The 121,896-nt window shown below is 38.1% G+C and overlaps 5 protein-coding genes across 11 annotated transcripts; 2 read left to right on the forward strand and 3 right to left on the reverse strand.

Moving 5' to 3' along the window:
• Window positions 1–1,538: 1,538 nt before the first annotated feature.
• LOC121294764 (leucine-rich repeat serine/threonine-protein kinase 1-like) lies at window positions 1,539–40,538 on the reverse strand. Of its 4 annotated transcripts, none has more exons than XM_041218839.1 (34): window positions 40,400–40,538; window positions 37,402–37,613; window positions 32,079–32,239; window positions 28,461–28,632; window positions 27,752–27,931; window positions 27,032–27,180; window positions 25,912–26,138; window positions 24,714–24,841; window positions 23,870–24,033; window positions 23,436–23,573; window positions 22,268–22,380; window positions 21,822–21,892; window positions 21,060–21,189; window positions 20,171–20,283; window positions 19,635–19,849; window positions 18,632–18,796; window positions 17,796–17,968; window positions 17,219–17,339; window positions 16,817–16,976; window positions 14,885–15,161; window positions 14,535–14,706; window positions 13,928–14,097; window positions 13,089–13,228; window positions 11,776–12,025; window positions 11,019–11,188; window positions 8,495–8,692; window positions 7,909–8,189; window positions 6,408–6,602; window positions 5,771–5,922; window positions 4,946–5,063; window positions 4,509–4,625; window positions 3,536–4,401; window positions 3,273–3,371; window positions 1,539–2,571 (listed from the first exon to the last, which is right to left on the reverse strand). In XM_041218839.1, exons 2-34 carry the CDS (start codon window positions 37,466–37,468, stop codon window positions 2,394–2,396), a joined length of 6,030 nt encoding a protein of 2,009 aa, XP_041074773.1. In that variant the 5' UTR covers window positions 37,469–37,613; window positions 40,400–40,538; the 3' UTR covers window positions 1,539–2,393. The 4 variants fall into 4 exon arrangements, with proteins under 4 accessions (XP_041074773.1, XP_041074775.1, XP_041074774.1 ...); XM_041218840.1 differs by having other exon boundaries at window positions 1,541–2,571; window positions 7,909–8,186; XM_041218842.1 differs by having other exon boundaries at window positions 2,461–2,571; window positions 3,277–3,371.
• A 2,481-nt stretch (window positions 40,539–43,019) lies between these two features.
• LOC121295028 (aldehyde dehydrogenase family 1 member A3-like) lies at window positions 43,020–57,362 on the reverse strand. 2 transcript variants are annotated; one of them, XM_041219306.1, is made up of 13 exons: window positions 57,188–57,362; window positions 55,743–55,847; window positions 54,907–55,047; window positions 52,401–52,530; window positions 50,487–50,548; window positions 49,874–50,002; window positions 49,294–49,407; window positions 49,098–49,200; window positions 48,278–48,462; window positions 47,570–47,734; window positions 47,005–47,162; window positions 45,075–45,149; window positions 43,020–44,542 (listed from the first exon to the last, which is right to left on the reverse strand). In XM_041219306.1, the coding sequence occupies exons 1-13, from the start codon at window positions 57,281–57,283 to the stop codon at window positions 44,470–44,472; spliced, it is 1,536 nt and encodes a 511-aa protein (XP_041075240.1). In that variant the 5' UTR covers window positions 57,284–57,362; the 3' UTR covers window positions 43,020–44,469. The 2 variants fall into 2 exon arrangements, with proteins under 2 accessions (XP_041075240.1, XP_041075241.1); XM_041219307.1 differs by lacking the exon at window positions 47,005–47,162 and having other exon boundaries at window positions 44,453–44,542.
• A 23,421-nt stretch (window positions 57,363–80,783) lies between these two features.
• asb7 (ankyrin repeat and SOCS box containing 7) lies at window positions 80,784–91,739 on the reverse strand. 2 transcript variants are annotated; one of them, XM_041217882.1, is made up of 6 exons: window positions 91,547–91,739; window positions 91,349–91,453; window positions 90,259–90,364; window positions 88,899–89,162; window positions 87,265–87,870; window positions 80,784–84,430 (listed from the first exon to the last, which is right to left on the reverse strand). In XM_041217882.1, the coding sequence occupies exons 4-6, from the start codon at window positions 89,107–89,109 to the stop codon at window positions 84,291–84,293; spliced, it is 957 nt and encodes a 318-aa protein (XP_041073816.1). In that variant the 5' UTR covers window positions 89,110–89,162; window positions 90,259–90,364; window positions 91,349–91,453; window positions 91,547–91,739; the 3' UTR covers window positions 80,784–84,290. The 2 variants fall into 2 exon arrangements, with proteins under 2 accessions (XP_041073816.1, XP_041073817.1); XM_041217883.1 differs by having other exon boundaries at window positions 91,349–91,739.
• A 120-nt stretch (window positions 91,740–91,859) lies between these two features.
• lins1 (lines homolog 1) lies at window positions 91,860–98,781 on the forward strand. The gene is made up of 7 exons (XM_041218035.1): window positions 91,860–92,243; window positions 92,607–93,096; window positions 93,757–93,846; window positions 95,328–95,469; window positions 95,898–96,503; window positions 97,289–97,475; window positions 97,796–98,781. Exons 2-7 carry the CDS (start codon window positions 92,725–92,727, stop codon window positions 98,619–98,621), a joined length of 2,223 nt encoding a protein of 740 aa, XP_041073969.1. The 5' UTR covers window positions 91,860–92,243; window positions 92,607–92,724; the 3' UTR covers window positions 98,622–98,781.
• A 2,165-nt stretch (window positions 98,782–100,946) lies between these two features.
• Window positions 100,947–118,289, forward strand: cers3a (ceramide synthase 3a). 2 transcript variants are annotated; one of them, XM_041219402.1, is made up of 12 exons: window positions 100,947–101,086; window positions 102,351–102,414; window positions 105,655–105,828; window positions 106,925–107,045; window positions 107,554–107,672; window positions 107,814–107,871; window positions 109,992–110,042; window positions 110,482–110,574; window positions 111,256–111,384; window positions 112,303–112,409; window positions 113,505–113,658; window positions 117,772–118,289. In XM_041219402.1, the coding sequence occupies exons 3-12, from the start codon at window positions 105,656–105,658 to the stop codon at window positions 117,904–117,906; spliced, it is 1,140 nt and encodes a 379-aa protein (XP_041075336.1). In that variant the 5' UTR covers window positions 100,947–101,086; window positions 102,351–102,414; window position 105,655; the 3' UTR covers window positions 117,907–118,289. The 2 variants fall into 2 exon arrangements, with proteins under 2 accessions (XP_041075336.1, XP_041075335.1); XM_041219401.1 differs by lacking the exon at window positions 102,351–102,414 and having other exon boundaries at window positions 100,948–101,086.
• The last annotated feature ends 3,607 nt before the right edge of the window (window positions 118,290–121,896 follow it).

Consider the following 121,896-nt stretch of genomic DNA (forward strand, 5'->3'; position numbering starts at 1 on the left):
ACACATATTTTTAACAGCCAGGTGCACGTCCTGTCATCACTCTAATAATTCACCAATCACCTGCCCTCTGTCCAGGCCCCATTTATAGGAGCCTGTGGATGAGGGCTGAGGCAGCTTGTTCCTACTCTGCCAAAGGGTGTAACTGCAAGGTCCACATTACAGTATGGAAACCAGTGGAAATGAAACACTGCAAGAAGCTCCTTTTCAAGGGCTTCGGAAAGTACTTTTCAGCGAGTTTTCATAGTTGCTGTATTGTTTTTTGGATTTTATTAAATTTCATTTTTTGGTGCTTATTTTCAGAAATGTAGGAATGTGCTGTCACTCAGTAGTTGGGGTGAGGTTAAAGTACTCAGAATGAATCAGTGAAAGATACGAGTCAGGAAGGAGGCACATTGCCCAGCTGCACTGGAAACTGTATGTTTTTTGTAGTGTGTGTGTGTGTGTGTGTGTGTGTGTGTGTGTGTGTGTGTGTGTGTGTGTGTGTGTGGTGTGGGGGGGGGGGGGTGGGGGGGGGGGGGGGGGGGGGGGGGGTGAACTGTAGTTCACAATCTTAAAAAGAGAAAAATATGTTTGTAATGCATTCACACCCCAGACACACAAAACAAATTTAAAACTGCCCTCATGTAAAATTAAAAACAGAGAAAAAAAAATTGTCCAAATCTAGTCTGTAGTGCCTTCTGATGGGCATCTGAGCTATATAGTTCATATGCTCTGGCCTTCATCGCCCACCCCCAAACAGGAAAGGGTTTGCACAGATGATTCCTGTTAGAGCCAGTCCTCTGCTTTGACTGGATAATCAGCAACTACAGTACTTCAAGAATACACAACTAATAAACAAAGCGGGCAAAGGGCAGAATACAACGCAACAGGAGTCACATTTGTTAAATTATTGTCACAAGAGCATTTTACAGTTTCACATGAAAAATTGGTTGCTGAAAGTCCCTTAACCCACCCATGAAAAATCACCTCTTGGCTTTTTAAAAGGAAAATTACTTAATAATAATTACAAATAATGGTTTCAGGCACAGTTGGAGAAGTTAGCGGTCAGGCATACTCTGAAGCCCCACCCAAGCTCTTCAGATAGGCTTATTTTCAGAGGCGAGGAGCCAGGCTCAAGGCCTTCACTTCCATCAAGACATCAGGAATAAAAACGACCATGGGTTTGTTTCCAATTTAAAAACATACAAGAAGGCTTTATATGGCTTTATATATCTGGTACTATTCTAGGTTAAAGAAAGCTCTATTTGCATTCCTAGTCTCACTCTTCCTAGGTCGTTACATTTGGAGGGTGATATTGTACCTCTTCAAGGTCTTCTTTCCTGTCATTAACCAAAACAACTGCTCCACCCCACCCCCCCCCCCCCCCCCCCCCCCCAATAACTGACATGCTTTCCAACCAGTCCTCCCCAAAACAGTGCAGCTGTGGTGAAATGACCCGGAAAGTGAAATTGTACCAGACCGAATATAGGTATACAAAACTGAGAACATTAACATGTTTGCTACATGTGCGACTAGAAAACCAAATGGCTTTGGTGGCCTTTCTTTTCTTTGTTCTTTATTTGTTACCCTGAGAATGAATAATGAAAAAAGGACCATTTAATGTGGGCTTTTAAGGACAATTGCTGTTTACCTGCGTCTATTTTTATGAGCGTATAATAACAGGGGGGTAATTATGGGTAATTATGGGTTTATCAGACACTCGATTTGAACTTAATAAACAGCATGGGTAATTATTACTGGACAAAATGATTACTGTTTTTAGTTATAGGTAACTTGATATCAAATGTAGATACTGTACCTCCTTTATTAACAGACAAGATTGTTCGATTTTTCATTCAACCATTTGATTTTGTTATTGCTCTCCTTCTTGGAATACATTATGGTTTTTATATGAAGACCGTCCATTTTATTTAGGTTTTATTTACACAAAAAAAAATCTACATATACAGCTTATTTCATGATATTTACAAGAACATTACACATAGCCCGGTTAAGTAATCTTACATGGGTTAAACAGCATTTCTTGCTCCACTTAGAACATGCAGTGCAGTATATTCAGGGTCTGTTTCTAGCATGCTATGTTTGCCCCAGTGTCTCAAATTCTAAAGCATTTCAACGTAGCTCATATTTGGACATTGTAAAGGCATCCATTAAGTTAGGCAGCCTCTAAGTAGTTTATGGTGTTCTAATGACTTTACAGCATGCATGTGTAACCTGATTTCAATAATAGCCACACACCCACAGTGTTTGCAAGCTAACAGTTCCATGCTTTTCTTGTCTACAGCACTTCTGGTCGAAGCATGCCTCCCTTCAGGTTGAAACACTGAAGGCGGTCAGTCTCTATTCCCCAAAGCACATCCTTCACAGAGGCCTGATTTTGAGCCACACAAGAGCTACCTTCTTTTTCTCATGCCGATCTCGAGCTTTCCCAGCTCCTCGTAGGACTGGTAGAAGATTTCAAACTCTCTGGCTCCCCAGCCTCTCCAGACAGCCAGGCACCACTCCATGTTTTCATTCTGAAAGCCGCACACAACAGTGTCCTTTGCAACTACAGCAGCTTCAACCAGCACCCTGGGAAAAACAGAGAGCATTGACAAAAAAAAAAAAAAAAATCAAACTTAAAGTGCAGCTACTGAGAAATGAGAAGGTAGTGCTAGGAAATGCTTCCCGGGGGGGGGGGGCTGGCTCAACACATTGCATAAGAAGGTGCAGTTGCAATAGGAATCTAATCTCAAAAGCTAGCTATGATGGTAGTGTATTAAATGAGTTTGGGGTGCATTGGTGGTACTCAGTTTGACATCCCTACAATCCACTTTGCATTTATAACTTTAACCAAAAGTCCTCCTTAAAAGGAGGAACAGCTGGGAGAACTTGAACAGGAATAATTACAGTCAAGCAAACTATTAAACTATGAAGATTAATGATTTCTGTGAGCCTTCTGAAGCTGAATCAGCATACACATATAAGAGTATTTCAGGTCTGGCATAAATACTGGTGGGTATAAAAGTATAATAGTTTGGTAAACTATGTAAAATACATAGGACATGCTTTGACCCCAAAACACAGCATCGGTGAAATGGCCAATTTAAATATAAATGTAAATACACAATGAAGCAGCATGTACACACAAGTGTTTTTTTATTGTAAAATACTTGCCTAATAATTACAGTACTTATTTTTTAATGTATTTTTGTTCTAAATAGCAATTGTGTACTTTGAATCCTGCCTAGATTTACAAATTACACCAATCATACGGGAATAATTGAGCTTACCCACGTTGAGCCAGAGCAGCTTCCTTGAGCACTGCGAACACTCTGCCCCTGCTGCCAGACCCCTTCTCCAGCTCAATAACGATTACATCCCCGCCTCTCCTGCAAACGCCAAGCCAAACAACAATGAGGACACAGGAACAGATAGAAGGCAAAGCACGACAGTCTACAAACTCTACAAAACAGGGACATGCTGCCCGCTACACTAGTGTAATCTCTACCATGAGGTCTGGTGGTCAACACTTTTCATTCAAGAGACTCGTTACCTTGGGATCCACAAGGTGTCCTTAACTGCGAGCACTTTCACAGCTTGCAGGCCCTCCACAGCGTCACCCTGGGGAGAGGAATCCATGCTCTCCGGCACAGGCATGCCCATCTGATCCTGCCACCTGTCCGACTCCTCGCAGTCTGTGGAAAAGGGCATGCTGGTGGAGCTGGTAAGAGAATTCAAGATCCCGGAGCTGGACCGGTCAATCTGTGACAGCCGGTCAGAAGAGCAGGAAGACATTGAGCAATAGTCTGTCAGGGAGTCCTGGTGTCTTATTATCTGGGTCCCCGCTTCCCTATTGTAGATGATGGTCACCTCCCCAGGGCTGTTGGTTTCAGAGCCCTTCTCATCAATGGAGGGGGAGGTGGAGGAGGTAGGTGTAGTGTCTGGAATCACCTCAGCAGATTTCTGGACTGCAAACATGTCTCGGAGAGGATTGCTGTCTCCGCAGAAGTAGCGGGCACACAGCTGGTATGTAGCGGCGTGGTACATTAGCAAGGTGTTGGTCTTGTCGTCCAAACACCAAACTGCCTCTTCTCCACCGCAGCCAGAATTGCAGGCCATTGAGATGACAGTGGAGGGATAGATGTACGGATCTAGTCTTTTGACAGCCTGAAGGGTCAAACAGTCTATGATGAGAATGCCGGGGCCAGTGCTGTACCAGATCTCCGAGCCGCTCTTCACCAGCACCATGACCTTCACCGGGTAGGGCTTTTGTCGTGGGTCGTCATCTGAGATCTTAAAGATGGATTTATTGAGAGTGTGCGAGCACAGGTAGGATTGGCTTTCATGTGGGAGGTTATTGATCAGCGTGTACGCTGTAACTAGTCCATCTGCCATTCCGACAAAGACTAGAGGTAAAGTCTAAAGAAAGACAAAAAAAAACAAATGTGAAGCCCTGCTGTGTTGTAAGCTTGGTACAGTGCATGGGAATCTCAGTTTGAAATAATCCAAACGACTTCAGCACTTACCTTCTTCTTAGCAGGCACTGCAAGCATGCAAGTTACAATAGCCGGGCAGGGGAGACACTTCTGTGGAGTACTTAGTGGACACATGCCTTTCAGAATGTAAATATAAATATTGTGGTCCTACAAATAAATGACATGGTTACATATTTTTAGCATAAGGTCACAAAGTGAACACAGCTTCTTTTAATATGCATGAGCTTGTATTTATAGTCTTTTATATGCAATACAAATTGACCGAGCAAAGAAGACTAACATTCTCCATCATTCCTGGAAGAAAACTGCAGGTAAACAAAACATGTGATAGACCCAAACAGCATTACACAAAACATTGATCTGATACTTAGCAATGAAAAGCCTGGGCAGAGCCCAAAAAAATTTCCCACAGATTAAGGAATTTATCAAAATCTTTGACCTGCTTTTAAAAGTCCTCAGCACTTTACCTCTGTCGCTGTCCAGAGTACATTCTCTATTTTCAGTTGACAACTCAACTTCATTCCACCACAAACCATTCTCTGCACTTCCACCAGGCCTTTCTCTATGTTCACCACGGTGTAATTCCTGTGATTGCAAGCAAAGCATGTTAAAATACACAGGACAGACTTACTGAGATGCCACATCCAAAAATTTAAATAGATGGCGGAAGCATACAGCAATGAAATCACATTTTAGTGGGTACCCTGCTGCTTTCAATAGCCCCCAGAGCACAGTATTATAAGAAGTGGCCATGCAAATTAATAGTACATTTGTGCTTTTTCCTAGTTAGTCCAACACAAACACAATCGCACAAACCTCTCGTTCTGTCATTATCCTGAAATAAAAGTACCAATTACACGGTTAAGGCTTTAATGAAAGGCTGTGCCATGACCACAAATCCACAGGGCTCTATAACAGTACTGCTGTTAGCAGTGTTGGCTATAAAAAGAACCTGCAATCTACAATTAGAGTCCTGAATAAGCCAAGATCTAGCATAAAGACGATACGCTAAATATTAGCTTTATACTGTGAAACCGGAAATAAACTTGACGTATTTTTGGCTACTAAAGACTGCTTATTCAAGAAGCCTCTGTCATTCATTTGTATTGCAAGCAGTGGGGCTCAAGATGTATCTGTATATACATGAGGATGGAAAGTACCAGGACTAAATGAATAAGGTCTAGTGTGTCTTCTTTATAAATACGTTTAATATTAATTTTTAGAACAATTTTCAGAAACACTGCAGTGATCCTTGGCTCAAGTGTTCATTCGGAGCATGGAAATAGGAGTACCTCTCCTCATTCTCCCCATCCCAAAACACAACAGTGTGCTCCTGCTCTGTGGGGAGAAACAGCTGGGAGTGCCTCTCACTGGGCAGGAGATACATGAAGGTAGGAAAGCTGGGCTCCTGCATCTGCTTCAGCAGGGAGAGAGCTACAGGACGCTGAACACAAGACAAGAACCACAAACAAAGACAGTCAGGCATTTTCTAGTGGTCTGAATTCAGGATATCCAGGCTAGTGTTCTATTAAAATGGTATGCGCATTATTCACAAAAGCTCCCGGACAGATTTAAACATAATACGTTGTGCTTGACTGGCCAAAATAACAACACAGCAAAATACTGAAAGCTGTTATCCCCTTTAAAGTGTTTTTTGGTTATCTTTGCTGTTATTGGGAATCTAACTTTGTTGGCACGAACAGATATAAATAAATAAGATATAAATAAAACACTTTCTATGTGTGTTTATAAATAATGAGTGAATTAAATAAATACAATGATTATTAAATAAATAATGATTTTCTCAAATACAGACTTATGTGGATTGGTCCATTTCTTATTTCAAGATGTTAAAAACTGTGATTATATGATTTGTGCCCATGTACAGTGGTGAGCTGACATACCCAGTAATAACTCTCCCCCCTGTACCTTCTCAGGCTTGGTGTCCCAGCACTGCAGCATGAGAGTCTGCAGGCAGTGGAACTGCACCTCCTCTGGGAGTCCCAGCACTGGTCGGATCCCCTTGGAGAGCTTCTTCACAATCTGCAACTGATGCTGACCGAGCACAGGCCGTCTCCCGGACAACAGCTCGTACAGAACCATCCCATAGGAGAACATATCCACCTGGACATGGGCACAAACAATATAGAACCATTCCATAGGAGAACAAACCATACAGTGCACACTGTCAACCCGGGACAACCACTGAGACTATTTTGAGTAAACTAGGAATTAGAATCAATTATCGGAAACAGTCATAGTCTGACTGTTTAGAAAAATACAATAAAGCCAGACTGTATATGCATGTGGTATATGGACCTCATTCCTATGTGTGACATTTTTTCATAAAAATGTGTCAGGTCTGGCTAACTACGTCCTGATCTTACTTCCATTATGCTCTAACCTCAAGCATTCTAGTTAGAGCACTGGACTGTACTGCAGAAGGATGTGGATCAAAGCCCCAGTTTTCACGAGAGTACTGTGGTCAGTACACTGCATTCCTTTTAAAATGAAAAGGACCATCTCACAGGACAATCCAAGGCTGCATTTTTTTTTTCAATCAATAAAGTAAGCACACGTGCACATTATCTGTATTTACAGAACACAACATACTGAAAAGGGATAGTTAGATGATTTCGTTCTAGAGTAAACTATATGAAAAGAGAGTCACAATTTAGTGCAATTCAAGAAAGAACAGTACATCAGACAAAAACGATTTAGTAATTTTGTGAACAAAAAAAGCTGCATTTACTCAAATTACAGAACAAAAATGACTCATTCTATAACGAGGAGGTGATTGCTATGCAAGTCCATGTCTGTGATTTTAGGGACCTATAATTTTCCTTTGTGCAGCGTGGTAAAAAGCACCCGGCAGTTTCATCAGCAGATTTAAAATCCCTATATTTCTTATAGATGGCGAATGTCATTCTCTGTGGGAATTTATAGACCTCACTCCACACTGCCTCATTTCATTAGCTAGTCAGTGGTTACTTACAGAATAGATAAAAGCCAATAGAGTTAATGAGTTCAGGTCCAGGTGATAAAGGCCACATGAACTCATGAGAACCACGGGTACAGCTACTCATCTCATATGACTGCACAAAGACTTCCACTGTAAATGTAGACTGTTTATCAAATTACCTCTGGCAGGGACAAGGGACAAAGTTTATTACGACCTGAATAAATGGCATTTGAAAAAAAAAAGTGAATGACTGGACCATTATAAAAGACTATCATCACTGCTCTAGTTTATGTTTGCACAAAAAAACCCCCCAAAAAAACCCAACATTTCGTGGCCAGTGTGATCCTCATGGGCTCTCTCTCTCTCTCTCTCTCTCTCTCTCTCTCTCTCTCTCTCTCTCTCTCTCTCTCTCTCTCTCTCTCTCGCTCTCTCTCTCTAATAATTTGAACCTCCAGGAAGGTTCCGTACCTTCTCATCATAGACAATGCCAGGTAGGATCTCTGGTGCCTGGTAGCCCGGTGTTCCTTCCACCCCCAGAGCTCCTTCGTGGAACGACTGCCGGGAGATTCCGTAATCTGAAAGCTTGACGTTCACAGGGTCGTTTGTCTCCAGTGACCAAACTAGAATGTTGTCAGATTTCAGGTCACAGAAGATGATGTTCTTCCTGTGCAGGTAGGCCAGCCCTGCTGCAATCTGATAGGCTGCCTTGAAGGTCAGCATGGGCCCCAGTGGCATAAACAGAACTCCTGCTTTGAGGAAACATTGAGATTTCAGTGAGACTGGGACTTATTCAACCAGTGCACAAGCTAGGCTTTGTGAGTATCCCAAGCTTGAGGTATACAGAATTTCAGAGATTGAAATAAGACTCCTACTGCATAGCAGTTTCACCCATTCCAGGTTTTAATATGTGCTTGATTAGCCACAGTGTATAGGTAACAAGCTCAGGTGTGTCTTATTAACCTCATAGTAAAACCAGGAATGGAACAAACTGCTGTGCAGCGAGAGTGGTCTTTCCATCCCTGGAATTGGCTGTCGATTACAGAAATGTACTTACCCTTGGAGTACTCCTCCAGCACAGTGTTGAGGCTGCCCAAAGGGGCCAGCTGCAGAGCGAAGCAGAGTGGATGAATGCTGATTCCAATCAGAGACACGATGCATGGATGCTGCAGGGAATGGAGCATGCTGGCCTCCTGACGGAACTCCGAAAAAATCCTCAGAGCATCCATGGACCGCAAGTGTCTAACCATAGTGTCTGAATCAATATTGAAAAAATAAGAATATTGTGAGCAGGGCATTATTTGTTTCTAACTAGAAAATATGTTGTATTTGAACATTAGGATCTTATTGTTGCAGAGTGGCTATGAAATACCCCTCCTGTCTGCAGAAGAGGGAGTTCACGACCGCAAAGGCACCAATCTGAATGAAATGAACGTTTATTCTGAATTAGATTACTATATGCCCCAGCTGCATTGACTGTACCCCCAACTTTTTAAACAGCCGTTAAGCCCCAAACATAATACTTTTGTTACGAAACATGCATTCTGAATGAGGTCTCACTACACCTTCTTCCAATAACGAGGCTATTAAAAGTATTCCTAACTTCTCCATTAGTCTAAATAACAATTATATGCTATATTTACACAAGCAGGGGTTGGTTTCAATATAAAAACCAAAGACAATATATCTCTGGTGCACAATTTATACTCTGAATTATGTTATGAAATGAGTCAACTCTTTGTAGCATAGTACCAAATGTGGATGCAGAGATTTACAATTTAAACAGTTTAATGACTTCATTAAAAATAGATGTAGATACCATACTGAGCAGGGGTCCACACTCAGTGTTAAGCTACTCTGGCAGCAATTATTTTATTTTCGTTAAATCATACAGTTTCACGTTTTGTTGTTCTAACATAACACAATGCAGAATGGAGTTTTCTGAACACTGCTTTTCTTTCATTCAGTTAAGAGTTATTGACATGTTTGTCACCTTTAGCCCTCCCCCTCAGCAGTCACAGTGTGAGGCAGCCCCTGCTAGGAGGAATATTTCTGAACTCTGTAAGGCTTTAGTTACTGTTGCAAAAAAGGAAACACTAAAAACTAACAAAAAATGTTTATCACTTGACGTCAGATTCCATGCCAATGAAAAGCTTGCAAGTGAAGAGGTCTCTGGCAAACGATCAGCATGAATCTTATGTAAACAACCAGCATGCATAAGGGATTCCTACATATAAAAGCACTGGTTTACTGCGTTTTCCCATCATTTTGTTCAATTTGTCATTTCCTGCTAACCCAGGTATACATTAAACGATTAATTTATTTATTTTTTAAACTTCACCAAACCCTGGTAAAACGCAGGATGTTAGAAGTGGAACTGAAAGCGATAAAAAAGATCACAAACAATTTTAAATCAACAGATTTCCAGTAAAGCCCAATGGAACTGGTTTCTACCACTCATGAATAGAACGTAAATAAATCACGCAAAAACAATTCTAAATATTCCAAACTGGTTTGAATGAAGTGTGGAATACAAGACACATTCCTGAAATTGGTCTAGATTGACAGCTGGGAATATCAATTTGCTGACAAACGGGAAGGGGTTGCTGTATACATTCCAGTTATAATGCACATTCGATATATTGTGCTTCCCAATGATTGAACAATTATGGAAGGCAAGTTTCAACCCCCAAACTCCAGCTCTTACAGCATCATGCTGGGTTCGAATGAGAAAGAAACATCCTCGGAAACAGAGATCCAACTGCAAAGGACACACGTAGCATTTATACAAGCTCTTTAACCCTTCATCAGAATCCCAAGCCTGTTTGTCTAGTTAAATGAAATCCCGGTGTACCTCTTTTCTACTCCGTCTAAAGGGGAGTGATAGGATCTCAAGCTCACTCTATACTGTTTGCACTAGCTGTGTATCCATTAGGTCTCCTGCACCCCATTATTAATCCACCAGCTGGATAATAAACCAGACGCCCCAGGAGGCCCGTTCGGGTAAATTAAATTCCTTCCATGTTTAAAATGATTATTGCACTATGCTAGGAATCACTAGAACAACGTAAACAAACTAAAGAATTTTACCTTATAGCTATTTGAAAATGCAGAATAGTTTAAGAACACAAAAGCGAGCTCACTGCTAGGCATTTAAAAAAACGTTTCATTTAATTTAGAACTCAGCCATCATAAGCACAATTATGAATTGGTTGCTTTCCTATTTCTTATGTTTATAACAAACAGGATATTGACTACTATTCCAGACTTTTGGGGCACCCTGTATATTATCCAAGTCGTGCACTGTAGCCAAATTCTCATTAACATACACTGGATTTATTAACTTGACAGCAGTCATAAATCTGATCTTCAGAGCAGAGATGAAAAGGAACTGTGACAAACTGAGCAGGCAGCAAGGGAACAGCACAACTGTAATGATAATAAAGGTCAGAGCTGTGAGAAGAACTGCTGTCATCCCCACATGGCACCCTCAAGAAACAGCATCCGGCAGCTCCAGAGCGTTGGTGCGCTGTCATTCCTTGGAGGGTGGGAGTCTCGCTGGGTGAAGAGGGCACCCTTACCTGTGCTGGCATCGAAGGACTGCTGTCGACACCTCTTGAACTGGAACCTCTTCACTGCGACAGGCGTATCCTTGTATTGGGCCTTGAATATAACGGTCCCACTGCCACCCTGCCCAAGGATGTTGCTTTCATCCTCGCTGTACTCCAGGCTGCTCTTTTCAAGAAACAACCTGCAACAGAAACCACAACCTCATACACCCTCCACGTCACGGACAAGAAACCCCTTTGGATTATTACATTTCATAGAGGCATTCATTATATTTCAGGTTCCTTTTATTTGTATTTAACAGAAACAGCCTGCAAGCAAACTTTATACAGTCTCTTCTATGCCACGACCAGGTGTGCCTAGAGCATTCATTACAATGATGTTATTGTATGTAGATAAAGGATTTTGTGAAAACAACCCTCATTGTAAATATTATAGACTTTGTTTATTGCACCAGTGTACAGCAAATGCCAACTAGAACACATGATCTTGCTCTTCCTGCGTAGTATGTATGTATGTATATATTGTAATGCATATACATACAGTAAGTGCTGAAATAAAATGGAACAGATGGCTGGCATTTTACCCCCTAAACAAAAATAATAGATTAGGATTTTTGTTTTGTTGCGCATCCTCAAACCAAAATCCAAACAGAGTGATGTCCATCTGGGCTGCACACTGTGCAAGAGATGAATATTGGAGACTGCATACCGAGAACAGGCACAGAAAGAGAGCAATGAGAGCTCCAGCAAGAGGGAATGAAGACGCTACCGTGCAGGGAGATCAGTCATGAAGAGCTCTGGGACCAGCTCTTGAAGGGGCACTGGGACAGAGGGGTGATTCGGACAGACAATGTGATCCAGTTGCATGGCAGCGTGAACGCAGTCTTCCATGTTGAAGTAGTGCACTGCCCTCGATGCCCCCGGCACGTCTGCCCTCTCTGTGGTTGCTGTAGCGCAGCAGGGGCACAGCGCATACTGCTCGATCAGCAGAGTGCCATCGTTTTCACTGGCAGTCAGAGCTGGAAATAAAGAAGGGCATTGTAACTGACTCCGAAGCAATGCAGGAGATCCTCAGCCAGGGTTTACAGCCACTGATCTGTTCAAAAGTACAGCAGGCATGCAAAGAAGGAGCGAGCGGATAACCAGAAATCTATTAAATCACTGCAATGTCTCCATTGCAGGAATATATCTAAAAAAAAAAATGGATCAAATTATAATTTGTCAAAACACTACATGTTATGTTATTAAAAAAAAAAAAAGTACATTAATAATACAAGTTCTGGTAACTGAGTCAGATGCAGGCAGAAAGCTGAAACGTCTGTCACTCGCAACACACAGAGGATAGCATACTCTACTGAGCTTGATTAAATAGTTCTGAATGGCTGCATAACCAACAGGTCAAGAAGAGTTATACCCAATCAGTAGACGTTCTAGTATGAACCATTTTACTGATAAGCTGCTTCAGTCAAGGTCATCAACTGAAGTATGGCTCATATTGATGCCAGCACTCCACAGAGGCATGCCTTGGATTCTGCAGTGTGTTTTAAAAGACAGAAGGTGTTGTACAGAGCCACGGTACACTAAGACGTTTCTTTAAGCTTTATTCAGACTTTATTATTGAGTGTTTAATGTCATAGATCATCTGAGCACATATTCCCACCCGGTCTGGCTGCTTTTAAAGAAATTCTGACCTCAGCCCTGTTGCTAGTGTTGACACTACATTATCACAACGCTGATGCCCTGAAACCAGCTGCCTTGTTGAACGGAAACAAGTTCGTCCCACACCTGCTGCAATATGTAATGTGTTGATGTTGAGCTTTAGTGACTAAACCTTAAGAGCTTGAGTTTGCAGACCCTATTTAAATTGTGAAGTGATAAATGATGGAACAGGGCTTGGGAAGCTTATAATTTATTCCCCAACACCAGGGCATTGCAAAATACAATTAAAAGCATCCTACAGGACAAGCGATTTGCCTGTGATGCCTAAAACGTGCCAATTTTCAGCCTGAATGACTAGCAGAGGAGCGAGTGGAGAAGCCTCAGGAAGGATCTGAGCAGATGTAATGAAAATCAGACTCTCACCAGGAAACCACTGATCAATCAGGGAGTTCACATGGTCTGTAATGAAAGCCATGGCAGAGAAATCTCGGTTTTCGGATTGGCAGATTATTTTGATCCCTCCACTCTTCTTCTTTTTCCAGTTCAAATCCGATGATTCAACACTACCAGAACAAACAGAAAGGCACAAACACCACATCACAGACTGCTGTGGATCTTTCCGCTCAAAGCGCTAGTTGTGTACACCATGCTATACTGGGATTCTACTGTGCTTTACTGTCAATATCAGTATGGTCACACCCTATAGAAAAAAACACCCTTTAAGTCAATTAAAAATGGTGATATCACAGTGGATGGATTCGGCCATATAAACACGTGCAGATATTACCTCACAAAAACTGCTATACAATAGGAGTCTTATTTCCATCACTGCCATGGTATCTTATTAACACTACACTATCATGGCTGTTGTTGCAAATCTACAAAGTCCTGGTAATGCTGTGGTCTGCCAAGGATTCTGCTAAGATTTCTTCATTTTTATAAAGATGTCCCCAATCTTATTTTCTTAGACAATGCTGAAACCTAGTTTGACCTGAAATGCTCTGAAACAAATACAAAGAATCTCTTTGACACTGTAATAAAGGCGAATTAGCCTATCATCATCTGAACAGAAGTAGTAATGAGTCACAGAATGGAGCATTTGATGCAACAGGCTGTTATTTATTCTAGTGAGCCAAGACTTCCCTTAATTCAAGGGAGTCTGACCTGAAATATTGCAGCCTGGCTGGAAGCCTGCTGGAGGAGTTCAGTAATATCATACAGACTGCTTATTGTACTTGAACATGGAACTTTATTCTGGTTACCTGAGGTAGCCACCATCAAATGTCACCAGCAGCCCCTCCTTCCAGTAAATTGTCTGGCTTCTCCTGACGCGGAAGGTACTGCATCGGTTTCGCTGCTGGTTGCCAGCAAAGCTATAAATTATAGTCTGCCTGTTTCTCAGAGACTTTATGTTCTTTTTGTTCTCAAACAACTGAAATAAAAATAAATAAATAAATAAATAAAAAACACAAACACCATTGATTACAGAAATTCTCAGCTTACAATGTAGTCATTTCCTGTCAGTGCAATCGCTGTCTATGCGAGTCTGCTTGCAGATTTTACAGCAAAATAAAAATCAGTAAAAACAAAATTAAAAAAAGATATCTCTCTCTCGAATAGTCTTAGTTTCATGTTACTAAATTAAAAAAAAAAAAACTCTTAATGTACATTTGCTGAAATAATAAAAAGGAACCTGCTGCATTTCGGTTGGTATTTTTGTACTAGTGTGAGATTCAGTGATTCACAGTCATGTTCTCTCTCTCTGCACTCCCTGGGTGATGCTCCCCAGGGAATAGCAGAGCTGAATAAGAGCTGTTCAGAGGCCTGCCCTCAATTCCCTTTGCTGTTTCATTACAGGATTACTGGTACCTGCAGGTCCATTTCTGTGAGGCTAATTAACATCCGAGCTATAAACCTCTGCCAGAATCCAGCTGGGATGAAGCTCATTTTGAAGAGCCTCTGAATGGTGTTGGCTGTCTGCTGGCGGAAGCCGTGGATATCCAATCCCGGTTTGGGCGGCAGTAGATGAGGCAGCAGGTAACTGCAGCACAAAGAGGTCTGAACATTTGGGAGCAACTGCACATTTACAAAAGAAAACCCACATTAAAAACCACTTTCCCTTTAGGGCGTTCCTATAACGGTCTGTTCACTGATAATTTTCATACAGAGAAAAGCACGGGATACAAATAAGGAAGGAGACTGCTTTCAAAAGGGCTCACCTGTCACTGGCAACTGGGAGTGCGATTTCAAACTTGGCAAGGAACTGGAAATACTGCTCCTCAGTTTGTGCAGTGAAGCCGGTTCCCGCCAGCACCATGCGCAGGTCCTCGGCTTTGATCACGCCGTTCTTTACCACCGACTTGGAGCTCTTAATGCTGATGATCCTCTCCAGACACTCCGACAGCCACACCGCGTCCAGGAAATATAGGTTTCGCAGGCCGTGGCTCGTGTCAGGGAAGTGGAGGAGCGCTCCCGTCTCGATCAGGAAGCCGAGAGCTGTCGAGAGTAAAAGGCAGCGTCAGCAGGACCAAGCCGGCACACTGGCAGGTAAGACTCTCTCGTGGGCAGGCTTGAGGTGAAGCTCTCATCACCACTACCAGGCTATCTCTGCTCTGTGATTACTAGTAAACAGATGGGCTTTGGTCTCCAGAACATTTTTGATCTCCAGAACAGATTTGATCACAAACATTGTCCCCAGTTTTAAGTTCATATACTTTCCTGGACTAGATTATTATTGTTTTTTTTAAACTATGTGTCAGAATGCCTGCATTCCAATCAGAAGGAAAACAAAACAAACAAATGTGCTAACATGACTTTAAACGTGAGCGACTTTTTCTGACAACTAATTGCAAAAGAACTTCTGTGCATTAGTGGCTGAAAGGGACTGGAATCCTCTATTCGAGCACCTTTTGTAGCACACAAGGTTTCCTTTTTCAAATAGCACGCATACAATATGTAAAAGTATGCAGAAGCTACAGCTATGGCCAAACATTTTGCATCACCCAATAGAATTAACAAGTTTAGCTTCATAAAAGGTTGACTGAAACCTGCTGAATAATGTTACGTGAACATATTGAATTACACATACCGCTTTATATATATATATATATATATATATATATATATATATATATATATATATATATATATAATAGCTCAATCCTAAAATTCTAAGTGAGGCAAAACCTGGCCATAGCTGTAGGTGGAAAAGACTCATGTCTGTCATCTTGCTTCTGTGTTTATTTCTGGTATCTGGATGTTCCGAGAGCATGTCCAAGGAAACTCATAATATAATGAAGGAACTGTCAAAAGAAAGGAAAAAAAATTGGAAGCACGGAGTGTGCTAGCATTCTCTTGCCATAGTAACTCTTCAGATAAATATCAGACTATTACAAAACACACTTGCATATGAAAGCTACCCAGGGGTCATACAGCAGATTATGTGGGTAATTATAAATGTGGCTGTGATGAGTCAAAGGGGTTTCGGTCTGCAATTCAGCCTCCCAACAGTAGAAGGCATCAAACCAACTCGGGATTTCCCTTACCAAGGTCTTGTGACCATGACAAAAGTCATCTTTTTGAGGGGCGGCACCTTGGTGAGGGGCGGAAGTACGAGTATGTAAATTCCAGCCACTGGAGTCAAGTGAAATTAAGGATACCTGTCAGTTTGGGATTGGTGATCCACTGACTACCGGGGCGGGGTTTGCATACTAAAGGGAACGTGCTACTGTGTTCGGGGTTGGTCCTAAGGAATAGAGGTGGGGAAAAAAAGGCTGGAGGGAAGTACTTGGGAGTTTGGACTGTGTCACGAACGGAGGCCTTACTAACTTGGTTCTTTTCTGTTTTTATTCCTTTTTGTTTTATTTCTGGATTTAAGCAGAACGCGAAGAGGATTAAGAGGCTTCCGTTCCTTTATTTTTGATTACTCCCGCACTCCCTCCCTCACATCCTTCTTTATTATTTTTCTTTTTTTTCATGTAATATTAAATAAAATTTTAATTGTTACACGTAAATCACTGTCTGGAAAATCCATTTGTACTCACACGCCTCACAGTGGCAAATGACTTTTTGACTTGATGTTGGGGCTAGGACAGGAATGGGGAGCTCTGAGAGAAATGAATCTTGCACAGCGAGTTTGGGTGAGGACTCACCGCTTTGCAGGTCCTCGTAGTCTTTGATATCACTGTCAGGTTTCTGGTCTATGATCTGCTCCAGCTGCAGGTCAGTCAGATACTGGACTTCATTTTCCAGTTCTCTCCTCAGCCGCTCCGCTAGGACTGCTTCTTGTAAAAGCAGATAGCTTTTGGGTATCTGCAAGGTTACAGTTATTGTAATTAAAAAGGGAGCCAATTCATTAAAACACTCCTATTATTCTGGACAGTACCAGAAATGAGAGATTCAGTTAAAGCCAGCGACAAGCTTTTCATTCTAAAAGGAACTTTTTAAAAAGTAGATCTGATAAGCTGTTGAAAGGAAAAAGGATTTATGGACCCTTAAAATTGACCGATTGCTCTGCACGGTTCTTCGTTTTTTTTTTTTTATAGAATACTCACCAATCTCCCGACAAGTTTCTGGGGCGTTGCTGCATTGGACATATCCTTTATGTTACAGGAAACCTGAAACAGCAGCCTTCGTAACCCATCGAAGCCCTCGAGGGTCTTACAAGACACTTCTCTAGAGAAGAGAAAGAGACACTTGTGCATCAGCACTGCTGGCCAGCTCTCCCTCGCTGTTAAATGCCACTTCAAATCTCAACTCATGCAGCTACCTTTGGAGACGGAAACTATTGCTTTTAATTGAGATCAGTGCCTAATGGGAACAGGCACGAGTATGCATCTGAGCACTTCCATTTGACAATGGAAACACAGCTTTACTACAATAGGGTCTGGTACAATTTCTGGGCTGCAAATGGAGATTTGTTTGACCCACGGTGTTCATTCCTTTTGCACAGCTTGTCTGATAAGCAAGATGATTAAAAAGCAAGATTTTGTACTGTTTTTCAGTGATGGAACATTTTGGCAGATGCACTTACTAGAGATGTGTCTGGCTGTGCAAAAGGGATTTGTAATTGTAATTCAGCTTAGATAAAATGCCGTGGAATGAGAATGCATTGAGAAAGGCTGTACTGACTGCAGGTGTTTAAAGGTGATGTCGGGGTAGCCTGTGGCTCGGGTTCCGGAGGGGGAGCGGCACACTGCCAGGACGTAGGCACGCAGGGTGGCGATCCTCTCCGTGCGGAACTTGGAGTTGATCAGATCGAGGTGGGTCCCTACCACCACCACAGCAGAATTCGGGGCTCGGGCCTGCAGTGAGAAACAGCAAGGCGGAAATCACTCCATTAGTGGAGCTAAAAAAAAAAAAAACTACTTGTTGACAAAGCTTTAAATATATCAGCACTTATATTTTAAGAATGTGCAATTTGCATAATTAGTAAATTAGGTAAAAGTAAGGTTGTTAGTTTTGTTATTGGTATGTTTTCCTTCCACATACACACCAAAAAAAAAAAAAGTACACTCTGGAAAAAAAGTTGTAATATACAGAGACCGTTGTATGTGACTGGCTATGTCATTCATCAGGGATTGGCAATCTCCAAACCCCGATACACACACTAAAACACTATCCTCCCAGTTACCTTTGACTCTTGCAAAATCTGGGGCCAGTAGCCATTTTTCTGAGCATTCCCAAATTATGCATCAATAACGGCTTCTGCAGCTTAGAGAGACATTTATAAATCTACTTTTTAAAAAAAGTGAAATGGATTCCACCCAGCAGTAACTCTGTAACTACAGTGGAGCTGGATGCTACCTCCCACCCACAATGGCTGGCTGTACCTTGGGACACCATACTGTACTGCATCTGTTCACTGAAGAAGCACCAGGGGGAGCGCAGAGAGCCAGGGGAGGAGAGGAAGAACAGTAGGTTAATAAAAAGGGTTCCTAGGAGAGATGCAGTGGCCTCTTTCTTACCTCAATGTTTAATAACCAGGACTGCAGGTTCGCCACAGCCTCTTCCCCCAGGGCCAGGTTCCATATAACTACATACAGGGCCTTGTCAGTGAAGAAACACTGATTGACTGTGGACATGTTGGCAGGGCCTCCAATATCCCACACATTGAACTCCACTGAATCGATCTATTCACACAAGACAAGAACAAACCGCTCTATAAAACTGACAAATAATGCAGGCAATTTTTCTACTCCTCTGTGCGTATCTGAGCTAATCAGAAAAAATGACATTAATCCCTTTTTTTATTCAACCCTCAATATAGCTTCTCCAATTAACCCTTAAAATGCCGCAGATTGTGTTTCTGTAAAAAACAAACAAAAAAAAAACAGTTTACATTTGAGTAACACAAAATCTTTATGAAACCATTCAAGATGTACGTGCAAGTTAATTATCTTCCAAGTACTGTTTCTATTGCTTACACTGCAAACTTATTATGAATATGTAACTTAGTTCAATATTGACTCCAAAAAGAGAATTAAAATCAGGCTTATTAAATATTTGTATATCTCACTGAATAGAACCAGAACCTTTTTTTATTCTTCAGGATTTGCATGTCCTGTGTATTGTAAAGAAGGAGAAATGAAATGGGCCAGAATGGCACAACCAACAAGAAGATAAATCAGAGGAACAGCAGAGATTACCACACGTTAAAACACACATAACTATTGAGTACAGGAACCACAGTGCACACAGCTACTCCTTACTTGGACTGGATTTAAGAAGTACATCACAAGTAGAGGGAAGAGAATTCGCATTTTCCTTACAAAATAAGTTTGGCTGTGTTAATGCTTTACAGTTACCCAAAGTGCAAGTTCAAAACATTAAATTCACAGTTTCAAAATCAAAACATTAAATTCTAAGAAAACTGCAACTCACAGGAAGATGGCGGAGTGCAAAATAAGGCGACCCAGACTGAAAAGTTGCTATAACACAGATACACAGCACTACAGTATGCATGCCCACCTTGGCTTTGACACCATTGGGCCTCTCCAGCTCCCACTTGCTTGTTCTGATGCTGGTTTCATTTTGCATCATCTGTGGCACTTTCCCCGTCTGCAGGGCTTCTAGCAATGAGGATTTCCCCTGCCGAGGAGGCCCCACAACGATCATCTTCAGCAGCTTGCACTTCTCTGCCTTCCTAAGATGAGCCCTCAAGAAAGCCAGCACTGCACTAGGACCTGGATCAATGAGAAAATCAACCGCAGTGAAAGAATCCTTCCATTTTCATTCATTTTGTGATTGAGACAGTGTTGTAGATGTACAGCAGCTTATTAACTAACAATGATGTCTTGTGATCCTATCAATCCACCAGTACTTGTGTGTTTCTTATGAAATTGTTACTGCCTGAAGCAGTTGACAGAGTGCCGTCAGAAGCTCCATGCATCGGCTCCCCAGCTGTCAATGCAGTGTGCTCAGACAGACTCAGCTGCCACTGAGTAGGAACACCAACTGAGCAGACAGGGCTAAGAGGTCAGCACATCTCAGGAGATGGACATTACCTTCCTTCCTGACCTCGGCTGGGATGTTACCAATATTCAGCTCTTCAATATCCAGCTGCCAAAGATTAGACAGCTGTCCTAGTTCAGGAGGCAATTCTCGAATCCCGGGATTACTGCACAGGAAGGAAAGGATACTGCATTATACCAATGTTACTGTATACTCAGAACAGTACTAACCACATACATATTCACACGCTTACTACACATATGGTTCTGAATGGAGGACACAGGAATAAACAATGAATGGCCACCAACAGACAAACTCCAAGAACTGTTCATGTTTGCATTCCTCAGAGCGGAGATCTGTTTATCCATTTTTTTTAAGTCTTTCCTGTGTAATCTGCATCAATCACGCCACATTATTAATGGGGCCACTTTGGAAAGTAGTCTTGTCTGACGTGGGTTATGGAATTCTGAGCTGACAGCAACTTGACACCACTGAAATTCACTCTCTTTTTTTATATGTGAAAGACGAGAACACTGCCACGCTCTGCCACTGTTGAGATTTATTTTTTATACATGCTGTAAACACACATCGCATCAATTACAACAAGAAAATATGTTGCTAGCTTAAACAAACATACATAGTTTACAGCTAAAGCACTTCCTGTTTCAGTAGTTTATAGGATTAGCTAGGAACAAGATGGTCGTGAGAATACGTTACAGTAGGGCACTGCTCACGCGCTTTGGTTAGATGATTAGATTTGTGGGGATTATATCAGAACCTGCTTTAAAAAAACATTTAAAAACAGCTCTAAAATAAAAAAAAAAACATCAACATCAAGGAGAATATGGCTATCCCTGCTGTAAAATCACAGAAATCAAGTCCCCTGGAGAAACACATTTACAGTAACGGACTTTACACTGTCCCACTGCCAGGGTTACTTACTGTGACAGATAGAGCTCATTCAGGCTCTTCAGACAGCACACTGACTGGGGCACTGCCTCCAGCTGATTAGCATTCAGGAACAGGACTTCCAAACACTCGCTGAGGAACCCGGGGAATTCGATCAAAGAAGCTGATGGATGACGAGAGAACAACAGCTACTTCACACGGTCTAGCAGGTCAACACATTACCACGGGCCAAACTCACACATCTTTACACCTGCACAAAGTGTGCACAAAAAACACAACACTATTTCATTTAAGTAACAGCAGATATCCAGAAGTAAAACTTTCTAATTTAGTACATATATTAATTGACCCAGGAACATACTATAAGTGTGTATTACCAAGAAGGTAATCAAAGCAGCCCAGGGTTACATTTAAGAAGGTGCTACTGATGAGAATTTTGTTTCTTAAAAAGGGTAAACGCAGAAACCACTAGCATGACTGAATCCCTGGGCTGAATGCTTCAGACTGCAGCTAGGGACAAAAGTCTAAATTTCAAGCATAGGTTTGGCCAGAGCAGCCAGAAGAAACCAAAATCAAAAAGGAACAAGCCCTTTCACCTGCTGCACTGTCCTGGGGATCACGCTGGGGTCACAGGCTTGGCGTTTATTAATTGATCTTATCCCAAAATGAAACACCAAATGAGGAAACAGGAAACCCGGAAAATTAAAAATAAAAAAGTGGATCCCTTGAGGGGACCTGCCTAAGACACTGCCATTATAGCAAGACTCAGACACGGTATAATGCAACCCAGTTTACCAGTATCCGGGCCTCTTCTGCTCCATGTAGTGAAGAAACCAAGTCTTTTAGTTATTGCTCCCTCCTCAGCCCTATAGGGAATGAAGAAATATACCTTCACAGTCAATCATTTGCATTACTAAGCGATCTAAAAACAAAACTACAATTTTAAAACATTGAAGCTTAGAATGGTTTGAGCCAAAAAGCTCCAAAAGAAGTCTTTATTTACTCTTACAAAAGGGTTGTTTGGGTGCGTCAATTCCTGGTCTATTTTATTTATCTACTTATTAATTCATTTCAATATCACTGATGGGGGGGATGCTTTTAAAAGAGTCTGCACACTTTCCAAGGTTTAACACAAGGCTAAAAGGTTTTGAAAACAAAAATCATGAGATCATGAGCCTGAAGCATTAATCCTGACCAAAAGCCTTCTACAGCAGTATAGCGACTCCATATCAATAACCTACTTTCCAAGATGATTCTTTGAAAGATCAAGCGATTTGAGCTGAGAGCAAGTCCACTTTTTTGGCGAAGGCAAAGCAGACAGCTGATTTTCACTCACTTTTAGTGAAACCAACGCCTGCAGAAGAAAGGAGATAACATTTCAGATTGCAGTCCTAACAGCCTGTACTGCCACCTGCAGGGCATTTATATTATATATATATATATATATATATATATATATATATATATACACACACACACACACCCACACACACACACACACACTAAGCATCAAAAGAAATGTGTCACCTATATTTGGAAAATGACAAACTCTGTTTTAGAGCAGGTGTAGTGACATTTTATTGTGCTGATTAACAACTGACATCATGAAGATCCGTTGATCTTGGGCAGGTGTTGTCGGTCCCCCAGTTTGTGGCCTGTCATTTACACAGTATGTCTGGTTATACTGTCTCGCCAGGTTTGAAATTGCTGGCTGTGAGCACTCAAGATGGCGAGCCACAGTGCGCGCCCCAGTCCAAGTTCCAACATGCCGATTGCACAAAGGCGCTGCTCTCTTTCCAGATGTGGCGCATTGTTTTTTTTTTGTGATTTTCTTTATTGCTTTTATTCAAGCTTGCAATTGAATAGCTGAAATCACTCCATATCCAGTGTCCAATCAACTGTCTCACTAATTAGGTGATTAAGTGCATATGCTTCAGTCATAGTCACACAAGCATGTCATGGTCAAGGATGAACGATCGAGTGATTAAAAAGAAAACAAAAACGTCTTGTCGATGTCCATCATTTATATACCTTATTATTTTTCGAAAATAAATGTGTTATAACAGCCATATGTTTCTTTTGATGCTCGGTATATATTGCTTTCCTCATTCATTTATTATATGCAAATTAGACTAAACAATACCAATCATTGTAAATACTACTAAAAAGACTATGCTTTAAATGTCTTGTATCTTTCTCTTGAAGCAGTTTACAAGCACATGCTACACAAGGCATAGAGCAAAGGCGCCCTCTAGTGGTTGTATGTATTTAATGTATACTTTCAGTTTCACTCATTAAATTAAAGTAAACTTCAATAAAGTAGCAGTGCTTAAAGAAACTGAAGCTATTTCAAAAAAGATTACTACAATGCTATTTGTAGTCATCACACACCTTCAAATGTATAATTACCTCTAGCTGAAAGATTTGCAATGGCAGCTCCTTCAAGCAGTTGTCAGAGAAGTCAATTTCTTGAAGATGATTTTTCCAAAATATGGAAATAGTGTCTGTAATGCTCTCCATGGAATTGGAAGATGCCCTGCAGTATTTCTTGGGGGGAACAAAACAAACAAACAAACAAAAAAAACACACACACACTAATCATGTATTACTATTTTCTCCCAAAACCAATTTTAATAAGACACCAGGAGCTTGCTACATATTCTCCAAATCTAATCAAACTCGTATTAAAACATGGAATGGGTGAAACCGTATTCCCATCCTTGATTTTACAGTACACAAGTTCTTTGAACATTTATCAGTTAAAACAATAGTCCAATATTAGTGGTTAATACAAGGTACACCAAGCAAAGAAGCATTTCATTTCACCCCCTGCGGATACCTACCAGGGGGCATGCCCATGGATCTGGAAACGCTTTCAGTTTGTTCCTAGAAATATTGAAGCTGCGGAGCGACTTGAAGCAGTGAAGGAAGCAAGCAGGGACCTCAGTGAGACGATTGTCTGACACATCGAGCTCCTGCAGCCTCCGCAGTCCTATCCAGTTAGTAGCTAAAAAGACAAAGAGAATATTGATAACACTGCAAGACACTGTAGACGGGAACAGAGAGAAAACTAACAGTTGGGCTCAAGGATTGTACAGCCCAGCAATTTTAGGGGGCCTTCACTGGTCACCCAGGCACACATTAAAAGGTGTGATGGCAATAACGGTCCCCCCCACCCCCATGCAAAACTACTTTGTTACTCCTCTTCTTGTGAATATCCACGTCCGTTTTAAAACAAATGTAGTGTTTTTTTGGTTAATATAGAGTGCCCAATTATTTTACACCAGATTTTCTTCCCAATTTAGAATGTCCACTTAGACCGGAATCCTTAGTGAAGACCGGTGAATTTGCGCAGCCAGGACGAGAACCCCTGCACTCCCCTGACTGGCTCACCCTGTGCAGGAGCATGACAAGCTGATGAGGACCACAACAAAGAACATTATTATTCAGTTATTAAACTGTACTCGTATAAAATACAGGCGATTCCATGAATCAAGTTCAGTAACAAACCGATTCTCAAACCGTTGCCTGTCCAGGAGTCTGCTTGGAGGATGGGATATTCTATATGCCAAAAACGTGTGGGAAAAGGTTCCACTAAGCCTACACTACTAGGCTATGCTATATTTTGAAGAATAATTGAAGTGTTGTACAACATACAGGGAATGCAATATAGAAACCTGAATGTACCATTTTCAGCTTCAAATAACGTTGTCAGTTGGTTCTTTGCTGCTAAGAGCTTTTGTAGACTGGAAAGATGTAAGAATCCTGAAGAAAGACTGGTTAACTCATTCTGGGAAAGATTCACCTCCAGCAGCCTGAGAAAACAGAACATGACAATGAAATGCAGTTCTACAATTAGACGCAAATAAAAATAGATATGAAACAGAAAGCTCATCTTGCCTTTTTCTAACTTCTTCGTTGTGGTCCTATCTCCTAACTGAACATTTTGGAACTTGTGTCCATGTGGCTCCTGGGGTTTGTAAATGCATCCACCTAAAGGAACGTATAGGGACACCTCCTAAGAGAACACTTGTGGTGAGATTTCCCCCCCCCCCCCCCCCCCTTAAATGCTCCACCCCCCCCCCCAGGAAAGATTTGTACTTGTGAAATGCTCCACCTAAAGGAACAGGAAAGATTTGTACTTCGAACTGATACAGTAGTGTTTTGTAGCCCGATAACTCAAACTTAAATTCAAATGGTTTATTGTCATTGCTTGTGTTTTGAGGAACGCTGATTGGTTTATTCAATCTTCCAGAACCACCATGACATCATTGCTTCGTTTTGTATTCTGATTTCCACAAGTACACCTCATCGCTATAAAATGGCATGTCAACAAAAAAATGAAGAAATGCACTGCTGTTTCTCTTGAGCTGCTGCTGCATTTTTAACGTGTGTAGGGGTGCTGTGTTAATTTAGTATGATAGTTAGTTTATGAACGTTAGGTTTGTCTGTTACTTTATTACTATAGTTCATTAACATACACTTGCTGCTTGCCTTTCTCTTACATATTCTGTTCATTTCATGTTGCTGCACGTGCATCATGACATGTAATAAATATTTATTTATGGATTCATATAGTGTTCGGTGGTCATCTCCGTCTTAAAGAACTCTTTGGCTAAGAGTCACTTTACTTGCTTCCAGAGGGGAGTTCTATCAGCCGGAGATGACTGTATTAAAGTTTGTAAAGAGTTGCCAGTAGCAGAAACAAGTAAGTTGCTCACAAACTTGGCCCAATTCAAATAACTCTCCAGCTCTGCCAAATCAGCGTGGTGTCTCTTACACCTGCTCTGCTTTCAATGGCAACGTCCCAGGAACACACTCCACACGTAGGATGGAAGTTGGCTTTTGCTGACACACTCTTGAAACAGTGGCACGCGGGACGCACCTTGTGCAGAGGATACCCTCCGAGGAGTGGACAGAGGGAAGCTCTCTCAGCTGGTTTTCCGCCAGGTTGAGCTGCCGCAGCTGGATCAGCCCCCAGGGGACGACGGACGGCAGGCCGGTGAGGCTGTTAGAAGACAGGTTCAGTTGGGAGATCCTGGAGGAGAGGTCAATGAACCAGTCCAGCTCCAGCCAGGGCAGCTTCAACCTGGACCACTGCACAGAGAGGGTCTGGGGAGCGAAGAAACATCAGCTGAGCTCTCAACCAATCACATTCCCAGTTCAGAGGTCATTCTCTCCCAGACAAGCTTTGAGTTTTTCCTTTCAAAAGGGAAGCCTCTATGTAACCCAAGAACAGAAACGTGTGGTTTCGTGACACATACTTAGCGCTACTGTATGGTAATGATTTGGCAGGAAATGGGGGCTATTATTTTGAATGAACCAGTGGTGGGGATTAATAACAACAACCTTTTATATATCTGTTTTTTTCTCCACCAGCCTGATTGAGTTAAAAATACAGCAGAAAGAGAGTCACTATAAAACATGGTTTACAGGTCACAGTCCACTGGTGTCTGTATCATTAAAACAGACTCAAATGCCTACATCTAATATTATTACAGAGCAGTGACCTACACCCATCAACTTACTGCTGAAACCAACTCCAAAGATTGTGGCAGCTTCTGCCCACTGTATGGAATGGCCCAAACTGCTATGCAATAGGAACCACATCTTCATCACATCTTCATCACTGTTTTCTTTTATGAGAACATTTATATTTCACAGTTGGTTATATGACACTCTTTCATTGTAACCTACATGCACGTCGTGTTTGTGTGTCTGCACTGCGCCCTTTGAAAAGGCTGGCCACACACTGTTAACGTCTACAATTGTACCTAAACATTTCCTCAATAGAGTTTGTGGAACTGAAAGTCTGGAAAATACAGAACAAGTTGATACAGTATGCTTGTTTCACAGCTGACCAAATGCAACTTTAGAAGTTTCAGGCATTCTGAAAACATTTTTGGACGTCTTAGGCAAACTCCATTTTAGGCTCTCTTGTTAGCTTGAGAGCCCCAAGCTGCAGGATGTAAGATTTCTACAAAGAGAACTCGGCTGTTACCTACATCGCTCAGTTCCTCGCTGTGCTCTGGAGTGCTGGGCTCCACAAATCTCTCTCTCAGGAGCTGCTTGGTGAAGTGAGGGTGGTCCATTAGAGTATAGGAGCAGAAAACAGATCCATTCTTAAGCAGAAAGGCAGCAATCTCTTCATTCCCTACAAGGAATAAAACAAATGAAAGTGTTGCTTCATATGAAAGTAGGACTAAAACCCAGTGCACAAACCCCCTTTTGCCTGGCTAAACCAGTTTGGGAAGTGCAGTTCACTGCTCAAAGAGGAACTGTGCTAATTTAAAAAAAAATGTTTGTTGTATTACAGTATATTTAGCCAAAAAAAGCAAAGTTTTTTAACACAAGTCCAGCCTACAGTGTGGAGTGAAACTGCATGTATGTATTACCACTTATTTGTACAGTTTCATTGACATTTTGACAGGCAAGGTTGTGTTAAAGAGTCACTTCATTTAGTAATACATCAGGGTAAAATCTAAACACCAGCCTGTACAGGTGAAATAAATAGATTGTAAACTGCTATGGTAAAACAAATACATATCTACTAAATATTAGGTAATGCATGAGTTTGCATTATATACCTTCTCAGTAGTGAACATAAGATCATACAAAACACATCTCAAAATGCTTCCCAGAAGTTACATCAATATCAATGAAAACACTGTTTGTTAAAAGCTAAACATTCAGCTGGTTAGTCTTTCAGCTCGTGTTCACCGTACCTGCCTTTGCCGCTGCATAGAGGGGCACCCCTGTGATGACAGCGAAGTCATTGCTTCTTATTGCACAGTTCTCAGTGTCAGCCTTGTAGTTGAGCACCAACAGCTTGACGATGGCCAGATGTCCTTGTTGGCAAGCTTTTGCCAGCATCCAGTTTAGCAGTTCTTTATAGATGCCCGACCCTGGGTGAAGAAACAGCAATACAACCCCCTTACCTCATTAAAGACGACAATACAAAACACAATTTCACTCGAACAAAACAAAAGATATTGCCTTGAGCGTTGTCATGATAAAGTACATTAATGAAGTACGAACAAGAATTTAACATAAGATTAGAGCACATTGAACTAAAATAATGGGAAGAAACCAAGTTATTATTTTCTTAATTAACCTTTATTTAACCAGGAAAGTCCCATTGAGATAAACCTGGGTCAAAGCGGCACATATATATATATATATATATATATATATATATATATATATATATATATATATATATATATATATATATATATATAAAACCCCAAAAAACAAACAAAAAACACCTATAAAAAACAAACCAAAACACACAAATTTGAAATGAGCACAACAAATGCAAACAAGTTTCAGTTTCAGTTAGTCCTAAATTTTATTCCAAGACCATGTTAAGCTTGTATTTATCACACAAAATAAGACATTTCAGAACTTAATACTGAAGTAGGAGAGCCTCACCTGGCAAAGAGTCTAGCAACTCCTTCACAATTTCTTCATGGCCGTAATAAGCTGCAACGACTGCTGGATTTTCATCTGTGGGCTCCCTGGGCAGGTCCACCCTGCCCTCCTTCAGTAAATATTGCACAGACTCCAGGTCTCCATTCCCTGCTGCAGCAGTGAGGAGCTGGTGCTGGAAAACAAACAAGCTCAATCAAACACACAATAGAAACTCGTTGCTCTTGAGGCTCTGATCAATCTATTACAAAACAATGTTTACAGTAATATATCAACTCAAAATGAACATTAACCCAGTCTACTGGATGCATTGAGATTTCCCCAGAAAGAAAGTAAGGAAATGGACCTTAAATATTTATACACCTCATATTTTTGTAGTATAGAGCAGAGTTTATATAAATCCTACCAAAAATATTCACTAATGGGCAATATAAGTACTGTTTCTTTTATAAGCGGCAGAGTTTCTGCCTTTTAGGATAAGGTATAAAATAACTCTACTGACTAGGCTTCCTCAGGGACATGCAAGCGACAAGCAGACAGACACTACAGTGTGTTACTGCACGCCAACTTGTGAATCATTCTTACAGCTTACTGCTGAAGCCTCCCAGGAGATCTGAATCATTTCAATTCGCTTATTCAACACAGTGTTGGTATTAGGAGGCAGCAATCTGGATAAATGCAGACTTTCTCCAACGGCAGTACAAAAGCTGGTGAAATGACACAGGTAGCAATACCCCTAGGTGATTAAAATACATATGAACAACAAAATATAAAAATTTTATAAAAATGGTCATCCATAACTAATAAACACTGAGTAGAGCTGAATTTAGAAATACTAAATATGGTCAAATCTTTTGACTAGTAGTCATTGAGAAAGACTTGTAGCCTGCTTGTTGTAACTTCCTAAGTTTCCTTTTTTTTTTTTTTTTTTTTTATTTAGTTGTTGGCAATGGTTTTTACCCCGATTTGTCTTCTCAATTTGGAATGCCCAATTATTTTTATCCCGGTTCACTGCTGCAACCCTCCAGCGGCTTGGGAAACGGAAGCTGAAACAAGCGTCCTCCGAAACAAGTTCTTGCCAAGACGTCATGTTTCGCACTGCGGATCCACAGCGAAGCCACCAGAACCATAGTGCCGGAGGACAACACAGATCTGAATGGCTCCACTGCAGACCTGCAGACACCCTGTCAGCCACACGGGTCGCTGGTGCGCGGTGAACCATGGATTGCTTGCTGACCTAATCCCTCCCTACCCGGGCGGCGCTCAGTCAATTGTGCGCAGCCCCCTAGGAACCTCCGGTCAGTCACAATGACATTCAAACCTGCGATCTCCAGGCTATAGGGTGCATCCTGCACTCCATATGGAACTCCTTTACTGGATGCGCCACTCGGGGTGCGCCTTCCTAAAGCCTTTCTAAAATTAATACAGTGAAAGATTTACAACAGATAAATCTTTTCAGCTGATCAAAATCACATCAGCTTTCCTGCAGCTTTAGGAAATACCAAAATGGCAGTCAAAACAGTCCTGTTAGAGGTGGCATCTCAGAACACGAACCCTTTGGAAGCGCTGCAGTTAGCAGCCTTGACTGGGGCAACCCTTACAGGTCAACATCAACACACTGCACAGCAAGTGCTGGGTCTGGTGTCGGCTACATCTTACTGATTAAAGACAGACATATTTTCAGGACTAAACACTCTCCATTAGTTGAATTCATCATTATGAAGGGAAGATAATACTATCCCTGGTGGGTCATAAAAGACATTTTCTATCTACAGTTACATTCCCTTGAGCAATTCGTGTAGGGTGTCGGTGGACGAGTCAAGAGTCAATGATCCAATGTCTTCATCTTATTTACAGCCTGGAGCACTGGGTGGATAATTATTTATTTCAGTAAATAGGATAGCATTAAGAATGGGAATTACATAGGTTTGCCACCCTGTTTAAAAACAGATCAGAGTTTCCAGTCCACCTTATTTGCATCTTTCTAATGAACACCTGCCCAAGGCAGAATAAGAAAATGCTCTGAGCACTCTGCAAACCCCAAGGTAATGCATTCCCCTGGCGACCTGCTGAGAGAGTCATTATGGCATACTGAAAACAATTAGCAATTACTTGGGATGCTGACGCAATGGCAAGGACACAAAATAAAACCTGATCTCATTTGCTAAACATTGCTCCTGTAATCTCTTTCAATTACTGAAACCTTTTAGCTGGACTTTGTTATTAAAAATTTACAATGGTATATACTATATATTAACTAACTTAAGAAAACATACTAACATTTTTAATATGTTAGTATGATATTTCATAGATTTATTCATTCTAATCCTGATAAATCCCCCTAAGTGAATTTTTTTCTTTTAAATAATAAAGCCCAGCTTGTGCGAAACTTTAGTTACAGTAGGATAAACATTTGCAGTGAGTAGTAACACTGTACTCCTCCTAGAAACCAAACTATTAACAGCAAAAACTCAAACAAAAACTCAAAAGTCTCTTGTTAATTGTAACCTCAGCAGATTAGTTTTTATTCAAAGCAGAAATCTTCATAGCATTACAATACTGTAGCATTCAGCGGATTGGGTAGATCCCCGCAGTACAGAGAACTACAAAAGGAATTGCCTTTTCATGTAATATTTATAACAACCAGAACACAACCTGCACCCCAGGCTCCTCCAGTAGTTACTATACTTATTATCTGATAACATGAGATGCACGCAACAGAATGCTCAAGAACACAACACAAGCATCTCCTGGCCCTGAGCAAACGAGACTAATTTCAACAGTCAGTGGAATTTTACCCAATATCAATACCAATCTCACCTATATTATTCCTCTTTTGATGTTCCATATATAGAACAAGCTACAGCAGTCACCCCCCCCCCCCAGACACATTTCCTGCAACATCTAATTGCAAGCTTCTTCTTATCAAGGTCGTCCTTATCCATATATCCACATTACGAGAAGAGATTATATACCATCTTAAAACAAGAAGCATCTCATGTAAAATTAGAGCTATCAGTATCATGGACGAAAGCAGACGGATGGACACATTCTTTCATATATCCTCAGGATCATATTCAAGTTTTATCACAAACAGATCAGAAGTGTAAGACTGGCATCTTCACATGCACCCTCATCTTTATATCAGTGTAATGCAGAGTACAGCTCAGTTAGGGTTTTAATGCAAATTAAAAGCAATGAAAGGCAAGATCATCTTAACACCCAATTTCTTCTATGTGCTTCAGAACAACAGAGAACAAATAGTAGTGTTTCTTATTTAATAACATTAGATGTATCAATCTTTATTTTATATAGCGCCTGGCATAGTGGATTACAAGATGTGCTTTACAAGATGCAGTAACAGTATGGTATAAGCATGATTTTTACTAGCGGCTAATTGCATAATGAAAACCCTGACCATTATTATTCTTCTTTCTGTCTTTATGATGAATTCTATTCATGACTTAATGTAATTTTTGCATACAAATCACTTCGAAATGTGTTAGAAAAACAAGTAAGACTGCAGCAGTGTGTCTCCTGTCAGCCGACGGCCTGGACAGCAGCCTTACAGCATCAAGCCCACCTGGATGTGTGCCGTCTCATCCCCCATTAGACCCTTACCTTTTCCAGCCTGTTGTTCTCGCCACACGAGATTTTAATGAGCTCCTGGGCCCTGCTGGTTTCACCTTCTTTGTATGCAGCCTGGATGTTTTCGATGGTAGGAGACTGATTCAAAGTGGAATTGCCCAGGATGGACTGCTTGCCTCCCATATCCACAGTGCCTGCAGCAGAAAGAAGAGGAGCAGTCCAGCACATTAAGCAAACACTGCTGCAGTAGGAAAATAATAAAATCAGATTTACAGGCAGCTACCAACCCCTGTACAAAGACAGCTTTGAAAAATTAGTCACTTTTGTAGGAGAAAATATAATTTTCCTGCGATACTCTTATCAAACATGAAGTATAGTTAAGAATATGAAAAATGCTTTTTTTTTTTTTTTTTTTTTTTTGCTTCTTCAGCAGCTGGACTGGAGTTACGGGTACCATACAGTACTTGAGCATTCATTTATGAGCGATTGTAATGAGTCTATGATTCATTGTAATGAATGCGTGCTTAAAGAATCATTAGGGCAATGACAAAATGCAAATCATATTGCAACACCAACTGGATTGCATGACTTTATTCAAATGAAAAATGTTACCAATCAGGAATAACACACCGAGCAACTATAGTGAATGAACAAGGCAGATGGCTGCCTATTAAATACATTCTCCATCATTCACCTGTATTCAGCTGGTAAGAACAGGCTACTACCTTGTTCAGGTGACCATACAAATCTATAGGTATAACAACAAAGAAGCCAGCATGCAGAAGCTATAGCAGAACGCTTGTACTGCTGTTAGGTACAATTAGGTACAACTAATTTTCATAGTTCAGAATATTAAACACAAACCACACAAAGCACTCCAGATCTGTAATGTCTCTAGCAATCCTGGAGGTAAAATGCTTGCAGATAATAGCTAATATTCTGTAGTATATAGCCATGGGGGTTTTAAAAGGATGCACGTTGCACTAATCATGCTGTAGCTATTCACATGAGGGCGCAGGTTGTCTCAAACCACTTACTGTGGACGGAGTAAGCCTAGCCTCTCACTGTGGAGATAATCAAATACTGAATGGATTTTCTGTTTTACCTCTGCAAGAGAGGCAAACGTATCCGTTTCTAGGGAAAGTCAAAAGCTGCAAGATGCAGAATGAAAAACCGATGCCAGCTGTTTGAATTCCTAATACATTGCGGCTTAATGTAAGACCTTGTTAATTATTAAGCATCTGAGTCAGACAGATATCCGAGAAAGCTCAGGGGATCATGGCCATTAGAAACACAGCAAGCATCACTGCAGCCTTTATGGTATGCAGCCAAGTTAGAAATCTGAAGGGCAAGAAACTGAGAAGCACAGGCCAAAGCATTTTATCAGAAGTTCACATGTAACCAACCGTCTTTGTAGCACAGACCAAACCAGTGACACAATCTCAATGCAACAAATCTAGACTTATATAAATTTAATTTTTTTTTTCTACATTTCTTATTTAGTCCGCTCCAGAGTCAAGTTCACAGTTACTGTATCCGATGCAGTTGCAGTATATTATTATAAACTTTGATTAGCACACATTAAAAAAAAGCTGTATGTTTTCTGCTTAGTACATAGATCAAAGGGAAGTGCAAACCATATAGAAATGAATAAATCTATAAAAGAATCACATACTTAGAAAAACAAAGATTGTTCAGATTGACTGCCTCCCCCCTCCCTCACTACCCAAGCAGTGCAGTTAAACACCAGTAAAAGCTTTCACTGAGCCTGGCCTACAGTCACAGCAGCTAAACCTTGTGAATTACTTCTGTCAACCTGAAGCAGTCTGCGTGTCTTGCTTAAAAATGAAAGGTCTGTCTGAATTGGGCATTTACTTGCACTTTAAGTCTGCAGCTTATCTGGAATTAACAAGACTGGTAGCATGTTCTTAGTCTACTTTTTTATTTTATTTTATTCAAAAAGGGAATGACATCCATGCAAACAGCAATTTCACTTAATCTTTATTACATAGGAGTTTTAGTATTTTACATAAATGCTTTAAGTTCGTTCCCGAGCTTATTCTGAAAGGGGGTAGTTGAAAGAGGAACTTGCTTGCTCACATATTAAAAATAGTTTGCTTGGGGTCCTCATTCATGCATGAGTTCTTATTAAACATTCGTATTAAAAGAGCAGCTGCACTGGTGCAGAGCGGAGACATACTGGAGCTTAAGGGAGCTGGCAACTAGAGTGTCAAGCTGGTGCTTAACAGAATTTTGTGCAAACTACACAAAACAGTGGGTACTGGTGACTAGTCCATTTCAGGAACTGGCTGTAATAATCACTAGCAGCAGCCTATATTAGCATATTGCAGTGCTATTTTTATATATTCTTGTTCCACTGAATTATTGTGCTTAATCAGAAAGACAAGTGGAGACAGGTGGAGATTGTTCCAGATGAGAGCCTGCATTTAGCTAATATCAACATTAGTTAGGAAAGAAACTAGATGTATCTAGCAAAACAAAATACAAATTAAATAATATGTAACGTTAACTTATTTTATGTATCTGATTTCATTGGGAATATATCTTAATATTTATGTCCTATATTAACAAACAATAAAACTTCCTTACAGTGACATGCTGTTTAATGGAAGCTATTTAAACACATAGCTATTATTTCCTTTTATGTCAAGTGCTTCCTTCACCTCATGCAATGCCTGCTCACGAGCACCGTCTGTAAACCCAGCCAGCGATACAGCAGTTAAACAAACCCAGTACTCGTCCTCACACTGACAGCCGATTCCAAAGTTTCACAGAACACAAGAAAAGGGTAAATATTGCTCACCTTTCTTTTCATATTGTGTGAATAAAACTGTAGATCCGGGGAGCTCAATCCTGTACGGCAACTCGATTTCTTGACACTAGCCGTGCGTTTCTGGCATGCTCATTTACTGGGTTTATTTTCTCATTTTTCCTAGAGACAGTGGCTGCAGTGTTATCCTTTGCAGCTCTTCTGACTGGTGTGGCTGACGCTCCTGTGTTCAGAAGACAGTGGCTTCCTAGTCGTAACAGCAAGCCTTGTCTCTGCTATCCTATAAGCCATTACAGTGAAATCCAACCCTCTCTAACTGAAGTAGAGATTCACTGGGGGGGAAAAAAAAATCCATGTCGCCTTGAGGTGACCTCCAAGCCTGATTCCGCACCAGATGGCTTCGGCTAAATTCTATTACATTAATAATATTGTTATAGAGTATATTGCTGTAGGATATTCACTCTGGTCCTTTCTACTGTAACACTTACAATCAAAAATGGGAAACGCCTGCAATATGTTGCACGCACTTGTTTGCTGTGCATAAAACACCCTGTTGCATTTTTTTTTATATACATGATGGGCGGCACATTAGATCTGTCCGGTTTTAAAAGAGAGTTGATAGAAGATGCTGGGACAGCAGGTGATTCTGCATCTAAGGCTGTAACATTACAATTTAATTTTCTTAAATATTATTACAGTTTCATGTTGTTGTTGCTGCTCTTTTAATGTGTTATTGTAGGTGTATTTATTTTAAATTGGGTCAAAGCTGTCCCCTTTTTACACCACAAATTTCCTTCTGTCATTTTATTTTTATTGAGTCTCTCTTCTGGTAAATGTAGGCTTCACTAAACAAGTGCATGCTCACAGGTAGGTCTAAAGACAGGAGAGTCGGCTAGGAATTGGAATCAGTTTTGTTCCACGCTCTGATTTAAAATATAAATGTAGCGAATTCAGACTTTGATTTAAAAATGTCACACTGGGATAAGCTCTTGAGTTGCGGCAACTAGTATCCAAGAGTGTCACAGAAACAATTAAAATCAGTTACAATCATTTTTTCTGGGTCACACTTGGATACTAGTTGCCGTACCTCAAAAATTGATTTAACAACACTTACCAACTGCCCTATTTAAAGGGAGTTAAACAAATACTGTAAAGTCTTTATAGTATCTAAAGAACATACAGCATAGCAGAAAAAGTGCAAGTTCATATTATTGCCATGCGCTTCACGACTGAATATTAACGTGCTCCTCACTGTGCTGCATTGCCCAACACCAGCAACAGTAATCAATAACAAACCACAACTAGCAGAAGACCGTAAGAAAAGCAAGAAGCTTTGCATTCAGTTTTGGTAGAGAGCTGGCAGGTTTACCAAGCTTTTCACAACTTAAAACAGCATGTTTTACCTTTGGCTTAGAACGCAAAATACGTAGCCATACTAAAAAACAAAACAAAAAAAAAAAAACACAGGATACACAACATAGCCAGTTCATGAACTTTCATTTCAGGGTGCCTGAAATAGCTGCATTTTCAAGATGGGTATCACATAAGCGGCATGCTGAAAGTGTCACCTCGATAGGTGTTAGATAAATCTTTAAAAGATTAGTAAAACAAAGATTGTTTGAAAAATAAAGTTTGCTTGCTGATATTTACAACCTTCTTCAGCATGAGTGAACTTGCAGGGGAGGAAGCTTGAGACCCGAATGGTTACCACCACACCATAAAAAACCAGAAGAGAGATGGTGGTATGCCCCCCCCCTCCAAATCAATCACCTATAGTGTATGCATTAACAAGACTCAAAACCTTGTCAGTACATCTAAACATGCTTTAAATCTACTATCAACTGGCTTTAAAAAAAAAAAAAAAAAACATAAACAAAATACAACATTTTAAATTGGAGATATTCCTTCATTTCTTATCTAGTCTCTCTCAGAAGTTATTTGTTAAGGCAAAGCCTGTTCTACCAGCTATACATAAAAGAGCCAGCATGACAAACCTCAACCTTAATATCAACAGTGGAATCACACATCTGCCCAATTCTGGGATACAAGATTTGCAAAGTTAAGAGTTCACTTGCAGGCAATTTCAGCTCAGTCTAATTTGTCTTTTTACAGACTTGCAGTACTTCTAGAAACTGAAACCCAGAGGTGGTTAAACATGCAGTAAAGTCAGACACAGTATAAACCGACTACAGGCAGAAAGTGCCTACTTCTTTTTAATGCTGCTTGGAAACAGAAGAGTCATTTTGGTAGACAAATGCTAACACATAGTGAAGCAAATGCATAGCAGATTAACTTAAAAAAAAAATACTGTAATAGATAGCTTAACAAATAGTGACATTTTTTCTGGTACTTGTGTTTTTTTTTAGTTAATCTTCTTTCTGTGTAATAAACTAAAGTACTTGAGACCTCTTTCTCCTTATTTAAAATGAAATAAATACTGTGAAGTATTTATATCTAAAGAAAGTACAGTATAGCAGCAGAAGTGCAGGACAGGTTCATAGTATTTTCATCTGTAAAAAACCACACAGCATGTGTTTCAAGAGTGAATATGAATGTGCTACTCACCATGCGGCCTAGCCATGTTGTTCTCAGTACCGTCTGTAGATTCACTCATGCCCACAGACCAGTACATCCTGCGTTGTTTTGGTAGTGTGTCATGCCCGACGAATTCTCGTGGCTTCTTAAAGTGAAAAACTTTGTATCCATTGGAGCTCTCAGGATTTGATTACACAAAACTATCTGCCAAAAACAGACAGCTGTCTACGACACTAACAATCCTACAAAATAGAACAGACAAAACAAATCTGCAATTCAAGATATGAAAGTATTTAAGACTGTCTTGTAATAACAGAGATTAAGACCATACAATGACATGAGAGTTTGAAGCTGTGTAACTATCCCAATAATTATTCCTCTCCATTCATTATAAGATATTTGCAGTGATCATCAATATAAAATGAATGCAGTGTTGACCAAAATCCCCACTTAGTTACCTTTAGCATTCACAAAATATGTACAGCCCAATCTTGTCCAGCTTAAAAGGATAGAATTCAAAGAAGCATCTTTCAAGCAAGAGACGTCTGGCTAAGGATAACAAAATGTCTCTCTACATACAGTATCTTATCATGGAGTATTTAAATTAAGGATGAACCTCATTTAATGTTCAACTGCATGACAATGGTGTATTTTAAGCCTCCAATCTGAGACACAATTCCTTCACTATACAGGATTGCACCAGCAAAAGCATATTTACATTGACAACAACCAAGCAGCATTCAGAATTCAAGCAAAGCCTCAAAATTACAAGACTTAGATGGAACAGACTGGGTAGTGGAGATTAAAATACGACTCCTACAGCTGTTTCAGCCATTCCAGTTTTTATTATGAACTTCATCTGGACCACCTGAGCTTTTCCTCTCCACTGTTCATCTATTAAAAGTATGTTTTATAACCCTCATAGCAAAATCTGAAATGGCTCAAACTGCTATGCAGTCCGTTTTGTATCGCTCCCTCTCCTTCCATTATGAGCAGTGGTAGAGCCTTCCCACGACAGCTCCTGTTCCAGTTGTGTTTGAGAGGAGTGTGTGCCCTCTTGGTAGCCGTGTCAACTCCAAAAAGCCAACCATAAACCAGAGGACACATTTCTAACAGGCCAATAATGCAGCCAGCAGACATAAAATAGACACCTCTTCCTGAACTGGAGCCCAACTACGACTGCAGCTTAAAAAAACAAAAACAAAAAAGGAGTTTTTCCAGCCGATATTAGCTCTGGGTATTATTAGTTAGGCAGGACGAATGTTTTTAAAGCACCATAAAACCTGATTAATGTCACATGAATCCAACAGCATCAAATCTACGAACTGCAAATCCTCTCCACTCCAGTTACAAAGACACCAATCAAAATTTCTGTACCTGATTATAACTCTAGTTGGGAGCCAAAGTAAAGATATGGAGCTGTGTGTGTTTTGCAGATGGAATAGCTAGTAGCTAGTTACATGCTAGTCTAGTAATTGGTTCCTCAGAAGTACTGCAACACAAGATCTCAGTACAACATTCAAAAGAGCAGCAAGTCTTTGTTCTATTTGTGTTATCTTGCTTTCCTGTTATCTTCCGCCCCTCTAGAAAACCTATAGATAACACACTCTCTTATTATTATGATTTGTTTCTTAGCAGACGCCCTTACTCAGGGCAACTTACAGTTCTATAGAAAATAAGAGTTACAGTACAATCATCATATCAGGAGTTACAGTACAATCATCATATCAGGAGTTACAGTACAATTAAGAGCAAAATACAAAATACAATGACTTCAGTCCTAATAAGAGCAAATACAAAACACAGTGCGATTTGATATCGGGGCAGTTCAAGAGCAGATAACAGTGTTGCTAGTTACATCATGGTTAGATACGAGGGCAAGTGAAATGCAAAATACCACAGACTGGGTTAAGTGCAGGATTAAATACAGTAAAATAGGGAGCAGATAAGTGCGAGTTAAAGTGCATTAAAGGCAGAGTGCTATATAGTCCAGAAGGGATGAGTTGAGTTTCACAGGTGTTGTCTGAAGAGGTGTTCCTGATTCTAGGTATAATTCTTCAGGATTCAGTGTCGCAGTCTTTTGCTAAACACAACTAGAATACCACAAGATAGGAAGGAACATTGAAATATATGTTTCTTCTTCACAAGTGTATGGTTAAAATCAAACTTCCCGTGTACACATTTGTGTTCAGGGTCCAGTTGCTAAACAGAGTGGGCTGGCATCACTTTGAGTATTATTGTCTATTTCCTAGCACATGATTAAAACTACTCTTCCTGTTTGAAACAAATAAACACGCAAGCAACCAAGCTTAATTTAACATTTTGAACTGAAATTCCCAAAGGGCTATTACACTGGTAATAAAGTGTGCATTATCACGATACAAATAGCTACCTACTATACATCTCGAATAATTTGCCTTTGCTAGTATTGTCAGAGTAAACCGGGATTATGAACAGCTAACACATTACCACAACTGTACTTCTACAGAGATTCCCAGTTAGCAGTTTATCGAACAGATATTTGGTCATGTGTTTAATACACAGTATTACAACACATTACAACTGATTAAATACCGCTTGAATGGATAGGCACAGATTATGTTAAATTAATCAGTAGGTATCCATTCACGGTTCATTATTATAACATGCAGTAAGAACATGCTTTCATAAGAAATGGTGCGCTGAAGTATTTTAAAGTATAAGAAATTTGAAGTATAAGAAATCTGTGACGTAGTGTAAATAACTTTTACTGTGCACTTTCAAACTCTGCAAGGTGACCCACAAACAAAGCATTACAAGGTACAAATAAAATAACACAAAACCTTTCCCGTGAATTAGCGTCGTGCATTTTAACAACGAGAAACGATTTATTTTTTTTACAGAGAGAGAGAGAGAGAGAGAGAGAGAGAGAGAGAGAGAGAGAGAGAGAGAGAGAGAGAACCTTTACGCGATCCCTTGTTTTAGTTATGGCCTGCGATGTGGGAATGCCGTCCTTAAAACTAAAATAAAACTTTTTAGTTTCACTTACCTCATGGTTCCAAAGTGCACGAGCTCATCGCTAGACCGTAATTAATATCGAGGTAGAAAAATAAGCATTTATTTAACTGGGAGATGTACTTCACTTCAGCTCGTATAGTTGCAGTGTGTTGAATGCATTGATTCCAGCCGAGATGAAGCAGTCTTGATGCAAAATTTGAAACACTTCCTCATTTACAAAACCACTCTCAATGCACCAGCTCACACCTTACGAAATACGCATTTGCTACATCCAACAATTGGTTAAGTCTAATTTCTATCCGGTCTAGACTTTTCCTTATATTATGGTAGAACTCCTGGATCAATTATGATGTATTTTGTCAAGGACTCCTGAACCTTCCTTTAAAAAAATAATAATAATTAGAACAGATAATTAAGTATATCATAGGATTACCGTACGATTATATTCACTGGTACAGTTCAGAATTTTTAACTCACACCCAATGCATTTTGGTAAGTGTAGTCCTGCTTCTCAAAGAAAAGAAACAAGTGACAGGTACCTGAGCCAGGTAAAACGTACCAGAATGCACTGCGATATGAGAACATAAGAACATAAGAAATTTACAAACGAGAGGAGGCCATTCGGCCCATTTTGCTCGTTTGGTTGTTAGTAGCTTATTGATCCCAGAATCTCATCAAGCAGCTTCTTGAAGGATCCCAGGGTGTCAGCTTCAACAGCATTACTGGGGAGTTGATTCCAGACCCTCACAATTCTCTGTGTAAAAAAGTGCCTCCTATTTTCTGTTCTGAATGCCCCTTTGTCTAATCTCCATTTGTGACCCTTGGTCCTTGTTTCTTTTTTCAGGTCCAAAAAGTCCCTTGGGTCGACATTGTCAGTAACTTTTAGAATTTTGAATGCTTGAATTAGGTCACCGCGTAGTCTTCTTTGTTCAAGACTGAATAGATTAAATTCTTTTAGCCTGTCTGCATATGACAAGCCTTTTTAAACCCAGAATAATTCTGGTCGCTCTTCTTTGCACTCTTTCTAGAGCAGCAATATCCTTTTTGTAGCGAGGTGACCAGAACTGAACACAATATTCAAGATGAGGTCTTACTAGTGCATTGTACAGTTTTAACATTACTTCCCTTGTTTTAAATTCAACATTTTTCACAATGTATCCGAGCATCTTGTTAGCCTTTTTTATAGCTTCCCCACATTGCCTAGATGAAGACATTTCTGAGTCAACAAAAACTCCTAGGTCTTTTTCATAGATTCCTTCTCCGATTTCAATATCTCCCATATGATATTTATAATGCACATTTTTATTGCCTGCGTGCAGTACCTTACACTTTTCTCTATTAAATGTCATTTGCCATGTGTCTGCCCAGTTCTGAATCTTGTCTAGATCATTTTGAATGACCTTTGCTGCTACAACAGTGTTTGCCACTCCTCTTACTTTTGTGTCGTCTGCAAATTTAACAAGTTTGCTTACTATACCAGAATCTAAATCATTAATGTAGATTAGGAATAGCAGAGGACCTAATACTGATCCCTGTGGTACACCACTGGTTACCACACTCCATTCTGAGGTTTCTCCTCTAATCAGTACTTTCTGTTTTCTACATGTTAACCACTCCCTAATCCATGTACATGTGTTTCCTTGAATCCCAACTGTGTTCAGTTTGAGAATTAATCTTTTGTGCGGGACTTTGTCAAAAGCTTTCTGGAAATCTAAATAAACCATGTCATATGCTTTGCAATTATCCATTATCGATGTTGCATCCTCAAAAAAATCAAGAAAGTTAGTTAGACATGATCTCCCTTTCCTAAAACCATGTTGACTGTCTCCCAGGACCCTGTTACCATATAGGTAATTTTCCATTTTGGATCTTATTATAGTTTCCATAAGTTTGCATATAATAGAGTTTTAGAACAATTAGATAACCTAGAGATATGTTGAAAAGCCTGAGCTGTATCAGTGAGCAGTGATATGGTAATCCTACTGGAGGCATACTGAGTGTCAGACCTGTCTTTAAACATATCTCTAGGTTATCTAAGTGTTCTAAAACTTACATATTGGGAGTATCTGGTTTGATAATATTGATATAGCTGGGCTAGCACCATCAGAATATACTGGCAGCCCGGTGTGTTCAACACATGCAGAACATCAATGAATGAAAACAAATTGGATTGGTTTTTTAAAATCTTGAATAGCATTTATTTAAGAAAAAGAAGAGTGGGTGTTGTAGGATATTTAAATATATAAAATAGTCAAAAATAGTTTAAAAGTCAGAAATCACTAGAGCATAATCATACACATCCAAGAATATTATAACAATTAAACATTCTATATTGGAACTGAAACAGTAGTATTACAATTGGTTTGCTGGCCTGCATTGAGGACATTGACATGTCATCTAAAACAAAACACCAGGACAGACATCTTTTTTACAAAACACTTAAATGACCTATTAAATAGAAAATGATTGTTGTATATTTTACAAGTTGTCTTAAATACTACAAATGTAAGGCATGTATATGTATATGTATATATATATAGTATATATATATATATATATAATGTATATATTTGATATTATATATTTATAATCATTTCATCGGTAGTAATTACCTTCACCCTGCGTCCGTTTATGTCAATTAATTAATAAACTACCATTTTGCAAATGGTTAGTAAAGTAGCCATCACTGCATTACCAGGGAGTCATACAGTAGGATTGGGCTGAACCATAAATGCATGGAAGTGTGAACCATGCATACATTATCAAGGGCTGATTTTAAAACCAGAGACCATAAGATTATAAAAGCTGTAGCTGGTCTTTTACTGGGGTCTGTTTACTTTCCCAGTTGGGAAATCTAAATGGCTACACAGAAAACAAAATATAATGTATAGTACATCACATACCAAGTTTCATAGTAATTTTAAAATGTGAAGTGTTTATTCATACCAAAATACTTCCTAAATAATTGTATTTTTTATATATTAACAAAGAAAATTTGAATAATAATACGCATTCACATATAAATATTATATAAATGTCCTAAAGAGCAATTTTCAAGTTTGACCTCATTCTCTACCGGGAATCTGAAATCAAACAGCAGATCCAGCACAGAATGCTTTGCTTCCAAGAGATTAAGCAGACAACAAACCAGCTATTAAAGAGTATGTTTCTAGCAAATTATTAGTCTGTTTTCATACATGTGGTGGCCTACTTTAGTTTAGATAATACAGTAGTTATTTTTATTCTGCCGGTGTTTCAATCGCCAAGTTCAGCTTGTTGCTGTAATTTTGTTTGAACTCTTCCTCCAACTCTTAAACCTGACTGAATGTTGAGTGCACCTTCAAATTCCGTCCTTACTGTTGAATTAACCTTCACGGCTTGGTGTAAGAGTGGAACCAATGATGCAGGTTAGTGCGCCAATGGGGAAGAAGTTTACAGTTGCCGTAAACTAGAAAAAACATTCTGGATGGCTTTGGAATAATAAAAAAACAAAATCAAGAAGACTTGGAAAACAAAAAACAAAAAAACACAAAACCCACAGATGTCTTTGAAGCATTCCGTTTGTTCTGTGAGGTGAAATATCAAGAATTGCCTTTGCAAAAAAAAAATTTAATTCACAGAGCTATGTGGTTTGAGAAATTGGAAACTGGCTGATGGACAAAAAAAAAGCCTTTGTGGGTTGAATGGCTCGCTAAAGGTTATACGACATTATGTCAACAGATACAAAATACATACAATTCGGCAGCACCTTCCTTGACTACATTGCCCCAGTAAGCCTCTTAATAACCCCTTTCCCTGCTGCTTTTTCAAGAAGCAGGAAAAGAAAAGAAAACAAGGTGCTGTACTTCAGTCCTCCTGGGTAGACAATTTCTAAATAAATAAGAGCTTCTTAGAGTCGAAAATCTAAAACATATTAGGAGATTCTTTTAAACACTATGGTTTTAAAGCAAGTCCCTTGATTATCTCTAAAGGGTTGGTGTTCTGATACAGTAGCATGTGCTGCTGTAGCACCAGCTGTGAGGCTGGCATGCTTTGTTCTCCACTGCAGTAGTGACTTGTACTGTACATTGGGAGTTTTCCAGTTCTCTGTTCATTGTTTATTCAGTGATCCTTCTGTGTAAGTTTGATTGTGACTGCTTTAACTTCAGTGTATTCTGCCAGAGCATATTCCCCACTGGAAAAAAAAATAATAAGAAGAAGAAACATTTAGAAAACTGAATTGTACACAACCTTATGGCCCTTGGTCAAAACAAAACAAAAAATATAGAAAATAGGACTATATAGGGAATATCATTTTGACCCATTCCAGGTTTTAATATGCACTTAATTAGCCCTAGTGTATAGGTAACAAGCACAGGAGTGTCTTATTAAACTCTTAGGAAAACCAGGAAAGGATCAAACTGCAGTTCTTATTTCCATTCCTGCTATATAAATCTACAGAATTCTCTAGACATTTTGGACCAGGGGCAAATCTTTCCACACCCCTGGACAGTTTAAGACTGCTTTCTTCCAGGGCTTTCCTTGCTTGTTTACAGAAGAAGTAAAAGCAGGGAAACCAGCTCCACTTGCTTCAACAGCTTGCTGACAACGCTCAGTAAAATACAACATGGTACTGTGTATAGATTTACATGTACGTCAATATCAAGCACCACCACTCATTTGCATGCCATTATTTATATATAGAAGAGAACACAGGATGTTCTTACAGTTCTCTGCCATTTCCTGACATCTTATAGCCACCGAAGGGAGCCTGAGCATGGAGAGCATTGTAGCAGTTTATCCTGAGTGAGAAAAGGCAGAACAGTGTCAATGAGAATGCAATGCTGAACTGCTGCTTTATTGTTAAGCAACAATACTCAACACAGCCTGAATTGCATACAGATTATTAACAGCGGAAAAAAATTAGGTTAGGAACCTCAAATGCAGAAATATATTTTGAAATGTGTTTTATTGTGGGGGGCATCATTCAAAGCCTTGAACCTGTCTGTCTGTCTGCCACAAACGGTCATAGTCTGCTCCAGACTTTGATCATAGACTACTGTTCTCCTGTTGATATAGCATTTGAAATGGTCAGCCGCTTCAACTTTTTATCTGAATTGCTTTTGGCTGTTACCTTTTCTTATGCAGAGTTATTATAAAACAAACTTCTATAAATCTGCCTTTACCTGGCTTTGAGCTTGCCTGGTGAATGTTCAGTGGTGGGATTGAAAAATTAGATAGCTAGATAGCTAGATAGATATAGCATGCTGTAGACAGAGAGAAAGTAGGCTTAGCATAGTTGAAAGCCCATATTGCCACTTGGTTTTAATGGAATGAGCAAGGCTGCTTAGTCCTGGAATGTAGGATTCTCCAGACAAGCGGAAAACCATGAAGGCAGATTAGAGAAGAAACCAAATAGTTCAATATTGGAGCAACACAATCCAGAACCACGCAATGATAACTGTAAATATCATGAAACAGTAAAACAATGACTGTAAATATCATGAAATAGTGAAACAATAACTGTAAATATCATGAAATAGTACTACAGTAACTGTAAATATCATGAAATAGTACTACTGTGACTGTAAATATCATGAAAATAGTCAGGCAAAGGTAAAAAACTAAAACAAAAAAAGATATTTGAAGACACTCTTCAAGCGAATGAAAGGCTCCTTTGTTATGGATGTGCGTGCCCTGCTTCTGTACAAGACTGGATGTAGGAATAGTTACAGTCACAGTTCAAGTTTCCAAGCTTGGTGGGCACTACTGGTGGGATAATGGCTGCTTCACTTTGAATCAATTTTAATCAATAAAATCCAGGAACTGAACAGCGCCAAGCAAACATGTAGTCATCTGTTTAGCTCTACAACAGCATAGTAAACAATGCAGTTTAATGTGCTTTATTACAGCCCCAAAATGAAGAAATCCAATACCGAAACAAAGGAACCCTTCTTGACAGACTGTAACTAAGAACAGTGTCATTTTGGCTGACCACTGACATTCTTACCTGACATTTTCCTCAGGCTATGTAAACTCTAATGCTTACAGTATTGTATTTGCCATATTTGAGCGCCATCTTGTGGATAAAATGCACAATTGCTTTAATTTCCAATGAATTGTTAGATTGTGTATCTCTGTTATGAGAATGGTAATGTATCCAGATTAGGCTCCCTCCTGTAACAATGGCAGTTGTCTGTTTCCGCATTACACCATTCATTTCAATCAGAGCACCAGCATTGCTGCAGGAGAGAGCACGAACTGGATACACTATGAAATTAACAGGAGAAATTTGTTCTCTTCTGAATAATGCTCACATGTGAAAAAGTGTGAATAAAAACATCAAAACAATCATGATTCATAAAACATAAACAAAAAAACATTGCTGTTATACAAACAACACTGGATACAGCAATGCATCTCTTGTAAACGCTGCAGGTGTTCTGTAATGAATATCATGTTAATACCAGATATAATTTACACTATTGTACAGTTTCATGCAATGTAATAGTGGCACATAATAGGCAGGTGTTTGTGAAGCTTTTCCTTATTGCTCATGTGAACCAGGCTGAGTCATGTGAATTATATCACCCTTATAGCATCAAAGCATGTCTAATTCACACAATGATCTGGGATTGCATTAAAAGAAACCCTTACCAGACAGTCCCAGCCTCCAAAGCAGAAGCTGCACTCAGCGCTTTGTCCATGCTTTTTGTAAACACAGCTGCTGCTAATCCATACCGAGTACTGTTCGCTCTCTTAATGACTTCCTCTTGGCTTTTAAACTTAAATATACACTGTACGGGTCCAAAGATCTGTAATAATTAATCAACTCAGTAAAATTGGTGCTTTTATAATAGGGCTGGTGATGTTGAAATATTTTTCCTGTTAAGAATGAACATGAATATTGGCCTTTTATCTACCAAAAAAACAAACAAAAAAACACATAAATGCGTGCAGGAGCTAGTCCTTTGGTGCCACCTCCTGGTCACTAATAAAATGATTGTGCTTCCTGAGTGTCAAGACTGTATACCTTCTGGGCCCCAACATCATTCGTTTGTCAGGTAATCAAATGTGATATTTCAGCAGGTGGAGCATTTTAGAAGTAAAATAAGACATCAATAAATGCTTCATCTGACACTCAATGTGATACTAGTTTTGGAACATTTCAAAAGAAAACCAAACAAACTGAGGGTAACTACATATACAGACAGTGGCGTACCTCCTCCTTAGCAATGCGCATGTGGTCTTTAACACCCGAAAATATAGTGGGCTGTATAAATAGACCTCTGTCCTCAATGGCTGAGCCGCCATACTCCAGCTTGGCGCCTTCCCGCCTCCCACTGTCAATCAGCTCCATGATCTTATCAAACTGCTTCTGGTCAATCTGGAGAGGGAGGGGGTCAACAGGGATAACAATGAATCAAGCTGTTGAACGTGGACTGATTATAAATAAAGAAATTAATTTATGTAAAATAAAAAAATGATAGGGATGTAATATTTCAACTGATTAAAAGAAAATGAAGTAGATGGCTCAGAGGTCTTGTTTAGTTTCTGTTGTCGCTGCTCTGCTGCACTGGCTTCTTATGGCACTTCATATTTCCAATGCTTCAATGTTAAATCAACATTGGAAACTGTGCCAAAACTGTCAGGTATCCAAAAAAAATGGCTTATTAGCTCCCCCTGCATGTTGCAGAGCGTAATGGTAAATGACATGCAACTAACCTCAGACACACGCTTCATAAAGATTATTTAGAGAAAGCATGTTTTCACTGAATGAAGAAAGAACAGTGTGCATAAAACTTTTCAAGACAAACCAACAGTTAATTGAAGGTCTTAACTTTAAGGTCTGATATGCCTCGTTTGTAATTTACGAACCTTTATACTGAAGGTGGTTATAGAGCACAAGGCTTTGTTGTGTTAGAAGTACCTGCGGTCCCTGGGATGTTCGTGGATCAAATGGATCCCCAATGACTCTCTTCCCAGCATGCTCCACACTCCGCCTGACAAACTCCTCATAGATCTGCTCCTCCACGAAGATGCGAGAGGCGGCCGTGCAGCACTGGCCCTGGTTAAAGAACGCTCCCTGCTGCGCCTCCTCCACTGCCAGGTCCACTGAAAGAGAACCACAGAGAGATGCATGAATCCGTATACCACTAAGAGAGATTCCGGAAATCCTTTCACAATGGAATTCAAACACAGCCTCCCCAACCAGGTAAATCACTTAATAATCAAACCACATTTGTAACTGGACAATGCCTTCAGAAACCCAAACAAACCTGTAAAGCAGTAAGCAATGTAAAGATATTGGCCTATTGGTTACACTGTCATAAAAAAGCATCATGCTTCTGCTCTTTTAATAATGATAGGACCTCTTCAAAGTCTGTTCAGTTTGAAGGGATACAAAACACTATTAACCAAGCTTTCTTTTAAGTGGTTTGATCGTTTGATGCTGCAAATATTTACCTTATGGACCAGCAGTTCAGGCGTAACATACATCAAATATATTGCTTTGATACTGTCAGAAGCAATACAACAGATTTATGACTCGCCCTTCCATCGTTACGACAGGTCAGTTAGCAAAGACAGTTTCTGTCATGGCGTTATTGACAACGAACAGGTGTTTGTTGCAACAGGATCAAGGAGGGAGAAAAGCGTTAGTCAAGTACTAGCCTATATTTGTATTCTATAATCCGTAGATGAATATTTTAAATAATACAATAGAATGTATATATATAAATAGATCTTACAGTCAGCATCAGCATAAACGATGCATGGATTTTTCCCTCCCAGTTCTAGAGTCACTCGTTTCAAGTTACTTTTAGCAGCTGCTTCTTTGACAAGTTTCCCAATCTACAAAAAAATTAAAAAAATAAATAAATAAAATGGTCGAACAGCATGTGAGTGTTTTGCAGTGATGTTTACGTATTTATTAAAGAAACATACCTTGGTTGATCCGGTGAATGCCACTTTGTCAATATCCGGATGACTGGCAATGGCTGCACCTGTCGTGGGTCCAAATCCTGGGACTATATTCACCACACCAGGGGGGAAACCAGCCTGCATAGAGAAAAAATGAACTGTAACCCATTACAGGCTAAAATATTTCTCTTTTTTTTATATAAAGGTAAGTCTGAAGGTGAGAATTAAAATTACGATTACAGCAACACAACCATGTGTTCACCTGGGGATCAGTCTCAGCTACATCGGTATATTAAGGGTACCTTACACTTGAATCCTTGGGGAGCAAGGATGCAATTCTCACAATCTATTGAGCCTGACAGGACTTCATGGCTCTATAGTTTGTAACAACTTGTGTTCCAAAAGAGTACCAGAGACCTCAGGTCCACTTACAAAGTCATTCTCGGTGTGAACCTGTCAACAGGTATAGCTTTAAAACATAACCTTTGCTTTATGCATCATTCTGTCAGGGATTATCCATAACCGTTTGGACTGCTATCATAGAAGAGGAGTCACTTGTTTGTTTGTTTTGCTTCTTGTATTCTGTATGCACTGGTGTACTCACTTCCTTCACTAAAGCACCCATGTACAGTGCTGTTAGAGGCGTCTGCTCTGCAGGCTTGATAACCACAGTGTTCCCACAGCTCAGTGCTGGAGCCATCTTCCACATAAACATTAACAAGGGAAAGTTCCACTGCAGGGGAGAAGAGAAGCACATGTTTTTACATAGAACCAGACTGGATACCCCCCTAATGAAAACAGGGAAGGGAAAGAGAGTTTCAGGACTAAGAACAAAGACAAAAGCTCTGTGTTCCCAAGCGTGTCCATCTCATATAGAGAGTCTGACTGGCATTATCTTATCGAGCTGACACCAGTTCAGATCCTGATACCCAGCTATGTTCACCTGTGAGTGAAAGCAAACACCTGGACTGCATTCCCCCGGGGTTCACTTTGCACCTCTGCTTCAGCGCTCTGACAGATAGCATCGCCGACACTAAAGAGCTCACAACAACAGAGGCAACACCACAGCCACCTTGCAGTTTGACAATGGGAGATGGGCAAGTGCAAGGCAAACACGTGGGTCTGTGGCACAAGAATCCAGAGGTTTTCCATTTGATCGTCTGCATTTGATAGGATAGTTTTGTACTGATGCGCCTCGATTTCCCTCCTTTACTTACGGGGATGATGGCTCCACACACACCGACGGGTTCATGCTTAGTGAAACACACAAAGTCATCATCTAAAAGGAGAGAAATATAAACCAGCGCATTAGAGAAAGGGTTTCAAAGCTCTCCTGAGCCAAGAAATTGCACGCTTCTTTCTGGGCAAAACTTTCTGGACTCCAAAAAAAATAAAAAAATAAAACATGGGAATTATAGCAGGCCAATTCTAATCACAGCCTCAGAACAAACAACTATATATTACTAGAGAGCCATTTTGTAATTAGAGAAGAGGGAGCATTGAAAGGAGTGGGCTCTGGTTCAAGCTCTGTGAATTTTACCTTTGGCTCTGGTTTAAAGCTTTGTTCTGGGCTTAGAGACTCCATCTCCATTACTCTTGATACAAGGTGGCATCAGATATTGACACAAAGGCAATTTAAGGTGGTATTGCTATATTATGAATTAAGGTGGCATTGCTGATCGAAGGCTTGTCCTATTTTCACATTAACAGCATGGCTTCCTTATTTATTGGTGTATTCTTTACACCACAAAGACAGTTTTTGGTAATATGCCCTTTCAATATGGCACTCTGATGATCGCTGTTTGAGTCAAAACTTTATAAATAAACATTTGGATAGAATGTACAGTTCACAGTATGATCCCAATTATATTTTGTAACATTTTTATAAGATGCTATATATATATATATATATATATATATATATATATATATATATATATATATATATATATATATATAAAATGTTTTCAACTCAAGATGATTTGAAAAAGGGTATGTTTATGATAACTTTTGGGTTATACTTGAGATGAACTGTAGCTTTGCAGTCCTCTTGCTCTTCCCTAGTGACATGAGTTAGGTATATTAAATTTGTAGTAAGGGAAATATTCATGTATAAAATACCAAAAAACCTGACAGATCAGAAACAATGTGCCATGTTACGATAAGTTACGGCTATTGCGTTTATTTCCCTTAAACAGTGGTCGACTTTACCCAGCTGTTAGAGAGCGAGATGTGACCACCCTCTCAAACAGTCTAAATAGCGTGTAACCGCTGAGTGTATAAATCTGACCAACTGGTCTACTCTAGCTACCATGACGTGCGCTTCAGAATTACGCTGAGCAGAGCTGAAGCACATTACCAAAACAAAACACCCACCGAGAACGTGCGGTAATCAAAACACCCGCTGAGAACGTGCGGTAATCAAAACACCCGCTGAGAACGTGCGGTAATCAAAACACCCGCTGAGAACGTACAGTAATCAAAACACCCGCTGAGAACATGCGGTAATCAAAACACCCACTGAGAACGTGCGGTAATCAAAACACCCGCTGAGAACGTGAGGTAATCAAAACACCCGCTGAGAACATGCGGTAATCAAAACACCCGCTGAGAACGTGAGGTAATCAAAACACCCGCTGAGAACGTGCGGTAATCAAAACACCCACTGAGAACGTGAGGTAATCAAAACACCCGCTGAGAACGTGAGGTAATCAAAACACCCGCTGAGAACCTGAGGTAATCAAAACACCCGCTGAGAACATGCGGTAATCAAAACACCCGCTGAGAACGTGCGGTAATCAAAACACCCGCTGAGAACGTGCGGTAATCAAAACACCCGCTGTAAAAAGTGACTAAGTTTGAAACAATCCAAGACTCATCATACATCATGCTCACAGAAATATGTTTAATCTATGTTGTAATAGTTTCTTAACTTCAGCAGACTTTTCAGAATGTTTTCCAACAGGTTTGGCTGCCAGTGACACCTTTTTAAATACACTAGCTACGCACACAAGCAAGTGACCTTATTGATGAATGGAGGAAATGCTTTCAAAATAAGACTCAAAGTGCATATTTGTATCAAGATTGTATGTATGTATGTATGTATGTCAGACCTCTTTGAATTGACTTACCCACTGGCATGGTTTTGCCCTGTATTTTATCAGACCAGCCTGCATAGTATCTCAGGGTTTTTATACAGCCTTCCAGGTCAATAAAAAATGCATGGAGGAATGGTTTTCCTGTGTCCATCGTTTCCATTGTCTGCAAAAAAACAACAGAGAACACATATTTCATAAGCACTGGCATCTATAACATAGGGGGTTACGTACAACTTGCAGTGGATTTGATTTGATCTGCCTGGCAACACAGCGGGGCTTTTTACAAAACAACACATGTGGTGCTGCAGGGTTGTAGGTATGAATTCCTGTATGAATTCCCTAGAACGCTACTTGAGATGCCACTGCTATTGAAAAAAGAGCTCACCCTGAGGACATCATCCATAACTTATCTATCGCTGACTTTGGACGCAAGAATTACATTCCTTTCTTATGAACGGCCTCAGATCATTTTTCATCTAAATAAGAGAATGAAACCAACCGCATAGAAGACACCCAGCTGAGGATTGTCCTTTTATTTAAAAAAAAAAAAAAAAAAAAAAAAAAAAAAGATAACACATGTGCATGCCAGGACCCGTCATGTAATATTTTCATAGATGCTTTATGTTCAGTATTTGTGGGTATTTCTCTCAAATATATGCAGTAATCTAGCCCCATGTTTTGCACCTAAAACAATAACCCGTATGTATCCTGATGCTGCTTCTAGAGAATGAACAGTTCATTACCAAAAGCCCTCTGCAGGTGCAATCTCAGTTTGTCACAGATTCTCCCTGCAGCTGCAGTGAAGCTGATTCACACACACGAGACTGGGATTCACAGGCAATGAAACGACAATGCCGCCTCCGATTCTCTGCTTATTTCAAATTGCAAAATGAAACGAATTGCAGTTCAAAGCATAACAGTTTAGGAACAATACAACTTTTACAACTATTTTTTTTTCCTTAAAAGACTGTTTCCCTGAAGAAATCACTAAAGAACAGTAGCTCAACAGTATTTTCTTTTGTTCTCTTTTTTATTTCAATAATTCTGGTAATACACCAACACACAGGCTTAAGCAAATGTGTGACTCTTGTTATTTGTAATATTAAATAGTACCATCTGCATACAACATTATCACCTTATTTCTAACCTGATTAATTTTCTGTGTTCTGTTTAATACTGTATTATTGTGTCTGCCATTACTTCCCATGCTTATCAACTAGTCTAGAGAAGACTTCTGAAAAGACTCCTCAATGCAGTTGCAATAGTTTTGCATTGGGCATTGAAACCCATATGTGAATCAGAAGGGATAACGAAGATTTTTTTCTTTTGTTTTCCTGTGCAAGAGCGGGCTTAGCAATATTTTGCTGTAAAAGCTCAGACTTCCTTTTAGAAATGATATTACCAATCCCCCTAGGCTTTAATTATTATCAAAGTAAATAACTTATAGCTCATTAAATACATATCACCAAAACTAAACAAAATCCATGTTTATCTTGTCATCTCCAAGTTTACTTCCATTTTGCGTGTACAGGTTTGGGAGTCACTGCAATTACTGATACAGTAACCCAATCTGGCATGTATTTAATTAACAGTCACATGCAAACCCACAAAAACATGACTTCATTCACATTGTTACCTTATGAATTAAAATATTATTTCCTTAATAAGATGTGACAGTTGAATTAAGTGCAAACTGATTCAGACCAGGATTTGATTACGTATGATATAACAGCTGCCTGTGGTTTGCAACATAACATTTAGGAATGTTGTGTTAGTTGATGCAGTTCATTTAATGTTGCATTGCTGAGGTCTGTCTTATTATCTAAATAGATTTCAATACTGCAGCCATTTAATTTCATTTCTCTTTTAATACATTCAACGTTTTTTTTTTTTTTTTTTTTTTTTTTACTTAGTTGTCAGCCTAGTTAAAATACTAAAGCTAATCAGAAATAACTTCAGAGTACATACCAGCCCCCTAAATTAAATTACAGAATAGTACTTTATGTTAAGTTATTTCTATGTTCTGGTAAATAACTGTCTTTAATTTCCCATTACCTTTTCCTTTGTGGTTTTAGTTCCTGTAAATAAAACTTTTTTTTTGTTTATAGAGGTGTAATTTAGAACATGCATTCAATAAAAAGATTTGCTGCAGGAAAACACATTTTAAACTGAATGATGATTATTTTAAAAACTGGTCCAGCCATCCTAGCCGTAAGCCTCTAAATATGCAGCTAATTACATCCCCAGGCGCCATAAAAACAATACAAAATCAGAACATGGACGTAACTAAATATGGAATGAAGTCCATTTTTTTTTTTTTTTTACTGTAAAATAAACATAATTATTATGTTTTATATATTATTTTAACCCCTGGGTTCCATTACATAGGCACATTAATTTTTAAACCCTGATCCTTTCTTAATTTTCGAGGAACTGAACTTGTAAAATTGATATAGGCTCTGGTTGCATTCTCATGCAGTTAGTTACCAGTACATCAGGAACGCAGACTGATAGACAGGCAGGTAGGGGATGCACTTACAGCTAACGCCACCCGATCTCTTTCAATGAGGTCTGCCAGTTTGTGTAACAGTCTCCCTCGACTCGACACATCCATCTTTCTCCATGGAGAGCTCCTGAGGTTAGCTGCTTTTGCAGCTTCCACTGCCTTATCTACATCAGCCTGGGAAATAGAGATGTGATTATAAAGACAACGCATTGCACCACTACAGAACATCTGAGCCACAATGAGCCTCCTGCTCACTAGACTTCTTCTAAAAGATGCAGCTATACTGGATAATAAAATTAATAGGTGATTGTATGTCAACAGTGATAAAACTGCTACAGTCTTGATAGTCTCCTTTAGACCTCATCATCAGATACTAGGAGTAACATCAAAGTAAAAAATGACTTAATAGACTTGTGTGTGCATTAGGATCCTCGACTCTGATACCCTGGTGAACTTATGCTAAGGAATACTCATAGCAAATATGATTAACAATTGGATGACTGGTGCTTTACAAGATATATCCTAAGACATATGTGTGACATAAGAACCTATGAATACTTACTCACCACAATGATAGGTGGCAGACAGGGGCTTAATCTTGAGTAATATATATGGTTATTGTAGGTTTTGTTAACAGATGAGTAACTGTAATTATATGGGTATGCATGAGTGTACACCGACCCTTTACATCATGGTACAGTTATTGAGTTAATCATGAACATACATAATCATCTCTTATGGTCTTGAGCATTTTCCCCAATCAGTGATACAGCTCTCAACAGAAGTAAACAATGTGTAGAGATTGGAGAACTCGGTTTAAACAGCAACTAGGATAGTTATTATAGGAAATACAAGAACAGAACGTTTACCTTGTCAGCTTCTTCCACGTCGCAGATTTTAGTGCCTGTTGCAGGGTTGTAAGTCGCAAATTTAAGACCACTGACAGAAGTGTGCCACTCATTATTAATAAAAACCTATGGAAAGGGAAAACAACGTGTTCAAACAACGAACACACAGTTAATGTATTTCCAAACATGTCTATTGGGCTATTTGTATAGGCATTTCCCCGCTGCAAAAGAAACGCGCCTGTTGCCGCAACACACATAATCCAAAGTCTGAAAAGGAAACAGCATCAGAGATTGATAAATAGCAACACGGTGAAAGTTACCTAGTGAACGAAAAAATAAATAAAAATAAAAAAAATTAAGAAAATATCTTGAACACCTGTGATACTATTAATTAATTCATCAACCTGTTTCGCTCAGATTATATTAGCACTGTAATTATTGTATTTCTCTGATTACATGTAAATGAAGATACGCGATTTGTCTTGTGTTGACTATTTACTGTAGCTACACTGTAGACAAAAGAGCTCTTATTCACATTTCCATCAGCGTTTCTCTAATATCAAGCTAAAACGCTACTGACATTTAAAAGGTTCCGTCTTTGTACAGTAAACACACGCACATGATATTTTGCAAATTCATATTGAAAGTAAATATTCTCTGATGTTCACACTGACAAATTTGCATTGAAAAACAAATGTATATCACTGTTAAACCAGTTTGACTTACAGTAATGTGCCCTCATAAAAAAATAAAAAAATACAACAAAATACAAAAAAAGTATTTTTTAAAGTCAACTAATAGCTGTGGTTTACTTTTGAATTAAGTATAGGTTATTTATAATACCTTAACATGAATTTATAATGCTGATATAGGACCAGTACAAAATCTAATTAATTTATTTTAAAAAAGATAGTCAGATATGACTACATGGTAACACACCGTATTAGTTTTTCATTGTATTACACAATTAAAACTACAAATCCTTTTCAAATTTAACATTTAATTCATGTGACTTTTTTTTAACCAGGAAAGTCGCATTGAGATTAAAATCTCTTGTTCAAAGGAGACGTGGAAAATGAATTTCCTAATATTACAATTATTAGGATCCTCTGCTTAGTGGATCCTTACTCCAGCAGTTAACATAATAAAAGAGAATACTACAGGAATGTTAAATGACATTTTGAAATTAATGTATCTAACATATGTATCCTGTACATTATCGTTTTTGTATTCATCGACATTTCTAAGCATGTATGTTGTTAAACGTGTATTTTAGTTCATAGTGAATTCATACAAATGACATGTTAAGCATGTACAAAATGTCCTCATCGTCCCCCTAAATCCGACTAATTTGTGTTTGTCTATTTCAAACACAGCCGTATGACAGCGCTATACTATCTCAATGCAACCGAAGCAACAGGTACTGGAGTTTCTGTATGCTGGAATGGCCTGTCCCAGCATCTTACCTTTGTGTACTTCACTTCCAGGTTTTTAATGGGATGAGGAACGAAAGGGATCTTTTTCTCTGGCTGCCCGTTCTCTATAGTCCCGTTCTCTGCCATGTTAGATATATTAATTTATATTATAGATTGCTCCGCTGCTGTTGGGTGTTGACGTTTGTGTGTGTGAGTCAGTGTAGCACAGTGAACAGGCTTTATAAGAAATGTATGTTCCTCCCAGCCTGGGATAGCGGTTAAGAACAGGTTAGATTACCCCGCCCCCAAACCTTAATCGCTGTTCATTTTTTCATTCATATAATTCTGGCTGTAGCAGTTTTACCTGAGTTAGACTTTAGACTAACATGCTTGTTTTTCTTTCCTGTTGACATTGTCATATATTTAAAATGTTATAAGAGTATTGCCAATTCCAATATTTTATTTGTAATGATTGTTTACACGTAATGTACACTTTAATTTACTGTAGCCCGTACATAACCTACCTATTGCAAGTTATGTGATTAAAGCCGACAATGTCATAGACTACCAAAACTATTGTACAGCTCGTATTTAAACAGATGCCATACGAGTCGTAGTATTTCCGCAGCATCTTTCTAAAATCTTATATTTATTTGTTGTAATTTATGAGATCAGGATTCAGACTACAAATTGAAAAGTTTTAGAGCAGATGGGAATTATTTCCATACAGTCGGCTTCTACAATATTGTTCATCTTGGCACCTAAAATATATAACAGGACTGATTACACCGTGTAACAATTTTTATTTATTTATTTATTTATTTTTGTTCCTGGGTAGTAAGTGTTATTTCCCAATTGCTTATGCCTCAAAAGTATAGAAAATGGCTATTATTCCCCACAAACTTTGCTTTTGTGACCAGGACAGTGATATTTCAAAATATCACTATCTCCAATGGGAAAACGGGCGAATGTGTGTCTTTTATAATCGTAAATCTCGAAAAACTACTCACTTCTAATCTTTTGTAGTCATTTTTGTATTTAGTATAAATACATGTTAATTTGGATTCATATGTTGTTTTTTTTCTGACTTTATGTGAACGAAAAGACACACATGTGCCCATTTTCCCATTGGAAATAGTGATATTTTGAAATATCACTGTCCTGGTCACAAAAACAAAGTTTGTGGGGAATAATAGCCATTTTCTATACTTTTGAGGCATAAGCAATTAGGAAATAACACTTACTACCCAGGAACAAAAACTGTGTTACATAGTGTTACTTTCAGAACGCTTAAAGGTTACAGGCGGACATGAAAAGCGACTAAATGGCCTATATCACTCGCTGTTTTTTATTTATTTATTTATTTTTAACATCTGCTCTGGGCCAAATGCCCAATAATCTTTCCATTCTCACGCCTGGGTAGACAACCCCACACAGCTGATCGCGGTTCTGTTGGCCATGGATAGCTAAACAGTTCCACAAACTTTCTGCTATAATAATAACGCAGCATGCATTTAACAGATATTTGGGGGTTTATCGTATTAAGTATATCCACATGTGAAGTTTCTAAATGAAAGACTATGATTAGTACTAGTAGTCATAATAATAATAATAACAATAATAATAATAATAATAATAATAATAATAATAATAATAATAATAATAATAATAATAATAATAACAGGATCCGAGGAATAAGTAGCCTATTAATTTCTATAAACAGTAGGCTACATATACAGTATTTTTACTGCACAGCTTGTAACCCAACTTCGTTTTCACACTTCACACTAATTAATATAAAAATCTTGCAAATCCTCTGGAAACCAGTTAAAGTTTGTTCCTGATTCACTGGCAGTGTTTTAGTCATGCAATGATAATAATGACTGTTAGTTCGTTTTGGAGCACAATACTTATATTGTAACAGAGTACCTTTGATCTGGCACTCACGGGTGGATATGAACTGATTAGCAGTGACGGCGGACCGTTCATCAGCCGTGTAGGTGTGATGAGTTGTGATGTTCTTAAAGAAGCTGGTTTTTGCACCTGGGTCTGATGAAGTTTAATAGAGTTTAACACATGCAAACAAATGCTTTTGTTCGGAAGGACAAAGCATTTCCCTGCTCTGGGCTCATTCTCAAACACTGTTGGCATTGTTTCCTCTCCGTTGCTTCTTGTCAAAGTTTAATTAGGACAACGAGCTTCGCAGGCCCATTTCTCATTTCAGCGACTTTCTAACACCTAATAACAAGACAAGAGACTAAAAAGCGTGGTTGAGCGAGATTGGAGACGCGAGGGACGGAAAAAAGGGAAAGGGGAAAGAGGAAGGAAGGAAAACAAAACGAAAAAGAAAATAAAATAGGAAGCAAAAGGCATAGGTGAGACAAATGTAAACACAAGAAAAACTATAAGAAATAAAGAGGGGAGGGGGGTGGTGGTTAACGTGGTGAACCTGAGGGGGAACTCGAGAAAGATCGACCGGTTAACGCGCTGGAATTTGATTTCGTGCAGGTGTAGCGAAGGAACGCTAGGTAAAGTAGACAGGTTATATTAATCCATGCAGGTAGCTAAGAAACACAAACATGAAATTAACCCACCATACCAACTGTAATATTGTGGTCTTTAGATGCATGACAGAATGTGCCTTTTAAGGAAAGCTGCAATACACCAATCAACCAAAATGCATGCTCTATATGTTTCACTTACATAACAATGTATTAATGTAGGTATTCATAATCCAACATAGCATATGATTCATATATCCTACCAATGTAAAGCACTGGTAAAACTAGAGATGTACAATACCTTTGTTTTGATAATATTCATAAAACTTCACGTCCAGTTATGTCCTTGCTTGCTAATTTATCGCGGTTTCACTTATGGGAAAGCTGCAAGAGATCTTTCCGAATGTCTCCTATTAAAATAATAAAATCATATGCCATACGAATACCAGTATACCAGATACACAGTTTGAAACACATTATTATTATTATTATTATTATTATTATTTTATTATTATTATTATTATTACTAGGCTATTGCGCATTCAGGTAGCACTAAACATTAGAAATGATCCCTAATAAAAGGTACATTGTTGTTCTCAAAAGTAAAGATACAATCGGCCTACAGATCTTTTTGTAACTTGTTAGAGGCAAGCTGTCAAGCATTCTGATTGCACCAGCACAATTACAGTATGATACAATCTAAAGTGGTAGCCTGTATGGAAATGAATACAAAACAAATAAAATAAATACATATTATACAGTTAAATAAAAATGAAACAAAAATACAGTGAAGAACACTATGACTACGACCACTATTAATACACCAGATGTTGTGCTTCTATAGACAGGAAAAAAAGAAAAAGAAAATAAATACAAATTCAAAAAATGTATTCTAATCACCCCACAAAGCACGTTTAAAACAAATCACCAGGCCATAATCAGTACGTTTCGGGATCATAACAGCAATTGTCTGAAAACACCGCTGTTAGGTTAGCCAGGTGTTTACCTGTACACGTGTATTCGTTGTTTATTTAATCTCGCCGCTTCTCCTTTTGTTTCTCTGTTGCAGGTAGGGAACACGCTGCATCTTGAATGAATGCTCGTGAACATAACAATTGATACTGGCATTACAAAAAGTAATCATTTGGACTTTAACTAAAAAAATAAAAATAAAAAAAAAGATTATAAAGACATTTTTGTTGCTTAGAAAATAACTATTATTATTCTTACCTAATAATTTTCTTCACACTGTTTATAATGAACATCAGAAGATATAATAACTCTCTGATATCAAAGGGTTTCTTTAAAAGAACAACAACAACAACATTTACTAGTAAATGTAAAACAGTCATTTTCTTTAATTAGGCTACACTTAAAATAAATAAATAGATAAATAAATAAAGCTGAACAGTCAAATAGATAATGCTTTTTTTTAAAAAGTATTATTCAGAACTAAAAGTATATAGCTTTTTAAATTATAGTAATGGATATTGATAAATAACTTTATGGATTATCAAAGCCGTAGATACATTAAAATACAATTAGCAGCCTCTAGCTATACATTCTTATCACTATTAAATAGACAATAACATTTTTATCAGTTAAAAGTCTTGTAGGGCCTATACTTTATTGTGCATTAATATTACGATTATTATTAACATTGTGAGCGTCAAGCCACTCTCTAATAAAATGACATAAGTACCATTACACTAATGTTACTTCAGACAGAGGAACTACATCTAATAAATTATGCAGCAGGTTACACACACGTTATATTCTACTTGATTTTTTATTTTAAAGCGCAAAGTATAAGGTACATTTGCAGCATTATAATGTCAATTTCTTCATAACGAATAGTCTACATTGAGTGTGCAACATTTCTAATTAAATCGCATTTAAAATAAATTATTAAAAAAAAAAAAAAAAAAAAAAAAGATTATCCCTCACCCGTTTTAAACTAAACAACTATTGATATTAATTGATACATTTTATCAGACGGACAGTTGATGCAAATGGATAGTATGTAAATAAGCCACTTGTGGAATTATGAGCTGCCCAAATAAAGTTTTCCAGACAGGTGTCATTTGTCATTTCTCTTCAAGTTCTTTCTTCAAGGGCGGTTTTAAAACTGCAAAGATTACAAAATCATTCAAATGAATGTTTGCAGTGTAAGACTGGCATAGGTCTGCTGAAAATAAACACTGTGTGGCACATAGGCTAGGCCTCTGAACAGTTTTAATTACAACCTAAACTGGTATCTGAGTTGAGATTGCGAAGGGCACTTTATCATACAAAGGAATGATCAGATGCAGTCTTTCAAGGCCAACAGATCACTTAAATATAGGATAGTCCATGTTTGGACAGACAGCCCTGCCGTGCTTTCTCTCTCTTCGCTCCCAGACATTATTGACTGATCAGACACCCAGCCTCAGCTACTACAGTGACACTAGAGGGAGGGGGTCAGCCTGATATAACTCTCTCCAGGTGTTCATTGTGTGAACAAAAGCCCTTTTCAGCCCCCTCTGAGAATGAAGAAGCCTCTCGCTTGCTGCAAAACATGTGCCAGAAAAACCTCCCCCAGATGGTGATATACTGTTACAGTAAAGACCTGCTTTTTTACAGGAATTCCAGCAGAGGGGAGCAATCTCGACTCAGACAGTATTTCGTAACAAACACACATTAATTAGAACATAACAGGACTTCATGTTCCATGACCCCAGTGGAAAGGGTCACTTCAGAAAACACACACACACACACATAAAACACACAGTTAAAACGGAAGCTCATTTAATGTCTTTTACGACTGATCATATCTTATAAGAGAATATGTTGAGATATATATATATAAAATATTCAAATCACAGAATTCTTGAAAAAGGACGTTAAGGCACGCAGCCTTAACTAGCTTGCCTATACATCTGAATCTACTACAGTATCCATTTCTAAAGTCCTACACACGTGGAAGGAAATATGTTGTACAGCAACCCATGAAGTGGAGACCACACAAAAAAAGGCAACCGGTCTGGTATAATGCAGGTGAAACAGGATTGTTCTAAGACATCTTAGTGAAACACTGCATCTCAGCACATTTTTGTTTTTGTTTTTCACCCAGGGTCAGGGACATAAAAATGTGAGATCAGCTACTGAAATATGTCAACTATCTTATTATAGTCATTCTGAAAAAGTCTGTCCCTATGCACATAACTTTATCATTCACTACAGCAACCCATTTTCTAACTGCAAAAACATGCTAGTTATCATTTATTAGTGAAACATATATAATACTCCATACAGCATACCGTTTATACAGTATCATGAACATATAGTATAAATATTACAACTGAGTGCAAATGTTAAACTTAGTTAAGCATTTGAACCAGAAGGAGTGCTATTAGAATACGGATCTGTTAAAATTATATATATATATAGTTTTTATCCTGATTTTATGAAAAACTAGTTTGTGTTGCTGAGCATTTACCTCAGTATTCCATGAGTAATGCAGTTTTCTCAGAAAACATCTGTGGTCTGTTCAGGTTTTTTCGGTGTAATCCAAGTGGACCCTGTAGTCTACTTCCAGTTGCAGCATAAATAGCGGCTTCATACAGTACCGTATTTAATTTAAATATTCTACTGACATGCAGCTGTTCGTACCCTGTTTTGTGAATGTTTTTTTCTTTGTTTGTTTTTAAATCCACCCAAAATGAAAAGACATGTCATCTCTTATCAATGGCAATGCATGTATGGTAGCACAATGAACTGCACTGACATGCATGGTTTCACAATTATATGAACCAATATGCGCAGCTAACACATTGCATTATTCTACCACCACTATGCAATGTTTATTCCAACTCCATTGTGTTGCTATTGTTGGTAACCCTGTGGCCTCACTGACCTGCTGTACTTCTTCTAGGCTTGTTTAAGGAGACAAGTTGGGATCAAATTGATATACCAACAGAGTTTTGAATTGTTTTCAATGAAATTAAATATGGATTTATCATGAAATTAGAACAAGGTGTGATTACACTTCATAAAACTGTTCTGGAAGTGTTCATAAGTTTATTTGACAGGTGCCATCACCTTTGGTCGGTTTCCATTCAGTTGTAGGAGCTAAAAGTGGATGGTATTGTTCACAGCTGAGATGATAACATCAAACCCTTCACAGAAATCCTACCGCAAAAATAAAAGACAGTAATAATTCAATAAGAGGTTTTAACTTTCCCTTTATCTCTGTGCTAGATCTTCGTTTTCCTGACAGCCACTTCACATACCTGCAGTTGACAGCTCAGAAACCCCTGCCTTTGAAGTTCTAAAGGAGATTTTTTATCCCAGGTATTCTCACCAATTCAGATCATATTGAGAAGGATATTTGGATGGTTAAAGGAGTGAGAGGGAGCTTTGTATTTCAGATCAGAGCAATTTGCAAGCTTATTGAAGAACACGGTCTAATAAAAAGCCCTTAGATATGGACTCCATCAACACTATTTAGTGCCAGCAGGGGATTAAGTTTCATATTAGGTTAAACTGCCTGGACGTGGACAATCATGTCAATATGCATTGAGATACATTGGCTGTACAAAGAGGACGTGGAGACATGCAAGGGTTTTGTCTGCTACCTGACTGGACATGCACCTAAGTGATGTTCCTCCACTGATAGGATTATTGAAGAGACAGGCTGAAAAGAGTTCTATCCAACATTCTAACTGGCTCCCCTTTCATTCTGGAGATTTTTTTTTTAACATTAATGCAGCAGATGCAAATATTTGAAATACAATGCTGTAGAAAACTCTTGCATCCCTGTACCTTTGCTGTAGCTCAGATGTCCTGATTTCAGCTGGAACATTAGAGTGAGTTTGAACTACAGCACATGGTACGATTAGGCGCCAGGAAGTAGAAGCAGCTTTTAGTCTATAGCATCGTCTAAATACAAGCAAAGAACCAAAAAAGAAAAGGGAGGTCAGTGGTAATATTGCGGGTGCTAATAAGAGGTTAGTCGACACTTATCTAAGTTCTTCTGGGCACCAGTAGATACACAAGAAAGTATGTCAGCCTTGGCAGTAGGGTCTGTGTGGAGAAAATGGCAGTAATATATAGCATTACATCAACCGTAGCTTTAAACAGTCAGAAAATCTGAATAAAACAGAGAGACATTGCAGTTGCCTGGATTTTGCCAACCTGCCATTGTCCCTTAACAACCCATACTTGATAGAAACATTTCTTTGGATCAGTCTATTAAAATCTGCTGGTATCTTAACTTTTTGTAATTTCATGGTCCAGCATTAGCATGACATGCCAAATGGAGATTATGGGAAGCTGGAAGGGGAGTCAAGTCAACAAGGGGGGTCTTCCAGCTTTACTGCAGTGTGCTGGAGGGTCGGTTGCCTGCAGCATTTTGGTAAGTGAATTGACCTGTACTGACCTGTATTGAGTGGAGTCTACCATCTTCTTTGTCTTGTCAGTAAAGGCTTAGTGAAATATCCTTATTAAGAGGGTGTTTTTAAGAGCCAAAAGAAAAAAACAAATAATACAAACTTAACATGAAAAGTCTAGCATGTTTTAAACAAGCAATGTTTCTGTGCTACTAGTCCTGTGGTATACCTTCTGATTTGTATTTGTATTTATTTGTTTATTTAACCAATGAGACTGAAAGGAGGTCCTGAAAAACAACAAAAAGTCAATTACAAGTACAAGCAACACAATAAAAACATTTGAGGTTCAAACTTAATCAGTAGCTTACAGAAGAAAGAATCAAAGAATTGAATAAATAAGACATAGTGGTATCTCTTGGTTAATGTGGGCTGGAGGAGAAGCATTGGCAGGAGGTTCTAAGCAGTTCCAAATATGATCTTTATAACTAGAGAAAGAACAATGATCACATTCCATCTTCATACTATTATATACAAAAAAAAAAACTTTTTTGTAAGTCAAAAACAAATGACAATTAATGTGTTTACATATATATATTCAGAATACAGTAAATATATTTTTTTTAATTAATACAAATAATAAACTTCAGCAGAAGGTTAATGGATTCTGAGGGTCTATAGAGACCACATTAAACTTAAGAGTTTTAAGAGTTCACCAGGATGTGATTACTTAAACATAACATTATACCGAGTGAATGTAATCAACACAAGTATGACACTGATAGTTCAAACTCATGCCAAGGTGCTCTTTAAAGCTTACTTTACTTACAAGCAACTTTCAAACACAGATAGTTTCTGTTCAGCATCATTGGATCAGACCCTTATTGTATTAGAGTACTGGATGACTCTATAGTTTGCTACAAGGATTACACCATTTGCTTCTAATTATTTGTTTTTTTACAGAACAGGGAAAACAATGCCCAAGTCCCTGAGGAATAGCGGTGTAACTGCCCTGCAGGATTTTATTTATTGCCTATAAATTCTTTTTTGCTGGCTTTATTTCAAGACCCTCTATCTTATGCTTAAGAACTGTCTGGTCAGCAGCACGTTTTTCAACCATTTTCTCAGTAAGATCTACTGTATGTTTCACAGTTTTCACCAAGCAGTTCATAAAATTGCACCCATTATGATGTGCATACCTTCAAAACAGTGAAAGTATAAGGCAAGCCTTTTAAAAAACGTAATCAGGTAGACACGCGTTGATGCGCTGATGAAGCTGCAAGCAGAAACATTTGTCTGTTTGACTTAGGGTTGATTTGATCAATCTGTGATAAAATGAATCATGATGAATTTTTTTTTTTTTTTTACAGAATTTTACAGCATCAGTAAAGGAATCCGATTGGAATGCATGAACCATTAATTTTAGATGTAATCTCCTAGTGCTGTAAAATGCCCTAAAATGCTACGTCTTCTTGTACCTTATGGTGTACATACTCAAATAAAGAGATTTAAGTTTAATGTGCAAGAAATAATGTATTCTTTAATTCTAAACTAGTTTGTACTGGTATATTGCAATCTCATGGGTAGGTTTAGTGTTTAGGTTTACTATTGGTATAAATACTAATACTAAAAGTATTTTATCAATAACCTAAATGCTCTATAACCTATTATACAGATAAATGTATCACTTTTTCAAAAACATTTCAGTTTATTTTTGTATTATTAAAACTGAAAGTGGGCAACATGTTCTGGAAATTGAGTGTGCAACATCTGGGTTTCCGAGTTCAAAATCTCACATGCAGTTTCTTGAAAAATTTCACAAACAAAAACAACTTCAGCTTGCAGTTTCATTTACAAGCAGGACCCAAGTGATCTTACAATTGTCAGCAAATCAAATGACCCCATAAGCAAGTAACTTCAGCCAATGTAAACAGATATTCATTTAGAAATACATTAATCTTTCCTTGTCTCGCAAGAACCTCAGGACTTCACAACCCCTATAAATATATACAAAAAGAAAACTCCCTCAACAAAGTCAACACTGTTTGATTTCAATAAATCAAGTTTTTCTTTAACTCTCACACAGTGTGTAGTTATATTTAGGGTGCTAATGTCCGCAGTACTGAATAAGTCATCAAACACTGTAAAATCTAGAATTATACCTTTTGTTTGTGGAAAGAATAGACCTTTTAGTTAATTCAATAAGATGCTGATATGTATTTTATTAAGACTTTGCATGATGTATAATCTTCTTAAGTTTAAAGAAATATATAAAAAAATAAACCAAATAATAATAAAACAAGTTTTCAAAGCAGTTGGAGAAAACAAAATTAAGCACTGTAGCTGGTTCATTGGTGTGACTAAGTAATCCAAATTATCCAGCTGCGTTGAGCTTTGATGTGCGACTAGGAAGAAAGATGGTACACACAAGCTGAACACATCAAATGCACAATGCACTATTCAATTGGAAGTTATTATTTTTAAGCAGCAGTGGTCTGAATTTGGACGGAGCGTTTGGAAAAGATAAAGGCAGACATATATATTGGCTTTGCTTTCTTCTCCTGGTGCTTACCTTTGCCCATGGTGGCTTGCCCTGCTGTTACAGTGGCCAATTGTTAAGGTGAAAGCTAGTCTGAAAGATTGTGTGTCACCAGGGAAGTATATCAGCACGGCATCTAAGGAAAGCGGAATGCGACTGTATTGTAAAGGGACGCAGGGATCCTTGTCAAAAGCAATGCTCTAATGTAGAGGATTGAATGACTGAACAATGTTTACATTTCCCCTTTTGGCCGAGGTGGATTGTTATTGGGGCACCAGAAAAGTGCAACGTCAATGTCAGCTTTTGTTTAACAAAGCACTTAGTATGCACAACATTGTCTATATTATTACCGATACAAGGACATGGTTGTAATCTTGTTAAGCTAATATTCTTTTGCACTGAATGAATGGTGAAACCTCTGTAGCATGAACACCCTCATTCTAAGAATGCAAGAGAGATCCTTTATGGTTTTGATGAAACACAAACCAAGAGGTTTTTTTTTTTTTAATAAGGTAGGTTGACGGGATTATGACATGCCAAGAAACCAGTCACTATGAGATCTCTTTGTAATCTCCTTGGTTTTTCTGACAGGTCTTGCATGCCCCATATTAACAGGAGCTATATTTTAACTTGGTTAATTACCCTTACATGCATATACTGTATGTAAGTTATGTATTCATTTTATGAAAGATGAAAGTTGTACTAACGCTTTTAGTTTGCTCATTCCAGCTTTGATTGATTAGCTTTGCAGTCTTAATTTAGTCTATCAATGTCCCACAGTGGTGGTGCAATTCCAAATGATTACTGTCAACACTACATATGAGACCTTTCTGTTATGTCTCACTCAGCACGATGAGCATTAAATCAATAACTTAGAAATGAGCCCTAGGACAGGTACACTGTACTGAAGGAAAAAAGGTTTGTTGCAAACCTTAAAGAAACCCACACATCATCACTGCAAGCAATATGGTTAACTTTGTGCTCAATGCATGGCAGTTAAATAGGATTACTTCCATGCTAGAAAGAATGCATGCCCTAAATGCCCATAAATCTGCCATCAGCAAATGACCAATACTTGGAAATTAAAAGATAATCAAAGCATAAATGTCAGAAAAGAGATGACACAATGATTTGGAAATATATAAGAAATGCCAAATGTTAATAACTTGTAAACAAAAAACACTGGATGGGGAAAGAGTTGGCAGCTTGCGCAGAAAAGAGTGGGCCTGATAAGAACAGGAGGGGGAGACCAAAACAACTTAAAGAAGAACCTTGACCATTTCTTATACCACACATTCCAAGACTTTAGGTTTCGGAGAAGAAGAGGCGAGTGCAGAGGAGAAAAATGGCAGGAAACACAAGAACAGGCAGCTGCAGGAAAGTGCTTTCTCCTGGGGAGAGTGATCTGCCTTAGTTTACTAAACTCCAAGCCTTGATGTGTCCAATCCTAAGGGTGAGATAGTGAGATGGGGTAGGTCCATTTCTTGATGGTCAGGGTTATAGCTGGTCATCTTTCTCATAGTGGTTGATGATTCAGGAGAATGAAAACTTGATGGGAAGACAGCTGACACACTGAGTGACTAATGATATGATGGTAAACGGCTACGCAAAATGGAAATTAGAAGAAGAATACTCACAGATGTGGCAAAAAGCCAAAGGAGGGGGCCTGCAGGAGTCACTGTCGATTCAGTTTTCCAAGAAGCATACTTGACCTCTGGTAAACGAACGCAAAGTTTGGACGTTAAATATCTAATGGTTAAACTAATAAAGATGGTTTTATATATTAATCTTGTAACAGTATAAACAATTTTACTGCAAAAACATGCCAAAAGTGTATTACAACATAGTGCTATTATATCATAGCTATTATCTCTAGGCATAGTTATTGATGTGGCATAATAATAACATGTTTACAGGTTGTATAGAACCACTTATAAAGGATACAGTAACTAAATTTCAGTCTGGCTACACTGCAGTTTACAGTACAGCATACAGAGAAGGATTTCTATGCCAAGTCATGTGACGACCAACTACTATAGAGAAGTCAATCACCGTCTCAGACAAACCAAGCTTATCATTTTTGGATCTTATTATTTAATAAGCATTATGCTGTATGAGATCCATATAACAGTCATGTGGTTTTATTAACGAGTATTTTGGCTGGTACCAATATTAACAGTACCAGTGCATGGTATCGTTTCATCTGACAATAACACAATTGTTTTGTTTCAACAGCTGGCCAGATCGGTTTCTGGTAGAGGTAAAGCACAGTCCCTGCAAATGATTGCAGTCTGGCGTTCTTGCTTTTGTTTTATTTTTTTTTGCATGGCAATGCAGTTTTTCACGGGAAAGGAAACTATCTCCAGTTACTCCTCAAAATGAGCTTGTGCAGAAAACAATGTCAACAGCTGTACCTCAAACTTCTGCCAGCAGACTGAACCAATCAAATTGACCATGCTTCAGGACTGTAGTTTTTGCTGCTACTGAGAGGTTTCCCATCACTCTTCAATGCTGTGTCAAATCCTCATGAGAAAAATGAGTTGGGATTGCATTGCTTCAGCACCCTTTATAAGGGCAATGCTTACAGTGTTTACATGAGAAATAGTTTGGGTTACCAGTCATCTAGGTGGGCTATCCTGACTTTGGTCTACATTGGCATTATTCAGTGCCAAGTTTCTGTCCTGTAGGACCATGTTAATTCCAGCAGTAGAATTGATAATGAATCAGTGAGTACATCTTCATGATTTGGTAGCAGTGTGAGTGAGCTGCTGAGGACTGAGTTAAAAGGCTGTTAAAGTTAAATGTTAAAAAAGTGCTGAATGCCATAGTATTTTCATAAACATTCAACCATAAAAATGTAACATAATGAGTTAAGTCTGCTTTTTCCTTGAAAATGTGTATGATAGTTTTAATGTTAAATGCCTGTTTACACTAAGGTTTCAGTGCATGCCAGCAATCTATGTGGGTAGATTTTTATTGCCTACTCTGTCACTAAAATAATGTGGGCCTCAGCATCACTGATAGATTTGTAAACAGAATTTATGGAAAACTAAGGGAACAGGGAGACACTTTTTCAGGAACAGTGGCTTGAAACCTGGTTCTGAGACTGGGAGACCTAGTTTGAGGCAACTTTACTGTATCAAAGCCCACGTCTCTTCTGGTGTGCCATGCAGTGGCCTGAAACCAAGTTCCACGCCGCAAATTGGTTTCACGTTCCATCAGGTTTAGTCTAGCTCCAGATACCTGCGACAGTCCTCATAAACACAGATTAGGGTTGGGACAGTCTTATTGGTCAATTGCAGAATCCTAATGGTTACCAAAAGCAAAGTGACAGCCAGTGAAGTGAAACAACATCAGTGCTGGATGCCATTGGTATTATATAATAGCCTTGAGCTTAGTCTTGATGGACAACATACATCCTACTTCATACCTTCTGCCTCAGATGTTTCTGGAGATATGAATTCTTATGAGAAGAAATAGGAACTGCCTTGTCACATACTCTCATCTCGTAAAGTCTGGTTTGTTAAGGGCCTATTGTTCATTCTGCCCCATATCTATGGTCATCCATCCGTCATAAATTAAATTCTTTGATCTCATCTGTTACTTTCTGGTTAAAAAAAAGGAAAAGAAAAGTTTCCTAATCAACAAAAAAGTGTTGTACAAAGAAGCTACTGTTCAGTAGCCCATTGTGAATTCAAGAGGCGGTCATTTTCTTTGCATATATATATATATATATATATATATATATATATATATATATATATATATATATATATATATGTTATCTACATGCTTTACCATTTGATAAAGGGATTTCAGTTCTTAATTGTTTAATATCCTATTATGTATTGTATGATTCTCTATTGTTTCTGCCTTGATCACTATTTGCCATGCTCACTAACTATTTCAACAAAGCCTGTTAGCTCTATTGAGGTGGGTCAGCATATTAGCACTGCACTGTGTAGCCCATAGGTGAAGCATTGTGCATGGAAGCTAGTGCAACACCTCGCTTACTGGAAATTGAAGAGTTTTAAGATAGCTTTAACTCACATGTTAGCATCTGTTTTCTCAAACACACAGCATACCTACACCAGTAAAGTTTCAAGAAATATCTCCCTAGTTTTTCTTTCTTTTTTTATCATCCCTTTCATGTGGCTTCAAAATAAACCAGAATGTATCGCTATGAGGTTTATTTTAAACATGTGCAGCAATCCAACTTTACAACATGTCAACATGCTCAATGTTAGAAACCAAGATTGCAATAACTTTCTTTTGGCAAGAAGAAAAGTAATTAGGGCAGGAAAAAGCCTTCAAATGTTACTGACTTTATTATTAATTAAAATAAGGAACGACTGGTTGCATTAAACTAACAGTCAGGGAATAGAGAAAGAGCATCCACTGCCCTTAAAGAAATTCATCATCATTGTAATAAAGGCTGTTGGCAAGAGAAGGGTCCATTAGACCTAGTGGGGAACGAGATGAGTGTACGTGCCCCCTGTAATTAAAAAAAAACAAAGATTGTTAGAATAATAAATTATAATAGACTATAAACTGAAAAATGTAGGTAACCATTGACATTTTTAAAGCAAAAAAAAAACACTGGGCAGAACTCCTTTGTGCCCAAAGGAAGCTGACTTTATTTTTAACTTAAATGGGGAACTTGCTGAACCCCTCCAATATAAATCCAGGCTACTTCCTTTCTTCCAATAATCTTTTAAAAGTGAACTCCGGAACTCTGGAACTTAAAAGTGTATTTTACTGGAAAATTTGAAGAAGAAAAAAAAAAAAACAGACCCATATAGCCAGGGTTCCAAATCAGATGACAACTGTGAAGCTTTGAAATATGGGAACTCACTGATTTTATATAGAACCCATTATATCCCCTTTAGGAGTGGGGCCACACATGTTGCTTATAGAACCCAAAGCCATTCAAATAAGAGCGTCTCTTTATGCGACCCAAACAAGATAAGGGCTCTGTTAAAATCCCCAAGGAACTATATTCTATGGTCGTGGCTTGTTTCAAGCAAAGAAGTGTTTGTTGCATAAGTGTAGATTGGAACAACAATAATTGAAACAGATTGTATATGTCTCATTTCAAAGCTTTGGCCTTTGGCACTGGAATTATTTACAGTACACAATTTGGAAAGACTGGGACGATAACCAGACCATTGAAAGAGCTTTAAATAACTAAATATCTCAACTATTTGTGTTCACAGATACAACAATATGTCTACAAGAGGTTCTGTGCCACAATGTTTTGGGCAAAAGGAAATACAGAGCAAAGTATAAACTAAAATGATTCATAAATAGATTCCTATAATATATACAGTACTAGCATCTTCTTATTATTTCTTTCACCTAAATGCAAGTACAATGCTGAGAATTCTCTTAGGGAGAAACCTTAAAAAAAAAACAAAAAACAAAAAAAACACAATGCCTTCAGCTTAACAGAGACCAAACAATACTTTTCCACTTATAACATCCCACTTATTCCCTCTCTAATCCTTCTCTAGCTACCTGGGTTTGTTTTTTGACTAATGACTTTAGCAGGTGAAGGTGAAATGAGAGCAAACTGGTTTAAGAGCTTTCAGATGGTCCTTTAAATTTGTCTCATTGAAGTTTGATTCTCTATTTGCGTCTGCTTGCTAAGCAAACAGCACACACAGGGTTGAAAACGTTGTTATGCGTTCTGTAACAGAATGCCTGCCTGTGTCTTTCAGCTCCTATTGACATTTTGTCAATGCAAACACTTCTATACTCACCCAGGTGTGAGTACATTGAGAAAATTAGGAACTAAACAGATAAAGACAAATCGACTCACATGTTGTTCTGTCTGGAGCCAATTTGCTAGTTACATGCGCTGTATATTAGCAGGGGAACTTTGGTGTTTACAAACCAATTATATATCAGTACACTTGGCTCTGCATTGAAAGAAAGACTATAAAAAGCATTTTAGTCACTTTAGTCAGACTAAATGAAATAAGGCTGGTAATAAAAACCAGACAACTTGTAATTAAAAAATATATCATGGCATGAGACATGAGTTTAGCCTGAATGTCCTGAAGATTGAAAAGACAACAATATGACTGCTGGTCTGTTCAGACACTAAAAAGTGGGACACATATAAAGAAATAAAAGGAAAACAGGGGGCAGCAAGATCAAGCAAGTTACACAACTGGCTAGAACAGGCTTCATTTCTTGAGAAAGGTAATAGAGTTTGTGTTTCTATAAAAATATTGCACACTCATTGTGTTTCTGAGATGGGCCGAGGTGAAGACATTGCGATCAATACAACAGCTGGCATGTATTGCTTATTCAGATTGAGGGGGGTTTCTCATCAGCCTATGATGAGGCCACCCTTGAAATTATGGCTTGACAGAGTCTCAGTAATTGGTCAAGATCTTTTGTCCCATTATGATGGCATATGGCAGACAGGTGGCATAAATAAAACAAGTATGCCTTTGATCCTCTTGGGTTCTGTTGTAGTGCATGGACAAAGTGCCTATTATCTGCTAGTAACTGTTTTATAATAACCCTTTTATCAAACAGGCCCCACCTGTAAATTGATGTAACGAGTGGAACAGTAATGTCTACTTTCTACTATACTAGTATTGAGATATATATATATAAGTTTCATTAAATGAGAGTGACATTTTAATTTCACAAGTGCTGTTTGTGATACAAAGCAAACCCACTGTGCTGAGTAGATGATTGTTAAACTTCAGTCCAGGAGTTGTTAATATACACTGAACAGTACTGAGAACAAGGAGGGTCTGAATACAAACGAAAGAAACTTAATCCAGGGTGCAGTTTCTTGAGCAAGGTGTCTCATGACAATGCTTAATGTCTACTGTAAAAGCTTATTTTTTTGCAATTATTTTCTGATCGTTTGAAGTTATAAATGAACAAAATTACTAAACCGAGAGGGGATTCCCAGAACTGTTAACCCTTTCCAGCCTTATTACTTGAAGTCACTTTGTACAGCACAAGCCCACAAAGACAGCATGTTGTTGTAAAAAAAATAAAAAAAATAAAACACTATGAAAATGCCGACTGAGGCTGTGCAGAACCTACTTTGCTGCTCACTGTGCATATCTGTGGCACACACAATAATGATCCCCATCAGGTCTTTTTGCAGGCCACAGTGACATACAGTACACAGGAGTCTGCCACAAGACAAATGGTTTCGGTAGATTATGATTTGAGCAACTCAGCAGGAGGGAATTCCAATGTCTGCCTGTCATGCATCAGTGCTCTGTACATCTGGCAAGAGAAATAAGTGCTTTCACTGGGAAGAGGAATACTTGATAAAATAGAAAATGGTTTAAATGGTCTGCAGACGTCTTTTATCAAGTTTGCTCTGCAATTAAATTTAATCATGGAATTCCCTGTACATGCTCATATCGAAAACTGGCATTAAGTGTTAAGTGTTTTGTATATATTATTAGATAAGCCCACTCTGAAGTGACTTTGCATGAAATTCCACTTGCATTAAAATCATCAACTTCTCTCTATAAAATTAATTAAAACAATATTAAAGAGCAATATTAAGTCTGTACATACAACCTTGCCTTGTGTAGGTCATTCAGTTGGCAGCTGTGATTAATTGATGTAGGACCCTTCTTCAGCACCTCTTCTTCCCAATTGTAATCTGTTATCCGTTCATCGGGTCCCTCTGCTCCACTGACAGTAAAGCTTGATGTTGACCAAGCAGTTTTGTGTTATTTCATTTTATTACCCTATAAATTCAAAACTAACCCTAACCTAAACAGTATTACCAGTTACAGAGAAAATTACAGATAACAACCTTGTTGATTACCCCATAGTTTTTGTTAATCTCTGCCCATTTAATATAAAGTGTGGCCACTTATTGTTTCTTGACATGTCTTGGCTGTGAATCCTTGGTAGGTGCAGAGCATGTTAAGCCCCTCACTGGTAGGGTAAGCCATGTCCTGACCTCAGAGCCATCAAGAGTCTGTAAGAAGTTGCCTACACATGATGGTGGTTCAGAAACGTCTAGGATAAGCAGTGAGCATTGCTGACTATAGCTGACATCTTTAACTAATAAAAAAAGCTGACAAGTTGAGAAGTGCATAGCACACAGTGCCACCCGCTGGGCCGATTCTACAATTGTGGTAGAGATCTTAAAAGGGAGAGTGAAGTCTACACTTTTGTCACATTAAACACACTGGGTGGTTTGTGGATGTTTACTCAACTGTATGAGTCTCTTATATGTCTTTTGCCTATATTTAAGTGAGCGTGACTGTTGATGTGTCAGCATGATTTTTCCTTTTTTTCCTCCAAGAATAAAAGGTGAGGGAAACCCACATGGTTTATGCTAATGAGATCACAGCGGCTATAATGTAACTCTTTGTATTCTCAGGGTATGAATGTAAAAACAATCAGCACGTGATCACTTGAATGTCAAACTTGCTTAAGAAAAAAACCTAAACAACTGAAACCTGTTAGTCTTAGGCTTGTCAGTGGGATCTTTGCCCTATTGAGAAAGGAGGAACTCAAGGATACACCTGTCAGAACCTTGAGATAAGCACACTGTGCCTATTGGAATCCCCCTTGCAATAAAATTGGAAGGGAAAAGCTGACTTCCTAGAACAATGATTTATATTGTTTTGCCAGCAACATCAACATATAATGAAACACTACAACAGCGTATCATTGATTTTGCTTGTAAAGTAGGGGATTGTTTGTAAGAACTGAATAGTGAATCAACACTAAAATAACCTTTTAGGACGCTCTTTGTATATTTTTATAAGGAAGTTATAGTTTCTGTTATAACAGCTGTTCTTTGTCCTTCTTTTATAAATATAATCAGGCAGCTATTATGATTATTGCATTGAGTGACTTAGGGGGTCTAAAATGAACAAATCCTTAATGTGCATTGTCTGCTAACGCAATGTATTAAAAATAAATAAATAAATAAATAAATAAACATACCTTACCAGCACCAAATGTTTATTAACCCTTTAATCTCCATAATCCAGAATCCTTTGTGACCTGCATGAGGCTGAAATGATCCTACACAGTGAAAGTAAAACACAGATGGATAGGAACTCCCTTCCACCAAGCTAATGGGATCTGCTTTGACATTATAATGGCAATAATCATCAAGATTAGTGACCAGTTTCCCTAACTGTGAGCTTAAACAAAGCAATAAAAAGCATCAAGGCTAGCTGAGAAATGCTTTTCTAATGTATTTTGCAATTTGAGTTGCATTTGGGTCTGTAATGCTGCTTTAGACTAGGAAAAAAAAAATAACATTGGACCTAATTTAAAAAAAAAAAAACAAAGACAAAATAAATACTTAATTGAATAGCCAGGTCAAGCCAACTGTTCTTAATTAGACAGATTAGAGGTCTTATTATCCTTTAAACTGTTCTTAGTAATTGCTCGCATTACAATATATACTGGCATAATCTACCCCCAAAGGTCCATTTGGCAAGTAAAGCTAAATTCTTTACAGAGTAATATTTCTGTACAAAGGCTTCCTGACTCTCATTATGAATCATTGCCTGTATATGTAGCAGTCTTGGAATTTGATTAGTGTTTTTTTTTTTTAAATATATGTTAAATAGTTAAATGTTTTATTCAGATTGAAGTCTGATATATGACTGGGGTTATACTGTAAACTGTGAGTAACAGTGCAACAGTTCAATCAAATCACACAAGCCCTCACAAATCACTAAACAAGATGTTGCAAATCATGAATATATTTCCGGTTTAAATACTTTCTCTAGAGAGGTTTGTTCCCAGGTCGATGAGGGGTGGCTTTGTAAATGATATATTGTATTACATTTTTTTTTTTAAAGTTATGCTAAAATTTAATTAATAGCTACATAATTCAATCAATCAAGTGAAACAATAGTGGAAAATATATATATATATATATATATATATATATATATATATATATATATATATATATAGCCACATATACAAAAAAGATTCAAAGCCACTGGGTCTCATAAACCAATGGAAGATAATTCAACACACATGGGGTACTGTACAATTCTGTACAATAATGTACTGAATAAGAGAATGCAGCCTTTGCTTTTTATTAGGCCTAAGTTCCTCCCTGGCCAGTAGCTAAATTGCAAAGCTTTAAACTGAAAAGGTCTGACAAAGTATATTTATTGGCCATAAAGTATATTCAATGGTATATTATCTATAATAGCATCAATCGACTCATTCCATATTGTTTATGTATATTATAACTATTAATTAGTACGAGGTATATAATGTACATTATGTAAAGTACTAAGCTATGTAAACAGCCAATAGTATGCAGTTGGTACTATTTCAATGTTCTTACATTTGGTAACTTATAAAATTATAAAACAATTCTCTGTCAATTTTTGAAATATAAACAAATACAAACAACGATTTGGGAATCATTTTTTAATTAGTTAAACATATTTATTCTTTATCAAAGGTTTAGGATTTAAAAAAAAAAAAATAAAGATCTAGTTTAGAAATTCATAAAGGAAATAAGAGATTTCTTGTATTTGCACATTTCTCTTTCTCACTGAATATAGCCCTCAACCACAGTCATTTGCGAACTGAATCCATCACTGCAAGTACATGACATCTTGTCTTGTGCTGTTAGTAAGAAGCTTAAATGGTAGACCTGGAATGTGAAGAATCATGTTTCAAGGTTTGGAACTCATCCAATTTGTATTCATGGCAGCCTGACAGAATAACTCCTGTTCCACTGAAAGAACATTCAAAACTTATTATTTGTTGTTTTTAAAAACATGGAATTGTAATTGTACATGTGTCGTTTCCCGCATTGCAATTAAGACCGTTTGTTAAACAGTTCTCAAATACACGTCCCCTTCCCTGTTTTCATGGTGCTACCAGACTAAATACCATTGAAACAGTCAGGCATAGGAGCAATGTTTAATTGCTTTTAGTTTCGCCGAGAAACCGGTGACCTATAAGTGAAAAGTTTCTGAATTGGATAATAGTACAATCGCAGGTGTAGCAGAACTGTACGTTTGCATGCATAGTTTCAGTATGTAGTCTCATTTTTAGACTTGCCATTTGCTGATTCAATGCACTTAGTGTTTCCACGCATTGATTACCCAGCACGTAAAACCTCGAGGCGTTTTAATTATACATTTCAGTTCAGTTGGAAGTACCTGTCTGATACGATTTAAGATGAGGACATAGTTTATTTTTAAAAACTGTGTCACCGCAGCAATTTCCTCCAAGGACAAGTGACTTCAAACAATATTTGCATTGTTTTTTTTTTTTTCCCTACCGGGGAGGCAAGATTAGCTAAAATAAATGTTATTATTTTATCACGTAACATTACCTGCGATTCACTCGACAAACCCCCCTACACTGTTGTAAAGTAATATGTAAATAAATCTTTATTTCTATGACGTCACCTTAGCCAATATTAAGTGATGTACTGTATTCGCGCCCATTAACAAGAAAGAAAACGGCTGTATTTGTGACATTCCTGAGAACGAAGCAGGGGGAACAACACTTATTCTTATGGCTGGCATAAATGTCTTATTGTGAAAGTACTGCAAAATGCCTATCAGAGTAACTGTGGGTAAACCCACTTAGAAATGTATACGCTGCTATTTCTAAGGCAGATCATTAGATTATGTTTTTAGCTTGCAATGCCAAAAAAGGACTGTTATATTATCCCTGCATGGTGCCTACAGCCTTCCAGAAATGTTCATTAAATTCCACTGAAACTAGAGTACCTGGCATGGTTCATGTTGCTGACAATTAGTACACATAATGTCTGGAACATGATGCTCTTTTATAGGATATAATATTCAGGACACTGTATACAGAATTTGTTTTTATCTGTAAATTGCAGTGTAAAACCACACAGTATAGATGTGAATGCTGAAAATGAACATGATGTTAAATTTGAATCTGAATTTTACACTGAATATAGCGCCACTTGGTGGATGAACATTGTAATTTCACTATTAAACATTCTCATTGTGGGCTTCAATTAGCACTAATCTTGGACTACCTTCCCATCAGGCAACACTAAGTCGTTTGTGCCAATCAGGCTCTGTAAAACCAGAATACTAGTAGCTTCTGAAACAGACAATCACACTGTATCAGACTTTACTATATTGTATAATGAGGATCTTGTTCAGTCCCACACCCAAAGTATTACTCCAGCTATTCCTGGCAGAACTATCTGACCAATCTCACCCGGTCCTGCACACTCCCCTTAGAAAACCATTGCTCCTGTTAATTTCAATACAAGTCAGAAGTATTCCAAAGCTTTTTGAGATCGTCCAAACCTTGGGGCCAGTGCTTGACACTTTAGTTTTTATTATAAATTAGTGATGCTTATCCTGCACAATCAAGTATATTTCCCAGCCAAATCAAATGCTTTACAGGACTTCCAGGAGATGCTATTTCTGTTGGCTGTCCATTGTTTTAATTTATTTTGTTTGAAGCACATTTTCCACAACAAAGGTAGAAAAAAAAAAATCACATTTGTTTTCAAACACATAATATCCATAGGGGTTGGTAGGCTGCTTGTCACAAAAGACTGATTGTGTTGGACTGCAGAAATCTCAGTAAAATCTACAATAGCTTTTCATGCAATCCCTCCAAAAGGCTTTCGTTTATTTGCTTGTTTACCAAAAGACTCTTCAAATGGCATTCAACAAAAAATCAGAAACTTCACAGTGCATTCTAGACATCCTGTTAGATCCTTTAGAAAATCACCTTTTGTATTAACAAGTTTTTCTGGAGTCCTCTTGTGATGATAACCACAAGTGACTCCCAGATTTAGAAACAGAAAGTCTTATACAATAGTATCAGGGAGAGTATTTAACCAGCAATGTGGATCCCTTACGTTATCAAAAGCCAGGCACTGAAATTAATATTTAAGTTGAAGTATGACAAGAGTTTTGAAAAGACAAAAGGAGCATTTTCACTTGAAATGCCGGCTCCACTGAACATTAATAACCAACTATTGAAACCGAGACGAGACCTGAAGTCTGTAAGAATCTTATTAAACAAATCCCTGCTCTAAAGTGCCAACAGCTACTTGATTTGAAGAGCTGAATCATTTGAGAGGTATTCCATTTCATAAGGTATGGATCAAATGTAACCTAAGGCCACTACCGAAAACAAACTATTGTATTAACCCGTCACAAAGGAACAGTGACATCCAGAACATCACAGAAAGGACGCCTCAGTAGGTTAAATCCATTTTATTTTACAGTCAGTGCACATGAACACTATTTTATGCTGAATATCTCATGTAAAATCAATAGAACATTACATGAATCCTTCTTTAAGGAGAGAAAGTACAATATGCTTTGTGCAAAATGTTTACGCAGTGTTCTACACCAAATGAGATCTAGTGCAATTTGGACAAATCTGTAATTGTGATTAAAAAAAAAAAAGTGATTTACAATAGAGTATAAAACCATAGCAAACTTGAGATCTGTTATTTGGGTCTCACTTTATTACGGAGCAATCCTACATAATGCTGATTTATTGTTCAGTATTTATAACAGAAAAACAGAATCCAAGCACTGGCAGATCTGGAGTCGTCCTCTAAAGGCATTGCCAGTATAACGTTCAGGCACAACTAAACATATACCAGTTAAAGGGCTGTAGTTACTGTAAATTCTAATTCAAGACCGCTCTGTGTCATTCAATTCCAATATGAACACAATCTCCTTAATCAGTCATAATATTCAGGATTCTACAGAGGGTAATATTTCTGGAAAAGGAAGGCAATCACTGTGGCAGACAGTATAACTCTCCCATTTTAATTCACACATTTTTACATTTTACATACCAGTTGACATATTGCGCTTTTCCAGTTTCACTACATTTTTTATCCCAACAAATCAGCAGATGATGTCTGGAAGACTGGAAGTAATATTGATTAGTGATTTATTGGTCTTTGATAGTAGATATGTGCCACTTTTAACCAACTGAAATAAAATAATAACAATAACAATAACAATAACAATAACAATAACAATAATAATAATAATAATAATAATAATAATAATAATAATAATAATAATCCAGCCACTGTTGCACTTTGATTCAAGCATGTTTAAACATTTATCATATGGGTCTGAAATATTCTTCTTAAATTAAGACAGAGGAAATGATGTGTTTAAAATTAAGAATGTATTTGGTAAGTGCTGTAGAGATCTTATAACCAGTATGTTCAATGTATCTTTGAAAATGAGCAATGAAGAATTTTGACAATAACAAGTTGGAAGTTGTTGCTTTGATAAGCTAGCAATCAACGAGCAAGTCTCAGTAATATCTGTATTATATTTTAAATGCCTGAGTCACACAGCATACCTCTGGTGGCTAGTTTCTGTCATGCAACTTTACACAGCTGTTATTTCTTAAGGGCATTATTGAGTTCAGGCTTGATAACTACATCAATTCCATTGTATGGTATCATAACATATTATGTGGCCAAGCACAACAGTATGAAAATAAATATTAAGTGTTCATTTCCAAAAGGATTTCAAAGAATTTAATTCTCAAGAATCCAACTCGTTGAAATGGGGTTTTCAACCTAGCAATGCAAACACCCAGACATCAAACTCCAACAACTAACTTGCCCTGCACAATTTAATAAAAAATACAGTAGCAGAAACAGTACAAGACTAAAGGGATTATTTCACCAGTTTCACTTAAATATGAACTTGTATCTAACATTTGATGCATCATTACAAACACAAATGTTTCAACAGGAACATATGCTATTGGGCAATGTAATGTAGTTAAATGATCAATTTAATAATTGTGTTAAACCTTGCTTGGCTTACATTGGGTTATCTCTACCAATAGTTCATTTAAAACTGTAAGTTGCTGGCAGCTGCAAAAATGAAAAAAAAGCCATCTGAAAGCGTATGGGTGTGTAAGTTTGTGAAGAAAGTGTGATTGTGTTAAAGGTGGTCAAAAATGTTGTACCTGATAACATGAAGGTAAACTGGCAAACTGAAGAGGGTATAAAAATGCACCAATAAGAATGACAACGAAACTGTATGGTAAGGAAATATTTTCGTATGAACAAAATGTTTACTTGTTTTGCTAAAATATCTAAAACATAATACCACAAAACATGACAGAAGCTTTTTTTTTTTTTTTTTTTTTTTTTTTTAAACTTCTTATTTTGGAACTAGATTTTTCTGATAAGTGGAAAACTTAAATTACTTGTCTGTTTTATGTTTTACACAGAAGGCAGGTAACTTATAATGAACCACAAAAATGTTATTTTTGAAACAGGTGCTGTCAGTTTTTGCTTCTTGAATATGGAATCTATATTATGATCTCCTCTTTAGTCCTGCACACCCACGTTGCAGGAGATGGATCAGGATGACTTCTCATTCATTCCCATTGGGATACAATAGTTTCTACCACTTCAAAGACCTCCACAATGTGCAAAAAGACACAAAACAAGCCACATGAGAACAATCAATTAAAAAGTATAAAGTAAATAAGTTGTTTATTGCTAATGATGATTAGCAATGTTTGAATCCAGTTGCTTCCCTCCTTTTGATAATATATACTGTTTCCACACAAGCATAGCTGATGCATTTGTACCCTGGGTTTTCTTGCTTGTTGCTGATCCTCAAATATAATTCTGAACTGTATCTGTTGAAACTTGTTATCCCTGCGTTGGAAGTGGACACTAGCTGTGCGAGTCCAAACCTATTTTTGTTCTTGGAATAATATGTGACTGCGTGTTTACAATCTGAAGTCTGGGGCTAATGACAGGACTAATACCACTTCCTTAAAATGCATACTCTCCGAATACTGACGGTTCTCTAACAATTGCACACTTTGAAGGAGCACACATCATTTTCTGAATATAAAAGTATTTCAATTAATAAATACTAGGCCTTCCAAGTAACCATATAAAATGAATGTTCTGAAGTCCAAAATACAAAACTCTTAAGTTTCTTGGAACACAATAATTTGATAGGATTCTGAAGCATGTAAACAGATGATCATGTTTGCTGCTCAAAATGATTGCACATTGTTTTGACATCGGGAGCACTGACAAAGCATTTTCATACACATTTTAGTAATTCTCCAACTTTCACCATGGATTTTTTTGTGCTTACCAAATAAAGTAATCAATAACTATGAGACTTCTGGTGGTATTGTGAATTTCCCTAGAACAGCCTCCTGGTTTAACATTGTCTGTTTGCCAATTTCCTGAAATTCTAATGCAACAGTAGAGGTATTAATAGGAAAATTTTAAAAAAGTGTTTTAAAACAGAATGATCAATGAAATTACATCCTTATGCTTCACTCACAATTAAGATAATAAAACTCAAATTGAATTTATAATTAAATACTAAATGCCAGCAATAAGAATCATTTACCAGTTTCTAATATTAAGAGCATATTTTATACATTAGTAGTTCATGTTTATTTTGCATTCAGAAGCCAGCTAGACCTTTTGTTTGTTTGTTTGTACACTTTACTCAAAAGATTTGTTAAAAAAAAAAGAACACCTTCATATAAAAGTTCTTTGTTGTTGTTATATATAAAGCTTATTTTCTGTAAACCTGGGGAGCAAAAACAATGTTAAGACTGTATTATTATTTAATTTTTTTGCAATTGATATAAAAACGGTATACCTGTGCTCTGAATTTTTTTTTCCGAAAATCAGTAATTGCATAGGATATACTGTGATGAAGGCAACAGCCTTGTGTGGCAATGGTAGCATTGTGTAACTGCAGGTCTCAGATATTGTCAAACTTGTGTTTTAAATAGTCTTTCATGACCTTGGCAATAGGCAAGTCCTCAAGTAGTTTTAAATTTTGAAGTCCTATACACTGTCGGATTTTTATTCGACACAGGTCCTGCAAATTTCTGGGTTGTCCTGAAATAAGAGAGAAAAGCACAAGATTAGTACTAATAAAGTATTTACCAGTATTACTGCAATCAACAATATACACATGCTTCACATTAAACATTTTACTCTCCTCCTCAAAAAAAAAAAAAATAATAAAAAGTATTATACGTCCCCACGATTTGCAACAATTGTTTAAATATGTTATTTAAACAGCTGTAGCAACACATGGGGATGTGGAACTCTATATTTTTTTGCAAGCCTGCTGCTTCCTCTTTAAGCTGTCTGGAAAATAAATACATAAATAAGAATGGAGAAACAAAAAGACTGCAGTCCCCTACTGGCTGCTGAGCAGTCTGTACACTGGCTAGGAATCAGAGGGATTGAGGTCTCCCATTAGAGCAAATCTCTGGGTGCGGTCAGGAACACCACATAGTAAAAGGTTAATAACATTTCCTGATTAGGCGTACATTAGTAAGGAAACAAGGGGATTTTCCAAAGTTCTGGCCCCCATTTAATGGAACTGCTTGCTGAAGTCTAAGGTCATGCCTGTAAATTCCTTGCTTGCTTAAGCAGCTGCCCACTTAATAGATGCTGGTGTCTACAGAACTTACTCATTCCTGATTGCTTCTGAATAAATACAGGATTACAGCCTGCCCTTAACCAAACCTCTGACTTGGTTTAAAAGCCCTCAAATAAAAGACACATCAACCGCGTCAAAATTTATTTTTTAATCCCAGACCTCAAGCCATGTACAAATGATAAGAACGGCCAGTGCTGGGGTTAAAATAAATACTGTAGGTATTTAAACAGTGTAGCCTTTTGAACTATACCTGTTTTCAAAGATGCCCAAATACACACAGTGGAACAACACAGGCTAAAGATTGTTAAAGGGTCGCTACTATACATCTTTGAAACAAAAAATAACAGACCCAATCCACTGCACACAGTCTAAGGGAACACAGACGAGAACCGTCTGACAAGAACAACGAGAAAGCTTCTGGATTCTGGAACGGGAACAATACATCCAGTACCCAAGGTTGTCTGGTCACAGTGAGAAAAAAAAAAAAAAGCACACACACTAAAACAGTGACAGCGAGGTGACAGTATGCATGTTTTTACACACTACAGTAGCTTTTAACAGTGGTGCCTCTCAAGTAAATTTGGTATCTTCGGTATTTATATCCTAGCGATTATGTTCTTAACATGTTTTCCAGCGATTCATTTTTTAAAGCTGGGATTGGGTTTCCTGCCAAGTTACTTACCGGCCATTAACTGATCAACAAAAATCTAACATCCCCTGTACTCTCCTCCCAGCGACACTTTTTATCATGGATATTACATCTGCTGAATAAACGGTGTAGTTTACAGGAACTGACTGTATGTTTACTGCTCAGAAATGTATCGGCCAATCCCAATGAAGTCTCCTGCTTACTCTGGTTCAGCACACGCTCAAAGCAAGGCCATCTGGATAAACCACAACAGAAGCATACTTCTGGGCATCTGCGTGTCTCTGTGTTATGTCACTAAACTGCCTAGCTTTTTATGGGAAAGCCAGATCAAACAGAGCCTCTGTGGTATCTCCCTCGGGAGCAGGTGTTCCATCCCAAATCCAGTGACCACATAACATACCCTGTGCTCATTACACCACTACACGTTTTACCTGGCATCTAGCCTACTGCTTATTTGTTTGTAAATGTAATCAATAACTTAGCCGAAACCTTATCACACTGATGTTGGGCACAATGCCACGTCTTTCATTATTAAATAGGTTTGATTTAACACTGCAACCGGAGACAAATCTCTTTGATATTTTGATATCAAAGCGCAGCGGACAGAAAGGTATGCAGGTATTGTGCTAAATAAATCCTTAAACCTTTTGTATAGTAATGCAGTTTTTGTTGTCTCATTTTCATACCCCACATTATAATGCAAGTAAATTAGAACCATAGGACTGATTGGAACAGACTATCCCACGATCATATACAAGCTGCTTAAATATATACAGTATGTATATATATTTTTTTATTCTTTAATAATTTAGCATCCCACACTGGGACAGACTTTTGAACTTTTTAATTCCCTTCTAAACAAAACTAGCCCAGTTGCCACTGCAATGGCATATCAGAGAGTTTTATGTATTTAAGTATAATTTTACACCAGAATACAACCCCTCCAGGTATCAATTATAAAAATAATGAGAACACTGATTTATTTATTTTTTTTTAGCAATTTGAGTATCAACACTGCCCTCTGGGGCCTGCAGGAGTAATGACATGTTACATGCAATTTAAATTCTTAACTTTGATCAACTTTGAATTGTAATGCTGCTCATGCACCAGAAGACCACTCGTTAGTCTTTTCATTGCTCAGGTAATGGAAATACAAGTTAGATCATCTTGACCTACATCCACTCTATGTACATGCATAAATGCAAGTGTGACAAGCTGACAAGTTCCTCTACAAACTCAATGTTTGGCTGTTAATAACTTGTTGTAAAGAAAACTGACATTGCAAATCGATGAATGGTTCTCTAGATATGTACTTATGCAAGATTGGAGGGGTGCCTCCTCAACCTCCATCGCCAAGGATACCCAGCATGCCGAGTTTCATCCAAACACGAACACTGCTTCTCAGTACAGTTGAAGAAACGAAGTCAACTAGACAAACGTTTCCAGTAGTGCCTTCATCAGGGAAATACAGTGATGAAGGTACTAGCTGAAACGCTTGTCTGCTTGACTTTGTTTCTTTCAAGTTTTCCACTTACACCCTTGAATCAGTAGTGTAGCCAACCGGGTGTCTTTGGAATGAGATGGCAGAAGTGGTTCAATCTAAAAAGATGATCATATTAAAAGGAAACATACTTGTGACTTCTTGCAGGAAATCAAGACAAGGCCGGCTAGCTCCAGACATGCTCCCAGACACTGCCAGTGGAGTCTGTCCCTCATAGTTTCTGGTAGTTGTATCTGCGCCATAGGTGTGCAACATCCGAGCACAGAGCACATCGTCCCGCAGAGCAGACAAATGCAGAGGCGTCTGCCCGTCCTCCAGGCGGCCCAGGTTGGTGTCGGCCCCTCTTTGGAGGAACATGCGGCAGTATGAGTGGTTGCCTTTGATCACAGCGTAGCGCAGCAGGAAGCCATTCTGGATGTCAATGTTAGCGTTGTGGTCCAAGAGGATTTTCACGCAGCTGGAGCGCTCCCTGATAATGGCCAGCTGAAGTGGGGTGGTGCCTTTGTCACTGAACGGATCGACCTCAGCCTTGAACTCCAGCAGGAGCTTGACAAACGAGTCCCTGCCGTAGTGTGCTGCCACATGGAGGGGAGTCCACCCATCATTGCTCTTGGCATTGATAATGTCACTTCGGTACTCTGATTCCAACATCAAGCGTGCAATCCGTGCCCGGCCATGCATGGCGGCATAATGCAGGGCTGTGAAGCCACCAATTAAGTCTTTCACTGTGGGATCAGCTAAAAAAAACAAGAGAGGGGGATAAAAAGAAAACAGGATTTTTACCTTCTTTTTATGGGTAAGAAAGTAATTAAGACCGACTGCACTGCATGTTAAGAAAAAAAATGTAGATATAATGTCCTCTACTTGTAGAGATTGTCCCCTCAATTAAAATAGAGTTGTGTAGAGTCAAGTTATTCCCTTTCAAAAATGATGACTTAGCTACAGTAGCAAAAGAGTATCGTATCTGTTCACCCCCGAGTGCCTTATACAACTGCTGGAAATCAATTTTTATTCAAAGATTGTCAAACATCATAATGTCATCCAGAACAGAGGAAGTGTGTGTATTATTAGAAGGTAAATATAATCTATCATGCATTAGGTCCATATTGGTTTTGAAAACTGCTGTAACAAATGTATACATGTAAAATAATTTTTAAAGAGAAAAGGGATTTATAATAATAAAATAATAATAATAATCTTTATTTTTATATAGCACCTTTCATAGTGGACCACCATCACAAAGCGCTTTACAATATGTCAATGAAAATAGCATAAAGCAAGGGCACATTATTTTAAAGTTATAAAAGACCATGTAGACTTATTAGTGAACAGGAACAAATCAAGGCTATGTCCTGGAAATTAATACTTCCAATTTCACTGTTCCTGCCCCACATCCAGAGTTGGGTGCATGAGATTGCTTCTATTAATAAAAGAAAAAAAAAAAAAAAAAAACATTCCCTCTTTTAAATTCATCTCGTGTGTAAATGTATTTATAATAAGCAGATGAAACAAAACAAAACAAAAAATCTAACTGGAGATGTGCTGCCATCTTCTGGAAAAAGAGTTGCAACACAGTATACCTAAACATACTTGTTTACTGTGCTACAGACACAGATTAGTGTGATATAAAGTGCTTTAATATCGTTGTATTAATGACTAAACATCTGAGAGAGTTCATAAAATTCTAAGCTTAGCTAGTCAAAATACACACAAAACAAAATATTTCCCCTTCTCCCAACACACTGCAATTACACCACTTTCCCACCTCCATGTTCCAGAAAGACTCGGACACATCTCTCCTTGCCTCTTGCTGCTGAAAAGTGAAGCAAAGTCCAGCCATTGGCATCACGTCCATTCGGGGAGTACCCCTGTTCCAGCATTTTGCGCACGGTATGAACATCCCCTGCTGCAACAGCGGCCTGAATTTGCAGTTCCTCTTGCAGCTCCGGGTTCCTTCGACAGTGATGATTTAGCATCCTGGAAGCTCTTGTTAAGGGGGAGTCATCAGGACATGCAGCTTTTCTTTTGACTAAACAAGGAGAGCACCGTTAGCATCTCAGAGTCTATGGTACTGTGCTAAGCCCAACATTACGTATGCAGAGCAGAATGCTCAGCATGTCAGTGTGGTTAGACAAAGACACACCGAACGTGCAGGTAACAGTTGGAACGCTTACACCTGCCTTCAGTTCAATTTTCTGAGACTAAATTTGGACAGTGGCTTGAAAGGATTGTACTAGCCTACTGGCACATTTAAACTGCACTGCCGCTAATACAGCTGTGTTGTCTGCATCATTATGAATAAATGAAGCCAGAGCACGGTGTTATGATCACTTCAAATTCGCCAAACAGGATCTTTATTTGAAACAGGTGTGCAAGGTGCTTTCCTGACAAATTAATGTAACCACTAAACAAAAAAAAGAATTGGCAGACAGACATACAGTTAGTGTGAGTGCAAGGTGTAATCTGAAGAATGAGCAGCTGCCGTTTATGCAAATGCAGTCATGGAGCACTGCTGTTAATATTACAATGCATTTGGGGGATTGCCTAAGGTATCTCTATTATCTGTAGTTAGTAACAGTAGGCAATAGATTGTGGACATAGAGAACAGTAGAACATCTACACATTTTTTGTTATTCATTTTTGTTCCAGCAGGTTTTCCCTTTCAGAATAACTAATCAGAAACCCCACTGAGGCATACTGCATGTGGCTGATTCTGTGGCCACAATCAGCGGTTTTGTCAAAATAAAAACTCACTCAGTAGAAATAACACTGCTTTGAGAACAGAGCTACAACTCCCCCCTTTTCGTGCTGACTGTCTTTTGGTTCTCCATCTGGTTTATATACTTTATGTTGGGCTATGTAATAGTTTAAATGCAATGCTATAGATGAAATGTTGCTGCTGGTACCTACTTATTTTACGTGTCCTAGTTCAAACTTACTCTAACTGTAGCTAAGCCATGTGACCAGTAAAGGGACAAGGACCCAGGCGTTTATCTATGGCTTTGTTTTGCATATCCTAAATTAGTTAAGAATGATTACTAGCACAATAAACGAGGAACTTGTGATAGGTGAATGTACAGGAGATAAGAAAACAGATTCAAGCACTGGTTGGTCAGTGACATTACCTTATTTCAACTTTCTTCATGTGTGACCCAATCCTTGCTCAATATTTCACACATAATGAATCCCTTTTCACAAGCACACATTATTCAAGATGATCTTTACATGAACCTGAAAATATAAAAAGGCATAATAAAGTGTTTTGTTTTTCAATATGTACCAGTTTGTCATGGAAAGTTCTGACCTAACATTCCATGAAACCTATAGTTTATAGTTAAGATGCACAGAATTGTACACCACTGGTTGTGGATTTGTTATAATGTTTTGATTATTTTGCCAGTTTACTTGCAAAGAAAATACACATTTAAAAAAAGATGAGACTATCTGTTATACATCTGGCTCTGTGGACCAGCATCAGCTTTGCGTTTCTAAATTAAATTACCAGTTTAGATTTTTGCCCAATACTTCCAGTGGATTTAAAAAGTTTAAAATAATTTACACAATTTTCAAATGACCTTAACACTGAAAGTTTGTTTTCTTTACACTTTAACAATAATAACAATAATAATAATAATAATAATAATAATAATACCATACACTAGCTACACTTCATGTTTTCAGTGTATAATCCAGACTAAATGCCAACAGCCTTTTTGTGGCTGTATTAATATATTTATAATGCAACTGATTGCTTTTTGAGATGGATACTTCAGCCACACAGATCTGTTCTACACGTTTCAATCTTCACACTTGTCTTGTCCAAAATAGCCACTAATCAAAGCAGTATTGAGTATTTTGGTTTGCCTTATACAATATCTTTAAAAAACATATTTTGCGCTGGTATGGTGAAAATATTGATTACGGAAAATGAATTTCAATTGCAAATCCTACCAGAATTAAGTCTAGTGTGTTCCATTCCATTACCAGCAATACCTCTATGAACGTCAGTGTACCGTACAGTCATATGTTTTACTGCTGTACCAGCTTCACAGTACCGGAAAAAATTATACAATGCAGCCACATTGTACAGGCCAGGTTGGTAATAGAATAAGTGTTTATAACTATGAGATATAGTAATTTTGTGAACCAAAAATACAATACAGTTTCCACTATGTAGAAAGGGCGACCACATAAGACAATGGAGCATTACTGTACCTCTAGTTAGTGCACTGCCCGAGTACTCTCACTTTTGTTGAGTTTTTCAGCCTTCCGTTGAATCTGCCCAGTTGTTTGAAATCCCCACACATTCGAATAAACGTCCTGGTGGGCGAGACAATGCAAAATCATATTAAAGACCGTACATATTATAACAGACGAAAGAAAACACGCGATCGAAGCACTACTCGACTTTACCTTTCCCTAACACTCAAGCTGAGAGTTTTGTTGCTGATGTTTTGAAGAATCAAATCAAAACACCGGCGCGCATATTTACAAGCACCGCTTGCTTAAAGTTGATGTATTCTCAATAGAGTCGATAACTGATTGATAATGAAGACTATAAATAACTGATTAGATTTGTGTACACTTTACTGAACCAACCCCCAATGCTGCGGGTCATTGGGAAGAAGCTATCAGATCTCAGCCAATCAGCTTGCAGTACCAGGGGTGTTCCTGCTGTCGTAAGTGAAGAGCATAAACTGCTGCAAAGATAAGGAAGTCTGCGGAATCACGACCGTTTTTGTGTCAATGGTCCTTCTCCAGCTTCAGTAAGGTCTTTTCCGATTGGCTTTTGGGAGCATCGCCTCGCCTTTTTGGTGCTTTTCCCCTCCCAGTGACTCACGGTATCGGTAAGCAGCCTCAAAGATCTTCTATATAGAAGAGGTTTGGCAGCCTCCTCCTCCTCCAAGGAAACGGCTTATCTGGGACTGCACGACAGCACGATGAGGTCTGGGTAATAGAGTTTTACACCCTTAAAAAAAACACAAAACTTTAAAGTGGACTACAACTCCCTTAGTGGAATGCGCATTGTGAACTGCGCAAGGTGAATGGGGGGCGATTACCGTACAAAAATACAAATAAACGCGAGTCGGGAGTTGGACGTGGTCACAGCGTGAGTGGGGCTCTCAGTTTTTAACATTTGTGTTCAGTGTTTCCATAGTTTAGAATATTTTGAACGTTGCTAAAACCGCCTGGTCTTTTTTTCCATGTTTACGTGCACCCAAAGCGTACGTTTGTGCCCCAGGATTGTTTTATTCAGTGCAATTAACAGGTTTTCAGAGGTAGTGTGTATCTTGATAGTTTGTCATTGTTTGGAGCATTTTAAACTGCTGTCTACCTGTTATTTTAATTTTCTCCTTAACAATATTGTTATGATTGCTCACTCTGTTTTTGTTAACCGCAAAAGTGAAGTCTAAATGTAATGTATCAAATTGAGTACTGTAAATACAGCTTGTGTTGTGTTTTTTTTCCAAAGGAAAATGAATTAGGTACTTAATGTGTTACTCCTGCACGTTTTGAGATTTGTTGAAAACGTCTCATCGCGAGTAAAAGGGCAGAGCTCATGGTCTAATTTGGATATTTAGATATTAGAAATGGATCAGAGGCATGTAGTCCTGCAGGAAATATACAAAGGATTGCTATCGGGAGCACCACTGAACAAAGGGCATCACGAGGTAGCAGCTGTCATTTGCCCATTTATGACCTCTGCAAACATACATGAGGCCAGCAGCAGAAGTGAGCGTGATGAAAGGTGTGATCTGGGTAACATGCCCTCTTTGAGATGTCCAGCCAGTTCAGTGAAGAGGCACAGTTACAGTGACCTACAGAAGGAAACGGCGTGTCTTCAGCTCAGTCTGATTGAGATGATGAGCTCCCACGTGCACTCTCCAAGCAGAGGGGTGCAGGAGGACAACCTGGGAATTCTAAGAGTGCTACTGGAGGAAATGGACCTTGTGTCACAACTAGTGAGTTTCTATTGTGTGTGTGTGTGTGTGTGTGTGTGTATATATATATAATATATAGATATATATATATAATATATATATATATATATATATATATATATTAGTCTTTCATTGAATTTATAAATGTAGGCAGGCATGGTAAATCCTGTACTTGTGCAACATTTAGGACAATACAGCCCTTGTTAACCAAAAAAATAAATAAAAAATGCTTCCAGCCAATTGCAGTTGAAATAAAGGCTTTAAAAATGGTATTTGGATTAATGTGTTTATTTCTACTGGATTGTATTGCTACAATACTGATTACTTCTACCACTTGCTGGACACTACAGAGTATAACTTGATAATGCACTAGACTATGGATAGGCTAATTGGGGATGTGGTTTCAGGGTCAAAAGACCTCCCGGCCCCCAGTAAAGAGGCCTCTGAACTTAACCTGTTTATCCATTGGCACTGTGGCACGCTACAGTTTGCTTTTGAAACCTCTTCAGTTCAGGTTCCATTTACATGTAAGAGATCAGTCTTGAAACACTGCAGCGGTTTGTAATGCAGTCAGAGAATGGACTGTAGCATCTTCATCCCAGAACTGTAACCTCATCTAAATTTTGTTCTTGTTTCTCACACTAAGGTTTGTCAACCATATATGTTTTTATATCTCCTTAGATTTCTTTGTTTGGGGACCAGGACAAGTTATTATCCCACATGGCTGTGAAATGTGTGTCTTCACTTGTGCTCTTTCAGATTACCATTACTGTGAGTAGTGTGCTGTGAGAACATGAAAACCCTATTACTGCATTTGTCTTGCTTATATGCAATTCTGTTTAACTTATATCATATACAAGTCTTGTAACCTGTGGGAAGTAGTAAGCAGAAAATCACAACCTCCACACAATCATTCAATGTTCTATTTTATTTTTGCTTGCCTCCTTTTGGGGGGGAAAAGTATGGTTTTAATGGTTTGGATTAAAAAGCTTTGAGAATCTAGCCTTTATATTTGATAAAAGATAATTGCAATATTTGTTCTTAGTGTAAGTAGCTTATGTGTGTGGTTCTGATTGCAATTATTTGAATATTGTTTTGTTTTTTAACAGTTACAGCACTGTGAAACATTAAAGTAACTACAGAGACTGGGAGAAGTTTCTCCTTTGTGATTTGTGTCGTAAAAGTTAATGGGAACATGAGATCAGCAGCCATAAAGCTACCAAATAGCTCATTATGTGTCATTCAAGATTATTAAACTGCATTCAAATTAACAATAACCAAAAAGAAAAGACCTGCTTTAGGTGCCTTGAGAATTTATAACACATATTGAATTAAGTCAAGATTTCTGCATCTCCTCGGTTGTGCTGACATTAATAAAACTGGTATAATTGAATGAGAAAAAAAAACAAAATACATTTGAAACTTGGATATCAAAATTGGCAATGCTGTTAACATTTTCCATTTCATGCATGTCATCATAATAGAAAAATATTGAGCTGTATGGGGGGGGGGGGGGGGGTGCAGTACTGTTTACCCCTGAGGGTGATATCTCCAAAAGGCTGAATATTCATTTGTAATGTAAATCAGAATTTGCATCAGGTAATCGTTATTTAATGCAGGTATTTTTTTATTTTTTTTTAATTTTTTTTATATACTTCATATATAACTTTTTTTACTTACCCAGCTGAGTGTCACTAATGCAACACACTCACCAGTCAGGAGTAGCCTGGCTCATCTACACGTGGAATTGGGCACTTAAACTTGTCACCCTAATTCAAAGACCAGAGCATCCAAGATTGCCAATTCAAACAAGTGAGCTCCTGTTATAGGAGGATGCCTGTTCTTTACTTAAACCAATGAGCTCCTGATTATAGGACTCATCCTGTTCTTCATGCAAACCAATTCAAACTAGTGAGCTCCTTATTATAGGACTCCTCCTGTTCTTCACGCAGACCAATTCAAGCGAGTGAGCTCTTGATTATAGGACTCCTGTTCTTCATTCAAACCAGTGAGCTCATGATTATAGGACTTGTCCTGTTTCTCACGGATTAGTCACTTTTATGGGTGAACCCCCTCAGAATGAAGATGTGTTGAAACGCAACAAAGCGATTTGCTTGTTTTTGGTTAAGGGTGCCCTCTACTCGTTGTTGTCATAGCTGTCCGTTTTCCTAATTTAGGAACCATTATCTTGTCCCTCTCATTCACTCTTTCTGTGTAGCTCAACGTATGTATGTGTTTTTTTGTTTTGCTAGAACTCGTTAAATGAAGTCTGGCAAAAGAGGTGTTTCCAGGCATTCAGAGAGCATCCCAACAGCAGTGTGATGAAGGGATGTTTATGGTCTCTTACAGCTGTGGTAAAAGGAGTTTTTAAAGGAACATTTCATCGTAAAACAGGTATGGCAGCTTCATAATGAGTATTATTATACACTGTAAATGAATTAAAAGGCTACAGTTAACATTTATGTTGTGAAGGTTGTTCTCATCATTAACGTTTCAGATGTCATTTATGTCAGTTAAGACAGAAATGAGTTCGTGAATTAGATGTGACTGTTTAATTACCTGATTAACATATTGTAAAATAATTTGGATGAATGTCATTTGTAATAATTTATAAATCTAGTTAATTAGAAATAGCTTTAATTGTTTGACTTATGCATTGTACAGAATTAAACGCTATATTTAAATACTCTTTAAAGACAATTGAACTTGCATTAAACTTAGTTACTTGCATTAGCTATATCTATCTGTCATATCTACCTACCTACCTACCTACCTATCTATCTATCTATCTATCTATGTATTGCATATTGTTTGTTTTACAGAAATCTTGGAGAATCTTTTCACCTCATTTGAACCTGCATTTAATGCCTTGTATGCTACCATGTTTTCACTATCTCCGAGTGCCGTGAATCAAGAGCCTTCAACATACACCAAAGAAGGAGATAATGTTACAACCAATCTAGTCTCTTTCATTGATTTACTTGAAGTTTTTGTTGCTGCCAGAACAAAACTGAGGATCTGTTTCCCTGTTCAGAGACTCTTGTTCCAACAGGCTGTCTTGGCTTTACAGATGGTTGCCTCCCCTGTTCAGTATTTAGTGAAAAAGAAACTGCTTGCCCTTTTTAAAAGGTGCCTGCTCCAGAAAGCTGGTGAAGATTTCATTAAAGGAGAGGTGGACTCCTCCCTAAAACATGATGACAATTTGAAAAGTGACATGTTGGCCCTGGCGAATGGTGTGCTGCAATCTGTACATGCAGATTGGCTTCAAGACATTCCTGTGAGTCCGAAGCCCAGCTTTTTTGGAGGCACAGAGGTGCTGGGTAACAGTGATGTAGAAGGAGGACCTGATTTGGTGATGCTGAGAGCAGCAAGCCTCATTTTAATAAAGTCATTGGAATATAAAGTCCAGAATTCAACTACAGAAGAAGGTAATTTCTACCAGTTTGTACAGGGATTTGAGTCTCATCCATTTGTTGCTGCTGTTGCTTGACAGTTTTATTTGGTAGATTTTGACTTAACCATTTAGTTTTCTAACTTTTAAAAACTTTTCTATAAAAATAAATCCCCATTTGTTCTACCCATAGTTATGACAGCTTATTTCTATGAATGTTCTACTAGTTCAGAAAAAGTTTTTTGAGTTGAGTCCTCAGTTATTCCCTTTGTATGCTGCAGAGGGCAGTCATGCCTAAGAAAATATGATTTTCAAATCTGTAGGAGATATATTGAATTCTGTATTTGATGTTGGGTTGGATTAAAAAATAATTGACAAATAATTATAACCAGAACCAATTATGTAGAAATGCTATTAACCAGTGATTTAAAACCGCAGAAGGCAGGCAACTAGCGATACAGTGAAAGTGTCAGAAAAGACTTTCTGGTAGTGCTATCAAAGGACATTAAATAAGGTTCATCTTGTACAGTCCTCTAATTTTGAAATGTGAAATACAAACGATATGATACATACAAAGTGAAGCACTACCGTTTCAGTTTTCTACTGTTTATTCTAACGCAATTATTTTCTGATGTGTTTTATATTACTGTTGTGAAGTATCATTTGCCTTTAAAAAGCAGCCTACACATGCCACTGCTTTGCACGGCTGCATTACAGAAATGTAAACCACATTTATGTTTTGTCTTCTTGTTGCTTCAGTTACTGAGGTGGAAAGGGATTTATGACGGGTTTGATTTCTTGAAATTGTTTTATCTACTGCAGGTGCCACTGATTTACTGAGCTATCTGTGTCTTCTGAAGCTTTTCCTAAAGAAGCATCTCAAATCTGCTTCACTCTCCCAGCATCTCCTGCACCCCTGCGCTTGGGTCTCTGTGATATTCATGGAGCAGGATGATGATATGATAGAGGCAGCAAAGGCATTGCTGATATTGCATCTGCATTTTAGAAGGTAGGTTTTACTCAACGGTTTAGGAGCTTTTTGTTTTTCTAAATATTGAGATCATTTGTCCCTGGTTTATGTTGGATGACATCAATAAGACAGAGAATTATCATATCATTACTGTTCTCATAAATACCAATTCTCCAAAAGTGGTGACAGGCGGTCAGTAGTGAGCCTCATATCAAAGCAAGAATTGACAATAATTAAGTTCCCAAAATACTTGTTCCCTGCCAATAAGATAAACATGAGTGACAGAAATACACACCAGGCATTTTATTAAATGTAATATATGTGTAGCATGAATGTATAATCCCTTTTGCTTCTTGCAGAGTGAGTGGTGTCATCATTGATGGCGTTGACAGTACAGGAAGCTTGACCCAGCTGACCCATGAAAACGGCTGCAACCCGCACTGTGTGTTCTTCTTATTCCTCAGCAGTGTAGCATTTGACCACACTGTTCTCCTCGACTTCCTGATTTCCACCGAGACGTGCTTCCTGGAATACTTTGTCAAGTATCTAAAACTTGTCAGGGAAGACTGGGAGCACTTCTGCACTGCCTGCCATTACTGTGATTCACTCTCGTCACAGTCAAGTGAGCAGAATGCAGCTTGTAGTGAGAATGCATATGGATCCAAGACTGTCAGTCAAGATGATCAAGAGAGCATGCAGCTGGCGTTCCATTTAGCAGAAAATGTTCCACGATCTGAATTGCCCAAGAGCCAAACCAAGTGTAATGTAAAATATTCGGATGACCCCTTGGTAGATTATGGGAGCTCAGATGAGTCTGGATCCGACCTGGTGGAACCAGTTTGCTTAGCAACTGGCAAGCAGTGTTCTGAAGGCCTGCAAGATGACAGTTTTAAGATAGGGAACTCTGTTTGCCAAAGTGGAGATAAGGACCAGACCTTATCTAAACATTGTCAAGTCACAGGGGATCAGGGAATGTTGATGCATTCATCTCTTCGGGACAATATGTTGTATGACAGTCTGACTTCTGCTGGTATGTTTACGAAATCCATCATGTGTCTGATGGGACTGAGAAAGGCTGTAACCAGATTGCAAAGAAGAAATTTGTTTCCTTACAATCCAACAGCACTTCTGAAACTCTTGATACAAATTGAAACAAAGAGTGGTTTGACTGATGACCAGTTGTGAGAAATCTGGAAATAATCAAAGCGTTCTCAGAGTCTACGGGAGGCTACGTGGTTCTACCACCTCCACAGGAAGAGTAATATCTCTATCTAAACATGCTTGCAATGCATCATGTAACTTAAGCACAAAGGGAGTTCAAAAACTCCTTTGTATTAGATTTAAAACCAAAATAAAAAAAAAAAATCCATGCTTTCTCTATTAATAATTATTTTCTTTGCCATGAAAAACAATTTGAGAACATAATGCAAAAAAAGAAACACAAAGTAGAAAAATGTTAGATGCCCTTTGTACCTTAACTCTTTAAGCACTAAGTAACACATTTAACAGCGTTAAATAGTTTTTTTTGCCATTTAAAAAAAAATATAAACTCTGATCGATTCTGTTTTATGTAGTAAAGAAGCAATATTGGTTCCCTGTATAATAGATTTACTAGCATCGATGTAAATGAGGTAGACCGCTGAATAGAAGGATGTTTTTTTTCTATACTGATAGGGATTCAATCTATATAATATATAGTTCGTTCTTATATTAAGATGTATGCAGGTCAGCAGTAATGAAAGGGTTTAACCCTTCAGGGTGTGGCACTAGAAACCATTTGGTCGACCATGTCCTGGAGCTCTGCTTAACATCCCGGGGGGGTATGGTTACTATCTAGAAAGGTGCAGCATTTTATCTGAGGTCTAGACTTTGTCAGCTGTTTAAAACAATAGTGTTTCACAGATGTGAAAATCGAAAAAGCTGCGATTTTGAACATCCCAGGCTGTGCTTGGAATAATGCCTTGTGGAACAATCTGAGAAGCTGTTTATGCAGAAAAAACAGGTACACAGAACGCCAGCAAGGCTTCAGTATCTAGAACTGTTTTGTAAAACAATTGATTGTTGCCCGCTAGTCATACTGTAGGTACAGTAGCTCGGTATGGTGTGTGTACAATTAAATCCAAAGGTATATTGTACTGCTTTGCTGATAATAATTCCTCATTTTAACCAATGTGTGCTACTATGCAAAATATGAACTTCTGTTCACTCTGATAAATACAAGAGCACTTGTCTGTTGATGTTAGGACAGTGGAGCATACATTTTATTAAAAAAAATAACTACAAGTAAATGTAAGTAATTCAGATCCATTGGTTAAGCATGATGCAGGGCAGCTTTTTAATCAAGGTATCAGTCTTGCCTCCTTGTTAGTTCAGGGTTAAGTTACAATAAGCATACGCATAGGGTCATTCAATACAGCTTTGATGTTTGGTAGCTTTTTATGTTTTCTGTCCCTAATTAGTGCAGGCAACAACATTGCATGGAAATAGTGTGTGAGTGTGTGCTGGATGACACTACTGATTAGAACAAGTGTTGCAAACAGCTGAAAGAGATTAATTAATTTACTTTTCTGCCAGCTATTCTGTTGTAGCAGAAACCTTTCCCCAATGGCTTTGGTTGCCAAAGCTGCTAATGAATTAGCAAATTACAGTGCACTGAAATCACTGTCAACTTGCAGGCGCTATGACAAACCCAGGGTTTTGTTAGAGCTGGTGCTTGTTGGGTTACTATGCTTTGTGAATGATTTGTAACGCATTGTGTGGCTTTAACAATGTTGTTTTAGAAACAGCTTATATTAAGAGGTCATTCAGTACAAACTAACTAGAAAACGGTGGACTCAACACTATGTAACACAATTTTTGTTCCTGGGTAGTAAGTGTTATTTCCTAATTGCTTATGCCTCAAAAGTATAGAAAATGGCTATTATTCCCCACAAACTTTGCTTTTGTGACCAGGACAGTGATATTTTGAAATATCGCTATTTCCAATGAGAAAACGGGAGCTTTTGTGTCTTTTCGTTCACATAAAGTCAGAAAAAAACAACATATGAATCCAAATTAACATGTATTTATACTAAAGTAATACAAAAATGACTACAAAAGATTTAGAAGTGAGTAGTTTTTCGAGAGTTACGATTATACTGTATTTACAGTATAATTGTAAATCTCAAAATTACTCACTTCTAAATTATACTGTATTATACTTTACTTTCTAACATTCACAAATCAAGTTAAGCTTGACACAAAACCTACAAAATGAATGTGTTGATATGACCAGGAAGTAAACCTTTTTTTTTTTTTTTTTTTTTTTTTTTAGTCACACTACTGCCATCTCATTGTTATCTAAGGGTTTACCTTTCTAAATATTAAATGACTTTACGTACTTAATATATACAGAACTCCTGGTACAGCCCTCAAGGTATACTGTGAAATGAGAGAGCTTAAACGTCACTGTGATACTAACCTGAAAAACACGAATTGTGACTTAGCAGGGTGTGACACTAAAGAATTTCAAAGAAAAACGAGTGAGTGCTCTGGGTGTGTACAGCAGCCATGGTTTCAGTGCTTCCCGTGGCTACTCGCAGAGTACATGTTTAAAAACCTGCTTTGCATTGGGAGATTTCCTGCTTACATCAGAAATAGCAATTGAAAAGGTAACACTTCATTTTTATTATCTTTCTGTAATGTTCAACTGTGAAGTTTTCTGGTGGGAGGCTTTTTGGTGTGGTGTGAAGTAAGACTAACTAACATTGTTTGACTGCTGCTGAAATCACCTTGGTTTGTAGAGTGAGAGCACATGGAATATTCGCCGCTCATGAGTGATTTTATGTCCATTTCGTTGAACGTTTTGTTCATCGGGGCATGTGATTCAGTAAGAACTGGCAAAGCTTTCCTATTGGGCTCACAGCTGTTATGACTCTGATTCGTCATCATGGAGAGACAGGTGTTTGATACTTCCTTGCATTTTACAGTACAAATATGAATTGAAAGGCTGTATATAGATTAAGATGAATCCTTGCAAAGGAAGAAACACAATGTTTACAGCTACAGCTGTATTGTAAGGATAGTACAGGTGTTGTGAGTCATTAATCAGTTTCTACCACTTTAAAAGCACCTTGCCAAGATTCTGTGATCCAAAGCTCACCCATTACAAGCAGTAACACATGATTATTATTGTTCTGTATTTTTCCAAAAGACTACATACTTATTACAAGATGTGTCAGGTTTAAAGTAATATGTTTTAGAGACTAAAAGCAGCATTGCTGTTTTTCATTGTTTTAGAAAAAGGATTGCCACATTTTTAAAATCTCATTCTTTTCATTACAAGGTACTTTTTTTTTTTTTTTTCACGTTTTCTAAAATCCAAACAATTAATTTCTAATCCGATTGAAACAGGTCAGTTTACAAATACTGCTGTCTGTTTCCTTGTACATATAGATGTTACAGGGCTTTTGTTTGGATGCCAGGTTGCCATGACTTCTGACACAGAACACCATGCCTGAAAAGTAAACATCAGCATTCACCTTTCTAACTAAAACTGTTTTTTTAAAGATGTTTTGAAAAGCAGTTCTGATCTATACACACCTTTATTTCTGTTTTAAAAAATGTATGCTGAATTATAAATGCTCATATTAAGACATGAAACCCTAGTTACTGTTACACTACTATAAATGATCTCGCACCAGTTCTAGAACTATTAAGAATCTACTTTGACCTTGCCTATAAGCCATTGCGTTATTAACGAGATTATTAAAACATTAAACTGCTCCTCTGCATCTGTTATTGCAGTGCAATACAAATATAGCCCTTTTATGCCCTCCCTTTATTGCAAATATAAAAAATGAAGAAGGCTTTGTGCTGGGGGTTTTCCAATGCCTTTGACGCTGTTTAATGCTTCTCTGTCTCCGGTATATTCAGGTGCCCAGCTTGTGTGTTCGTCGCTCAACATAAAAGTCAGCATTATGTTCAATAATAATTGAAGGTAAAAATTGGGAACCACTTGCTATGAATAGAGATTTGACAGCTAGAGAAGTTACAATACAATTACCGCGCCTGTATTGTGCAAATGTGTTGACTCCCTCTATCAATGATGTATGAAGACCTTTTGCTTTTATTTGTCATGGCTAAAACAAATTGCAGCTTGAACCCCACAAGGCAGCAACAATATATTTACACCTTTTTTTAAAAGCCAGTTTAGAAGGGGTTTGTGTTACACACACAGTCTAAAAATTGGTATCGGCCAGTTTCAACCATTTTAAAAATAAATTAATGTGTTTTAATAATGGGAGGGAGCTTACAAGCTTTATTTAATCTACACCTCTCCTTCAAATCCTCAGGCAGACTGTAACGCTATCCCTGTGACTCCTGGCCTACTAGTGTACGACTGCAATATTGTGGTCATGTGACTTTATCGCATTTTATATTGTCCCATAAAATAATTAACTATGTTTGAGAACTGTTAATGACAGGTGCTTAACTATTTAATCATTCTTCATGCGCTGCATGTCCTCGGATGTTTTTATTTTTGTTCAGATTTAAAGCCCCTTGTAAAGGTTAATCTTCTGAGTCCCCTTGAGATTAAAATCTCTTCTGCAAAGTAGACAAAATCAAGGGGGCAGAGCCCTTGAGGGTTCATGTGGTACTATACAGGTTGGTATGGGTTAAGTTATTCTCCTGCTGCACAAATACAGGTGCCTCTTAATACTTATCGGCACTTTGGCTTATTACCAGCCTCTGAATAAGAGATCCCACAACCCAGTGTTTCTACCTCTGCTTTACTGTAGGCTATGATTGTCACTAGAAACTTAAGAAAGAAAGGTTCACTAACTAACACTCAATGTTAATCTCCTGTGGAAATATTAATATGTATTGCTGTTCCTATTGTCAAATTCCATTCATTTTCCTGTATGGCTCTTTTGGATATTGCATGCTTTTGTTTTGTTAGACTATTGTGTCAGTTTATGTAGCAGCCATTTTTGTTGTTAAGAAACTGCAATTGATACAGTACAGGATTATCTAGACTTCTGCACACTAGTCAGAACAGGTTGTGCTTCATTTTTACATGGCTTGCTATTTACTTTACTGTTACCTATATGAACCAAATGAAACATTCCTGGTCATAGCTGCGGCTTTGTTTGCGTTCAATTCCTTTTTATAAAGCAATGTCTTCTACCAATATCATGTTGTTTGATCTCTCTGTTGTCCCCATAGATATTTAAATATTTCACTGCTCTTTTTATTAACTTAACAAATAGAAAAAAAGAGACGACTTTGTAGAACAAACTGATGAGTATATGGCATAGCGTTATGCACATACCATAACACTTTTTAACCGTGGACAATAACAGTTTCCTTAACAGTGGTATTAACAGCAGGGATCAATAATACTATGTCTTGTTTTCAGATTTCAGAAGCTACTTAGGCTATCAGTTTTTGTCGGGTCATACTTGGTGGGGACAGACTCTATCAATCCTTTTTACACTGTTGCCTATGGAAAGGAAGCTGGCATCTGTTTGGTAACGGTGCCTGTGTTGTTTCTTATGCCTGCACAGTAACTTGTTCCACGGTGTGTTGTAAAGCATATTGTTTGGGAAATAATGTCATGTTCAGAAAGCCTCGTTTCCTGCAGTGGCCTCATGCATACTAACACAAACTGAAGGAGACCAGAACATGTGACTCTTGCATGTGTTTAATGTATACAGCGCTTGGCGGGTTTAGAAAGTGATGTTTGACTGTACAGAGCATCCTGCCGTTTCAGGAACAGATGGGAAAACACTTGTTTTATTGAGTGCATGTATAATGTGTTCACGTTGACCGTGAGGCTCCTTGTGGGACAGCATCATCTATACTGTTCATCATTGCCATGACTTCACCTGAAGAGCCTTCTGTTTACATTGAGGTTGAGGGGAAAGGCAAACTATTCATTTGTCAGCTTCTGCTATACTGCGTAGATCAACTTCAGGAGTAGTATAGCAGGGGAGGTGGATTACATATTAGCCATGGATTTTACTTCAGTATCATAACGGAAGATTTCCTTTCTTTTAAGGTTTTTCCACTTGGTACCCTCCCTATTAACCTCTGCAATGCCCACCTTCCATTTTGATTTTTGGATGTGATTCATTTTAAACTTTTTCCACTTGATTTCCACAGCAGAAGTACATAAAATGTACATTAAAAAAAAAAAAAAAAGCAAAGATGATACTTTTTTTTTTTTAATGAAAATGTGAGTACATAGAGGGGCATTTCATAACATTATACCAGGAGAAAAATGAGAAGCATTTACTACACTGTGTGATGTTTTTAAAAAATAACTTTTAAATATGAATGCAACTGTGTCCTTTATGCAATGTTAGTTATGCACCCACCATATTGAACAATTGCAGATGCTGGACCCCCACCTCGACAGAGAACACTTCCTCACACACCGCGGTTTGGGCAGGCTCCAGTTTAAGCAGGAGGATATAGACTATACAAGTTGAAATTAGTGTACCATAAAAAAGAGCCAGAAATGTAGTCATTTGTATGACAAATACTGGCATACAATTGCTGTTAAACCACAAGCTGATGGTGCTTAAATGTTGGTCTGGCTGTTTTGAACTAGCAAGTCATTAGCTAGTTTTTTAAATGAATACCTGGAGTTACTGGAATTTTGCCTGCAATCATTAGTCAGTTTTGAAGCATTGAACCCACTTTATACTGTTCATACCATTGTAACTTAATACCACCAATAGCAGCATAGAAAGAACATGGTGAAAATATCTTGGAAGTCTTTGTGTTGGACCAAGCTGAGCAGCCAATAACAATGTGTGGATGTCTGCAAAAATTACATCCTGATGGGCAATTTGGAAAATTGCACAAAAATGTGTTGTCATTGTTAGTTCCGTTGCATCACATCCATTTCTGTAATAGCAGTGTGAAGAATACTGTATGCAAGCTGACCTTTGCATTACTGGCAGTCTTTTATCTTGTGTATGTTTAGCCTCAGTATTTGTCACTAGATTTCATAGTGTACTCTCTTGACTTTCTGACTAGCTTGTTCACCTTGGGTAACTTGCTTTATTACTTCTTCACCCAGACTTTATTCCAAGTGCAGGTAACAATATTGTACTTGCATCATTGAACCTGCAAGCACATGCAAGGACAGGGCTTTGCTTCAGTGCTGGCCAAAATATCCTCTTTCAACACATTTATTTACCCAAGTTTGGTTTTCCAATTGTTTTAGGATGTTACAGACTATAAGTGACTATTTTTGGTGGGACCGGCTGTGGTTTCCTGGTAACCTGACCTGGACAGATTTTGAAGACAAAGATGGACTCGTCTTTGCCAAAGTTTCACATCTGTTCATCACAGTGCCTTATGCTGTAGCTTTTATGGTGATCAGATATATCTTTGAAAGGTAAGCTGCTAGAATGGAGAATATTTATACCTCACTCCCCCATTCAAGTTCACTTACCAACCAGTTCTACTTTAAACACATCTGGATTAATACATTCAATAAATTGATAAGTATTACTATAGTATTATATACCGAGCACCAAAAGAAACTTCTCACTATTGTAGCAAATCTTCGAAAAAAAATAAGGTATATAAATGATGGACATTGACAGAATGTTTTTGTTTTCTTTTTAATCACTATCATCCTTGACAATGACATGCTTGCGTGACTATGACTGAAGCATATGCACTTAATCACCTGATTAGTGAGACTGTTGATTGGACACTGGCTATGGAGTGATTTCAGCTGTTGAATTGCAAGCTTGAATAAAAGCAATAAAGAAAATCACAGAAAAAAAAAACAAAACAATATGCCACGTCTGTTAAGAGAGCAGCGCCTTCATGCAATCAACATGTTGGAGGCTGGACTAGGGCAGCATACTATGGCTCGCGGTGTTGGGTGCTCACAGCCAGCAATCAAAACTGGCGAGACGGTGTAACCAGACACACTTTGTCAATCACAGGCTACGAACTGGGAGACCAAGAGTCGCAACACCTGCCCAAGATGGACAGATCATTTTGCAGCATCTTCGTGATGTCAATTGTTAATCAGCACAATAAAGTCACTGCACCTGCTCTAAAAGTTTGTCATTTTTCAATCACATCTAGTGAATTCTATCCAAATATAAGTGAGAAATTTGTTTCAATGCTCAAATATAAGTGATACGTTTCTTTTGATGCCCAAGTATAAGTAATATAAGTTTCTTTTGATGCTCAATATACTGCTGATATGTTAATGTGTGCGTTGTCCTTTCATTAACAAGATAAACGAAGAATGGCTAATGTCAAATTGCTGTTTGTGTAATCTAATGGTAAACCACTTGAATATTAGGTATTTTTCTAAAACGTCCATAAAGATTGGAACACTGACATCAAATAAACAATGATATGTATAAAAACCCTGCATTTTGTTTTATTTACTGTAAACCCTGTGTTGTTTTGCAATATAAAACTTGTTGCCTGTGTATTTTAAGTTGTAGTTTATTTTCATCATACAGGTTTATAGCGACACATATAGCAAAAGAAATCTTCGGACTCCGGGACACTGTTAGACTGAAGGCTTCGGAGAACATAGTCCTAGAGAAATATTTCGTCACCAGCTTGAAGAATCCATCACAGGTAAGTGGAACATTCTTCAGGTGTTTCTCACTGTAATATCAGTCAATTTAAAATGCCTTCTGAGGAACCTGACAGGCCTAGGAGATTCTTTTCAATAACCATTATAACAAAGGTCATACCACTCATTTGCCATTGGCTCCATAAAAAATATGTATTTGATATATTTGGTTGTGTTCTACCATAATCAAATGCACATTGCAAAAAAAAAAAAAAAAAAAAACATCTGGAGATTAGAATTTAATTTGCCTGGTTTGGCATAATTTAAAAAGTGTATATAATTAAGACATGTATTTTTAGGTGTAATATTTCCTTTAAAGTCTTGTTTTCAGTAAGGTTTGAGAGTGCTGCTAAATTATAATAAAGCATGTAGCTGCACACATATAAAACTACACAGTAGATGGCTTATTCAACCTTTTTACAGGGCAATGAAATGCTCCATATGAAAGGCTTTCAATTGCACAAATACACCCTTCTGTGCTATTCCGTGCTGCTTTTTTGCTTTCCACAGTCAGATCTAGAAGGATTGGCAAAAAAGTGCAACTGGACAGTGCGAAAGGTGGAAAGATGGTTTCGAAGAAGACGCAACCAGGAGAGGCCAAGTGTACTGAAAAAGTTCGAGGAGGCTTGGTAAGAAAGAAACCCAGTATGTTCACCACTCCTGCATGTTACCCAGATATATTGGACCTGTCTGCCTCATGTCCATTGACTCAAATATTTCAAACAAGTAACCCTTTTAATATGTATTTTTTGCTCTCTTTTTGTTTGCAGTTGGAGATTTGTGTTTTATCTCTCAGCATTTATTGGAGGCTTTGCAGCTTTGTACGATGTAAGTAGCCTAGACTCACTCACACTCTCTCTATACGTGTGTGTGTGTGTGTGTGTGTACATATACATATTTATATATATATATATATATATATATATATATATATATATATCATATATATATATATATATATATATATACGCCCTGGGTAGCCTTACAAAATGTAAGTTAGTGAGTCCTGCTGTCTTATATATATATATATATATATAATAGTACTGTATATAATGTATGTATATGTATACACGCCCTGGGTAGCCTTACAAAATGTAAGTTAGTGAGTCCTGCTGTCTTATGATACTGTATTAGACATACTCCTGAGGGAGAAACTTTCTTTTGTCTCCTAAGTAAGTTCTCAAGCACATTTGATATGCTTTTGAACTTTTAAGAACTTCCATCGGGGGGAAAAAAATAATTCTAGAACTTTAATGGATAACAGGTCTAACAACTTTACCAGAAAGCTGGTTGGTATATCGGAATTGTGATCAGATTAGGAATCTGCCTGACTGTACGAGGATTCATGTTTACGCAGCAAAAGTGTTAGTACAAATTTCAGATAGATTAACTTTGTTGGGTATTTTACTGTTCACAGAATTCCCATAGAACAAAAACAGCGTATACTGTGGTTAACAGAGAACATGGCGTTCAGCTGTTCTGTCTTTGCCTTGTCCAGATCCATTTATTATATGGAGCTCCTGTATAAAACAGTACCCTTTTGTGTACAAGGATTACCCTTGGTGCTAATGCTAAACAGTCTGAGGAATACAGGTGCTTAACTGACAATTTACTTTCATAAGGTTTGAAGAGGAATCGCTGTACTGCTAGAGGGATCGCTATTTATCATCTCCCCTCCAATGACAAACTCAGCCTTCAGTCACGTGCTCTCTCAGGAGCCAGGCAGTGTACAAAACCCTTTGATAAATGGCTGCCCATTTAACATTCATTAGTGGTTTGTCATCAACAAGTTGTGGGTTTTGAAGATAGATTGAACAGGTTTTTGATGTATGTGACTCGTTCAATGTAAAAGCTAGTATCTAGTATGTAAAGCAGCTCGACTATCCCCTTACCTTTTATGATGACTGCAGTTACTTACTGTGGTTCTTATTACAATAACTTGCTTTTTCTGGAAGGTCCAAAGTTCAAGGGCTGCTCTTTGGTTCTAGTTGTCTGTCGTAGAAATTAGTAATGTAGGCTGGATGAACCAAAGTGTCTTTATATTTGTAAGCGCCAGCTGCATCTAGTGGAGATGCACAACTGAAGGAAACTTGTTTGCAAAGTGGCAGACCACTAGATGGCACTCGCTTTTACTTCTAAAAAGAAAGACATCTTGGCTGAAATAACTGGATACACATATCTATAGCAGGCAACTAGAAAGGAAGAGCATATCTTGAACTCAAGTGAGAGCACCTAAACGCAAAATAAAAACCAGAATATTTGAGTAAGTGAAATTGGAAACACTCAGAATAACTGCAAACACTGTACCAAGGTAAAGCTCTTTAAGACAAATGTGTTGGGCAGTGCTGTGGGATACACTGCAGTTATGGATTCTGCCCCCTGTCTGGGAGATGAGATGAGGTTCAAGGTCTGAAAGCACGAATGTGGATGAGCCTGGCTCTTTCATTGTGTTTTTATTGCACAAGGACACTGTTTCACACTCAGCCTTCGCCCTGTTAAATAAACTAATGTGCATCTCCATAAACACTGGAACTTCAATAGCCATGTCTTCAGTTTGATAGTCAGACTAATCAAATATTCAGTATGATTAAAGTTGACTTCTATAACTAGCTGGCAGTTACTGGACACAGCTGTCACTAAGACACGTGCCAAAGGAGAACTGAAGAAATTTTGCTTTGGTGATCGCTTGCTTTTTGTAGGTCATGTTGTGAGATGAAAGAAACTTTAAATCAAAATCATAACTGATTTCTCTTTTGAATTCGGGATTGATGATTGGGGGTGTTGTGTATCTATATTTACCAGCCCACTTAAAAGTAACATGTAGTTTTGAGATTTAAATCAGTGTAAAGAGATATAAATTACAATAGATTCCCAAGGATTGAGTTTTTGCATGTGACTATTTTCATTATTATATTCTACTGTACTGTATATTGTTCTGTCCTCCACAGAAACCGTGGTTCACAGATACCCTGGAAATATTCAATGGATTTCCAAAACAGGTACTTCAAAAGTGCAATAAATATAGTATTTATCATTTCAAAAATGTAACTGTCTAAAATTGTTTTAAATAATAATATCTATTGCTGATTCATTAGTAACAATGAGGTTAAACCTCTTATTTTGATAGAAAACCTCTTCAGTATTAGAAGTCATAAGTCATTCATTTCTAGTGCAGTAGGCTATAGTATATAGAGTGCTACTCTTACTCATCAGCTAATTATTTTATTGTATCTTTTTTTCATTGGATCATTATAGAAATGTGGTATTTCCTCCTATGGATATAGCACAGGTTATGTCTGGTCATGGCATGTACAAGCTTGTGGCACAAAGTTGTCAGTAGTTTAAAAGGCCACACTTCTACACGTTACAGGTTGATGCTGAAATTATTTTTTTAATTGTATTTGATATTGAATTGCTCCCCCTCTCTTCCCTCCACAGACGTTGTTGGATTCGCAGTACTGGTATTACATAATTGAGATGAGTTTTTATTGCTCGTTGCTGTTCAGTGTTGCCTTTGATGTCAAAAGAAAGGCAAGTAGACCAGAAACACTTCTTAAATGTTCTTCTCTTATTCAGATACTTGAATCGTTTAATATTCTCCTTAGCAGTAGTGGGTTTTTGTGCATTCAAAATAATGCAGTTGTATTATAGCTAAGGAGTACTCTGTACTTAATAATGCAATGTCTGTTAAAAGAAGACTTTCCATTAAGCTTTTCACAACCACATGATCTGGCTCTGCATTGGCACCTCAATGGCCAGTGCTGTGGAGACACAAGAGCAGTTTGAATGATTGAAGTCTTAACATTTTCATATCTTAGTAGTGCTTAGATACAGCAGTATATCATATCACACAAGTCACTGTCAAATAACAATGCATTATATTGTTATGTTCCATTGTTTTATGTCAGCACTATTTGCGCCAAATCAATTCCATTGCTGGTAACATGTGTTCAGCAAATGGTACTTCAGGGACCTTCGAATCATTTGCACAGAGCCTTGCAGTTTGTAATCAGGAAATTAAGATCAGATTAACAATCTGACTCAGTGTAAGGGAATTATAATAGTACTGTGCTGATCAATCAATCACCCACATAACCAGTAATTCCCCCTTCATGAACAGTTTTAGTTAGTGTGGATTTTGTGGATTGCTTGTCAGTTAATCTGTTTGTTCTGTGTTTTTTTTTATTTTATTTTATTTTTTATGACTACCAGGACTTTAAGGAGCAAATCATCCACCATTTAGCAACGCTTAATTTACTGGCCTTTTCCTGGTGTTGCAATTACATCCGAGTGGGAACGCTGGTCATGCTCATCCACGACACCTCTGATGTTTTATTGGAGGTCAGTAGATTTGGTGTTAAATGTTAAAAGCTGACACAATTTACTTACTCCTTTCCCACACCTTAAGCCAAAGATAGCACTGGACTGAGTGATTAATTCTGCTGTATGTTCTAGGCATGGGGGGGGAAGTTATGTAAAGTTGATAGTTTTCTAAATTGTCCAGAAAGTCCTGTTAAATCTCAAATGCCAACTATTACCAAAGGGCAGAATGATGAGCTCCATGCATTAATGGCTGTTTCGCTGATTTACTCTGGCTTATTTTGCAGCGAAAGAGCAGCATGTATGTATATTTCTAGCTCCCTGGTAAATATTTGACATATTAGACCTTTCTGCTGGATACTAATTTCACCTATTATTCAACACCTGAGTAGTTTAGTGTCTTTAAAGAGGTACTTCATATCTAGGGGCACTTGAACATCTATTTGAGCTGTTAGTAAGCACAGCAGACAATGTTATAGATAGAGACTGATACAGATGCACATAATATGATTATCAATGAAGTATCCATTTAACAAGTAATTTTTGTTCTCGTTTTGTAACATTAATGAAGGTAGAGTAAATGACATTAATCAAACTCAGTGTTCTGTGACTCTTCAGTTGTTGAGTGATGTCAGCCCCTGTGTTCCGTGGATGGAATGTAGATTTTAGCTTGGGTTTAGAGCTCCTGGGATCACATGACTTGAGGAGGCTCTTCCTCCACTCCTCCAGCTAGGACCCATCTCTCACAGCTGTCAACAGTTCCTGGGTTCAATTAAAACTTGACACATGACATGCAGTCTAATGGCAGACATAGGTGATATATCCGTGCACCCCATTTATCAAGATTCATGTTGCATAGGAGAATACAGTTAGGGTGTGGGAAACACAGGTTCGGGTAGATATCATTGAAACGGAATTGTTCACTTTTTCTTTTCCTAGTCTGCAAAGATGTTTAATTACGCTGGATTTACAACGATCTGCAACAGCCTGTTTGTGTTATTTTCAATTGTGTTCATCATCACCAGGCTGGTCATCTTCCCTTTTTGGTAAGAAAGATATTTCAATTTTATTTCTTCAGTCACTCTTCCACTAGCTCCCAGAGACCAGATAGTACTATTAATATTCCTTTGTGGAGGTGGAGAATAGGAAGGCTTTCAATCCAATAATGTAACTCTACCCGTGCTGGTATTTAAAAATCCAGCAAACAGGATCCTTTTTCTCAGTTCTTATCTGTACAATTCTTTCGCCCCATCCACCTCTTTATTAAGTCTCAATCTTAACATTTCATTGTGAGGATGGTACTGTCCCTGTGGGGAACTGAGGTGAGGAAGCATATCAGTGTCGCACAGACCTTCTCAGACAATACTTCACCTATGGGTTTCAGTGCACAGCGCAACACTAATATGCTTCCCCACCTCACTTACCCACAACCAGCTAATTAGTATCTATGGTAGTATCTACAGTATATGACATTAAACGTTGGTATGCAGCTAATTTAAGGGTTACAGAACCAATTTCAGAGTTAAGACAATTGTGTTCCAAATGTGAAGCATACCCAGTAGCATTCTGAAATTCAGCAAAAACCAAAAAAAACCCTGCAAGCTACATAACCCCGTATAATCCACAGCTAATGTCAGATAGAGCACTCTGTATAGACAAATGGCATGCCGACCTGTTCATCAGCTAATTCTGAAATCACCCTTCAACAAAGCATATCGCTTGACCTTTTGATTTTAACTACCGCATTCGGACCGAATGAAGCGCGCAGTGAAACACTGACTGCCTCTTTTAACACGAAGGTTTTGAATGTGTTAATGCTTTGAAAGATGCAGGGATCAATGGTTAAAAAAAGACCAAAAACTGATGCTCAATAGGAATTTTTTTTAATATGCCACTTGGCCTTTCTGCAGCATTACCCGAGGATGTATTTGAAGTAGTGCTGCTGCACTGCCACCAGCAACATTATGCTGTTGACTGTTTAAACCCAATAATATACAACTTGCTCTCTGAATACTCCTGTAGAGGGACCCACAATTAATTATTTGAAAGATAAATAGTAGACTGTGCAATAGGCTGCATTCATGTTACACCTGTTGCAAAATCTTAATGTAGTTTTGTTCTTGTTTTTTTTCCCCATTTAGGATTATCCACTGCACCTGGTTTTACCCAGTACTTTTCTTCCCTCCTTTCTTTGGATATTATTTCTTCAATGCGATGCTCATAGTTCTGCAGATGCTACACATATTCTGGACGTGTCTGATACTACGCATGGTGAAAAAATTTATCTTTGGAAATGTAAGTAGCCTAATAGTCAGTGACCTTGTGAAATGACCGGAAAGCGAACGTAATGCTTTATTTGGATGCCACGATGTTCTGATAGCATTCATTCAGGTACTGTACTGTTTTACCTGCTTATCAGAATATATATGTAAGTGAGAAGCACAGGGCCCATGGAATGTAAAGGAGAGAACAAGACCTGAGCTGTCTCCAAGTACACTGGCTGTACATAACAATTGCATTTTGTCTTTCCTTTAGCAAGCAAAGTTATTCAGCGAAAGGCTGCTGTGCAATGCAGTGGGAGCCTTTCTGATGTCCCTGTATCAGAAGTGAGCCTCGGGGTATACCCATTTGGCACACTGAGTGTTATAAAACACTACAGACTGTGATCTGCAGTGGAAGTGGAACTTGAATTTAGCTTAAATGCCAAGACCAAAATCCAAGAGTCCAAACCAAAAGCAGCCAATGTTTTTTTTTTTTTTTTTTTTTTTTCAGTGTTGTAGGGAATGGTAAATAAGCAGTTCATACAATTACACTTGTGGGTTGCTCGGCGGTTGTATTTAAAGAATACACAACAAACAGTTAAATACAAACGTGTGGTACAAGAAGGGATGGGGCAGGCTGGCAACTGAAGGTGTAAAATAGAGATTTGTTAAATAAAGTCCTACCAGCCGCTTATCTGAAGCTAGGCACGTTTTTCAGATTTCATAAAATCCAGCTTGCCTAGTCCGCATCCGAGTGTGGTTTTAGGGGCCAGCGGTGCTTCGAATCCCTTTGAGTTTGGATGACTTCAGCTGGGTTGCATGTGCTGCCTGTTTTCAATAACGTTGGTAGATTTGGCAGGAAAAACAGCTGGACTGCAAAACTGGAAAACCTTTCACAACAAAATACTCTTAACTCTTAAAACTTTTTTCAAAACTGATTTGGAACTACAATTTTTGTGAACAATTGACATTTGAAAAAGGGTTTAGGTCATTAGATCCATGACCCTTCGTTCCACCCAAGTGAATTATGAATAAAGCCATTTGTGTTGGAAGTGTTGAAGCTTGGTCAACGTGATATTACTGATATTGTCTTACATTATTCATCGAACCAAAGAAGAAAATTAAGAATATGATTTTCATGTATGTATTTTTGCCATCCTAAATGTTTATTTCATGATCGTACCTCATGAATGAGATATGGATGACATTTGAAATAAACAGTGATAGAAAGCAGGTTGGAAGGCAGTAGCCAGCAACAGCAGTATTTTATAGATTGAAGATGTGTTTCTATTAAACTGGCAGGACCACAGACCGACCATGATTATACATGGTTTAGTCCACAAGTTGGCAACTCCAGCCCTGGAGGGCTAATCCACTTCGGGTTTAACAATGAAACCATGAAGTGCTTTAGGACCTAGTCAGAGAGTTAATTATTTCAATTTAACAACAAAGGACACAGGAGATACAAAGACCTAGACTGGAAGTGCCTTGCATGGTCTGTGATCATGGTGACTAAGGGGACACCCACCTTTCCAACATGGTTATCCGTAGGCAACATGCGGACTGTAAATTACCCATGGATAGACATAGAAAGATTGTTATATTGGTTGATTGAAGAAAAATGGACCGAAAATGGACCAAAACTAAAGCAGTATTCATATGGCACAAGCCAGAGTCCGAACAGGGCGGACCATTGTTAATTACGAACAATTTTATTTTGAACTGGAGTTCTTGAACGGAGTGCAGTGAAACCCATGTGTTCCCAGATGCCTTTTTCTTAGGTGGTTGTTGTTGTTGTTTTTGTTTTTTCTTTACACCCCAGTTGGATTAAAACAAAACAATCCAGCAGTATTTTAACAGACAGGCAGAATGAAACAATTGATACAGGGGGGTTTCTTTCCATCCTCTTTCCATTTGGGGGCCAAAATGAGCCGTTTCGCACCCACACCTGTATGCCCCTGTGATGGAAAGCTGATTTTTTTTTTCCCGCTCTGTGGGTGATCGAGCAGCGAGCTGCGTTTTCAGATGTCTGCAACATGTTTGAGATACATAGACTGGAAATCATTAATGCTCACAATAACGGCCTTGGATAGATGTCAGATTTGCTTTTTGTGGTAAGCTAATCTTTCAAGCCCAATTTCATATGCATCCCATTCAAATAGTTATAAACCTGGAATGCATTAGATCAGAGTTAGTCATGGATCCTTAAAAATAAATAAATAAAAACATCTGAATATATTTCTTATAGCTGCAGATAGTATAGAAACTTTTCTTTTGGTGACTTCGCTTGCTAGATGATAAAAAATAAAATAAAAATAGGTTTTTTCAGGAAGTTACGGAATTCAGTCTCTTAGAACATTTTCTCAGTGACTAAAATGTGTAGTTGTGACATGGCATGTGATAAAAAAAAAAAAAAACATTAGAGAGAAAATGCAATTACTTCTGTGCACTTACCAACTGTAAATGCCATTTTAACTGGAATACAAATGTAGACTGTGAAGTGAATTTGAGAGAATATTATTATGATTTTATTAACATATGTTCAGTAGTGAATCAAAATCAAATTTTGCTGTGTGTATTATGTCTCCTAAAATCCTGTCTCGGCGTTCATGAGCTGGGTTGGAAATCACAGGTGTGGAGGCTCACAGTCGAACAGCCTGTGTTGGGTTCTATTGTACTCAACACGGCTGATGTCTCTTTTCTTTTTTCTAATTCTTGTTCAACAGTACCATGAAAATTAACATTTTATAATTGCACTGGAATTGCTGAGATGCTTGTTTCTTTCAAAAAAAGTAATTGAAAAACTGCCAAATGCAATCATCAGTCTTTAGAAGTAAATTAACTCTGATGTAACTAGACACTTAATCATTGACAACTTAATACCCAATGTTACATTTCAGAGATAAATTCATCTAGGCTTAAATTCCCACGGTGATAAGTTATAATTCAGACAGGATGCTGATTTAAAGATTCAGACTTATAAACGCATTGTATTTTCAGAACTTAAAACCTGGAAAAAAAAGTGTTTTTAATAATTTATCGTGAGAACCATCAAAACCAAGATTAACATGCACTGTATATTTCAGTAAATCTGGTCAAAATCTGCTATTTTCGAGAAATCTGCATACAAAAATATCTTGCATGTCTATGTAAAAGGGCTATTTGGGACAGCTTCCAGTTACTGATATAATGTTTAAACACACACGCATTTCAGTTGCACTGAGCTGTCATTTCTGATATGTACCATAGATGGCACAGCTTTTGAATAGAATACTGGCTTTGGGAGTCAACAAAGTAATAATTTGCCCATTGCAGTCACTGCATCTTGCATTTGTGTAAATGACATGCCATATGAAAACAACACGTGTTGGTAACTGTGCTACTGTTTTACACACAGTACATTGGAAGTGGTAAAGGTAATTGCATATATACTGCATTGCAACACTTGAAGTCAATTATTTGTTACCGTGGAAACAGTTACTTGGGGGCCAGCACCCGGCAAAAGGGAACACTTTATTAATGGCAATATGGAGTTCATGGCTCCTGCCTCTGGATGCTTGCTGCTGGTCAGAAATAATGCCTTACAGACAACAGAGAAAGCTAACCTTTACTAAAACCAAAAAATCCCCAGAACAGGCTTCTCTTGAAATCACACACTAGGCTGGGAAACGGTTTCAACCATTGTGCAAAACACCATTTAAGAAAGCAGTTCAATATGGATGCGTGCAGAATATCAATACCCAAATTGAATGCGCCTGTGCCAATGTGTCAGCCATTAGATTTGCACACTGCTTCTATACAGTGTGCAGGGCGGATCGGAGGGGTTAGTGAATACCCTAAACATCCTGGATCAAGTTGTTTTCGTGATTGGGGTTAGAGTGTCACCCAGTGTATATCCAAGACGGTCTGTCCGAAAGGGCTTTGTTCTAACTTGTTGCTCTGGGACACAGGGGGAAAAGTGTCCTTCTTTCAGGCAATTCATTTGAGAATACTAACAGTGCCTCTTTTGGAATGAAAAACAATTATGTTCCTATTAGCAGGTTTGAATTATATTACCATCACTCTGATGACTGCGAGCCCCCTGCAGATCTTCTCTCTGCATTAAATTAACATTATTAATCACGCCAATGTTTTCTGCTGAATCTAGATGGTCGGTGATGAGAGGAGTGACCATGAAGAAGAGGAGGACGAAGAAACATCACAGGAGGAAGGAGATCAGAGAATGAGGAATGGATCCGCAACAGGGAGACATCCAGGTCCAAAGAGTCAGTGTGATCACTAACGCAGACGCACGCGCACACACACCACCGCCTCCTTAAGCCCTGCACTGGCCGTGTCCTCAAGGAAACCTACACGGCACTCTGAAGATGTGTGCAGTCTGCTGCCAGCTGGAAGTATTGATGAAAAACACAATGTGCACATCTGATTTATTGCTGCAGGTCCTGGAACGGAGCCCAGTCAAAAATGTGCTTAATCCAACAGAACATATTGACATTCTTGCACACACACACACACACACACGCACACTTATAAAGCTCTCATTAAACAGAGTACTGTGCCAATGAAGGCATATTTGTGAGGGTGTGCAAATCATTTTGTCGTCGGTATGTAGCTAAATATTTTGTATAATTTTATTTTTTATTTTTTTTGTATTGTTGTGTGTGTGTGTGTGTGTGTGTGTGTGTGTGTGTGTGTGTGTGTGTGTGTGTGTGTGTGTATATATATATATATATATATATATATATAGTATATAGAAATATATATATATATATATATAATATATGTTACAACAAAGCCATGTTGGCTACCTTAGTCTAAAGAAAGAAAACTTAAATTGAACACATCATTTCAATTGAAGTTCCTGGTCAGTAATCCATTAGTGTATTTTACTGAAAAAGGGGCAGTTGCTAAAAGTCCCACTTACATGTGGCATTAGGTTACTTTAAAAGAGTTTAAAAAAGCCAAAATACAGTATTCCAACTAAAACCAAAAAAATGCTCCTCTCTTTACAATGTTCTTGGTATGACTTGGGTATCTTTGCTTGCATTACCCCCTCATGTATTTCAGTTACATATAAAAACGAAGCTGCATGATCAATCACAAGCAGTCATTACAGATTGTTTTTCATAACCTGTCTAAACTTTTCATAACTTGTTCTATCTGGCAAACATCATAGTGGGGGAGGGGGGGATTAGTATCTTTTTTACAAAATCTATAAAACATACTTGTCATTCTTGTGAGTTATGACAGATAGAATTCTTCACATTCCAAAGCTGGTTGTTATGCATTCCTCCATGTTACTGTGTTAAAGCATTTGGTTTGGAAGGGTGGAGAGAGCCCTTCTTATTTCTTAAATTATAAACAGATTCACTGAAAACTGCGGCAGGTGTTAATACCACCCTTATTCCAATCACTAGAACAGGTCTCGTCCCTGGTGTTTTCCATATTTAAAGACATAAACACTAAAGAGACTCAAATGACCTGTTAGATGATGTATTTGCGTAACCCAGGTACCCAAAGACCCCTGTTCTGGATTTGTTGTTGTTTAGATCAACTGAAGGGACAAAATGAAACCGATTAGAGCATTTATATGGGTTTTTTTTTTTTTTTTTTTTTTTAACACAAGGTGTTTATTTCTTTTCTTCTGATAAATAGTTTTACTAAATTCAATAAATATTTTTTAAGGTGATTGAATGGCCTCTTTATTTGGTACAGTACTTTATATAGGGCCATGAAGTTTGAATTGTTGTAAATGACACCTTTCATGCTCCCAAGAAGTTATAGTTCATACTAATGCCCAAGGTTATCTCTGTTGTGTAATGGGACAGAGACATCATTTTCAGGGCTGCCTTGGTAACATTAACCTCAGATTGTTACTTTAGTATCTTGACCTTGTGTTTCATTTGTATGCTTTTAGTATTCAAGTGGATTAGTGACAATGCTGTAATGATTTCCAGCTACTGCAAGCATGTCATGTGATCCATTAATAGCTATACAGCTAGCAGTATCTGTCTCGTTAAAATTCAAGCAATTTCAAACTGGATATTGACAGGATTTTACAGCACATCTAGACCGGTCAATCCAAATGTCTGTTTTTATTTTTTTTATTCAAACCAAATTGAATGCTGAAAGACTGTATAAATCCATCCTTGTCATATCATTGCATCTTACTGTACGTGGGGGCACTTGATGATATGTTTTCAGTATTACTGTGAAAGTACTGTGTACGTTTTCCTTTTAAAAGACAATGGCTCTATTCAAGGGCATAAGGTGTGGACAACAAGGTTGACACATATTGAGTAATTTGCAGGGTTTTCCGGTTAGGTCTGTTTATCTGCCTGTATGTATTGATGGACATCTTTTCCAAGCTTTTTTTGAGAGATTAGTGATCAGTAATGCAAAGGTGAAGTATTTAATTCGACAATATATTAGGCTAAACTCTTTCTGTACACAAATGTTGTCAGTAGCTGATTGTGGTTTTTATTTGACTAACATGCTGCAAACAATACTACAGTTTTATGAATGGGTCCACTTCTATTCTTAATCACCAGTCCAGTACAGTGTGCCAAGCGTGTCTTAAGTATTCTTTAAATATGAAATGCATGCTTTGCTTACAATTCCCAAATAATTGCTAACAAGAAGGCATCAGCGTTCTTAGGGAAACCTAGGGAAACATTAGGTTGTCCAGGAGTGCTAATCAGGGTCTTTGAAACCAGTCATCGTTATTTAAAGTTCTGGTTGACATGCTGTGATAAAGAGAGAAAGGGTCGATGCTGTAAATCTCCTTCCCGATTAGAAAGGGCGCTGTGTAAGGGGGAAGGTAAGCTGCCTCCCAGAGCTGCCACCTCGGTGGTAGGTGAAAACCGGAAGGTGACCATATTAGAAGGGCCGCGTAGCTGCAAGTACTCAGGACGATTCCATCGCAGTCAGCTGCGGGGCAGCCCTCTATTAGGGAAACCAAGGCGACGCGGTGACTGCGGAGAGGAGTTTGCTGGGTACAAAGGGGAGCAGCTACGGCAAAACCTCCTCTTTGTTTTCAATGTTTCAAATAAGAATGCCAGATGTTATATTCTGTATAGTACACCTGCACTAACTTTTGGTTACCACCCGTAGGACAGAGATCAAACATACATGTTCAGAAAATACTGTTCCAGTAAAAGACCAAACACGTATACTGTTTTCTTGACAGACATCCCCCACAGACTTCAAGCATCCAGATTGATTTAACAGTAAATTATTTATAAGCTGTAGTAAATTAAATTGTTAATTGACAGGTCTGTACAGTATGTGTGCTGGCTTCTCCTGAACCAGAATACAAAAGTCCAGCTGCAGACCTGAATAGCCTCTTATCACACCTGCTTATCCATTATTATTGCTTATATCGCTTTACCCTCAATGAATATGCTGTGCCATTGATGACCAGAGCACTTCTTTGACTTCGAAAGGGGTATGATACTAGTAGGTGCAAATTCAATCACAGTGGCTGCATTGATTGATGTGTCCGTCAAGTGTTTCTGTGAAGGCAAACTGAGCAGAAAACCACCCTGGAAAGCACAACTTTGTTTGCAAACCGGTTCTGACAGATCGAACCTGCAGTCGTGTGCAAAGCAACAGTTACCCATAAGATACATAAGATACAGTGGCCCAAATCACAGTAGCCCTTAAACAATGCACCGGACACACCTGCACAATGCATCGGGAGCTACTTCAGTAGCAGGTCAGTGTAGTGCTGTGTTATGTGATGTGCTATTATGGAAACTTGAATCCCTGTTGATGAGATCAAGCAATACAAGCTATTCAATAAAGTAGATCTGATTCCTTTGTACAGTGATTAAAATGCTTGTTTGGGGGACTGTGGGAAGCGCTGGTATGCACCCATTCTCCACCACTCAAACTGCCCCAAACCGAGATAACAAACTGTTCTGTTTTGCAGAGCGTTTGAAGCAACATTTGAACTACTGCCCTATCTTTTCTGAAAAAGTCAAGGCTCATTGCTTCTTGCAGTCCCAGTTATAGTTGCACACATTCTGCTGAGAAAGGAATATTGTTTCTGAATTAATTTCTCCCGCAGGGGTTTACATGCAGGATCTAGGTCAAAGATCACATGCATGTTTGGTGCCATTGTTGTTATCACCCAGAACCTTAAATTATATGTTTATATATCTTGGGTGGGTAAAAATGGTTGGGCACCCTTGTCCTTTGTTGTGGATGTTTTGGGGGGAAAGCTACATAGTTGCAACTCACAAAACGAAAAGAGGGCTTAGTACCTTTA

The sequence above is a fragment of the Polyodon spathula genome, chromosome 19 (genome assembly GCF_017654505.1).
Source record: "Polyodon spathula isolate WHYD16114869_AA chromosome 19, ASM1765450v1, whole genome shotgun sequence".
Taxonomy (NCBI): domain Eukaryota; kingdom Metazoa; phylum Chordata; class Actinopteri; order Acipenseriformes; family Polyodontidae; genus Polyodon; species Polyodon spathula.

What these genes read in the sequence shown, in the direction of transcription:
- LOC121294764 (XM_041218839.1), bottom strand. Translation starts at nt 37,468, where the DNA reads ATGTACTGGTCTGTGGGCATGAGTGAATCTACAGACGGTACTGAGAAC. An exon ending in AGAACAACAGGCTGGAAAAG is followed by an intron (nt 28,633 to 32,078) that starts GTAAGGGTCTAA and finishes TTTGTTTTCCAG; the next exon opens with CACCAGCTCCTCACTGCTGC. An exon ending in GTTGCTAGACTCTTTGCCAG is followed by an intron (nt 27,932 to 28,460) that starts GTGAGGCTCTCC and finishes TTCTTCACCCAG; the next exon opens with GGTCGGGCATCTATAAAGAA.
- cers3a (XM_041219402.1), top strand. Translation starts at nt 105,656, where the DNA reads ATGTTACAGACTATAAGTGACTATTTTTGGTGGGACCGGCTGTGGTTT. An exon ending in GCTTTGCAGCTTTGTACGAT is followed by an intron (nt 107,872 to 109,991) that starts GTAAGTAGCCTA and finishes TGTCCTCCACAG; the next exon opens with AAACCGTGGTTCACAGATAC. An exon ending in CCTCTGATGTTTTATTGGAG is followed by an intron (nt 111,385 to 112,302) that starts GTCAGTAGATTT and finishes TTCTTTTCCTAG; the next exon opens with TCTGCAAAGATGTTTAATTA.
- lins1 (XM_041218035.1), top strand. Translation starts at nt 92,725, where the DNA reads ATGGATCAGAGGCATGTAGTCCTGCAGGAAATATACAAAGGATTGCTA. An exon ending in TCTTTCAGATTACCATTACT is followed by an intron (nt 93,847 to 95,327) that starts GTGAGTAGTGTG and finishes TTGTTTTGCTAG; the next exon opens with AACTCGTTAAATGAAGTCTG. An exon ending in AACATTTCATCGTAAAACAG is followed by an intron (nt 95,470 to 95,897) that starts GTATGGCAGCTT and finishes TTTGTTTTACAG; the next exon opens with AAATCTTGGAGAATCTTTTC.
- LOC121295028 (XM_041219306.1), bottom strand. Translation starts at nt 57,283, where the DNA reads ATGGCAGAGAACGGGACTATAGAGAACGGGCAGCCAGAGAAAAAGATC. An exon ending in TGGAAGTGAAGTACACAAAG is followed by an intron (nt 55,848 to 57,187) that starts GTAAGATGCTGG and finishes CCCTTTCCATAG; the next exon opens with GTTTTTATTAATAATGAGTG. An exon ending in TCAGGAAATGGCAGAGAACT is followed by an intron (nt 44,543 to 45,074) that starts GTAAGAACATCC and finishes TTTTTTTTCCAG; the next exon opens with TGGGGAATATGCTCTGGCAG.
- asb7 (XM_041217882.1), bottom strand. Translation starts at nt 89,109, where the DNA reads ATGCTAAATCATCACTGTCGAAGGAACCCGGAGCTGCAAGAGGAACTG. An exon ending in AGTCTTTCTGGAACATGGAG is followed by an intron (nt 87,871 to 88,898) that starts GTGGGAAAGTGG and finishes TGTTTTTTTTAG; the next exon opens with CTGATCCCACAGTGAAAGAC. An exon ending in TTTCCTGCAAGAAGTCACAA is followed by an intron (nt 84,431 to 87,264) that starts GTATGTTTCCTT and finishes CTCTTATTTCAG; the next exon opens with GACAACCCAGAAATTTGCAG.